At 45.9% G+C, this 144,179-nt stretch overlaps 1 long non-coding RNA gene across 1 annotated transcript; it reads right to left on the bottom strand.

The window, feature by feature from the left end:
* Positions 1 to 38,032: 38,032 nt before the first annotated feature.
* On the bottom strand, positions 38,033 to 141,393 carry LOC121282632. The gene is made up of 3 exons (XR_005944085.1): positions 141,374 to 141,393; positions 141,205 to 141,254; positions 38,033 to 38,063 (listed from the first exon to the last, which is right to left on the bottom strand). It is a non-coding gene; the product is annotated as an uncharacterized LOC121282632 (long non-coding RNA).
* Between the last annotated feature and the right edge of the window lie 2,786 nt (positions 141,394 to 144,179).

The raw sequence follows: 144,179 nt of genomic DNA, 5'->3' as shown, positions 1-144,179 counted from the left end.
TGAGACACTTATGAAGGTGCAACATCACACTATTTCTCTAAATCTGCTGTGCGCAGATTTCCAGTTGTTGGCTGCTGTGAGGGATTATAACGGACACAACTGTTCTTTCCATAATTAGCCCGTATCTTTGGCAGCATGTTGATTTTTTCTGCCTTTACATGGAGTTTATGAAATAAATAGTATCAGGGTGGTGGGCGCAGGGGGTTGAGTGTGTGATCCAACTCTGAATTTAATATGTCATTCCTACGAGGGAGGATTTTCAAATTGAAGGGCAATTCTTTCTGGAGAAGACTTGGTCCCAGACCTTCCATTCCCCGGATGGTCATTCCCCGGAGGTACCCTGGAAGATGTACTGGGAGACTCCCCCATAAGTCCATACACAAGGACTGCATGGGAATTACCCAGGAAGTTTCAACTTCTGTTGGGCAATTATTCTGCGCCTGGAACCCTTGGAAACTCTAACTTAACTCGGAGATTTCGGATGGTTCCGACTCACCCTTGCAGGATAGTTAAACAGGAAAAGCTAGAAGGATTAAAACCACCTCTAACTCCTGAGAAACTATAGTACTGGCCATCCACCCCACCTGACACTCCACTGGACCCCTGAACCACACGTCCCACCGACTACACCCCCACCACCCCCTGATTACTATCCTGATGCCCCAACTACATCACCACTCCCTAACTACCCTCCTCACTCCCCCGACTACCCCTTTTGACTCCCATCTGATCATCCAACTACCCCCCGCCAACACCCCTACTATGCCCCAAACCCTCTGACTGCCTAACTATCCCTGACCACCTGACTAACCTGCACCCCCGACATGCTCAAAATCTCCCAGCCCCTGATACCCTCCATCCACCGAATACTCTCCTGACCTACCCTGAACACCCGATGCCCCCCCAACCCTGACATTCCCTACCTTCCCCCGACTGCCCTCCCAACACATTGACTAACCTCCCTTTCCCTCCAGCCCCCTGACCACTGGGATACAGGAGCTAATGCCATAAAAAGGAGGCATGACTTCATTTCTCCTGATGGTCTTACACTGCACTGAAGGGCTCCATGAACAGGCACTGTCCGCATTTCTCAGCAGACCTGGGTTGGAAGTCTGGGTGAGGAATGTGGAGCTCCAGTCTCAGGTGAGAAAATAGGAGTGGCAATCCAACAGTGATCCATGGAAGGTTTAGTACTTGAGCTTGAAATTCACCTTGGGCATTAGCACCAGATGGTGAAATCAGATTGGCTACTGGCTGCACGTAGTGCCTGATATTCAATTCTATTGCACATAACAGACGGTTGATCTGCCATTGCCTGTTTTCAGCCAGCACCTAAAGACAATCTGGTGTTAATATGTTGCACAGAGTTGTGACAAATATTTGATAACAATCAGGATTCCTTGCTGTTTGACTCCTTGTAGATTTTAATAGACTTTCTAATTTTCAAATTATGCCTGACTTAATTACAAAGCTTCTGTGGCCAAATTCTTGCTATTTAAAAAAATAATAATAATGTGCTTTTGCATTACTGCAGTCATTTTCTCACCCATCATTTTATTTTCTAATGTCACCTTACACTCTACCTTACTTTTTTCTCATGATCCTTATGTTTGCTTGTATTTTGATTGTACATTTGATACCCAACCTTGTGGCTAGAACTTTGATCAAATCTAACCACAAATAATTTCTGGAACTCAATTCTTTAACTCACTTTCATTCATTTATGGTGGGTTGTAACGTCCACTATAATGCATTGTTTTACACATTGGCTTAAGAAGCAGTTGCCTTGAAGGTTATTTGTCCAGCTTGGGGTAAGTTATGTACATTGATTTTTTTCTCTTTCCCTTCATCCAACTAGACTGATGAGGTGGTTTGTATGAAATCAGAGCTGGAGATGCAAAGGATGCTGGTGTTTTTTAATCAGGTCCCTTTGGGTTCATTTTGGAGCAGAGTGATATAAATTGGTTAAAAAATAGTGCAGTTTTATCAATGCAGCATTGGAATAATGTAAGCAATTTAAGAAGTGATCAATAATGGCACTTTATACTAACCTTAAAATTGTATTGTTTAAGTAAGGGGCCTCTGGTACTCACTTCTGGCATTGCTTTCAAATATTTATATATGGCAACAAAATCTTTTGCCTTTAGGAAAATGAATAATTCTGGTGCATCAGACACAGTCCCATACTAGGGATCCCTTTAAACATGGTTGTGACTTTCTTCAGTCAGAATAGTGTCCAGATGTCTCTCAATGGCCCATTGCACAAGAATCCCACCTTGCACTAATTCTGTTTGTGGGCAATTGGTTGATTACCATATTATCAGATGTCTCTCAGGTCGGGGTGGAAGTCAGAGAGCCACACACTTCCAGAGCAGATCCCGCCCATTGCCACTGACCGTAAAATTCATGAAATGGTACCATGAAGTGTATTACTCATCATACTTAATCAGTACAATGTTTTTGGATTAATATTTTGCAACAATGCTTTCTGAAAATTTTACTAAATGCAAGAGACTATACTTTAACAAGGGAGCCAAGGGTTTGAGGAAGCAGACAGAAAAGTGGATTTGAGATCACAAGCAGATCAGTCATGATCTTATCGAATGATGGAGCAAGCTCGATGGGCCAAATGACCTATTCCTCCTCCTAAGTCCTGTGTCCCTATTTAAATTCTTATTATTTCCTGAAAGCACTTTTCCGACGGCTAAGGAAGCTCAAAGATGTTGTTCATTTATTTTGTGTGGAGCATGAAACTCATTTGTTATAACTTGATGTAAAAGATGACTTCATAAACAATAGAAGGAAGATCAACTTATGTTGCTTTAGCACCATTCACAACCTCAGGATGTCCCAAAACGTTTTACAGCCAATGAAGTAGTTTTAAAGGTTAATCACAGCTTCATAAAACGTTGGAGGGTGGGAGACCATTTTGGCCCAATGTGCCTGTGTTTACTCTTTGATAGAGATATTGCACTCCTCTGTTCTTTCCTTATATCCCTGTAATTGCTTTCCTTCAAATATTTATCCAATTCCCTTTGAAAGTTGCTATTACATCTGCTACTATTTCAGGCATTCCAGATCATAACAGTTCACTCCTCATGCTGCCTCTGGTTTGTTTGCCAATCACCTTAAAATTGTGTCCCTTGGTCAACCTTTCTGACACTGGAAACAGTGTCACCCTGCTCTGTTAAGTTTTCTTGTATTTTAATATCTCCTGGTTTCAAATCTCCTCTTAACCTTCTCTGCCCTAAGGAGAACTACCCAACATCTCCTATCTCTCTACATAATTGAAGTCCCTCATCTTTGGTGCCATTGTAGAAAATTTCTTCTATACTGTCCCTAAGGCCTTCGTAAATGTGTTGCCCAGAATTAAACACAATATTTTAGCCAGGGCCTAGCTTTGCTGCACATTGTTTATTACATTTTTGAGTTTAAAGTCATCTGCAAACTTAGAAATTGTGCCCTGTTTACCAAGTGTAGGTCATTAATATGTATCAAAAAGAAAGCAGTGGTTCTGATCGCAACCTGTGGTAATTATGGTTTTATCTAATGTGTAATATACCTTTAAGATGAATGTTATAAAGGAATATTACATGATATTGAGTAATCAATAGAAGAGTAGTGTGGACTACCTCTGTAGTTAGCAGTCGATGCTGTGGAGATAGGGTTTCAAGTGAAAGCACACACGTAGTTGCTTGTTTTCCATCTGTCTGCTGATTAACTCTATTTACAGTACCAACTCGGCCACCACTTACAACAAGTGTGCGACAAGGATCCACAAGATCCAACAGACTGGCGAGGAGGATAAAGCGAGGATAAAGACAAGTTAATGGAAGGAATCCAGAGGAACAAAAATCGGACTGTCCCTCATACAATAATTGTAAGTGTAAGTTCCATTCAAATCAATGAAATAACTCCCTCTCAGAATGCTGCAATTCGGAAGAATTGATCCTTTCGATCTATCCAGGAATGATTGGTCTCATTACATTGAACGCCTCACGTTCTTTTTCCAAATGAACGAGATTATGGGGGAAGAGAAGAGGTGGGACTAAAGCCTTGATTCAAAGTTTGATGGCACCCAGTGCCCAGATTCAAAAAATGTTGAATTGGTGGACCTCAATTGGTGAAGGGTCATTACCAGCCAAAGCCTTCGTTAATGATGCAATGTTCAAGTTTAACTCAAGAAATAGAGCCCCGGGGAGACAGTTGCTTGTTATGTGCCAAGTTTGAAGTAGCTAACAGAACATTGTGAGTTTGGTACATCTCTAAACCACATGATCAAAGATCATTTAGTGTGTGGTGTAAATGAGGGCACGGTTCAGGAGAGGTTATTGACCAAACAAATTTGGATTTTCAGAAGGCACTAGAGATAGCACTGGCCATGGAAAACACAGTAAGAGATTCAAAAGCCATACAAGGCATGCAAAATGGTGCCATCCTCCACTTTGGATGGAAAGCCCCAGCTGAAAAGGGCATGAAAATGCAAGATGCTGCCAAGAAGCAGGAAACAGCTGCAGCTAGCTGGAAAATGAGGAAAAATGACTTAGCAGTGAAAGCAAGGAATAATTTCATTAGAGGTAGAATCTAGCAGTCTTTTAACATTTGGCAGTTTAAAAAAATTGAAAGTTTTTATTGTCACAGAAATAGACACATAATGAGACAGTGCAAGGAAAGAGTCAAGCAGACTTTTAAACAAAAGAAAAATCCCAGTGAGATCTACAATGCAGAACAACCTGAAGCACAAATTCAGGTATTTATTCATTGTTTGATTTGAAGGTTGGAAAGATAGAAGCAATATATGTAACTGTGAAAGTAAATGGCAGACCTGTTAGAAAGGAAGTGGACACAGGAGCTTCCACCACAGTAATTGGGGAACATACCTTCAGATATCTGAGTAAAGGTGAACATTAATTAAATTTAGAAGAAACTGATGCCAGACTAAAAACATACATGGGTGAAGAGATTCAAGTCAAAGGCATAATTAGAGTAACTGTCCATTATGGAAGCCAATTGGCAAATCTACCAGGGTTGGTAATGAGAGTCAGAGGACCAAGCCTTCTAGGGTGAAATTGGCTACGGGAAATCAACCTTGATTGGCCACTGAGCTTCCGAAAGAAAGCTGGAAACATTCCTGTTTTGTAAAAGGAGTGTGTAAGGACTCAACAACCAGTAGAAAGGCAGGCTATCTTAAGCCGAAACATGGTAGAACAGCAAAAGGAACTCGAAGAGACCATGTTTAATGACAGAGAGTGAAACGAGGTGAGAAACCTCTGAAAGGAGAAGAAAACCTGCTGAAAGACTGTCACACACTATAAGATTTCCTCAAGTCAAAGTTTGTACCACTGGAAAAGTACAAAGGGAAACAGAAAGAATTCATAAATAAAAAACAGAAAATGCTGGAAAAACTCAGCAGGTCTGACAGCATCTGTGGAGAGAAAAACAGATTTAACATTTCAAGTCTGTATGACTATTCAGCACTTGCCTGAATAAACTGATGGATGAGTTGGCAGAGAAGACACAACAATGTTCAATTTACCAGGAGGCAGCAAACATATACAAAAAAGAGATGGAAGAGCTGAAGAATCAGCTGCAGGAAGCCAAAGAGACTTTGGAGACAAAAGGTGCAGAATTTTCTAAGAAGCAGACAGATGATGATATTTTGGGACATTCAACCACTGAATTAATTCAAGTCGAGCTTACATCTGAGAGCAGTCTGGCCAATATTGAAGTCGAAAATAAGGCCAAGATTAAAGTCAGTGCTAGAAAGAAGAAGGCACGTAGAAAGAAGACACAGAAATACAAATAAGGCTTTAATACAGGCAGTATAGAAGTGCACTTTTGTATATAGGCCTGGAAATCAAATTGCAAACACCAACGCACTTAGTCATTTGCCTTTACAAGAAAATGATGAGGATGTCCCAGTTCCACAAGAACTTGTTTATTGTTAAATTTCTTAGATTCCTTGACAGAGCAGAGACTGGACAAGTAGGGACGCAGTCCTATCTCAAGTATGAGAACAAGTGCTTCATGATTAGTCACAAGAGCCAGTATCTGATTAAATGAAACCATACTTCAACAGAAGACATGCGGCGTTATTTTACACCAAAGGGTTTTTAAGTTCTGCTGAAGTAAATGGAGTTTAGAATGGTTTGTTGCATTTTACGGCCCCCTCCCCACCACGACAGTGCTGTAAATTTTCAGCCATGAAATAACCAGTCAGGATGGCTTCTTATTGTGGGGAGCATGAGTGATAGTTCTTCCAAAGGGAAGAGAGCCACTGTTAATTGAACTACTCAGCGCATATACAGGAATTTCCCGAATGAAGACCATAGCACCCAGCTATCCATGGTGGCCCGGATGGATGGTGAAATAGAGAGTTTAGTAAAGCACTGTGTGCAATGTCAGCAACTGCATAAGTTGCCAGTAACAACTCCTTTACACCCTTGGGAGTGGCCAGGTAGACCCTGAGCGTGGTTACACATTGACTATGTTGGACCTTTCCTGGGAACAACGTTCCTGCCCATTGTTGATGTCCATTCAAAACGGTTGGACGTATAAGAGGTGAAGTCACCAATGATGCCCGCTACAGTTGAGAAACTATGTCAGAGATTTGCCATTCATGGACTACCAGAAGTAGTCATTTCCGATAACGATACAGCATTTACGAGTGCTGAGTTTCAACAGTTTATCAGCCTCAATGGTATCACTCATGTGAAAACTGTACCGTATCATCCTTCCTCAAATGGCCTAGCTGAAAGGGCGATTCAAATGTTCAAGGCAGGCATGAAAATGTTAACTGGAGATTCCTTAGCAACCAAGCTATCGCGCTTTCTTTTTCATTATAGAACCACCCCTCACACAACAACAGGTGTCAAATCCTGCGGAGTTATTGATGAAACACCGTCTCAGGACAAGATTGAGCTTAATAATGGCGAATTTAGGGAGGAAGGTGGAAAGGAGTCAGGGAAATCAGAAAACTAGACATGATTAGAATAGTCGTGAGAGGAAATTTGCTGTGGGAGATATGGTATATGTAAAGAACTTTGGAGAAGGACCAAAGTGATTACCAGGTAAAATAAATGCAGTGACTGGACCTCTATCTTACCACGTGGAGGTGGAAGGCCGAGTCATACAGAGACATGTAGATCATCTAAGGGAGAGAGAAACAAGTCACCAAGAATTGATTCCACCAGTGTTCACGACCGGGTCAACGTTTCCTGTTGAGAGAACTCAACCCAGTACAGACATGACTGATGTGTCTGATGTGCCTGCAAGGTTTGAGGATACAGGTCTGCAGGTGCCCACTGAAGCACTTGATGTTCAGACAACTCCATAGAAGGAGGTTCCTAACAAAGCATCTGAAGTTGTAGAGCTGAGATGTTCTGCATGACTAAGGAAACCCCCAGAAAGACTGAATTTGTAAATTACTTATCAGTGTAAATAATTTGCTATCTTGAGAAGATTGTAATTGTAAATATAACATGTATTTCTGAGTAAAGGGGGAGGGGTGTGGTAATTATGGTTTATCTAATGTGTAATATACCTTTAAGAAAAATTTTATAAAGGAAGATCACATGATCTTGAGTAACTAATAGAAGAGTAGCACAGGCTAACTCTGTAGTTAGTAGTCAGTAGGATGGAGATAGAATTTAAAGTGAAAGCACATGTGTAGTTGCTGCTGAGTATATTGTAAATAAACATGGGATAGGATCTTCCGGTCACCCTGCGTCATTTCCATTTTCAGGTCAGCGGGGGCACAGCCAAGTCAGCTGCGCGCCCGCCGACCTGTCAACAGCCTATTGAGGCCATTGAAAAACTAATTAAAGTCATTAATGGACCAGCCCGTCCAACCTTAAGGTTGGCGGGGAGACCGGGAGCCCTGGCGGGCTTTGGAAAAAGCATGAAACTTCATCCATGGGTGGCATGAGGTTTCGTGAGGGTATTTAAATTTTTATTAACGGTTTCGATAAAAGTTATGGACATGTCCCAACTCATGTGACAGTGTCACATGAGGGGAGATGTCAGGGAAAAATTCTAAACATGCTTATTAAAAGTTTTAAATTGGATCTGATCTTCCTGAGGCAGCATTTTGCCTCAAGGAGATCAGTGCACTCTTTCACGTACATGCACGAAAGAGCGTGCTCCCAGCTGAGAGAATCCCACCCCCCCCCCACCCCCGTGCCAGCACAGGGAGCACATAGCACTTCTGAGCGGATGTCACGCTGGGTGGGCCTTAACTGGGCCACATATGTAAGATGGCAGCACGCCCCTAATTGGGGGCGCCAATCGTAGGCGCGCCCATCCTCACCCACTTTTGCACTTCCCCTCCAATGGGGGGAAAATTTTTCCCATTATATTTTCCATCTAAGAAGTGTATGCTGATCAACTCTATCTATAGTGCCAACTTGGCCACCACCTACAATAATAGTGCGACAAGGGCCCACAAGATCCAACACAGCCCCTGTATAATTCCATCCAGTGTGAACAACAAATGGTCTTGCCTACTCTCAGCTTTCTGTCCCTTAGCCAGTTTTGTGTCCATGCTGCCACTGTTCTTTTAATCCTCCTAATTTAGCTAACAGGCCTATTATGTGGCACATTATCAAATGTTCTCTTATAATGTAGAAATAGCCATCCCATGGATGGTTCAGTGGGGAAATGTATCACCTAAAATGATACATAGTTTAGGATGTGATTCATGGCCTATGCAGGATTAACATCCTGATCTCAGATGAGTTGCTGATAGGATCAGGACAACTAGCCTCAGTTCCCTTAACCTATGGGCTGAGGATTAAAAAAATGCAACAAAAATTCACAGGCCCATTCACTATCAAGTAGGTATTACAACTGCTAAATTGACATTGCATGTGAAGAATGGCCACTTGGGTACCTGATCAGAGGATCATTAGTGTCTGCAGAAAGGAGCCACAGTGTGAATTAGTGCCTTTAGAAGATGATGAGATAAAAGTTGAAACCTCGAGAGCAGGTGACCAAGCTCAATGTGTATTAAATACAAAATTTAAAAAAACTGCCCCGCAAAGTTAATATCTTTTTTTCTTAAAAAAAAATTCTTTACTCACCACTGTCATTTATTTGTAATCCATTCCTCCTTTTTTGCAGTTTTATGTCCCTGGAGTTTTGCCAGACACCTGTGCTATCATTCATCAGGAACCTTGCATCGAAAGCTTTGTGCCGTTTATAATGGTTTACTCATGGAGGATGTGGGATGGAGAAATTAGAGATAAAGATTGAAATTTTTGCCCAGTATTAGATCCCTGCCCTCAAGAGACATAACCTTGCATAAAACTGAATAGTTTATTCACATCCAATATATTCTGCCAAATGTTTTGAATCATTGACATCCGTTTGGTGAAATAATCCAACAAGTAACATTATACATCGCACTGCCAGAGGCGTGCTTTTTTATCCCTAGGTTGCAGACACAATCAACAATCCCCATGCCCGCCAGCACGCCCACCCCTCAACCACCACCATTCAATGGGGCTACTGAAGGGTCTTGATGAGTACCATTCTCTTGAAACTACTAACAAGTGCTGTTATAAACCCCATGGATTTTCAGCTTGGCTTGCGGGCGTGCATCCAACAAGCACGAGTGTGAAATAGGGCGCAATGATGTTGAGCGAGTGTCCCGATGCCATTGCGCACTCACAGGATATTTCGTTCGTCAGGCACACACGGGAGTTGGCAGCACGCCCATCGACAATTAAGAGGGCTGTTAAGCCCATTAATCAATTAATTAAATAGAATTTTTCCCTGCCTGTCCAACCTTATAGTTGGCGGGTGGGTGAATAGGCATACGGCCTTTGGATTTTTGAGGAAACCTCATCCATGGGCAGGGTGAGGTTTCCAATGTTAAATTAAAAATAAATAATAGTTTTTAGAACTCATATTCAACATGCGCCTGCTCATGTGACAGAGTCACATGAGGGGACATGTTTTCCTTTTTTTTGAAAACTTTATTTTTAATGTGAAAAACCTTCAGCTCTCTGAGGCATCTCCTTGCCTTCAGGGAGCTTTCTGTGAGTGCACCCGCACGCATGCACTTACTTCCGCACTCGCCCTCCTCCCCCACCCACCCAGGTAGTGCTGAGCGTTTCAGCTCGCGATTCATACCGGATGGCTGTTAACGGGGCCAGATTGCGGAAGGCAGTCCGTTGTGCAGCTGCCCCCGGGCCCACCTGCCACGCCCACTTGACGAGGGTAAAATCCTCCCCCAGCTTGTGTTGTTCAGGGCTTCTGGCTCATAACACTTAAAAACAACTGCAATTACTTGAGGCAGTTACATCATCTTCATCAACAATGGCCTCTGTAAGAGATAGAACTTGCATATATATTGCCTTTAACCTCAGGATATTCCAAAATGATTTACAGTGAGTTAGGTATTGTTAAAGTGATGTCACCATTGTAATGTAGGAAATGTAGCAACAAACTTGTGCACAGCAAGGTCCAGCAAATAGCAATGTTACAATGTGACAGGTAAAAACAAAAAACTGTGGATGCTGGAAATCTGAAATAAAAACAGATAATCTGTTTTAGTGATGTTGGCTGAGGGATAAAGATTGGGCTGGGCATATGGGAGAACTCTCCTGCTTTTGATTAAAATAGCACAGTGGGATTTTATACCTGAGGAAAGAGACAAGATCTTGGTTTAATATTTAATGTCTCATTCGAAAGATGGCACTTCCAGCAGTGCAGCACTCCCTCAGTACTGCATTGAAGTGTCAGCCTAGATTTTGTGCTCAAGTATCTGGAGTGGATTTGAGCATGCAACTAGTTGGGTGCATGTAAAAGGGTTTTGCCTGTGTCTGTTACATTAAACATGTAATGTTTAATATGTAAGTTTAGTGTACGTGGAGTACTGTGCACTGTTCTGGCCTCCATATTATAAAATGGTTACAGGTGTATGTACAATTTGAAGAAGAAGCTGAGGCAAATAAAGTAGATGTACATGATAAGCACATGAAAGCGAAAGGAATAGAAGCATATGCTAAGAGGGTTAGATGAAATAAGGTGGAAGGATTTGAGTGCAGCATAAATGTTAGCATAGACCAGCTAGGCTGAAAAACCTGTTTCTGTGCTGTTCATTTGATGTGTTACACTTCCAACCTTTTGATTCAGAGGCAAGAGAACTATCACTTAGCCATGGCTAACACCTGTTGGCCTGTAATAAAATGCATTGAATACTTTACTTAGCAAACTACGTCATAAGGGTAAACTTTCATTGGACTCATATTTTATGTGAAGGGTCTCAAAATTCATCAACAAGGATATGACTTTTGGACTTTCACCTGAAACCAGACAATGAGAGGAGACAGAATACGCATTCTTCCCTTTAAAACAATTAACCCAGAGAAAGACATGAAACTAAAGACATGAAAATCTTGCATAAATAATTGCTACTAAATACTAAGGCAGGAAGACAACAATCAATGCAACTATGTGAACCCATCAATACTCCACATATACATTGGCTTTCAGTTCAAGACTAGTTACAGGGGCAGGAAGACAACGATAAACATCATGCGAGCCCATTAAAAACAACAAGACAACAATCACCTGGGGAAGCCCACCAAAATCAAACAAAGAACTAACCTTGATTTGGGTTGAGATAAGAAATTTGAAAAAAAAAAACAGTATAACTGGGCCAGGAGATCTGAAGTGAGTAGTGTTGGGCACTGAGCAGTTGGGAGCGGTTGGAGCAGAGTTTAAGCAGGGAGCTGAGCCAAGCGGAGGAAGCAGATCTGGAGGTTTGCAGGCCCGCAGGCACCATCACAGCGAGGAGCACGGGGTGGCAGGCTCAACTGAAGACAACAAGGCCGCAACCGCAGCCCTTCATGAAGATCGACCACCCACAACCACGCCCTCCACCCAACTGAAGAACCTTCGCAGATTCCACAGACACGGACCACATAGGGATGGCAGGCCCCAGAGGACACAAAGAGCGTACCCCAAAACTGCAACCAGCTTACCTGGCTGGATTTTGAACTGTCAAGGAACTCTGGTTGGTGAGCATGATCCCTGACCTCTCCTAGTTCAATGTAGTTAGGTTTTGGGGATGGGACAAGGGTAAGGGGATTAGTAGCGTGATTTTTCCTTGTTATGCCATGTGTTCCCTATTCTTAACTAAGTGTACTTTGTAGGTCTGTATAATCCTAATGTTGTATTTGTTTTCTTCAAAACTATGTAAGATAATAAGCTCTCTAGTGGAATGCAACTGATTTGAGAGATAGGAATGCAAAGAAATGCTTTTTTTTACCCATGTACACATTATTTGTCAGTCTGCTGTCTTACAAGGTCCCTCCTCTGCATCATTTCTTCACCTTATTTGCTGAACTGCATTACAGATTTCTGTGCCAACTATGCAACAGCCTCTCCCCCCTCACGTTCTCGAGGAAAAGTTAATACTTGAAATCATCTTCTGGATTTTATCCTCATTTTTCAGTATGTTTGCCTTGACAGCACAATTCTTATCCTGCTGATCCTTGATCAGTTGCTCCAGTTCAGCGAGTTCAGTCTTTAATGGCTCTACAGCTGTGTCTGTGATGCTCTGTTCTCTTAGAAGAGATTCCGCATGCTTCTTGTTTTCCCTATGCCACACTGACAATTCATTCTGCATGGAATCCATGTCTTCCTGTATGTAATCCATTATTTTTCCGAGAGGCAAGGCACTGCGGCACAGAGTCTGGATGGACGTGCGTGGTTTTTCTATTTCCTTGGCCACAAGTTCCCTCTCTTCCTTTTTTGCCATTTCGGAAATGATGGTTTTCTCCTGCAAACTTAGCCAGGATGCCCTCAGTTCCTTCATCTAGAGCATCAATGCATAAAGTGAAAAGTTGTGGTCCCAACACTGACCCCTGCGGAACTCCACTAGTCAGCGGCCGCCATCCTGAGAAGGACCCCCTTATCCCCACTCTCTGCCTCCTGCCAGACAGCCAATCTTCTATCCATGCTAGTACCTTGCCTCTAACAGACCAAGATAGATAGGTTCTTGATTTGTAAGGCGATCAAAGGTTACAGGGAGAAGGCGGGAGAATGGGGTTGAGAAACTTATCAGCCATGATTGAATGGCGGAGCAGACTCAATGGGCTGAATGGCCTAATTTCTGCTCCTATGTCTTATGGTCTTATGATCTAATGTTATAAGTTCATTTGTGACTTCAATAAACCCACTTTTTTTCTTGCACCAAAACCAGTTGTCTGCTGCACTTTGTCACAACCCCCAAATAAGTCCAAGGTCTAGAACCCAGGGAGTCTGAACGATTCGGACCGCTCAGACGTCAGAGGTGAAGCTGACACACACATATGTAAAAGCTATATGGATATTCCACCATATTAAATTCTGTCTTGTTGTAGCGACACCACCTATTGAGCCACAAAAGCTTCCATCAAAGTGATTTATGTAGGTAAAATTCACAGGCAGCAGAAACTACAATTAGGTTCGTTCCCTCAAACATCAATTCAAAAAAAAGGTTACAATGAATGAAAGTGGATTCAATGCCAAAAAAGAAAGATTTGTTCACAAGACTATAACCACAGAATTTAATGCAAGAATCCAAAATATGCTATTAATTTACTCATGTTCTCTTTTCAGAGACTTTTCCTTCTTAACACATTGTTCCTTGATGGGAAAGGTGTGCAGGAAGCTCCTTTGCTGGCCTCATAAATTACTTTGGAATAAGGCACTATGGCCACTTTTCTGGATTGTTAAGACTGTTAAGGCGGTCAATGTTATTTTAATATTGATGACGATCCAACCATTAGTATTAAGTGTTTTTTTTCCAGGAGGCCAGCTGGGGAAGGATAGAACTGGAGCTAATCTTTAAATAAATATAAAAAGTGAGTAGAGTTACACATTACAAATATGCACCTCTCAACCCAACAACCACAGTTTTATTCTATTTCTATTTACAATGGCACAAGTGAATGCCCAGTTAATGCCCACCACCTGTATATAATATAACACAATGAATATACGATTAACATTAAAGTGTATTTTTCTTTGGCTGTATTAGCATCTTCGCCCAACAATCCTGTGGAGGTCAAGCGTCAGAAACTGTAGACACATACTGATACTCTGACACTCCATGACTTTACTGGGCCCTGAACTTTATCAACTCTTTGTGACCAGTGAAGGGGATTAATAAGTCCAATCATAATTCCCAAATAGTGTAAGGTGTTACTTTGTTTTCATGGAGACTTAATAGATACATCTGGTCGTTAGGCAACATGGATGAGTGTGATTTATTGATATTGTCACATTTACAAAGAGCTTAAATGTCAAGGGAAAAACAGAATGAGCATTCTGAGCCTAGGTAAGATTTTTTTATGCGTGCACCTTAGGCTCATTGCTTTTGCCCGTAATAGAAAACATACATTATTGTTTTTTCTTTTTGTGACCGTTCTGCGATACATCAATCTTTAATTTTTTTTACCTAAATAGCACATTTTAAACGGGAATGCACACAAGATTTTGCTAAATTCGGCATGTGAATGTTGTTCTCCCTTTTTGAACAGATGCTTCCCAAAATGAGATTTTCAGACACAATGGATAAGTTTCAGTGAGGCTATAATAACCAAGGCGCCAATGTTACAAACCAGAAGTTGTATTCAATCCCATCCTGATCTGTTTCCTCTTGGAATTCATTATGCAAAGTTACTAATGTTAAGTCAAGATTCAGGCAATCAAATAAAAAGTGAATTAATCAAAAGAGGGAAGAATGTTCTCTCAATAATAAAGATCAAGATTGCTACAAAGTTAAAGCATCCAAGTTGATTCCAGAAACTAGAGAAGTACAGTCAGTTCTAGATATGAGAAAGGAAGTGCCAACCAGATTCCGAGGTGTTTTGGGAGACCTTACCCTTAAGCTCCCTTTTTCAGGCAGCACAAATTTTGCTCATGTGTGCTGGAAATTAATTTTAGAATTTAGAACATCGCCTTTACTTGTTCCCATTTTTGTAATGTACCAATTGGTGCAGTTTCATGTTGTGGACACGTGAATGCTTGAAATGATTGTGACTGAATTATTTTAACTTTTCAACCTATCAGCCATGGTTAGAATCCTGATTAGACCACAAAGGTTCTGTGAGCATGCTGAGCACCACACCTTAAGAAGTATAAAACAAAAACAGAATTATCTGGAAAAACTCAGCAGGTCTGGCAGCATTGGCGGAGAAGAAAAGAGTTGACGTTTCAAGTCCTCATGACCCTTCGACAGAACTTGAGTTCGAGTCCAAGAAAGAGTTGAAACATAAGCTGGTTTAAGGTGTGCTGGTTTAAACCAGCTTATATTTCAACTCTTTCTTGGACTCAAACTCAAGTTCTGTCAAAGGGTCATGAGGACTCGAAACGTCAACTCTTTTCTTCTCCGCCGATGCTGCCAGACCTGCTGAGTTTTTCCAGGTAATTCTGTTTTTGTTTTGGATTTCCAGCATCCGCAGTTTTTTTGTTTTTATCCTTAAGAAGTATATATTGGTCTTGGAGGGTGTGCAGTGCAGATTTGTTAGAATGGTACCTGGCCTCCAAAGGTTAAGCTATAAGGAGAGATTAAACAAAGAAAGTTTGTATTCTTTGTAATTTAGCAGGTTAAGGGCTGATTTGATTGAAATCTTCAGGATATTAAGAGGAAAAGGTTAGGTAGATAGAGAGAAATTATTTCCGCTGGTTGGGGAGTCTAGGATTGGGGGCATAGTCCAAGTTTTAGAGTCAGTCCTTTCAGGAGTGAAATTAGGGCCAGAATATTGCCATCAGTGTGTGGGAGGTGGGCCCAACATGCGATGACATCAGGCGTGTGTCTAGACATCATCATGCGTCATTCCGATATTGCATTTGGCAGGTACGTGCCGGAGACGGCTGCGGCCTGCCAAACTGTCAAAGGCCTATTAAGGTCATTAAAAATGTCATTAGCCTTATTAACAACGCTGCCTGCCCAACCTTAAGGTTGGCGGGCAGGCAAAGAGCCCAAGCAGCCTTTGTGTTTTTCAGGAAACCTCATTCATGAGTGGGATGAGATTTCCTGAAGGTTTTATAAAATAATTTTGCTGCACTCACAAATATGTCCCAGCTCATGTGACACTGTCAGATGAGGGGACATGCTTAAATAATTTTTAACTTTGTTTATAACAATTTTTTTTTATCAACTTAATCTCCTTGAGGCAGCATGCGCGAAAGAGTGCACGCCCCAACTCTCCCTCCTCCCCCTGCCCTCACAGGTAGCACTGAGTGCTACCAGCCATACGTTATGCTGGGCAGGCCTTAATTGGCCTGGTCACATAAAATGGCAGGGCGCAGCAATCAGCTCTGCGCCCGCCCCTGCCCGCTCCCACCTAGCCTGCCCGACATAGATAAGATTTAGCCCTAGGAAATAGTTCTTCACAGACAGGATGGTAGAAATTTGGGACTAGCTTCCACAATTGGCAATTGATCAATTGTTGATTTTAAAACTTGTTTTATTCTTTCATGTGATTTGAGCATTGTTGGTATGGCCAGCATTTGTTGCCCATCCCCAATTGCCTGTGAGAAGGTGGTGGTGAGCCCCCTGCTTGAACTGCTGCTGTCCATGTAGATACATCCATAGTGCTGTTAGGGAGGGAATTCCAGGATTTTGACCCACTGGCACTGAGGGGAATGGTGATATAGTTCCAAGACAGCATGGTGTGTTGCTCAAAGGTGGTTTGTTCCCAACTCCTGTCCTTATTTTTCCAGGTTGCTGAGTTTACAGGTTTGGAAGGTGGTGTTGAAGAGAGTTAGGTGAGTTGCTGCAGTGCATCTTATATTTGGGATACACTACAACCACTGTGCACCAGTGGTAGAAGAGTGTAACAGGCTTAAGGGGTTAAATTTTTATTGTATCAATTAACTCAAATTGGTCTAAATCAAATCACCCTTTAACCTGCTAAATTACAAGGAATATGGCCTTTCTTTGTTTAATCTATTCTCACTGTTTAACCTCTGGCAGCCAGGTATGATTCTATTAAACTGCACTGTACTCCTCCCAAGGCTAGTACATACTTCCTAAGGTGTGGTGCTCAGAGCTGCTTGCAGAACTCTTGTGGTCTAACCAGGATTTTAATCATGGCTGGTAGGTTCAAAAGTTAAAATAATTTAGTCACAATCATTTCAAGCATTCATGTGTCCACAACAAAAAACTGCTCTAATCCTGCACTAGTACATACAGGTGGAGGGCATTGATCAGATGGTTACTTGAGCACATAAAAAGAGACATCTACTGACACAGCAGTTGAATGGAATCAGGAGATATATACTTGTAATGTTTCATTCCGCGAATACATTTATCCCAAGTAAAGGCTGGCTTTGGATTCTTCTTTCACCAATATTATCAGGATTATAATACTAACTGGTCTACTCCTGTTCCTAAGTTCCTATGTTCCCGGGGTGTGGAACTCACTACTCCTTAAGCCTATTCTGTCTCCATTCAATGTGTTCTCGGATGATCTGAGACCTAACTCCTGTCCCCTATCCCTTCGTACTGTTGGCTAACAAAAATCTATCAATATCAGTTGCTCAGTTTGGGTTCTGTCAGGGTGACTCGGCTCCAGGCCTCATTACAGCCTTGGTCCAAACATGGACCAAAAAGCAGGATAAAAAGTAGTTGAGGTGACTGGCATAGATGCATTTAAGTGTTATAAATGCAGGTTTTTATATTATGCTTTAAATCCTTTCTTCAACGTAAGGTAAAATGGAGTAATGAAGAGATCATGCGACCTGTTATGAATTCTGCCTGGCAATAGACCAGGTGGCTTACAACAGGGATAAGTTCATCCAGGTTAAGACTTGCTGAGCATGGTGCAAAGTTTGCACACCTGAATGCAAAGGCAAGAGCAGCTGGGGCTGACTGTGCATATACTTTCTGTCTCCAAGATTTCAGACAGAACTAGAGAGAGAGAAAGAGAGAGACAGACAGAGAGATGTAAAAGAGAAATAAAAGGCTGCAGCTACTGAGGGTCTGCAGAAAGGAGCGTGTAGCCTTTCTTCGGACTACCAGGCAGAATGTGGGAGGGGAGATGGTGTCTTGTGGAAGAGACAAATCCACTGGAAATCTAAGGCCTCTGGAAAATTCATCATGGCGTGGCCGTGCGGGGGATGGGGTTTCAGGAAGAATTGCTGGAGTGGGCCTTACTGCTGGTGCTGGTTTTCAGCTAGAAACTTCTTCGGAAACTGAGGGAAGTTTTGATAGCCATTTGACATTACTACTTGGTGAAATGGTGAGCAATGAAACAGCTGGAAGCCGGAATTGATGTTGTACAGGTTCTTGGAAAAGCTGCAGTGAAGTATAACTGTGGCATAGGGTTTTTGGTTGTGTAAGAAGGTGAAGGAGGGTTATCTTTTCTGTAGTTGTATTAAAGGTTAAAAGGGGAGGGGTTGTCTTTTCTGCAGCTTAGAGCATTAGTTACCTACTTAAATAGTGTCTAGTTAATGTTGATTTTAATTTGTTTGTTACAGTAAAAGTCCTAAAACTTAAAATCTTGTTATGTGATCTTTTGAGTTAGTCACTGGGAATCAAATCTCTTAGGGGGATCATAACATATTGGAAAGCTAGATAAACACTTGGTGAGAAAGGAATAGGAGGATATGTTTGTGGAATTAGATGAAGAACGAAGAAGGTTGGGAAGAGTCCCTTGTGAAGCATAAAAATCTACAAGGATTTGTTTGGTTGAATAGCCTATTTCTATGCTGTAAATACAATGTAATAGCTGCTAGTCGCACTTGAATTAATTGAGGAAGCATTCACATTTTAATTGAAAATAAAAAAAGCTAACGTGGAAATTCCAATCCATATTACAATACAAACTTCCCACAATGATGAATGCAATAATTAATTGATTATCTAATTATTTCCTGTCTTGCTTCACCAACTCAAACTTGTTAATTAGAAAGGCAACAAGGAATCTAAATATCTGCTCCCAACACATATCTTTCCATAGCCATAAATCAGTATGTTTTTCATTTTCATTTCTGTTTTCTATCATGTTTTCCATGGCCAGAATCTTCTGGTCGATATATGGGGTCAGGCCCCGCTCGCCAATGTGTAAAATGATGCTCAGTGACGTCAGGCTTGCGTCCAGTTGTCACCGTGCGTCATTCAGATTTTCAGTTCGGTGGGCACACATGGGAGTTGGCTGTGTGTCCACTGAACTGTCAAAAGCCTATGAAGGCCATTTAAAAACTAATTAAAATACTTAACGGTGAAGAGCCCAGGCGGCCTATGCATTTATCATGGAAACTCATCCACGGGTGGGATGAGATTTCATGAAGTGTTTATAAATTGAATAAATTTTTTTATTAAAGTTCATTGACATGTCCCAGCTCATGTGACACTGTCACATGAGGGGACATGTCTTACAACTTTTTTTCCTTTTTAAAAATTATTGGTAATCAAACTACTCTCCCTGAGGTAGCTCCGTGCCTCAGGGAGATTTCTGTGTTCTTTCCTGTGCATGTGTGAAAGAGCACAGTCCCTGACTCAGCCTACTTCCCCGCCCACACAGGGAGCGGTCAGCACTTCCGGGTGCGCGTCATGCTGGGCGGGCCTTAATTGGCCCACCCACGCAAAATGGCAGCGTGCAGCCAATCATGAATAGTGAGCGCACCAGCTCTCATCTGCTCCCACTCAGCAGCCCCCCCAACAGGGAGAAAATTCTCCTTCATGCTATATTTCCGGAGAGATGGGTTGCCCATTTTTCATTCAATTGGAGTGATATTTCAAGACACTTTAAAGTTTACTGCCACATCCACAGGTTTCCTGGGCTTCCTGAAACTTGCTATTGGAAGCAATGTGAGAAAATGTGTCCAATTAGAACTCATGAAATTACTGCAATAAATAATCACTATTCTCAGCTGCTTTCTGACCTATGTAGGTTATTATAGCACTTCCTTAAGTTCTGAGACTGAGGATTATGATTGGCACAATCTCGCACTAAATCCAACACCTTCATTGAGAATTTTAAACAAAACCTTTTTAATTAAATTGTATAGGCACACCTCAGGTGGTCAATCTGAGATAGCTGAAGGTTGTTTAGGAGTGCTCTTTGACTGAGATCTTTCTGCTTGGTTTACCAGGAGGGACTCTTCCTGTTGATACATACCTTCTGCTTGTGTGGGACTTCTCCGTGGCTTACATATAAAATCCAGTTGTTGAAAATGCTCATGATTTACCTTCTTCTGCATATGTCCCGGCTCTGAATCACTGAGTTTTGAAGTTTATGAAAAGTAGAATGTAAGCGAATATCCTGGAGAGCATTGGAATAGTTAAGTCTAGAGAAAACAAGTAACAAATGAGAGTTTCAGCAACAAATGAGTTAAAGGCCCAATCTCTCCTCATGCGACAATCCTGCCATCCCAGGAATCGGTCTGGTGAACCTTTGCTGCACTCCCTCTATGGCAAGTATATCCCTCCTTTGGTAAGGGGACCAAAACTGCACACAATGCTCCAAGTGTACTCTCACCAAGGACCTGTACAGCTTCAGTAAGACACCCTTGCTTCTGTACTCAAATCCTCTCGCAATGAAGGCCAACATACCACTTGCCTTCTTAATTGCTTGTTGCACCTGCATGCTTGCTTTCAGTGATTAGTGCACAAGGACACCCAAGTCCCTTTGTACATCAACATTTCCTTATCTATTACGATTGAAATAATACTCTGCCATTCTGTTATTCCTACAAAAGTGGATAACTTCACACTTATCCACATTATACAACTTCTGCCATCCCAGAACTACAAAACAGTAAAATCTAGGAAATAAGAATACTGCCCCGAACTGGCCTGATATACCTTAAAATGGAACACCAGTAAAAATTGGGGAATAAGAGTACTGGTCCGAATTGTTTTTTCCTTCTGGGATGTATTTGCCTGCTCACTCAACTATCTAAATCACCTTGAAGCCTCTTAACACCCTCCTGATCGCCTACATTCCCACCAAGTTCCGTGTCATCAGCAAACTTGGAAATATAACATTTGGTTCCCTCATCCAAATCATTGAAATATATTGTGAATATCTGGGGCCCAAGCGCTGATTCTGGCAGTGCCCCACTAGTCACCAACTGCCACTCTAAATATGCCCATTTATTCCTGCACTCTGTTGCCTGTCTGCTAAGCAATTCTCAATCCATGCTAATATATTACCCCCAATCCTATGTACTTTAATTTAACAGCCTAACCTCTTACATGGGACTTTATCAAAAGCTTTCTGAAAATCCAAATACATCACATCCACTAGTTCTTCCTTCTCTATTCTGCTAGTTACACCCTCAATAAACTCCAGTCACTTTGTCAAGCATGATTTCCCTTTCAGAAACCCATGTTGACTTTGTCTAATCCTGTTGATATTTTCTAAGTGTCCTGTTATCGCATCCTTTATAATAGGCAGCATGTTCCCTACTACTGATGTTAGGCTAACTGGTCTGTAATTTGCTGCTTTCTCCCTCCCTCCTTTTTTCAATAGTGGGGTTACATTTACCAGTTAATCTGCTTGGACTGATCCAGAATTTATAGAATTTTGGAAGATGACAACCATTGCATCCACTATTTCCATGGCCACCTCCTTCAGTACGCTGGCATGTAGATTATCAGGCCTTGGGGATTTATCGGCTTTTAGTCCCATTAATTTCTCCAGCACTATAATTTCCTTCAATTCCCCCTTCTCACTAGACCCTTGGTTCCCTAGTATATTTGTGTCTTCCTCTATGAAGACAGAACTAAAGTAATTGTTTAATTGCTCTGCCATTTCCTTGTTCTCTATTATAAATTTTCCCATTTTGGACTGTAAGGGATGTACATTTGTCTTCGCTAATCTTTTTTGTTTTACATACTTACAGTCCACTTTTATGTTCCTTACAAGTTTACTCTCATGTCCTATTTTTCCCTTCATAATCAACCTTTTGGTCCTTCTTTGCTGAATCCTAAACTGCTTCCAATCCTCAGGCTTGCAATTTTGGTCGTGGAGAAACTGGTTCAGTCCCAGACTGTTGCCAGGGAGAAGGGTGAACTCAGTGGCTAGGGTGCAGTGTTTGAAAATGGAGTATGGAAGGTGGATTCTGCTGTCAAATCCAAACTCATAGCAAGTCCCATGTACCCATCACCCCTGTGCTCACAGACTTACTTTGGCTCTCGGTCCCACAATGCCTCAAATTTAAAACTATTTGTTTTAAAGAGCCTCTTGAGCTTCCCCCATCCCTAACTCTGTAACCTCGTTCAGACCAACAACCCTCTGAGATTTCTGCACTCCTCCAATTCTGGCTTCTTGCACATCACCGATTTTAATCACTCCACCATTTGCAGCTATGCTTTCAGCTGCTTTGGCCCTAATCAAGAATTTGTTTGAGAAATCTCTCCACCTCTCTCTTCTCCTTTAAATGCTCCTTGAATTGTTCTTCTTTGACTGAGTTTTGGCTTATCTGTTATCTCTGTAATTTCCTGCAGCCCCACAGGCCTCTGAGATATCTGTACCTCATCTAATTCTGGCCTCTTGAGCACCCCCTATTTTAATCACTCCACCATTGGTGGCCACGTCTTCAGCTGCTTAGGCCCTAAACTCTGGAATTCCCTCCTTAAACCTCTCCAACTCTTTACCTCTCTTTCCTCCTTCAAGATGCTCCTTAGATTTTGAGAATCTGCCTTAATATTGCCTCTGTTATCCAGTGTCAAATTTTACTTTATTACATTCCAGTGAAGTGCTTTGGGATATTTTACAACATTAATGATGCTGTATAAATACAAGTTGTTGTAAATGCCTGGTTGAACTCCACATGCTCCAATTATTGATTATGGTGCATCAGTTTTTAAATTGAAAATTGTATTAAAACTTGCAACCTTTTATAGTTTTCCCTTCACTGTTTTAGGAGCAGTGAGATATTGAATGGTGGAGGAGGCTCGAGGGGCTGAGTGGCCTCCTCCTCCTAGTTCGTATGCATGTTTGTATGTTCTTTAAAAAATGCAGTGTACTGTTCACCATATTTTACAATGAAGTTTGAACTGTTCAATTTATTTAACTTTATCTAGGTCACGTCTTTGGTCAAAATAATCATTTTTTCCCCATAATTTAATGATTAGTATTCTGTTTTTGTAGGTGAAACTCTGGGATACCAGTATACAAAGTGATTAACTTCTTCCAGCCTTTATATCATTGTTCTTTATCAGGTATTTATTTATGTAAATTATTTATGTAAATAACATATTAATAACGTAAGTTTAAAAAAAACCCCTACCAGTTGAAACAGATACAAATCCCGAAATGTTGTGACTATATCCAGCCTGGAGTGATATTTCTGTACAGCTGTGAATTTAGAAGCAGAAGTCGCAATTAAGTGAACTAATACATTACAACCCATTTCATAAGAAAATTACTTAGTGCTTTCTAAATGGGGCTTTCATGTTCTGGGGTCATTGAACCTTGTTTTCATGGAAAGGATTTGAAAATAATAAATTACTTTCAAAATTGGGGCTTTTAAAGACATTGTTTATTCACACAATTTTTAAAAAGAGGGTGCCACGATAATAGGTGATTAAAATACTAATGAGTTAAATTGGCATACAATAAAGTCCCTCCTAAGAGACTGTGAGCTAAACTTGAAGCTTATAGAATTGAAGGAAAATTATTGCCTGATTAGGAAATTGGTTGAGTGGCAGGAGACAGAGACGAGACAATGGGCAGGAATTATAATTGGCAGGATGTGACTAGTGGTGTCCCACAATGAATTATGTTGGAGCCTCAATTATTCATTGTATTCATTAATGATTTAGATGATGAATAGAAAACCACATATCAAAATTTGCAGTATTGTAAACAGAATAGCTGAAAGTGTAAAATTACAATGAGTTAGATTAAGTGAATGTGTAAAACTGTAGCAGATGGACTTCAATGTAGACAAATGCGAGGTCATCAACTTTGTACCTAATCGAAGAGGGATGGTACAGGTTACTTTCTAAATGGTCGAAAAGCTAGAAATAATGGAGGTCCAAAGAGACTTGGGGTCACATTCAGTCACAAAAAATAATCAGAAAGGTTAATGGAATGCTTAGCTAGGGTAGGGGAATATAAAATTGTAGATGTCATGTTTCAGCTATACAAAGCCCTTGCTAGATCGCACTGGGACATTGTGACCACTCCTGAGCATCTCACATTTGGAAGGATATATTAGCTTTAGAAGAAGTGCAGCATATATTTACCAGAAAGATACCTGGGCTCCAAGGACAGCACAGAGCTGGGAAAATTCCCGATTCCACAAACTTAACTCAGGAGAATGTGCCCCTGACAGTTAGATTTTCATTCTCGGAGCTGGGTGGAGGTGCTAACTGGAATTGGGCCTGCTGTCCCTTGGAAAGACTTTGCAGGCATGGGGGCTGCTGTGTGTGGAGATGGGCTGATAAAAGGCTGGCCTCGCTGCATTTGCTCTTTGTCCCGTCTCCAAAAAAGCAGTGAAATCAAAAACAGGCCTGAAGCCATCACCCATCACAATCCCTCACCACCCACACACTCCTCATAATCTATTCATGCCAACTCATGCTACCTCATGACTCCACCAAACCCCATTACCCCTCATAACCTCCATGCCAGCCTATGCCCCTTTACCAAGCCCCAAGGCCTTTCATACCCTTCTTGCCAACTCACTTATCCCCATAGCCCTTTATAGCTCCATTTGCCAGCTTAGTGACAACTCATGCCAGCCCTTGTCCCCCACCACATTTTGCCCTTACACCTTCCATGCCAACTCACCCAGTATCCACCATGGGCAGAGCTCAGGAGCCATGCTGAGATGAAATAAATAAAGTTCTAATTATAATTACAGACTTCATTATATGAAAAAAATACTCTCATTGATAAAAGCTTATTCAATACAGTTAAATCCCTTTAAGCACTTAATCCCTTATAAAAACACATCCATAGTTTTACATCAAACTGTAAACCTACAGCTCCCCCCACCCCCTCCCCACTGTGATAATGATAGGTTGTGGAAGTGTCAAGCAGCACTAATCCTATAATGATCAACTTCAGGCTTATGTCAACAAACATCTATTGAAATTGCAAGCATTTTTTTTCAACTGCAGCTGGCTATATTTTTTTCAAAATTTACAGGCCAGGGAATTTAAATGGCTTGACAGTTCCACAGACCTTATCCACATTTTATGCACATTCAAATATTTGTTTAACAATTCCAGAGGGTACCCAATCTCTTCCAAAGGGTAACTTACCTCTCCAAAAGGGTTCCTTAGCTCTCAAAAGAACTCTGGTAGGTTGAGACATTACTCCAAATGTCTAAACCCCATGAGTCATGTTTCATAAATCTGGGTGATCAAAATTGCTTCCGTTTGAAGCCAGCTGCACTTCTAAATAAGAAGCTGCCTCCATGAACCATGGATGTGCGAAATGCCTTCTTCCTGTTCCCTCCTCCATCCCAACCTGCTGCCCCCCCCACACACACCCCCCTCCCCCATCAGCACCACCCCAACCAGTGAAAATGGTGGATGCTAGGTTTGGGGGTGAAACTTCAGAATTCCAGTCTCCAGCACCATTTTGGCTAAGGAACAGAACAGTTCTTCCGACTTCATGAAAATTTGGCTCCAAGGTTTAAACTCGAGGAGCGATTACACATACTAGGGATGTATTCTGTGGAATTTAGGGGTGATTTGATTGAAGTTTTCAAGATATTAAGGTGAACAGGAGAAACAATTTCCCCTAGTTGGGGAGTTTAGGTTTAGGAAGTATAGTCAAAATATTACAGCCAAACCTTTCAGGAGTGAAATTAGGAATCATTTCTTTCCTCAAAGTGTGCTAGAAATTTGGAGCTCTCTTCCGCAAAAGCAATTGATGTTAGATCTATTGTTAATTTTAAACTTGAGACTTACAGATTTCTGTTAGCCGGAAGTATTAAGGGATAGGGGTCAAAGGCCTAGTTGCAGATCAGCAATGACCTAATTGTCGTGAAGGAATGGGCTGGAGTGCCTAATTGACTTAATCCTGTTCCTGTGTTCATGTGTTCCGAAGCTTAGATATTCTTCCTTTATGGATGGAAGCAATTTGTTAGACCATGTCCCAAATAATAGCACCTCACATTAATTCTAGCTGGAAATAATGAGTGATTAAAAATTGAGAAAGACATACAGATACAGAAGTCAATTCTTCATAGAGAGTGCTGCAAAGGCAACTTTGCCAGGCTCAAAAGCTTTGCAAGAAGCAGAGTAGTTAGTAGTTATTTTATGTCAAGTAAGATGGCTCAGTAAAGTGTGAACACTTAGTGCATTCATTATTTTGCAATAGTGCATAAAGAAGAGCCATACTGATCATTCAAATCCAATGATAACCGTTGCACGGTATGTCCACTGAATGAAATAAAGCAGCTCCATTGATTCATCCCTCGCCTCATCTTGCAAGTGTCTTCCTGGTCTCCTCAGCTCGTTGAATATGTAATTTGTTCTTCTTAGATAAATCTAGCACTTTAGTCAGAAGCAATATTATCGGGTGAATATTTACTCTACCATGTGGGTGGTAGGAGTTGGCCAATTTATTTTCCAATGGAAATGAAAATTGGGCAAAGTCTAAAATAGACAAACAATCAACCACCATCCATTTCCTGCCTAGTGATAGAAGTGAAAATTCAGCTCATTGAATTTCAACTCTTTCTTGGACTCGAACTCAAGTTCTGTCGAAGGGTCATGAGGACTCGAAACATCAACTCTTTTCTTCTCCGCCGATGCTGTCAGACCTGCTGAGTTTTTCCAGGTAATTCTGTTTTCATTGAATGGAAGCTTATTCTAAAAGGAAGCAGTCTTTGTCACTTTGCTTAGGTTAATTATCTTCTTTTAACTGCATGCTGACATGTAAATGATTACTCCTACACAATCAGTGCAGATTAGGTATATTTGTGTAATCCAGCTGTGCATCCCAGTGTCAAGCCCCATGTGCACTGATGCTATACAGTGGAGACACTTTGTGCCTCCCACTGAAGGACAGATCATATTGGAAAGCAGGGGTAACTGTAGCTGAATTGATGTTCATCCATCTTGTGTTCTCTAAGCAATGTACAGTTGTCAAACAATCTATAAATAACACACCTGTTCAAACACTATGCACTGCCCACACACTGGACAGCACATGTCAGGCGTAGGAGTAATCATGAAAAGTGGGTGGTTTAACAACAGTATGCACCACTAAAAATACCCTTGACACATGCAAAACAAATTTGAGATGATTTGCAATAGTGCAAAGGTAGCTTTTCCAGTGTTGGGGCCTTAACATTAAATCTACTCCAGTGTGCATTCTAGGCTTTACATCAGAGACAAATGCATAGAGTGACTATGAGCAGTGAGAGGGAGAGAGAGAAAGAAGATTTAGACTTTGTGCAATAGTGTAAATTGGCTGATGGTGAACCAGCAGCATATTTTACATCTCTTCCAATTTTTAATTCCATTGACTTTAGTCAGGAGAGAAGTAAAATGTGCTGTTGACTCTGATCACCTGTTCTACACTATCGCATAAAGTCAAGATTTACCCCAGAGAGAGCAAAAGAAAGAGAATGGTGCTGATTTTCCTCATCCTGCAATGCGAGTGGAGTTGGGGGGATGTGGCAGGCATTAAGGTCAGCCGGGTACAATGAACGTAGGGAAATCAAGCGGATTCCCTTTAAATTGCCCATTTTTCCCAAATTCTATGTATTCCAATGTCCCAAGTGCATAAAAAAGCAAAATCCAAACTAATGAGGGCCCATTAACAGGTAATGTTTTAAAACGGCGATATATCAAATACACAGTTGAGTCTGCAAGAACACTGCAAGAGTTCAGGTTGGAGCAAGGCTCTCCTCTTTCTCCCCACAGCTGTAAGGTATAGGCTGGAATCTGGTCCCCATGGTCTCAGTGATGTCCAGTGAAGAGGAGAAGTATCATGCTCTCCTCAGTACCTCTCGGATCAAAGCATGCAAATTTTTTTTTTAAAACCTCGCAGTTCAGGAAAATCAAATAATTGTTGTTTCATTGTGTGTTTAGGCTCTAGATGGGGTTCTTTGGTTCTTGTCTATTCTCCCAAAGCAAGCTGCCTGAGATTGTAGTTTGTTAAAACCATTACCCTTTATTTACAGCTTCAATATACATATTAAGAACTGTGCACAAGGTTGGCAATTTCTTCTCCCTCCAGATCTCTGTTACTCAGTCATGTGTTAGTACTTCATCATTTCATCAGCATCAGGTGCTTCTGATGTTAACCCTTTACTCTACATTACTCCCCAAGTCGTTATCCTAATTCTATACATTCTTCTACATCTCCACCTGAAGTCTCAGACTTCACAGGATTAGTTTCTGAGGCACCTTGACCAATCTTCCTGATTTTGTTCTGACCTCTTTTTGAAATCGAGGACATTCCACACTCTCCCTTCTGTCAGTATGAGTTTCCTTCTCCTGCGTGGCTGTAAAGCTTTGTTTGTTTCTTTTTTTTCATCTCCATCAGGGTCTGAGTGGTAAGCCGAAGTTCCTATTGGCTTTCTTCCCAAGGATATTAAGGTGCTGCCATTTCTCCTTATAGTTCCCTGGTCCGTCTCAATCATGTATGATCTCGGTTGTGGAGCTCTTTCAATTATTGTGCATTCTCTCCATTGGTCTCAAAGCCATGATCTATCCTTGGGATTCAGCACTGGTAACTCTTGTGCCCTGTGCCTACAGTTAAAGTTACAAAAATTGTTTGTTTCTCTGTTCTTCCTCAGGCAATTTTAACCTCTCATTGTTGTTCAAGGTAATATTGGGTTTTAGTTTCTGTTGCAGAGCTGGAAGTTGTATTCTCAATCTCATTCCCATTAACAACTCTGATGGTGAGAAGCCATTTTGTAGTGGTGAGGTTTGATAACTCAGAAGAGCTAGATTAATTTCTTCATTTTTCTTCAGCAAATCTTTGATGGTTTGTACACCTCTCTCAGCTTCTCCATTTGCTTGAGGATAATGAGGTGAGTTAGTGACATGAACAAACCCATATTCCTTTGCAAAATTTTGGAATAATTCATTGAAAATTGTGGACCACTGTCCGACACCACAATGTCCGGAATGCCAGGTATTACATAACTTTTCTTCAGTGATTGAATGACTGCTTCTGCTGCGATGCTGTGCAATCCGTTTACTTCAATCCATGTATCAATGATGATAAGGAATATCTTTCCTCTAAAATCAAATAAATCCATTCCCAGGTGCTTTCACAGTCTTCATGGAAAATAGAAGGTGATTGTGGTTCTTTTTGCTCTTGGCTGTTCACTGCACTTCTATAGAACAATTAATGCCTGGCCACCCAACTGATTGCTGGGCTCTTGCATGACATTTTGCTATCCCTAAGTGACTTTGGTGAATTATTTGAAGAACATCAAGCCGAAGTACTCTTGGAATGTTGATTCTCATATTGAATACTAGTGGATCATCAGTGCCTGTGAGTTGCTTACGCTGTTCGAAGTACTGACGTAGTACTGGATTGCTAGGAATATAGTCTGGCCATTCTTCCAGACAGTATTCTCTTACCTGGAGATATTTGTCATCTTGCTGTTGCGCTTGTTTATTTCCTGCAACCTCTTTGCAGTATCCAGTAAATCTTGGGTAATGAAGGATGTATACACTTCCACCTCCTCAATGAAGTGCAAATCCTCTAGATTGGTTCCTTTAAATGGTATCCTTGATAGTGTGACTGCTGTCTTCTGGTACTTTCCTTGAAAGTATTCTGTTAAGGAGCCATATCTCATTAAGACCATTGGATTCTAGATGGCATCTTCGCAATCTCTTTCAGGTTCAGAAGAGTGACTAGTGGCTTATGGTCTGTTTCAATTTTGAATTCCAATCCCATCACGTAGTCTGAGAATTTTTCACACATCCATGCTGCTGCCAATGCTTCAATCTCAAATGTGGCATTTTTTTTTTTGTTTCTATGAGTGACCTTCAGTTGAAGTAAACTGGTCTACATTTACCATCTCCCTGCACGTGAATTAATATTGCCACCAGACCTGTAGATGATGCATCTGTTGCTATTATAGTCGGTAGACCTAGGTCATAATATGCCAAAATTTCAGAGGATATTAAAAGATGTTTAATTTTCTCAGACTTATTTTGCTGGTCCACATTCCAGCATCATTGTTGACCCATTCTCAACAGCTGTCTCAAAGGCTCACTGATGTCTGCTAAATTAGATAGGAACTTGCCTACTTGGTTCACAACCCCGAGGAATCTTTGAAGCTCAGTAATGTTCCTGGGTTGTGGAAACTTTCTGATTACCCTTTGTTCTTTCTGGATTGACTATTATTCCCATAGCTTGTACAATGTTACCTAGAAATTTGGTCATAGGTTTGGCGAACTCACATTTTTCATTCAATCCTGTAAGACTCTCAGGACTGATCTGACTCTGTGGCTGTGCTCTTCTTTCGTGGAGCCATGTATGAGCATGTCATCCATAAGGCATATTATTCCTTCCATGCCTTCTAGGATTTGAGATTTCTGTGGAAAGTTTCTGGAGCAGACACAATTCTAAATGGAAACGATCTATTTAATTGAGTTAAATTCACACAGATTCTTAAAGAGCTATTTGTCTTTGGGACCATGACCAATCCTGAACACCATTTTGTTGGCATGGTTATTGGTGAGATAACCCCCAGCTGTAGCATGTTCTCAATTTCACCCTTGACTTTGTCCAATATTGGATGAGGGACTTTCCTCAGTGTGATGAGGTAAATTGGTTTAGCATCAGTTCTTAGAGCAATATGGTACTCAGTCTTCAGTTTTCCCAGGCCTGTCAATAATCTTGAAGATTCATTCCTGAATGTACTGCTGTAATGCTCATCAGCAACTTCATCCACTTCATAGATTAATCTTATATTTTGGGTAAATGAGTTAATTGGCCAACCAAACTCTAATTGCACACTGCTTGCAATCAATAACAGGAAGAGACTGATGTACGAATAAACAGTGATGGTTTACTGGCTCATAGGGCGGAGCACTAGATCATACGTGCTCACTCAGAAACCTCCAGGCCTAGACATACAGCCCCCAGTTGCCCACGCTGTACAGTGATGCGTCAGTGCTGTCACATGATCAATATACTTGCATTCTCTTAAAGGGACAGGGTATCTCACTTTACCACAATTACCTTCAATTTTAAACACGCGTTTCAGCTTAGTAAAGATCATTCTTGGTGTTGGATGATATAGAGCGGCTCAATGATTTCGCTATCTTTATACTTCAACTTTGCCATGAGTTAACCTATGACTTTCAATGTAGGTCCACCTGAACCTGTAGCTTGTTAGATGAGGTTTGTAATGTAACCTGCTTGAGCCTTTTACTTTGTCAGATAAAACAGAAACTTCTGCCTCTGTGCCTGATTTTAAATTCTCTGGTGTGTCCATCCAATTCAAGTTTAGTACTCCAGTATTTATGTTCCATTTCATTAGCCGGCCCCCCAGAAAGTTATTTCCTTTCTCTGTGGTTCTTTTACTTCTTGTCTATGGTTTGGTTTTAATATTTTTTCCACCTTTTTACAGGTTGTCAGCATTCTTGAGCGATAGACAGTTTTAAAATGGCCTATTTTTCAACAGTTGTGGCACTCTGCTCCACCTGCTGGACATTCTTCCCACTTGTGCAGTTTGTTCCCGTCATACGTAAGACATTTCAAGATGGCGTTTGGTGTGCTTTCCCTCGTTTTCGAGGACTTCGGCTTTGGTGTGCTTTCTGTCTTATGGTCTACAAACTGAATGGTTTCACCCCATCTCCTCCATGGGACATTGCCTTCCCTGTGAGCAAACACTCTTTTGTTTTCTGAGCTCTGTTTGTCTAACAATTTATATTGCCATGACTAGAGTTAGACCCTCCCTTGTCTGTTATATATCTGATAGTGCTCCAACTAGGACCCCAATTATTATTTGATTACGAATCAATTCATCCCATAACATTCTACAATCACAATTCCCTGCCAACCTGTACAGATCATTGATGAGCAAATCCATGCTTTCACCTTCTCTTTGCTTTCTCTTGTTAAATTTTGCCCTTTCTATAATTAAATTTCTGCAAACACTGAAATATGAATCAAATGCAGGACTTCTTCATAAGAAGTTGAGGCGCCATTGACTCCCTGCCTTGCTGTTATGTCATCGGCAATAGATCAAGCTGCATTGAGTAATGTGCTGATCATTTTAATCTTTTTGAGCAAACCAGAAGCAATTCTATAGCTGGAAAACCTCTTTCTCCACTTGTCCCAGTTGCACAGGTTGCGAACCTTCAGCACTCTGGAATGGTTCTGGAGGTGCTAGTATGGATTCCATGCTTCTACCAAGCCTGGGAACTGATGCTGTTTCACTAGTGTTGCTTGTTGATTCTGATCTGTTCACATGGCCGTCTGGACTCTGGACCTGTGTCTCAGCCTGAATCTGCTGCAACCATGCTGCTCTGACAGTTCGGTGAGCCTTGAATTAAATCCTTTTGTCCTTTTTTTTAAAGGATCTGTTGGCTTGCCAGGTCTGTAGCTGCTTATTGAAGTTTTTTCCTGGGTATTTTACTTGCTATTTGCTGCCACTATATTCATCATGTGTTTGGAGTCTTGATGGGGTTCTTTGGGGCTTTTCTACTTGGCTGATATCCTGCCCTCAGCCATCCATTATTATAATCAAAATTCTTGGAAGTTTCATGTGATTGGGTCAGGATTATAATGAACACTGTCTGTGGAAAGCCACAGAGCAAGCTCAATAACTAAAGTTGAATAAAATGCATAAAAACACCACATTTAATCAGACCCTTGTGTTTTTTTCAAAGGTCCAAATCAGTTTGGTTGCATCACTTGATACTTGGCAATCCAGTCAATTGATTGTATTGTTTTTATCATTGCCTCGAGTGGAGCATGAATGCCAAGATGGACTGTTCGGCTGAATGGCCGGCTTCTGTGCTGTATATTCTATGAAATTCTATGAACCTTTATTACGCACCATTTTTAAATTGCTTTAGAAAATTGAATTCACTTTGAATCTTTTGTATTTACAGGTGCCAAACTAACAGTTGCCAATTTGCCTTGAACCCCCACAATCATGCAGATCTATTGCTCCCCATGATTTCCTCATTCTGCCTTTTTTTGAGAGTGGAAACCCCACCTGCGATAACCCAATGCGTTATTAAGTACAATTGATTTAATCAGCTTTGCATTGTGCTGTATTTGTTGCCTGCTTTCAGTCTTAGTCCTGAACTCTCTGCTTCAGGCCTTCAAGTGGGAGATTACTGAGGCCTGCACACACCAGAGAGCCACTTTCACAGTGTGGGGATATTTAATATGCCTGAAGGCTTCTCTGTGACAATCAGCCACACATATGCCCATTTATAATCTAGATTGCAAGGGTGCAGCAGTCTAAATGGAAGATTAAGTAACTAAAGAACAAAATTACTGAAGGCCTCAATTCCACAGTTTCACATTAATGTACCAGTACCAAAGTCACAAATGACATCCTAGTTGATCATAAAAAGGGTAAACTGTCCCTTCTCATTCTTCTTGACCTGCCTGCAGCCTTTGACACATTTGACCAGGAAATTTGACTTTACTGTTTCTCTATTGTTGTTCAACTGGATAGGACTACACTCGCCTGATTCCATTCTTATCTATCCAATCACAGCCAGTTATTCACATTTCTATTCCTGCACCATGACCTCTGGTTTCCCCCAAAGGATCTATACTTGGCCCTATACTATTTCTCATCTACCTACTGCACCTTGACAACTTCCTCCACAGGACCATGATGTCAGCACTACTCAACGAAGTGAGGACCCAGCAGTGCAACATCCATCAGTCAGCCATGCCCTGAGTGATGTGTCCTTTTTCACAGGCCGCTGCCATGCACTAATTATCTCCCCTTGCTTTTGCAGGCATATCTGCCAAACAGCCAACAGAGTCCATGACTCAGGGCCTCCAATCAAGCCCCGAAGAAACCTCTGAAGAGGAATCCAGAGGCACACTCCCTGAAGTCCCGTCACAGCGCTCACCCACACCCTCCACCAGTGCAGAGAGACACACGTCGGTGTGATCTAGCTTTAGAATAGCCTCGGGATCACAATCTGGTGAGCACATCACAGTTTCTGATCACTGCAGGAGGAAACAGGAACTTCCCTGGTGTCCGGAACTCAGAGGATTGCAGGAGGTCAGAATGTTGCTGACGATGAGTCAGGTGACGAGCCTCTCGGCCATGTCACAGTTGCTGGAGCTGCAAAGGCAAGCTCTGGAACATCAGGAAGGGATGTCCACTGCACTCCTCAGATTGTAAAGTACGATGGAGGCCTCCATCCGCCTTCAGTCTGAGGTCATAGCGCCAGCATGCAAACGCACTGAGGTCAACGCTGGTAAGATGGTGGTGGCCATGGAGACCTTGGTCCAGGACTTCACTCCTGCACTGTTCTCTGGCTCAAATCCATCGCTGATGCCATATTTGGCCTCCAACAGTGTGTACGCGAGAGGGCTGCTGGGCAGCTTGATCTCACTCCAGCTTCCCCTTCTCCTCAAGGAGTCAGCCTGGGGCACCCGGGCACCCATAAGGAGGGTGCACAGTCTGGGCCCGTCCATCCAGTTGACTAGAGGAGTGTCTGGCCAATCCGACTCCCCTCCTCCTGTGCCTCAGTAGCTCCAGCTCCACAGGCCAAGAGGGTGCCACTGCCACACAGCAGCACCCTGAAAGCAGGCCGGAGCCCTCCAAGCCTCAGGCCTCCAGAGGACGCCTGCCAAAGTCATCACAGACAGGGCGTCCCAGTCAGCAGGCTGCCTCCACCTCCGCTGTGGGTGTTCGGGGAGCACCAAGACATAACAGCAGGGTCAAGAAGGTTAAGAAGAATTAATTGCACAGCCCAGGCACGGGAGTTAATCACTTGTACATACTGTTCACTATGGTCAATGAACTCCCAAGAATGTCTCTCTGCCAATGGCTCCTTGTTCTGATGAGCAATGTTCATGTTACTCAGATGTGAAACCTTTCTGCACAAGATAAAGGCAGGTGTCTCAGTCCAAGGCCTCTTCCCTGTGTTTTGTGCAGCTTTCAGACCAAAGTAATGGTCCAGTCTCACACTCCCTGGAGACATTACTGATGCCTGCATCTTGGCGTTGCTTGTTATTGATGCTGGAATATAGTGCGCAGGTGCCACAGAGTACTCCCATTCTCAGTGTGCTCTTAGCACCTCTAAGGAGGGGCTGGCCCCCATCTCTACAGTATCTGTGACCACTGATGCTGTGCTCCAGCTCCTGAAGGGCTCAGGTGCTGAAGATGGACAAAGCATCAGGTGATTCTAAAGTTTCATGGCTGCATCTCTGTGATATGTCCCAGATCACGTAGTGCAAGCGAGCTGCCCTCAGCCAGACAGAAGCCAGACATTCTCAGAGGCTATGTAAAGATTTATGGAGTGTCCTCACAGCATCTCGTCATCATCCTCCTGCAATCGAGCGACTATTAGGGCCTCCAGTGCGTCTCCATGACAGCAGCATTCTCACAGAGGGTATTCGCGCTACCTTAAGCCAGACTGGAGTCAAACATTCACAAATGCGATGTGAGGAACCATGGAGTCACTTCACTGCATGCTGTCATCATCCTCTACAAATCTAGCAACTATGATGGCCTCTCGAACACGCCTGCCTTGTCTCACCAGTGCAAAAGCCTCATCACCGTCATTGTCATCTCTGAGGACTCCTCAGCCTCATTCCCGTTGGTGTCCTCCTCATCAGAGGAGACATGCAGCTCCTCCATCTCCTCCTCAGCCAGCTCATCTAACCATTGGAGTGCCAGGTTGTAAAGGGTTCAGCAGATGACGACAATACATGACACCGTCTGCGGACTGTATTACAGGGCTCCACCAGATCAGCCCAGGCACCCGATCCTCCTCTTCAGTATCCCGATTGTCTGCTCCACCAAGTTGCGAGCTGCATCATGAGCCTCATTATACCATCGCTCTGCTGCAGTCTGAGGCTGCTGCATGGGTGTCATCAGCCACATCCTCTGTGGATAGCCCTTGTCCCTGAGCAGCCAACCCTGCAGCTCCTGTTAACCCTGGAAGACTCCAGGGATCTGTGACCGACTGAGGATGTAGGAGTTGTACACACTCCCTGAAAACCTTGTGCACAGCTGCAGGATGCGTTTCTGGTGGTTGCACACCAGCTGCATATTCAGCAAATGGAATCCCTTGCAGTTGATGTAGTCCACCATGTGTTGCGATGGAGATCTGAGCACCATGTGAATGAAGTCAGTCACACTCTGCACCTGTGGGAAACCTGAGATCTGGGCAAATACAATCACTCCTGCATCCTGGCTGTCCTGGTCCTGGGCAAAATGCACAACGTTGTGTGCCCTTCCTAAGATGGCATCCATGACCCCATGGATACATTTGTGGGTAGAGTCTTCAGAGATCTCACATAGGTCACCTGTGGAACCCTGAAACGAACCACTAACATATAAATTGAGCGCCATGGTCACTTTCACAATTACTGGCAGTGGATGCCCCCCATGTCCCCGTGGTGCCAAATCTTGCAATAACTGGCAGATGTGAGGGACCAGTTCCCTAGAAATTTGCAGTCTTCGGTGACACTGGTTCTCGGTTATCTGCAGCAATGAAAGGCGGCTTCTGTAGACCTGGGGTGTCGCTAGGCGCCAGCCTGCAATGGCTCACTGCTCTTGGGTGGCATGTGCGGGAGCCCCAGCCATCCTTTCTTTTTAAGGTTGCTGCTCCTGCCTCTGTGCAGCCAGGAGCCTCAGACACTCTCTCCTCCGTCTTCTTCACACTCTGTAGGCCATCAGGCATACAGCTAGTTCACCAGGCTCCATGATCCTGATGTACATCTCCTGCAGGATGAAAGAGAGATATGTGGTGAGCATGGGTGCACTAAGAACCTGTCCTGGTTAAGTGTGACAGTGCCTTAACGCTTCCTGGAGAGTGCTGGCCACCGTTTGGATGACCAGAAATTAATGCACTGCATGGCTGCCCTGTTAGCCTGAACCATGAGGGAGACTGGTCCAAACCGGCATTCTGACATTGCAAGGGGCTGTGAGCACCTCCAGCAGTGGCTGCTCCATGGCCAGCTTTAGCGAGGAGATTGTACAACATGTGCAGTCCAACTGTTCTGCAGTCCACTAAAATGTTCATGAATTTGCAGTCTGTGCTGGGGGTGGGTAGGGGGAGCTCAGGAGAACTTGGTGGCACTTTGATGCCTCTACGTTGTTTGAGCAGGCAGATAGGCTAGAAGCCCGACCCCAATCATATCAATGTGGCTGCGCCTGAACTGTCTGAGTTGCAGGGGAATGCTCACTTTCTACAGGTTTCCCAAATGCACTCCCCTCACCCACCCAAACCCCCTCCAAGCACGAATGCTTGTGCGCTATATTCAACGTCACAGCTGCCTTGTACCCCCGCCACTCCCCCCGCCTGTCACCAGCCACCTCAGAGGCAGGGCTGTCCTTAACCACCACCACCACTAGCGCACCACCGCCCCCTTCCCTCACCCTCCCTGACCCCGCCAACAGTCACCTCAATGGCAAGACTGCACTTGTAAAGCAATGTCTAGACTTTAAACTTCATTCTTGTTTTCGAATCCTTCCATGGCCTCTGCCTTCTCCATCCCTGTGATCTCCTCCAACCTTACAGCCCCCTTAAACCTTTGCACTCTGCCAATTCTGGCTGCTTGAATTTCCCCAATTTTTATTGCTCCTACCACACCCATTAATTGCCAAGGCCCTAAGCTCTTGAATTCCCTTCTTAAATTTCTCTACCCCTCTTTCTTTCTTTGAGACCCTTCTTAAAATCTATCTCTGACCAAGCTTTGGCCATCTGCCCTAATATCACCTTAAGTGACTCTGTCAAATTTTGCTTGATAATGCATGTTTTGTCATGTAAAGGCATTATATAAATGCAAATTAATATTGCTGTCCTGAGAAAGTGAAATGCACTATATTAATAGAATTCCTTTCTTTATTTCATTCTTTCTTCTATAAGTGATGAAGACCAACATCCAACCATATCAATGACACTGTTGTGATTCTAATCCTGGTGCTTTTGTCTCCACTTGGGACTGGGATTCAATCTGGTGGGGAACAAGAGCATCATTAGTTTATTATATAAAGCAAAGTGCTAATAGTACAGATTCATATTGTTTAGCAATGCCATTGATTCGTGCTGGAAAATGCCCAAACGCAGAATAAAGTCAGAATTGGACTCCATTCTGCTCTCCTCCCATGGTCAAATAGCATGCTAACGCTCCATACCTTGACTCATGCATGAACAATGGCTACTTGGGTGAAGTACTGAGGGGTTGCCAGTTCTTTAGAAGAACTCAAATGCCATCAGGGGAAGAATGATAAAAAAAAAATAGACAAAGTAAAAAAAAACACTCATGATTGAGACATTTTTAAAGTGATGTGATTGGAAATTAGCACAACAATCACCATTGGTTTGTGCTGTTTAAAACACATGCATAGGTTGTGCCGATAGCCATGTGGCCTGACTCTAAGAGACTTCCGGCAAAGAAGGAAATGATTTGGCTCATCGTGTCTGTTCCATCTCTTTGCTCAAGCAATCCAAAACTAATGTCCTTGTCCTGACCCTCTCCTGACTGTCCTATATCCTCCTTTGTTGGAAACATTAAATGTGCTTTCTGATTCTCCCAGTAGGAAACCATGACCATCATGCTACTAATTGTAGTTAATACCTTTCACTGTTTGGCACAAAAGCCTGCCTGGGTAAGTACAGAAAAATTTGAAAGAAGATTGCTGTTCTGCTCAGATTCAGTTAATTTGCTGAGGAGTAATGTTTAAAAATGGCTAGACACTGAAATTACAATGAATTATGGAGATGGATTCAAGTAAATAAAAAGCTGACCTCCCATTTTTAATAGATGGTGGTAAATGGCAGTTGATAATGGATTGCATCATTTGGTCTGAATTTTTAGCCCTTGCTCAACCAGCAGCTCATAAACTCCAGTTGGCTTAATCAGCTTTGGACATGCTACATAGTTTCCCATGACATTCTGACATTCTGTTCCGTTTAATTAACTTTCATTCTTCCTGTTGTTAAAAAAATCAGCAAAATAAAACACAATAGGTTACTTAAAAAAACACTAAAGTGTTTCTACGACAAACACTACTGTCAGGAAAAGGAGTGAAGTATTGCAGGGGAAGGGGAAGGGTTGCACAGCTCTTGGCCCTGGGTTTTGCAAACAAAATAGACTTTTCTTTCTATCAAGTAGAAGGATCCACAAAAAGACAAATGGTCTGCTCTCAGAAGGAATAGTATTCCTTGAAAGTAGCCAACAGAGAGGGTAAATATACCAGCAGTATACTAATTAGGAAAAACAAGAATGAATGCAAAATTCACACATTTTTTTCAAACCATGCTCGTTGATTGGCATAAAATTTTGAAATATTTTGAATTAATAGAATTAAATGATTCTAATTTTATGGAAAAGTATAAATACTTGAAGGGGAGACAAGAGCAAGGAAGTGGGACTGACTGGGTAGCTCTTTCAAAGAACCTGCACAGGGAAGTTGGACTGAATGGCCTCATTTATGTTTTTAATTCATTCGTAGGACGTGGGTTTCGCTGGCTGGGCCAACATTCATTTCCCATCCCTAATTGCCCTTGAGAAGGTGGTGGCGAGCTGCCTTCTTGAACTACTGCAGTCCATGTGGTGTAGGTACACACAGAGTGCTGTTGGTGTGGTAAGATTAGCGTCCTTTTCAAAAGAGTTTAAAATACCAAGCTTCACACTTTAGGTTGGATTTCCCTCCAATGTGCTTGGCTAGACAACATAGAGAAATCATAGGTGGATGACATCAAACATCCATCAAGGTACCTTTGTGAGTTCCCAATGAGAATCAAGGTGAGCTCCATTACAGGCCTGCGATCCTTCTTCCCAAATATTCCTCTATGTGGTGCAGGTGATTTATCACTAAACATAAATGATAAAACTGCCCCTTTGTTTCTCTGATTAATAACATCCAAATGTACTGCATTTTAACACAATTTTAAGCACTCAAATTATTATTGTTCTAAACCTCATTCTTTTGAAGGCCCGTAATGATTTAGTTGGCAAAGTGTGGAATTGAGTCATGGAGACCAGGAATGTCCAATTAGGTTTAATCTCAGAGTCATCCTGAGTTTCTGGAGTTTAGCTGGACAGCAACATGGGTGCTACAATTGGACTCTGCATCCCCCCTTAAAGGAAGACAAAGAAAAACCATTCTGGGTTCTAGGTCCCAAGTGTTATTTGGTGGCCTGCTGGAAAAATGCTCTTATGAGGATAGGATTGGACTCTGTTGCAATGCTCTCTAAAGTCAAATAGTGTGTCTAGGTTCACACATAAAGAATGGTCACTGGATGATGTGCTGTTGAACAGTATGCCAGCAGGAGTCGGTGCCTTTGAAAGAAAAATGCTCATGGCCAAATAACTTAAACTTTGTCCAAAGTAAGAGCCCTTATTTTCAAATCATCAGGAAGACACTACCATATTGTCACTGAAAGTTTTTAATCAGCTCATATCTTGCTTAATTTCATCAACAATTACTTACTAATAGAAGAGAATAATGAATCATTCCAGCATTCAAAATGTTCAAAATGACAGGAAATAACAAATATCAATTCCTATCTTTTTTCAAACAATATTTGTCTTTCACAAGAAAGAAGGTTTAATAAATCCACCCACACAAGAATGCTGCATCAATCAACAGCTGCCTAAGGATTTGATTATCGTTTTAAAACATATTTTTGCTCTGAATTTACTAGTAAACATTGAAACTCAGTAATTCTAGTCCAAATTACAATTTTGCAATAATAGATTGTGCTGATGTCCCTTAGGTATTTATGGCCTCTTCACCTCTGAAACCTAGGTTCAGACCAAACTCAGACCAAAGATACATTTGCACTGAGCTTTGCACAAATGCTAAACTTGCAGTTTAAATACAAGTCAGGCCTCAGCCTGATTCTGGAGTAAATAAAATCTGGACAGAGACTCCCTGGAGGCTGGGTGTAATCGTATACGAACATAAGAGCAAAAGTGGGTCATCTAGCCCCTTGAACTTGTTCCATCATTCAATTAAATCATGGCTGATCTGGAACCTAACTTTATGTGATCAGTTTTGCCCATTTAAGTTAATGCCTATCATTAACAAAAATCTATCAACCTCAGATCAAAAATTAACAATAGATCAAGCATCAATTGCCAAATGTGGAAGAGAGCACCAAAGTTTTACTGCCCTTTGTGTATAGAAGTGTTTCTTAATTTCACTTCTGAAAGGTCTGGCTCTAATTTTTAGACTATACACCCCCAGTCCTAAACTCATCAAAGAGCAAAAATAATGTTTCTGTATCTACCATATCTGTTCCTCTTAATATTTTGAAAACTTTGATCAAACCAATACTTAACCTTCTAAATTCTTGGCAATGCCAACATAGTATGTGTAATTCCCCTCGTAATTTAACCCTTGGAGTCTAGGTATAATTCTAATGCACCTAAGTTGTACTTTCTCCAAGACTAATAGGTTCTTCCTAAGGCGTGATGCCCAGAACTGCTCACAGTACTCCAGGTGTGATCTAACCATTGCTTTGTATAGTTGGGCATGACTACGACTCCCTAGTATTCTATTCCTCTCAATACTAAATTCAGCATTCCATTAGCCTTTTAGGATCATCTTCTGTCCCTGTTCCTGAAATTTTAACAATCTAAGTACCTGGATCCCCAAGTCCCTGTTGGATCACCTCTGGTTTTCAGTTTTTCACCATTTAGAAAGTAACCTGGCCTATTCTTTTTAGGCTCAAAATGGATGATCTCACATTGCCTATATTGAAATCCATTTGCCACAGTTTTGCCCATTCACTTAATTTATCAATATCTTTTTTGTAATCTTATGCTTCCACCTACATTACTTACAATGCTGCCTATATCTTTGCACCAATGGCAAATTTGAGTATGTGGTTTTCTAACCCAAGATCTAAGTTGCTAATAGTTGTGAGTAGTTGAGGCCCCAACAGGTTCTTGCAAGACACGACTAACACATCCTGCCCATTATTCTTACTTCCACTCAGCATATTTCATAACAACATCAATAATTTACTTTCAATTTCATAAACCTCAACTTTCGTTAACATCTTTTTTATGAAGAACTTTATCAAAAGCCTCTGGAAGTCGGTATAAATAACATACATAGGCATTCCCCTGTTCACTACTTCAGTACCTCTTTGTATCAATTTTGTCAGGCATGACCTGTTCTTTGCAAATCCATGCTGGGTCTTTCTGATCAGCTGAAAATTTTCAAGGTTTTCACCTTGTCCTTAATTATAGCCTCGAGCAATTTTCTGACATCCAATGTTAGGCTAATGGGTCCATAATTCCTTGATTTCCTTCTGATACCTTTCTTATAGTGAATTGTAAATGTTGACTGTGAGGATATATATGAAGTGAGTTTGTGCAAGCAGGCATGAATCCAGGGCATTAATCCTCATAATTAAATTAAAGACATAATCCAGCCACACTCATTGAGGGAGTTGATGTGGAAAATGGAAGAATTCATCCAGGTGTAAATCTTTATGATGATTTTTTTGCACTTTTCTGTTTATATAAATAAAGCAATATGAAAGGATTTATGTTTAAACCACTGATCTGTGTCGCATTTTAATAAACCATTGGTATCTTAGTATTAGCACCTTGATTTTAACCACGGCCACCCTGCACCTCTGTACTTTACGACAATGGGATGAGTTGGGCAAAGTGTATAAGATGCTGGCATCAGCCTACTCGTCTGATCCTCATTGGTCTTGTTCTGCCCACTAATTTTAATAGGTGTCCAGCTAAATCATCATGTCAGGCAGGCAAGGCTCTCATTGAAATTCAAAAATTGACATAAAATTACATCTTTCAGACCCCGACTTGATTTTAACCCTCACCAGGTGAGCTCACTGCCAGGAGAACCAGGCGTGAAGGAGGAGCAGCCCCAAGATGGCTGAAAAGGAATTGTACATTTTTATAGTCCCCTTCCGGGCCAGTAGCAGCAGGAGATGGCTTCCCTTTCCCACCTTGACCAAAATTGGCAATCAAACACCCCTCCGCCCCTGCCGGATGGGCAATTAGTAGATGGAAATGGACAACCTGGTTCTCCAAAGAGTTTGTTCACAGGCCTAATGTGCTGGAGTCAAACTGAGAAGTGGTGGGTTGGAGGTGGCTTCCTGATGTTCTGTCAGTTTTGCCAGTTTTAATCTCCCACCTGCACCCAAACCCTACATGCGCCTCTACATTAAAATGCAGCCCATTGAATAATAGTCCTCAAATGGTTAAATCAGTTCATAGTCCAGCATTTAAGTTTTAAAATGTTTGAAAACTAAGATTAAGTAAATGACCTTGGAAGCGAACTTCAAGCATTGCAGCTTATTTTAAACATAAACAACATTCCTGTTACGGTCCTTGTGCTACAAGAAGGGTAAAATTGAAATATTTATGATAAACATTTGAGCCCCAGTTTTAACTGGGATCAAGGAGGCTAAGGCTGGTGAGGTGAGTGCTGGACTGAATCAGGCTTGCCAAAGTGATGCGCAGGCCATTCCTAGGCCTCTTTTAGGTATACTAGCCCCAACTCCCACCTGAAAACCAGTGTCAATAACGTCAGAGCAGCAAGGAGGAGTCGGACAAGAAAGTTGGGAGGCCACCATTTGAATTCTAACAATCTTTTGAAAGAAGAAATTCCTCCGCAAATCTGACTTATTTTTAAATTCTGCCCCCCAGTTCTATATTCCCCAGTGAGAGGAAACAACCTGTCAGCATCTTCACTGTCAAGCCCCCTCAGAACCTTAAATGTTTTAATAAGACCACCTCTCACTCTTCTAAGCTCCAATGAGTTTAGGCACAACCCGCTCAATCTTTCCTCATAAGACAAACCTCTCATCCCAGGAATCTGTCTGGTGAAACTTCTCTGAACTGCTTAACTCCTTAAGTAAGATGACATCAACCCCCTCAGGCCCAAGGTGAACTCTTCCAACCCCCCCGCAATTTAGTGATTCTGTCAGTCATAGAATCATAGAAAGTTTATGGCGCAGAAAGAGGCCACTTGGCTCATTGTGTCTGTGGAGGTCGTAAAACAAGCACCTATCCTAACCCCACTTTCCAGCATTTGGTCCTTAGCCCTGCAGGTTATGGCACTTAAAGTGCACATCCAGACAACTTTTAAATGAGTTGAGGTCCATCACACATTAGCCGGGATTTTCCGTGCCCATTGCGCCAGGTGTGTTCAATGGCATGAGGGGACTATATGGCACGATTGGTTTCACAATAGCATGAAACCAGTTGGCAATCGTCCACTCAGACTGGCCGCATTTCCCGCTATCGGAATGCAGAAACACATTGTAAACATCTACATATCGTTATGAGGTCTGCCCGTTGGAATTGTCCCCGGACCCTGCTGGATCATCCGCCTTCCCGCTGATGTGTTTCACAATAGCATTTAAAAGGCGTGCACTTGATGGGCTGCACTTTGAGGGGAACTCGGAGGTGAGTGCACAGTAACAATGCGCAGCCCTCACCAGGATGGACTCTTGGGCTTCAATCTTGAGGCACGTTGGGTGGGGGGTGGGGGTGGCGGGGGGTGCGGTGAAAGAGCAGCCCTGCGGTTAAAAGTAGCACACAAGTATTTTGGCAGGGGGAAGGTGGGCGAGGGAAGTGGCCATATATTAGGGACATCTGATATAAAGTGACCATTTCTCTGCAACTGAGACAGTTCAGACACAGCCATTGATATGATTGGAGGTGGGCTTCGAGCTTATCTGCCCACTCAAGCAATGCAGAGGCATGAAAGTGCCACCAAGTTCTCCAGATCTTTTCACCTGTTGAACACAGACTGCAAAGTAATGAGTGTTTTAGTGGGCTGCAGAACAGTTGGGTGACTCGGCACGTTGTATAATCTTGCTAAAGCTGGCCGTGGAGCAGTCACTGATGGAAGTGCTCACAGCCCCTTGCAACGTCAGCATCCCATTTTGGAACAGCCTCCCCCATGGTTCAACGAACAGCGCAGCCTTGCAGTGCGGGTTAGGAGAATGCCTGCGCCTGACCTGAGAGCACAGCATGCAGTCCAATTGGTCAGGTGGAGTGGGGGGAACGTAGGTGGGGTTTTGGGCAGCCATGCAGTGCACTAATCTCTGGCCAACACTCTCTGTGATGCATTAAGGGGCCTTCACACTCAAGCAGGTCAGGTTCTTAGTACATCCATGCTAAACAATGCACCTCTCACTTTCATCCCACAGGAAGAGTAAATCAGGATCATGGAGTCTGGTGAACTAGCTTAGCGACACCCAGGGCCTATAGACACTGCCATTCATTCCTGCAGATGACCGAGAACCAGGGTCGATGAAAAATGGGCATGCCTAGGGAACTGGTGGTCACATCTGCCACCTGCTGCAGAATTTGGCTCCATGGGGGCATGGCGGGCATCCATCGTCAGTGGCCATGAAAGTGACAGTGGTGCTCATTTTCAACGCCAGTGGCTCCTTTCAGGGCTCCACGGGTGATCTCTGTAGGATATCACAAGCCTCCACCTACAAATGCAACCATGGGGTCACGGATGCCATCTTTACAAGGGCACACAACTTTGTGCAGTTTTCCCAGGACCAGGACAGCCAGGATGCAAGAGTGATTGGATTTGCCCAGATCCCAGGTATTCCACAGGTGCAGGGTGCCACTGGCTGCACTCAAGTAATGTTCAGATCACCTCCACAACACGCGATCAGCTACATCGACCATAAGGGCTTCCATTCACTGAATGTGCAGCCAATATGCGACCACCAAAAATGCATCCTGCAGGTCTGCGCACAGTTTCCAAGGAGTGTGCATAACTCCTACATTCTCAGTTGGTCACAGATCCCTGACAGGTCAGGTGCTTCTAAAGTTTCATGGCTCAGTTTCATGGCAAGTGAGCTGCCCTTGGCCATACAGGAGTCCACAGACTGATGACACCTGTGTGTTGGTCTTAGACTGCAGCAGAGCAAAGGTATAACAAGGCTCATGCTGCATCAGTCCAGGTAGTGTGAGGCCGGACCATCACTGTGATCTGAAGGCTGCATAAAGCACAGAGAAGAGGCCCTGGACTGAGACACCTGCCTTTATCTTGTGCAGAAAGGTCTCACATCTGAGTGACATGAACGCTGCTCATTGGGACAAGGAGCCATGGCAGGGACACATTCTTAGGAGTTTATTGACAACAGTGAACAGTATGTACAAGTGATCTACACCTGTGCCTAGGCTGTGCAACAAATTTGCCTTAACTTTCCTAATCCTGCTGCTACGTCTTGGACATCCACAGACATACACAGTGGAGGTGGAGGCAGACTTCTGACTGCTACACCCTTGTTTGTGATGACCTTGGTGGGTCTGGATTGCTGAGACCTGGAGGGCCCTGGCCTGCTTTCGGGGCCCTGCTGTGTGGCAGTGGCATCTTCCTTGACCTGTGAAGCTGGAGCTGCTGAGGTCACAGGAAGAGGGGGCTCGGATGGGCCGGGCAAACCTGGAGTCACCTGGATTGATGGCCCCAGGGGGAGGGGCGGGGGTGGGGGGGCACCTGCTGATCCTCCTCCCTTTGGGTGCCCAAGGGCCCCAGGCTGGCTCTTGAGGAGAAGGGGTAGTTGAAGTGAGATTGAGCTGCCCCGCACCCCTCTCGTGCACACTGTTAGAGGCCAACTATGGCATCAACAATGGATTTGAGCCCACGCAGCAGTGCAGGAACGACGTCTTGGAGTAAGGTCTCCATGGTGGCCGCCATCCTACCAGTGTTGACCTTGGTGCGATGGCATGCTGGCGCTGTCACTTCAGAATGTAGGTGGACGGACTTCTCCATCATGCCTTTCAATCTGAGGACTGCAGCAGACATCCCTTCCTGTTGTTCCAGAGCTTGCCTTTGCAGCTCCAAAAACTGTGACACGACCGAGTCCAGAGGATCTTCTTCTAACTCGGAGTCAGTAAATTTCTAGCCTCCAGCAGTCCTCTGAGTGCCGGACACCTGGAAAATCCCTGCTGCTGCCTGCTGTGGATCGGACTATGCGATGTGCTCACCAGATTGCGATCCCGAGCCTATTCTAAAGCTAGATCTCACAGAGGTGTGTGTCGCTGCGCTGATGGAGGGTGTGGGTGAGTGCCATGACGGGACTTCAAGGAGGGTACCTCCAGATTCCTCTTCAGAGGTTTCTTTGGGGCTTGATTGGAGGTCCTGGGTCATGGACTCTGTCGGCTATTTCCCAGGTGTGCCTGTGGAAGCAAGGAGAGGTAATTAGTGCATGGCCGTGGCCTGTGACACAGGACACATTACTCACAGCATGGTTGTCTGATGGGTGTTGTTCTGCTGGACCTCACTTGGTAGAGCACCACTGACCTTACTGTCAGCACAGGACCGGTCAAGATCATCGCTGGCCAGCTGGATAGCTCTGTTTTCAAAGTCTGTGAGGACCTTGATTTCAGGCATCCCTTCACAAGTCTGCAACTTCTCCTTGAAACACCTATGCCCCAGGGAAGACCTCACTTGATTGATAGCTCTGGCTCTCTGGCCTCTTTTGTTAATTTCACAATGTTTATTTGCACAACACAAAGGGGGTTCAAGTGCTTCCAGTTTCAGCTATTGATACTTTAAAGAGTCTGGATGATTGACATTTTTATTGGCCTGTTGTAAAAAGGAACATCCTTTTAAGAAGATGGAAAGTTATCAATGAATAAGTGCTTATTTTACACATCCTATTGTCACTGTAGGAATAATTGGTTCTATACAGTGTATATTGGGTGAATGGGCATGGATGTGCCATAGCATGGCTTGGGGATCATGAGGGGCCATACAGGATGAGTGGGGGCATAACTTGGCATGAGGCAGCATGAAGAGGAGCTTTTGAACTTTCCTTTCAAAAGGGTTCCTAATTCAGACTCTGGCTCTTGACATCGCTGAGATATTGTGAAGCATGAGTATTTGAAAAGCTGGCCTGACTCCATGAAAATTGTGGAGACCGCCAGAGCGGGTATTCAGGGTGTGGGCTCATGGCATAAACTAGCCCGCACCCTTAAAAGGCAGCCCTGAAAACTAGAACCCCGGAAATGTGGTCAGGAATGTTAAAATCAGATCCCGGCCACCATTTTCATCCCTCCACAGAGTCTCCCCAACTGCATGAAAATCCAGCCCAACATTTCTGGTCAAGGACCTTACTTCAAAACTGAAGGAAATGTAGTAGGTTTTGTGCAAGTGAAAAGGAGGAGTGGACACAGAGGACAAAGGTGAAGGTCTGTGACAGGGTGGATGGCAGGAGAGATTAAATGACAAAAAGATTTACGTACTTATGTACGAATATACAAACTAGGAGCAGGAGTAGGCCATTTGGCCCTTCAAGCTTCTCCGCTTTTCAATAAGATCATGACTGACCTGATTGTAACCTCCCGCCTACCCCCAATAACATTTCACCCTTATCAAGAATCTATCTAGCTTTGCCTTAAAAATATTCAAAGACTCTGCTTCCACCGCCTTTTGAGGAAGAGAGTTCCAAAGACTCACACCCCTCTGAGAGAAAAAAAATTCTCCTCATCTCTGTCTTAAATGAGCGAACCCTTATTTTAAAACTGTGTCCCCTAGTTTTAGATTCTCCCACAAGATGATTCTCTCCACACCCACCTTGTCAAGATCCCTTAGGATCTTAAAGGTTTCGATCAAGTCACCTCTTACTCTTCCAAACTCCAGTGAATACAAGCTTAACCTGTCCAACCTTTCCTTATAGGGTAACCCGCCCATTCCTGGTATTAACCTAGTAAACCTTCTCTGAACTGCTTCTAATGCATTTACATTTTTCCTTAAATAAGGAGACCAATACTGTACACAGTACTCCAGATGTGGTCTCACCAGTGTCCTGTACAACTGAAGTATAACCTCCGTTCTTTTGCAATCAATTCCCCTCACAATAAAGGATACATTCTATTAGTTTTCCTTCACAGTGCAAGACACAAAAGGAGTAGTCATGGTTGCAGTAAAGATTGTAGTAAGCAGACTTGACAAAGCAGAGTAAGAGGTGGAGACATGTACACAGCAGGATGTAGTGAATGCTCTACTGGTTTGCATAGGTCACTAAAGTGCTTCTTGCACTGAATCAGAGTGTGTTGACACTAGGATCCTGCTGCTGACTCCTCCACTACCTCCAACTGCCTTCTTGGTCACATTCACAGGCTTCTGCCTTCCCTTTGTCAGGAAGAGTGTCTCTCTCTGACTCATTGCAACACACAGCAGCACATCCAGGGAAACATCACTGAAATGAAGTGCAGTCTTTGCCCATCTAAAATTCATACTGCCACTTGCTTCTCTATTGTTCCCAACTCCAAACTCCTTCACATTGCACACTTGGGATGTCGCTTTAAATACTGGAACTGAGATTGTGTCTTGCAAGTACACATCAAGTTCCTGGCTAATGAAAGAACAGGAAATCCAGAAGTAAAATGTTAATGAGGTAGCTCAGGTAAAAGTCACTACACGCACTGCACTTACTCTTGGGGTTCCCCTGTTCTTTTGGAATACCTTGCTCTTAACACATCGCAAGATGAAAGGCGAGGCCACTATTTCTGTACTAGAAATATGTGCTGAAATTCCCTACATAAAATTCCTCTGCCTCTTCATCTCCCTCATATACTTTAGTTATCCTTCTTAAAACCCACCTCTGTGACTGGGTGTTTTGGTTACGCCAGCCACTTGCATTCATGCCACACGAGTGCCATGCAATGACCACCTCCAACAAGTTAGAATCTAACCATCTCCCACTGATGCCATCTCCTCACTTAATCTTTCAGCATCAACATCCTGGAGACTACCATTTACCAGAAATGTAACTGGATCAGCCATATAAATAGTGTGGCTGCATTAGCAGGTCAGAGGCTGTGAATTCTGTGGCGCGTAACTCATCACCGGACTTTCAAATACCTGTGAACCACCTACAAGGCACAAGTCAAGAGCTTGATGGATTATTCGCCACTGGACTGGTCAAGTTCAGCTCCAGCAACACTCAAGAAACTTGATATCATCCAAGACAAAGCAGCCCACTTGATTGGCACCCCATCAGCCACCTTAAACATTCACTCCTTCCACCATTGGCACACAGTGTACCATCTATAAAATGCATTGCAGCCATTTACCAAGACTCCTTTGTCAGCACCTTCCAAATCCACAGTCTCCACCACTTAGAAGAACAAGGGCAGCTGGCTCATGGGAACACCACCACTCTTTATGTTACAAACCATTCTCACTTGGAACGACCCTTCCTCCAATGCCATTGGATCAAAACACTGGAACTACTTACCTAACAGAACTGTGGGTGTACCTAAACCATATGAACTGCACGGTTCAAGAAGGTGGCTCATCATCACTTTCCCAAGAGCAGTTAAAAATGGGCAACAAATGCTGGCCTAGCCAGCAATGCCCACATCCCAAGAACAAATAAAAAAAATGTTGAAGTGGGAGAGAGCTTTTTCCAGGGGACGACAAAGAAGGAAGTGGGGTTAGGAGGGTGAAGGGGATACAGATGGAAAATCATTCATAGTAACTCTTAGTTGCTGATTTTTTCCAGCTAACTGGAAATTATAGGCTGTGGAATAAAGTAAGTAGTATAAACATCCCACATTAATTTGAACACCTTTAAAATCAGCTGCAAGAACATAAAATGTAGCTCCAGTGGGTGAAAGGAAAGTGTCAATTTTGCTCAATTTTTAATTTTTCAAAGATCCTAAGTATTCAAAAGATTGGCCTGGATATTCTGTGAAGCAGCAATCATTATCAGATTGCCATTCCACTCAAACTTTTCCACGCCTCACCAATGCTCCACATTTCTTGCCAGGTCTTCCAAGCCTAGGTTCTCCAGAAATGAAGAGCACAGCATCCCTTGGAGGACTGCATCACAATGCTGTAGTGTCAGGGAGAAGACAAGACGCCTTCCAAACCTACGATCACTACCACCTAGAAGGACAAGGGCAGCAGATACATGGGAACACCACCACCTGGAAGTTCCCCTCCAAGCTACTCAGCACCCTGACTTGGAAATTTTTTGCTGTCCCTTCACTGTTGCTGGCTCAAAATCAGGAACTCCCTCCCTGTGTGTGTACCTACACAACGGGGACTGCAGCAGGTCAAGAAGGCAGCTCACCACCACCTCCTCAAGGGCAATTAGGGATGGGCAATAAATGCTGGTCTAGCCAGCGACGCCCACATCCCATTAAATTAATTTTTAAAAAAATGACCACCTTCTATGGCACTAACTGCCGTATAGTTAGCTTAAAGGTTCAGTGTGAACAGTAGTGAATGGATGAATGGATGAATGAATGAATGGGTAGGGTGGTAAGATAGGTAGATGGGTGAAGTAAAAGGTGGGTAGGGTGGCACATGGGTGAGGTAGTAGGTGGGTAGGGTGGTAGGTGGGTAGGGTGGCAGGTAGGTGGGCTGGCAGGTGAATAGGGTGGTAGTTGGGTGGGGTTTTTGGTGAGTCAGAAGGTAGTTGGGTCAGGGGCTAGTCAGGTTGCATCAGGGGTTGGGTTTGTTTGGGGTCAGTGGGGTAGTTGGGTGGTCAGGTGGGATAGTTGGGTTCGGCTGTATCAGGAGATAGTTGGGGCAGAGCAGTTTCACAGGGGGTAGTCAAAGTGTAAGGAGGGTACTCTGTGGGTCAGATGGTGCTGGTAGGGGGTTCATTGTGAGCAATTGAGGGGTTAGTTCTGCCATTAGCCAGGAGTTGGACTAGGATTTTTCTGTTCAGCATTCTCTGGGTAACTATCCAGGTAAGTACCAAGGACATTTCTGAAGTCTCTGACCCTAGCTCAGAGTTGAAGACTTTTGCAGAGGGTACAAGGGAGCAGGGGCAATGCCATTGGAAGTTGAAATGTCCCAGGCAATTACCACAGAGGTCCGTATGTCAAGGCTACCATGGGGCCCTGTCCAGCATCTTGGGTGGTACATCTGGTCGGAAATGATCTGGAGACCAGGAGATCTGGGTCATTAGGAATTAATTAATGTTAGTTTGAAGTATCTGATCACTTATAAAATTAATTGGATATAATAACAATCAATGGGGATTGAACCTTAATTTTAAAATACAAAATAGGCCCTTTCATTCTATAACAGATTTTCATGAATATGAGGTGATGAGGTGATGTAGATACATAATCAGATTCAGCGTTGTCAGTTGCCCCTTTATGTGGCTTGGTCACCTGCCTTTTATTTGCAGGAGCCTCTGATGCAGTGGCAGGTCCAGAGATTTCAACAATGAAATTCCCTATTGATCTCCCTGTCTTAAGCATGTACACTCCTATAAACTCTGCAAAGTTGGACTAGAGGAAACACAAGGCGAGGTGTTATTGGTTTGGATTGTAAACTTGTTTTCCACGATAGACATAACATGCAAAACAAAGAGGATCATGAAAGCCATTTGATGCAATCAATTCAACTTCTGTTCCTGTACCATGGGGAATTAAAAAATGCATGTACACTAACCCACTTGCAAGAGGGAGGAAGGGCATTTTTTTCTTTACATAGAAAGATGGAGTTGATTTACTATCTATTTGTAGAGCAGAGAGATTATTTCTCCCCCACAGCCTCTCTTGTCTTATCTGACTAACCTGGTCTGTCTGAGAGTTACTTTTAAACAAACATCTCTATTAATAGACTGGAAGAAGTCAAAGGTCAAGTTGCCAGATGTCTACCTGAATGACCAGATGTTGCTAACAAATGGGCTATTGTTTTGAGATGTAGGCAAAGAAATTGCCGATCTTGCATTTCTGTTGATAGATGACTGTGCAGCATGGGGCTGTCAGGAGAAATTCTCCACTCAGGTGGTCTTCTGCCCAAAATACACTGAAAATGTTCACATTTAAATCATTTGAATGGCCACAGAATCTCCAACAGATGTACGAATTTTAACTTTGAAAAATTAATTTCTTTGGAAGATTAGGAATATTATCTGGCAAAATAAGTTTTCTGGCATCAGAAGAAAACATTACTGTATATTCGTTCATTTTCAAACTTTATGAGAAGTTGGTTTACCCAAGCATGTTGTGCATATAATCCCCTTTAACAGAAATATCCATGGCTGTTACATATCAGTAATTGATAGATACATTCAAATTCAGATATAGTTGTACCGGCCATTAGCAGGTTTGTGTTATGATTGCATTTCTGTAGGGAATACAATTGTTCAAGCCAAAATGATGTTAGAGTTGCAGAAAATTACATGTAACTACTTTAAACCTTCAATTCTATTGGGGTACCTTAAAATTCCCAAAAGGATTTGCTGGCGGAGCCAAAGAGAGCCTGGCAGAGCCAAAAGACAACAAGCAGAGCCATACAGAGCCTTGCAGATACAAACAGAGCTGCACCAAGCCAGGCAAAGCCAAAGAGAGCCGAACAGAGCCACAAAGAGCCATACAGAGCCAAACAGAACCTGGCAGATACAAACAGAGCCAAACAGAGCCTGGCAGAGCTGGGCAGAGTCAAACAGAGCCTGGCAGATCCAAACAGAGCATGGCAGATCCAAACAGAGCCAAACCAGTGACAAGCAGAGCCAAACAGATCCAAACAGTGCCCAGCAGAGCCAAACAGAGCCTGGTGGAGACAAGAAGAGGCAAACAGAGACTGACAGAACCAAACAGAGCCTGGCAGACCCAAGCAGAGTCAAGCGGAGCCAAGCAGAGCCAAACAGAGAGTGGCAGGGCCAAACCGAGCCAAATAGAGCCTGGTAGAGCCAAACACAGCCAACCAGAAGCAGGCAGAGGTAAATAGACACTGGCAGAGTCTTGCAGAGCCTAACAGAGCAAACAGAGCCAAACTGAGCCAAACAGAGCCTGACAGAGCCAAGCAGAGCCAAACAGTGCCAAACAGAGCTAAACAGAGCATTGCAGAGCCAAACAGAGCCTGGCAGAGACAAACATAGCCTGGCCGAGCCAAAGAGAACCTGGCAGAGCCAAACTGATCCAAACAGAGACTAACAGATGCAAACAGTGAAACAGAGCCAAACAGAGCCTGGCAGAGCCAAACAGAGCCAAACAGAGGCTGGTAGAGCCAAATAGAGCCTGGCAGTGCCTGGCAAACCTGGCAGATCATGACAGAGCCTAACAGAGCGTAACAGAGCCAAACAGAGCCAGAGACCGGCAGTGCCAAACAGAGCCTGGCAGAGCCAAACAGATCCTGGCAGAACAAAGCAGAGCCAAACAGAGCCAAAGAGAGCCTGGCAGAGCCAAAGAGAGACAAGCAGGGCTAAACAGAGCCAAGCAAAGCTTGGCAGAGCCTGGCAGAGCCAAAGGGAGCCATACAGAGCCAAACAGAGCCAAACAGAGCCAAAGAGAGCCAAAGAGAGCCTGGCAGTGACAAAGAGAGCCTGGCAGACCCAAACTTGAATGGTAGAGACAAACAGAGCCAAACAGGGCCTAACAGACCCAAGCAGAGCTAAACAGAGCCAAACAGCACCTGGCAGAACCAATCAGAGCCAAACAGAGTCTGGCAGAGCTAAGCATGGCCAAACAGAGCCAAACGGAGACAGGCAATGCGAAACACAGCCAGGCAGAACCATTGAGAGCGAAGCAGAGCCAAGCAGAGCCATTCAGAGCCTGCCGGATCCAAACAGAGCCAAACAGTGCCAAATGGAGCCAAACAGCCAGGCAGTGCAAAACAAAATGCAGGCAGAGCCAATAAGAGCAAAGGAGAGCCAAACAGAGCCACACAGAACCTGGCAGATGCAAAAAAAGCCAAATAGAGCCAAACAGAGCCTGGCAGAACCAAACAGAGCCAAAGAGAGCCAGGCAGAACCAAACAGAGCTGGGCAGAGCCACACAGAGACTGGCAGAGCCTAACGGAGCCAAACAGAGCCTATTAAAACCTAACAGAGCAAAACAGAGCCAAGCAGAGCCTGGCAGAGCCAAATAGAGCCAAAAAGATCCAGATAGGTCCAAATAGAGCCTAGCAGAGCCAAGAAGAGCCAAGCAGTAACTGGCAGATACAAACAGTGCCAAACAGAACCAAATAGAGCCAAACAGAGACAAACAGAGCCAAACAGAGCCAAGCATAGACAAACATAGGCAAACAGAGCCAAAATTAGCCTGGCAGAGCCAAACAGATCCTGCCTGAAGCAAGCAGAGCCAAACAGAGCCTAACTTACCCTGGCAGAGCCAACAGAGCCAAAGAGAGCCTGGCAGAGCCATGCAGTATCTGGCAGAGACAAAAAGTGCCAAACAGAGCCAAATAGAGCCAAACTGAGACAATCAGCGGCAAACAGATTCAAGCAGAGCTATACAGAGCCAAATGGAGTCAAATAGTTGCTGGCAGAGCCAAACAGGGGCAAACATAGGCAAACAGTGCCTGTCAGAGCCAGGCAGAGCCAAACAGAGACAAACCGAGCCTGGCAGAGCCAAAAGGAGCCAAACAGAGACTGGCAGATCCAAAAAGAGTCAAACAGAGCCTGGCTGAGATTGGCAGAGCCTGGCAGTGATAAACAGAGCCTGGCAGAGCCAAACAGATGCTGGCAGAGCCAAACATAGCCAAATAGGGCCTGGCAGAGTCAAACAGAGCCTGGCAGAGCTGAACAGAGCCAACCAGAGCCAAACATTGACAAACAGGGACTGGCAGAGGCCAGCAGAGATAAGGGAGCCAAACAGAGTCTGGTAGATCCAAACAGATCCTGGCAGACACAACCTGAGCCAAACCAGAGACAAAGAGCGCCAAGCAGAGCCAAACAGAGCCTGTCAGAGCCAAACAGAGCCAGGTAGAGCCAAACAGAGGCTAGCAAAGCCAAACAGAGCCTGGTCTAGCAAAACAGAGCTAACCACAGACAAACAGTGACTGGCAGAGGCCTGCAGAGCCAAAGAGAGCCAAACAGAGTCTGGCAGAGTCAAACAGATCCTGACAGACACAACCAGAGCCAAACCAGAGACACACAGCACCAAGCAGAGCCAGACGGATGCTGTCAGAGCCAAACAGAGCCAAGCAGAGCCAAACAGAAGCCATCAGATCCAAACAGAGCCTGGTTTAGCCAAACAGATCCAAACAGAGACAAACAGTAATGGGCAGAGCCCTGCAGAGCCAAAGAGAGCCAGCAGAGTCTGGCAGAGGCAAACAGATCCTGGCAGATACAAACAGCCAAACAGCACCAAACAGAGCCAAACAGTGCCAAACAGAACCTGGCAGAGAAAAACAGACCCAAGCAGAGCCACACTGAGCTAAACAGAGCCTGACAAAAACAAACAGAGAAGAAAAGCATTAGTAGGGCCAAACAGAGGAAAAAAGAACCTGGCTGAGTTAATAAGAGTCTGGCAGGGTCAAACATAGCCAAACAGAGCCAAACAGAGCCTGGCAGAGCCAAGCAGAGCCATGCAGTACCTGGCAGTGCCAAACTGTACCAAACAAAATGAAGTAGAGCCAAACAGAGAACAACAGAGCCAAACAGAGCCAAGCAGAGCTACACAGATCCAAACAGAGTCAAATAGATGCTGGCAGAGCCAAACAGAGGCAAACAGTGCCTGACAAGGTCAGGCAGAGCCAAACAGAGACATGCAGAGCCTGGCAGTGCCAAACCGAGGCAAACGGAGTCTGGCAGAGACAAAAAGAGCTAAACAGAGCCTGGCAGAGACAAACAGAGGCAAACAGAGCCTGGCAGAGACAAACAGTGCCTGGCCGAGATTGGCAGAGCCTGGCAGAGACAAACGGAGCCTGGCAGAGTGCAACAGAGGCTGGCAGAGACAAACAGACCCCGGCAGAGCCAAACATAGCCGAATAGGGCCTGGCAGAGTCAAACAGAGCCTGGCAGAGCCAGCAGAGCCAACCAGAGCCACTAAGAGCTTGGCAGAGTTATACATAACCAAACAGAGTGCAATAGAGCCTGGCAGTGCCAAGCAGAGCCAAGCAGTACGTGGCAGAGCCAAACAGTACCAATCAAAATGAAGTAGAGCCAAACAGAGACAAACAGAGCCAAGCAGAACCAAACGGAGCCACGCTGAGCCTGGTTTAGCCACACAGAGCCAAACAGAGCTAACCAGAGACAAACAGGGACTGGCAGAGCCCTGCAGAGCCAAAGAGAGCCAAGGTGAATCTGGCAGAGGCAAACAGAGCCTGGTAGAGCCAAACGGATCCTGGCAGAACCAGGCAGAGCCAAACAGAGCCAGAGAGAGCCTGGCAGAGTGAAGCAGACCCAAGCTGTATCTGGCAGAGCCAAAAAGAGCCAAACAGAGCCAAATAGAGCCGGACAGAGTCAATCAGAGGCAAACAGATTCAAGCAGAACTAACCAGAGCCAAACAAAGTCAAATAGCTGCTGGCAGAGCCAAACAGGGGTACACATAGGCAAACAGTGCCTGTCGGAGACAAGCAGACCCAAACAGAGTCAAATAGAGCCTGGCGGATCCAAAAAGCGTCAAACAGAGCCTGGCCGAGATTGGCAGAGGCTAGCAGTAATAAACAGAACCTGGCAGAGCCAAACAGATGCTGGCATAGACAAACATAGCCAAATAGAGCCAAGCAGCATCAAACAGAGCCTGGCAGAGCCAAACAGAGCCAACCAGAGCCAAACATTGACAAACCGGGAATAGCAGAGGACAGCAGAGCCAAGGGAGCCAAACAGAGCCTGGTAGAGCCAAACAGATTCTGGCAGACACAACCAGAGCCAAACCAGATTCTAACAGCACCAAGCAGAGCCAAACAGAGCATTTCAGATCCAAACATTGACAAACAGGGGCTTGCAGAGCACAACAGAGCTGAAGAGAACAAAACAGAGGCTAGCAGAGCCAAAAAGAGCCTAGTTTAGCCAAACAGAGCCAAACAGAGCCAACCAGAGCCAATCAGAGACAAAGAGGGACTGGAAGAGCCCTGCTGAGCCAAACAGAGCCAAACAGAATCTGGCAGAGACATTCAGATCCTGGCAGATACAAACAGAGCAAAACAGCACCAAACAGACCAAAACAGTTCCAAAGCCTGGCAGAGACAAACCAGAGCCAAGCAGAGCCAAGCTTTACCTGGCAGAGCCAAACAGTACCAAACAAAATGAAGTAAGGCCAAACAGAGACAAACAGAGGCAAGAAGAACCAAGCAGAGCTAAACAGAGCCAAACAGAGTCAAATAGATGCTGACAGAGTCAAACAGAGCCTGGCAAAGCCAAACATAGCCAACCAGAGACAAATATTGACAAACAGGGACTGGCAGGGGCCAGCAGAGCCAATGGAGGCAAATAGAGTCTGGTAGAGCCAAACAGATCCTGCTGGACACAACCAAAGACAAACCAGAGACAAACAGCACCAAGCAGAGCCAAACAGAGCCTGTCAGAGCCAAAGAGAGCCAAGCAGATTCAAACAGAGGATAGCAGAGCCAAGAAGAGGCTGGTTTAGCCAAACAGATCCAAACAGAGCCAACCAGAGACAAACAGGGACTGGCAGAGCCAAAGTGAGCTACAGTGAGCCTGGCAGAGACAAATAGAGCCAAGCAGAGCCACACCAAGCCAAACAGAGCCTGACAGAGCCTGACAGAAACAAACAGAACAGAACAGTGGCAAATAGGGCCAAACAGAGGAAAAAAGAGCCTGGCTGAGCCAATAACTGTCTGACAGAGTCAACCAGAGCCAAACAGAGCCAAACAGAGCCTGGCAGAGCCAAGCAGTATCAAACAAAATGAAGTAGAGCCAAACAGAGAACAACAGAGGCAAACAGAGCCAAGCAGAGCTAAACAGAGCCAAACAGAGTCAAATATATGCTGGCAGATCCAAACAGAGGCAAACAAAGACAAACAGTGGCTGTCAAAGTCAAGCAGAGCCACACAGAGCCATGCAAAGCCTGGCAGTGCCAAATGAAGGCAAACAGAGCCTGGCAGAGACAAACAGAGGCAAACAGAGCTTGACAGAGACAAACGGAGCCTGGCAGAGATTGGCAGAGCCTGGCAGAGACAAACAGAGCCTGGCAGAGCGAGACAGAGGCTGATAGAGCTAAACAGATCCTGGTGGAGCCAAATAGCCAAATAGAGCTTGGAAGAGTCAAACAGAGACTGGCAGAGCAAAACAGAGCCAACCAGAGCCAAACATTGACAAACAGGGACTGGCAGAGGCCAGCAGAGCCAGGGGAACCAAACAGAGTCTGATATGTCTGGCAGACATATCCTGAGCCAAACCAGAGACAAACAGCGCCAAGCAGAGCCAAACAGAGCCAGTCAGACCCAAACAGAGCCAAGCAGAGGCAAACAGAGGCCAGCAGAGCCAAGCAGAGCATGGTTTAGCCAAACAGAGCCAAACAGGGACTGGCAGAGGCAAACAGAACTAAACAGCACCAAACAGAGCCAAACAGTGCCAAACAGAGCCTGACAGAGACACACAGAGCCAAGCAGAGCTACACCAAGCTAAACAAAGCCTGACAGAATAAAACAGAGTGGAACAGCACCAAATAGGGCCAAACAGAGGAAAAAAGAGTCTGGCTGAGCCAATAAGAGTCTGGCAGAGCCAAACATAGCCAGAGCGAAACAGAGCCTGGCAGAGCCAAGCAGTACCTGGCAGAGCCAAACAGTACCAAACAAAATGAAGTAGAGCCAAACAGTGTCAAATAGATGCTGGCAGAGTCAAACAGTACCTGGCAGAGCCAAACAGAGCCAACCAGAAAAAAGTGGGCCTGGAAGAGCCCTGCAGAGCCAAAGAGAGTCAAACAGAGTCTGGCAGAGGCATTCAGATCCTGGCAGATACAAACAGAGCAAAACAGCACCAAACAGAGCCAAACAGTGCCAGAGTCCGGCAGAGACAAACAGAGCCAAGCAGAACCAAGCTTTACCTGGCAAAGCGAAACAGTACCAAACAAAATGAAGTAAGGCCAAACAGAGACAAACAGAGGCAACAAGAACCAAGCAGAGCTAAACAGAGCCAAACAGAATCACATATGTGCTGACAGAGTCAAACAGAGCCTGGCAGAGCCAAACATAGCCAACCAGAAACAAACATTGACAAACAGGGACTGGCAGAGGCCAGCAGAGCCAAAGTAGCCAAACAGAGTCTGTTAGAGCCAAACAGATCCTGCCACAACCAGAGCCAAAGCAGAGACAAATAGCACCAAGCAGAGCCAAACAGAGCCTGTCAGAGCCAAACAGAGCCAAGCAGATTCAAACAGAGGCTAGTAGAGCCAAGCAGAGCTTGGTTTAGCCAAACAGAGCCAACCAGAGAGAAAGAGGGACTGGCAGAGCCCTGCAGAGCCAAAGAGAGCCAAAGTGAGCCTGGCAGAGCTAAACAGAGCCTGGTAGAGCCAAACAGATCCTGGCAGAACCAAGCAGAGCAAAAGAGAGCCTAACTTACCCTGGCAGAGCCAAACAGAGCCAAAGAGAGCCTGGCAGAGCCAAGCAGAGCCAAGCAGTATCTGTCAGAGCTAAAAAGTGCCAAACAGAGCCCAATAGAGCCAAACAGTGTCAATCAGAGGCAAACAGATTCAAGGAGAGCTAAATAGAGCCAGAGTCAAAGAGCTGCTGGCAGAGCCGAACAGGGGCAAACAAAGGTAAAAATGGCCTATTAGAGCCACACAAAGTGAAATAGAGCCAAACCGAGCCTGGCAGAGCCAAAAAGAGTCAAACAGAGCCTGGCAGATCCAAAAAGAGTCAAACAGAGCCTTACCAAGTTTGGCAGAGCCTAGCAGTGATAAAAGGAGACTGGCAGAGCCAAACAGATGCTGGCATAGCCAAAGAGAGCCAAATAGAGCCTGGCAGAGCCAAACAGAGCCAACCAGAGCCAAACATTGACAAACAGGGACTGGCAGATGCCAGCAGAGCCAAGGGAGCCAAACAGAGTCTGGTAGAGACAAACAGATCCTGGCAGACACAACCAAAGCCAAATCAGAGACAAACAGTGCCAGGCAGAGCCAAACAGAGCCTGTCAGAGCCAAAAAGAGCCAAATAGAGACAAACAGAGACTGCCAGAGCCCTGCAGAGCCAAAGAGAGCCAAACAGAGCCTGGCAGAGTCAAACAGATCCTGACAGATACAAACAGAGCAAGACAGCACCAAACAGAACCAAACAGTGCCAAACAGAGCCTGGCAGAGACAAACAAAGTCAAGCAGAGCCACACCGAGCTAAACAGAGCCTGACAGAAACAAACAGAGCAGGACAGCGCCAAATAGGGCCAAACAGAGGAAAAAAGAGCCTGGCTGAGCCAATAAGAGTCTGGCAGGGTTACACATAGCCAAAGAAAGTGAAACAGTGCCTGGCAGAGTCAAGCAGAGCCAACCAGAGCCAAACATTGACAAACAGGGACTGGCAAAGGCCAGCAGAGCCAAGGGAGACAAGCAGAGTCAGGTAGAGCCAAACCGATCCTGGCACACACAAAAAGAGCCAAAGCAGAGACAAACAGCACCAAGCAGAGCCAAACAGAGCCTGTCAGAGCTAACCAGAGCTAAGCAGAGCCAAACAGAGGCTAGCGGAGCCAAGCAGAGCTTGGTTTAGCCAAACAGAGACAAACAGAGCCAACCAGAGAAAAAGAGGGACTGGCAGAGCCTTGCAGAGCCAAAGAGAGCCAGTGTGAGCCTGGCAGAGCTAAACAGAGCTTGTAGAGCCAAACAGATCCTGGCAGAACCAAGCAGAGCAAAAGAGAGCCTAACTTACCCTGGCAGAGCCAAACAGAGCCAAAGAGAGCCAGGCAGAGACAAGCAAAGCCAAGCAGTATCTGTCAGAGCTAAAAAGTGCCAAACAGAGCAATATAGAGCCAAACAGAGTCAATCAGAGGCAAACAGATTCAAGGAGAGCTAAACAGAGCCAGAGTTAAAGAGCTGCTAGCAGAGCCAAACAGGGGTAAACAAAGGCAAAAATGGCCTATCAGAACCAAGCAGAGCGAAATAGAGCCAAACTGAGCCTGGCAGAGCCACAAAGAGCCAAACAGAGCCTGGCCGAGTTTGGCAGTGCCTAGCAGTGATAAACTGAGCCTGGCAGAGCCAAACAGATGCTGGCATAGGCAAAGAGAGCCAAATAGTGCCTGGCAGAGCCAAACAGAGCCAAACATTGATACACAGGGACTGGCAGAGGCCAGCACCGCCAAGGGAGCCAAACAGAGTCTGGTGGAGACAAACAGAACCTGGCAGGCACAACCAATTGCAAACCAGAGACAAACAGTGCCAGGCAGAGTCAAACAGAGCCTGTCAGAGTCAAACAGAGCCACGTGAAGCCAAACAGAGGCTAGCAGAGCCAAACAGAGCCTGGTTTAGCCAAAAAGAGCCAAACAGAGACAGACAGAGACTGGCAGAGCCTTCAGAGCCAAAGAGAGCCAAACAGAGTCTGGCAGAGTCAAACAAAGTCAAGCAGAGCCACACCGAGCTAAACAGAGCCTGATAGAAACAAACAGAGCAGAACAGCGCCAAATAGGGCCAAACAGAGGGAAGAAAGAGCCTGGCTGAGCCAATAAGAGCCTGGCAGAATTACACATAGCCAAACAGAGAGAAACAGAGTCTGGCAGAGCCAAGCAGAGCCAAGCAGTACCTGGCAGAGCCAAACAGTACCAAACAAAAGGAAGTAGAGCCAAACAGAGACAAACAGAGGCACACAGAGCAAGCAGAGCTAAACAGAGCCTAAGAGTCAAATAGATGCTGGCAGAGTCAAACAGAGCCTGGCAGAGCCAAACAGAGCCGCATGAAGCTAAACAGAGGCTAGCAGAGCCAAACAGAGCCTGGTTTAGCCAAAAGGAGCCAAACAGAGACAAACAGAGGTCTGGCAAAGTCAAACAGATCCTGGCAGATACAAACAGAGCAAAACAGCAGCAAACAGAACCAAACAGTGCCGAACAGAGCATGGCAGAGACAAACAAATTCAAGCAGAGTGAGAAACGGACTGGCAGACCCCAACAGGTCCAATGAGAGCCAATCCATGTCTGACACAGGCAAAGAGATCCTGGCAGATAGTAAACAGAGCCAAACAGCACCAAACAGAGCCAAACAGAGCCTGGCAGAGGCACACAGAGCCTGACAGAGACACATCAAGCTAAACAGAGCCTGCCAGAAACAAACAGAGCAGAACATCACCAAATAGGGCCAAACAAAGGAAATAAGAGCCTGGCTGAGCCAATAAGAGTCTGGCAGAGTCAAACAAAACCAAACAGAGTGAAATAGAGCCTGGCAGAGCCAAGCAGAGCCAAGCAGTACCTGGCAGGTACAAACGGTACCAAACAAAATGAAGTAGAGCCAAACAGAGACAACCAGAGACAAACAGAGCCTTGCAGAACTAAACAGAACCAAATAGAGTCAAATCAATGCTGGCAGAGCAGAAAAGAGGCAAACAAAGACAAACAGTGCCGGTTAAAGTTAAGCAGAGCCAAACAGAGCCATGCAGAGCCTGGCAGAGCCAAACTGAGGCAAACAAAGCCTGGCAGATACAAACAGAGCCTGGCCGAGATTGGCAGAGCCTGGCAGAGGCAAACAGAGCCTGGCAGAGCAAAGCAGAGGCTGGCAGAGCCAAACAGAGCAGAGTAAAGCCTGACAGAGTCAAACAGAGTCTGGCATGGCCAAACAGAGCCAACCAGAGCCAAACATTGACAAACAGGGGCTGGCAGAGCACAGCAGAGCCAAAGAGAGCCAAACAGAGCCTGGTAGAGCCAAATAGCTCCTGGCAGACAGAACCAGAACCAAGCAAAGCCAAACAGAGCCAAACAGCAGCACACAGAGCCAAGCAGAGCTAAACAGAACCAAACAGAGTCAAATCGATGCTGGCAGAGCCAAGCAGAGGCAAACAGAGCCTGACAGAGACAAAAAGAGCCAAACAGAGCCTGGCAGAGACAAACAGAGGCAAACAGAGCTTGGCAGAGAAAAACAGAAGCAAACAGGGCCTGGCATAGCCAGACAGAGCCAACCAGAGCCAAACATTGACAAACAGGGGCTGGCAGAGCACAGCAGAGCCAAAGAGAGCTAAACAGGGCCTGGCAGAGCCAAACAGCTCCTGACAGACAGAACCAGAACCAAGCAAAGCCAAACAGAGCCAAACCTACCATGGCAGAGGCAAAAAGAGCCCCAGAAAGCCTGGCAGGACCAAACGGAGAGTAGAACATCCAAAGAGAGCCTAGTTTAGCCAAACAGAGCCAAACAGGTACTGGCAGAGTCCAGCAGAGCCAAAGAGAGCCAAACAGAGTATGCCAGAGCCAAATAATGCCAGGTAGATCATGGCAGAGCCGAACAGAAGCAAACAGAGCCAAAAAGAGCAAGGCAGTGCCAAACGAAACCAGGCAGAGACAATCAGAGTGACACAGAGCCAAATGGAGCCAAACAGAGCCCGACAGATCCAAGCAGAGCTAAAAAGATCCAAACTGAGCCTGGCAGAGCCAAACAGGGCCTGACATAGTGAAACAGAGCCAAGCAGGGACAAACATTGACAAACAGAGCCTGGCAGATTGAAACCGGGCCAAATTGAGCCTTGTAGAGCCAAACAGAGCCTGGAAGAGCCAAAAAGAACCAAACAGAGCCCTTTAGGTCTAACTTGAGCCTGGTAGAGCCAGGAAGAGCCAAACAGTATCTGGCAGAGCCTAACAGTGCCAAATAGAGATAAACAGAGACAAACAGAGTCTGGCAGGTACAAACCAAGGCAAACAGAGCCAAGCATAGAACAACAGAGGCAAACAGAGACAAGCAGCGCTAATGTGAGCCTGGGAGAGCAAGCAGAGCTGACAGAGCCAAAGAGATCCTGGCAGAACCAAGCAGAGCCAAACAGAGCCAAACTTAACATGGCTCATGCAAACAGAGCCAAAGAGAGCCTGGCAGAGCCAAACAGAGCCTGGTTTAGCCAAACAGAGTCAAACATTGACAAAAAGGGGCTGGCAGAGCACAGCAGAGCCGAAGAGAGCCAAACAGAGCATGGCAACGCAAAACCGAGACAAGCAGAGCCACCGAGAGCCAAACATGGTGAAACTTAGCCTGATAGAGCCAAAGTGAGCAGAACAGAGCCAAACAGAGCCAAACAGAGAGAAACAGGGACTGGCAGAGCCCAGCAGGTCTAATGAGAGCCAATCCACATCTGGCACCTGCAAAGAGATCCTGGCAGATAGAAAACAGAGCCAAACAGCACCAAACAGAGCCTGGCAGAGACACACAGATCCTGGCAGAGACACACCAAGCCAAACAGAGCCTGACAGAGCCTGTCAGAAACAGACAAAGCGGAACATCACCAAATAGGGCCAAACAGAGGGAAAAAGAGCCTGGCTGAGCCAATAAGAGTCTGGCAGAGTCAAACAAAACCAAACAGAGCCTGGCAGAGCCAAGCAGAGCCAAGCAGTATCTGGCAGGAACAAACAGTACCAAACAAAATGAAGTAGAGCCAAACAGAGACAACCAGAGGCAAACAGAGCCATGCAGAACTAAACAGAGCCAAACAGAGTCAAATCGATGCTGGCAGAGCAAAAAAGGGGCAAACAAAGACAAACAGTGCCAGTTAAAGTTAAGCAGAGCCAAACAGAGCCATGCAGAGCCTGGCAGAGACAAACAGAGGCAAACAGAGCCTGGCAGAGACAAACAGAGCCTGGCTGAGATTGGCAGAGCCTGGCAGAGACAAACAGAGCCTGGCAGAGCAAAACAGAGGCTGGCAGAGCCAGACAGAGCTGAATAAAGCCTGACAGAGTCAAACAGAGCCTGGCGTAGCCAAACAGAGCCAAACATTGACAAACAGGGGCTGGCAGAGCATAGCAGAGCCAGAGAGAGCCAAACAGAGCCTGGCAGAGCCAAGCAGTACCTGGCAGGGACAAATAATACCAAACAAAATGAATAGAGCCAAACAGAGACAACCAGAGGCAAACAGAGCCATGCAGAGCTAAACAATGCCAAACAGAGTCAAATCGATGCTGGCAGAGCAAAAAAGAGGCAAACAAAGACAAACAGTGCCGGTTAAAGTCAGGCAGAGCCAAACAGAGCCATGCAGAGCCTGGCAGAGCCAAACCGTGGCAAACAAAGCCTGGCAGAGACAGAAAGAGCCAAACAGAGCCTGGCAGAGACAAACAGAGGCAAACAGAGCCTGGCAGAGACAAACAGAGACTGGCCGAGATTGGCAGAGCCGGGCAGAGACAAATGGAGCCTGGCAGAACAAAACAGAGGCTGGCAGAGCTAAATAAAGCCTGACAGGGTCAAACAGAGCCTGGCGTAGCCAAACAGAGGCAACCAGAGCCAATCATTGACAAACAGGGGCTGGCAGAGCACAGCAGAGCCAAAGAGAGCCAAACAGAGCCTGGCAGAGCCAAGCAGTACCTGGCAGGGGCAAACAGTACCAAACAAAATGAAGTAGAGCCAAACAGAGACAACCAGAGACAAACAGAGCCATGCAGAGCTAAACAGAGCCAAACAGAGTCAAATCGATGCTGGCAGAGCAAAAAGGAGGCAAACAAAGACAAACAGTGCTGGTTAAAGTCAGGCAGAGCCAAACAGAGCCATGCAGAGCCTTGCAGAGCCAAACCGAGGCAAACAGAGCCTGGCAGAGACAAACAGAGCCAAAAAGATCCAAACTGAGCCTCAGAAAGCCTGGCAGAGCCAAACGGAGAGTAGAACATCCAAAGAGAGCCTAGTTTAGCCAAACAGAGCCAAACAGAGTCAACCAAAGCCAAACAGACACAAACAGGGACAGGCAGAGCCCAGCAGAGCCAAAGAGAGCCACAACCATGGCAGAGGCAAACAGAGCCAAAGAGAGCCTTGCATAACCAAACAGAGACTAGCAGAGCCAAACAGAGCCTGGTTTAGCCAAACAGAGCCAACCAAAGCCAACCAGAGCCAAACAGACACAAACAGAGCCTGGCAGAGACAAACAGAGCCAAGCAGATCCAAACTGAGCCTGGCAGAGCCAAACAGGGCCTGGAAGAGACAAAGTGAGTCTGGTAGAGCGAAACAGAGGCTGGCAGAGCAAAACAGAGCCAAATAGAGCCTGGCAGAGTCAAACAATGCCTGATGTAGTGAAATAGAGCCAACCAAAAACAATCATTGACAGACAGAGCCTGGCAGATTGAAACAGAGCCAAACTGAGCCTTGTCAAGCCAAAAAGAGCCAAAGTGAGACTGGCAGAGGCAAAAAGAACCAAACAGTATCTGGCAGAGCCAAATAGTGCCACATAGAGACACACAGAGGCAAACAGAGACAGACACAGCCACAGTGATCCTGGCAGAACCAAGCAGAGCCAAACAGAGCCAAGGTTACCTTGGCAGAGGCAAACAGAGCCAAAGTGAGCCTGGCAGAACCAGAGACTAGCAAAGCCAAACAGAGCCTGGTTAAGCCAAACAGAGCCAAACAGAGAGAAACAGGGCCTGGCAGAACAGAGCAGAGCCAAAGAGTGCCAATCCGAGTCTGGCACAGGCAAAGAGATCCTGGCAGATAGAAAACAAGCCAAACAGCACCAAACATAGCCAATCAGAATCTGGCAGAGACAAGCAGAGCCACACCAAGCCAAACAGAGCCTGACAGGGCCAGTCAGAAACAAACAGAGCAGAATAGCGCCAAATAGGGCCAAACAAAGGGAAAAATAGCCTGGCTGAGCCAATAAGAGTCTGGCAGAGTCGAAAATAACAAAACAGAGCCAAACAGAGCCTGGCAGAGTCAAGTAGGGCCAAGAGTACCTGGCAGAGTCAAGCAGTACCAAACAAAATGAAGTAGAACCAAACAGAGACAAACAGCAGCAAACAGAGCCAAGCAGAGCTCAACAGAAGCAAACAAAGTCAAATCGATGCTGGCAGAGCCAAGCAGAGGCAAATAAAGACAACCAGTGCCTGTCAAAGTCAAGCAGAGCCAAACAGAGCCATGCAGAGCCTGGCAGAGACAAACAGAGCTAAATAAAGCCTGACAGCGTCAAACAGTGCCTGGCATAGCCAAACAGAGCCAACCAGAGCCAAACATTGACAAACAGGGGCTGGCAGAGCACAGCAGAGCCAAAGAGAGCTAAACAGAGCCTGGCAGAGCCAAACAGATCCTGGCAGCCAGAACCAGAACCAGAGCCAAACCTACCATAGCAAAGGCAAACAGAGCCCCAGAAAGCCTGGCAGGGCCAAACAGAGACTAGCAGATCCAAAGGGAGCCTGGTTTAGCCAGACAGAGCCAAACAGAGCCAACCAAAGCCAAACAGACACAGACAGGGACTGACAGAGCCCAGAAAAGCCAAAGAGAGCCAAACAGAGTTTGCCAGAGCCAAATAATGCCAGGCAGATCATGGCAGAGCTCAACAGAAGCAAACAGAGCCAAAAGGAGAAAGGCAGTGCCAAATGAAGCCAGGCAGAGACAATTAGAGTGAAACAGAGCCAAATAGAGCCAAACAGAGCCCGGCAGATCCAAAGTGAGCCTAGCAGAGTGAAACAGAGCCCGGCAGAATCAAACAGTGCCTGACATAGTGAAACAGAGCCAACCAGGGACAAACATTGACAAACAGAGCCTGGCAGATCGAAACTGAGCCTTGTAGAGCCAAAAAGAACCAAACAGAGCCCTTTAGGTCTAAATAGAGCCTGGTAGAGCCAGGAAGAGCCAAAAGTATCTGGCAGAGCCAAACAGTGCCAAATAGAGATAAACAGAGACAAACAGAGACTGGCAGGTACAAATAGAGCCAAGAATAGAACAGCAGAGGCAAACAAAGACAAACGGAGCCAATGTGAGCCTGGCAGAGCAAAACAGAAACTGGTAGAGCCAAAGAGATCCTGGCAGAACCAAGCAGAGCCAAACAGCCAAACATACCATGGCAGAGTCAAACAGAGCCAAGGTGAGCCTGGCAGAGCCAAACAGAAACTAGCAGAGCCATACAGAGCCTGGTTTAGCCAAACAGAGTCAAACAGAGCCAACCAGGGCCAAACATTGACAAACAGAGGCTGGCAGAGCACATAAGAGCTGAAGAGAGCCAAACAGAGACTGGAAGATCCAAACAGATCCTGGCAGACACAACCAGAGCCAAACAGTGCCAAACAGAGCCAAACAGAGAATGGCAAAGCAGAACAGAGCCAAGCAGAGACACAGATAGCCAGACATGGTAAAACTTAGCCTGATAGAGCCAAAGTGACCAGAACAGAGCAAATCAGAGCCAAACAGAGAGAAACAGGGCCTGGCAGTGCTCAGCAGAGCCAAAGAGAGCCAATCAACAGTACCAAACAAAATGAAGTACAGCCAAACAGAGACAAACAGCAGCAAACAGAGCCAAGCAGAGCTAAACAGAACCAAAGAAATTCAAATCGATGCTGGCAGAGCCAAGCAGAGGCACACAAAGACAAACAGTGCCTGTAAAAGTCAAGCAGAGCCAGACAGAGCCATGCAGAGCCTGGAAGAGCCAAAGCGAGGCAGACAGAGCCTGGCAGAGACAAAAAGAGCCAAACAGAGCCTGCCAGAGGCAAACACAGCCTGGTAGAGACAAACAGAGCAAAATAAAGCCCGGCAGAGCCAACCAGGGCCTGGAAGAGACAAAGTGAGTCTGGTAGAGCAAAACAGAGGCTGGCAGAGCAAAACAGAGCCAAATAGAACCTGGCAGAGTCAAACAGTGCCTGACATCGTGAAATAGAGCCAACCAAAGACAATCATTGACCGACAGAGCCTGGCAGATCGGAACAGAGCCAAACTGAGCCTTTTCAAGCCAAAAAGAGCCAAAGCGAGCCTGGCAGAGGCAAAAAGAACCAAACAGAGCCCTTTAGGTTTAAATAGAGCCTGGCAGAGCCACGAAGGGCCAAACAGTATCTGGCAGAGCCAAACAGTGCCAAATAGAGACAAACAGAGACAAACAGAACCTGGCACGTACAAACAGAGCCAACCAGAGCTAATCATAGACAAACAGAGACAAACAGAGCCAAAGTGATCCTGACAGAATCAAGCAGAGCCAAAGTTACCATGGCAGAGGTAAACAGAGCCAAACAGAGCCTGGCAGAACCAAACAGAGACTAGCAAAGCCAAACAGAGCCTGGTTTAGCCAAACAGAGCCAAACAGAGAGAAACGGGGCCTGGCAGAGCCCAGCAGAGCCAAAGAGAGCCGATCCGAGTCTGGCACAGGCAAAGAGATCCTGACAGATAGAAAACAAGCCAAACAGCACCAAACAGCAGCAAACAGAGCCGAACAGAGCCTGGCAGAGACAAGCAGAGCCAAGCAGAGACACGGCAAGCCAAACAGAGCCTGACAGAGCCTGTCAGAAACAAACAGAGCAGAATAGTGCCAAATAGGGCCAAACAAAGGAAAAAATAGTCTGGCTGAGCCAATTAAGGTCTGGCAGAGTCAAACATAGCAAAACAGAGCCAACAGAGCCATGCAGAGCCTGGCAGAGCCAAAGTGAGGCAAACAGAGCCTGGCAGAGACAAAAAGAGCGAAACAGATCCTGGAAGAGACAAATAGCGGCAAACAGAGCCTGGCAGAGCCAAACAGAGCCTGGTATAGCCAAACAGAGCCAACCAGAGCCAAACATTGACAAACAGGGGCTGGCAGAGCACAGCAGAGCCAAAGAGAGCTAAACAGAGCCTGGCAGACAGAACCAGAACCAAGCAGAGGCAAACAGAGCCAAACCTACCATGGCAGAGGCAAACAGAGCCCCAGAAAGCCTGGCAGGGCCAAACAGAGACTAGCAGATCCAAAGAGAGCCTGGTTTAGCCAAACAGAGCCAAACAGAGCCAACCAAAGCCAAACAGATACAAACGGACTGGCAGAGCCCAGAAGAGCCAGAGAGAGCCAAACAGAGTTTGCCAGAGCCAAATAATGCCAGGCAGATCATGGCAGAGCCCAACAGAAGCAAACAAAGCCAAAAAGAGAAAGGCAGTGCCAAATGAAGCCAGGCAGAGACAATTAGAGTGAAACAGCGCCAAACGGAGCCAAACAGAGCCCGGCAGATCCAAAGTGAGCCTAGCAGAGTGAAACAGAGCCCGGCAGAGTCAAACAGTGCCTGACATAGTGAAACAGAGCCAACCAGGGACAAACATTGACAAACAGAGCCTGGCAGATCGAAACTGAGCCTTGTAGAGCCAAACAGAGCCTTGTAGAGCCAAAAAGAACCAAACAGAGCCCTTTAGGTCTAAATAGAGCCTGGCAGAGCCAGGAAGAGCCAAAAGTATCTGGCAGAGCCAAACAGTGCCAAATAGAGATAAACAGAGACAAACAGAGCCTGGCAGGTACAAGCAGAGCCAAACAGAGCCAAGAATAGCACAACAGAGGCAAACAGAGACAAACAGAGCCAATGTGAGCCTGGCAGAGCAAAACAGAGCTGGTAGAGCCAAAGAGATTCTGGCAGAACCAAGCAGAGCCAAACAGACCCAAACTTAACATGACAGAGTCAAACAGAGCCAAAGTGAGCCTGGCAGAGCCAAACAGAAACTAGCAGAGCCATACAGAGATAAAAACGGATGCTGGAAGTCCAAAACAAAAACAGAATTACCTGGGAAAACTCAGCAGGTCTGGCAGCATCGGTGGAGAAGAAAAGAGTTGACGTTTCGGTTCTGTTGAAGGGTCATGAGGACTCGAAACGTCAACTCTTTACTTCTCCGCCGATGCTGCCAGACCTGCTGAGTTTTCCCAGGTAATTCTGTTTTTGTTTTAGAGCCATACAGAGCCTGGTTTAGCCAAACAGAGCCAAAAAGAGCCAACCAGAGCCAAACCTTGACAAACAGAGGCTGGCAGATCCAAACATATCCTGGCAGACACAACCAGAGCCAAACAGTGCCAAACAGTGCCAAACAGAGCATGGCAAAGCAAAACAGAGCCACAGATAGCCAAACATGGTGAACCTTAGCCTGATAGAGCCAAAGTGAGCAGAACAGAGCCAAATATAGCCAGACAGAGAGAAACAGGGACTGGCAGAGCCCAGCAGAGCCAAAGGGAGTCAATCCAAGTCTTGCACAGGCAGAGATCCTAGCAGATAGAAAACAGAGCCAAACAGCACCAAACAGAGCCAAACAGAGCCTGGCAGAGACAGGTAGAGCCAAGCAGAGCCACAACAAGCCAAACAGAGCCTGTCAGAATCAAACAGAGCAGAACAGCACCAAATAAATCCAAACAAAGGGAAAATAGCCTCGCTGTGCCAATAAGAGTCTGGCAGAGTCAAACATAGCCAAACAGAGCCTGGCAGAGCCAAGCAGAGCCAAGCAGTACCTGACAGAGCCACACAGTACCAAAGAAAATGAAGTAGAGCCAAACAGAAGCAAACAGAGCCAAGCAGAATTAAACAGTTCCAAATAAAGTCGAATCGATGCTGGCAGAGCCGAGCAGAGGCAAACAAAGACAAACAGTGCCTGTAAAAGTCAAGCAGAGCCAAACAGAGCCATGCAGAGCCTGGCAGAGCCAAAGCGAGGCAAACAGAGCCTGGCAGAGACAAAAAGAGCCAAACAGAGCCTGGCAGATACAAAGAGAGGCAAACAGAGCCTGGCAGAGACAGACCGAGCAAAATAAAGCCTGGCAGAGCCAAACAGGGCCTGAAAGAGACAAAGTGAGTCTGGTAGAGCGAAACAGAGGCTGGCAGAGCAAAACAGAGCCAAATAGAGGCTGGCAGAGTCAAAAAGGGCCTGGTAGAGCCAAAGTGAGCCTAGCAGAGTAAAACAGAGCCTGGCAGATTCAAACAGTGCCTGACATAGTGAAACAGAGCCAAGCAGGGACAAACATTGACAAACAGAGCACGGCAAATCAAAACCGGGCCAAATTGAGCCTTGTAGTGCCAAACAGAGCCTGGAAGAGCCAAAAAGAACCAAACAGAGCCCTTTAGGTCTAAATAGAGCCTGGTAGAGCCAGGAAGAGCCAAAAGTATCTGGCAGAGCCTAACAGTGCCAAATAGAGATAAACAGAGACAAACAGCGCCTGGCAGGTACAAACAGAACCAAACAGAGCCAAGCATAGAACAACAGAGGCAAAAAGAGACAAACAGAGCCAATGTGAGCCTGGCAGAGCAAAACAGAGCTGGTAGAGCCAAAGAGATCGTGGCAGAACCAAGCAGAGCCAAACAGAGCCAAACTTACCATGGCTCATGCAAACAGAGCCAAAGAGAGCCTGGCAGAGCCAAACAGAGCCTGGTTTAGCCAAACAGAGCCAAACAGAGCCAAACAGGGACTGGCAGAGCCCAGAAGAGCCAAAGAGAGCCAAACAGAGTTTGCCAGAGCCAAATAATGCCAGGCAGATCATGGCAGAGCCCAACAGAAGCAAGCAGAGCCAAAAGGAGAAAGGCAGTGCCAAATGAAGCCAGGCAGAGACAATTAGAGTGAAACAGAGCCAAACAGAGCCAAACAGAGCCCAGCAGATCCAAAGTGAGCCTAGCAGAGTGAAACAGAGCCCGGCAGAGTCAAACAGTGCCTGACATAGTGAAACAGAGCCACCCAGGGACAAACATTGACAAACAGAGCCTGGAAGAGCCAAAAAGAACCAAACAGAGCCCTTTAGGTCTAATTAGAGCCTGGCAAAGCCAGGAAGAGCCAAAAGTATCTGGCAGAGCCAAACAGTGCCAAATAGAGATAAACAGAGACAAACAGAGCCTGGTGGGTACAAGCAGAGCCAAATGGAGCCAAGAATAGAACAACAGAGCCAAACAGAGACAAACAGAGCCAATGTGAGCCTGGCAGAGCAAAACAGAGTTGGTAGAGCCAAAGAGATCCTGGCAGAACCAAGCAGAGCCAAACAGCCAAACATACCATGGCAGAGTCAAACAGAGCCAGAGTGAGCCTGGCAGAGCCAAACAGAAACTAGCAGAGCCATACAGAGCCTGGTTTAGCCAAACAGAGCCAAACAGAGCCAACCAGAGCCAGACATCGACAAACAGAGGCTGGCAGAGCACATGAGAGCGGAAGAGAGCCAAACAGAGACTGGCAGATCCAAACATATCCTGGCAGACACAACCAGAGCCAAACAGTGCCAAACAGAGCCAAACAGAGCATGGCAAAGCAAAACCAAGCCAAGCAGAGCCACAGATAGACAAACATGGTGAAACTTAGCCTGATAGAGCCAAAGTGAGCAGAACAGAGCCAAACATAGCCAAACAGAGAGAAACAGGGACTGGCAGAGCCCAGCAGAGCCAAAGGGAGCCAATCTGAGTCTGGCACAGGCAAAGAGATCCTGACAGATAGAAAAAAGAGCCAAACAGCACCAAACAGAGCCAACCAGAGCCTGGCAGAGACAAGCAGAGCCAAGCAGAGCCACACCAAGCCAAACAGAGCCTACCAGAATCAAACAGAGCAGAACAGCAACAAATAAGGCCAAAAAAAGGAAAAAATAGCCTTGCTGTGCCAATAAGAGTCTGGCAGAGTCAAACATAGCCAAACAGAGCCAAATAGAGCCTGGCAGAGCCAAGCAGAGCCAAGCAGTACCTGGCAGAGCTACACAGTACCAAAGAAAATGAAGTAGAGACAAACAGAGACAAACAGCAGCAAACAGAGCAAAGCAGAACTAAACAGAACCAAATAAAGTCAAATTGATGCTGGCAGAGCCAAGCAGAGGCAAACAAAGACAAATAGTGCCTGTAAAAATCAAGCAGAGACAAGCAGAGGCAAACAGAGCCATGCAGAGCTAAACAGAGTCAAATCGATACTGTCAGAGCAAAAAAGAGGCAAACAAAGACAAACAGTGCCGGTTAAAGTCAAGCAGAGCCAAACAGAGCCACGCAGAGCCTGGAAGAGCTAAAGCGAGGCAAACAGAGCCTGGCAGAGACAAACAGAGGCAAACAGAGCCTGGCAGAGACAAACCAAGCAAAATAAAGCCTGGCAGAGACAAATACGGCCTGGAAGAGACAAATGAGTCTGGTAGAGCAAAACAGAGGCTGGCAGAGCAAAACAGAGCCAAATAGAACCTGGCAGAGTCAAACAGTGCCTGACATCGTGAAATAGAGCCAACCAAAGACAATCATTGACCGACAGAGCATGGCAGATCGAAACAGAGCCAAACTGAGCCTTGTCAAGCCAAAAAGAGCCAAAGCGAGCCTGGCAGAGGCAAAAAGAACCAAACACAGCCCTTTAGGTCTAAATAGAGCCTGGCAGAGCCACAAAGGACCAAACAGTATCTGCCAGAGCCAAACAAAGGCAAACAGAGACAAACTGAGCCAAGGCGATCCTGGCAGAACCAAGCAGAGCCAAACAGAGCCAAGGTTACCATGGCAGAACCAAACAGAGACTAGCAAAGCCAAACAGAGCCTGGTTTAGCCAAACGGAGACAAACAGGGCCGGGCAGAGCCCAGCAGAGCCAAAGAGAGTCAATCCGAGTCTGGCACAGGCAAAGAGATCCTGGCAGATAGAAAACAGAGCCAAACAGCACCAAACAGAGCCTAACAGAGCCAGGCAGAGACAAGCAGAGCCAAGCAGAGCCACAACAAGCCAAACAGAACCTGACAGAGACTATCAGAAACAAACAAAGCAGAACAGCACCAGATAGGGCTAAACAGAGGAAACAATAGCCTGGCTGTGCCAATCAGAGCCAAACAGAGCCTGGCAGAGGCGAACAGAGGCAAACAGAGCCTGGTCAAGATTGGCAGAGCCTGGCAGAGACAAACAGAGCCTGGCAGAGCAAAACACAAGCTGGCAGAGTGAAACAGAGCCAAATAAAGCCTGGCAGAGTCAAACAGAGCCTGGCATAGCCAAACAGAGCCAACCAGAGCCAAACATTGACAAACAGGGGCTGGCAGAGCACAGCAGAGCCGACAAGAGTCAAACAGAGCCTGGCAGAACCAAACAGATCCGGGCAGACAGAACCTGAACCAAGCAGAGCCAAACAGAGCCAAACCTGCCATGGCAGGGCCAAACAGAGACTAGCAGAGCCAAAGAGAGCCTGGTTTAGCCAAATAGAGCCAACCAAAGCCAAACTGACACAAACAGGGACTGGCAGAGCCCAGCAGAGCCAAAGAGAGTCAAACAGAGTCTTGCAGAGCCAAAGAATGCCAAGCAGATCATGGCAGAGCCTAACAGAAGCAAACAGAGACAAGAAGAGCCAGGCAATGCCAAACGAAGCCAGGCAGAGACAATCAGAGCAAATCAGAGCCAAGCGGATCCAAACAGAACCTTGCAGATCCAAACAGAGCCAAGCAGATCCAGACTGAGCCTGGCAGAGCCAACCAGGGCCTGGAAGAGACAAAGTGAGTCTGGTAGAGCGGGACAGAGGCTGGCAGAGCAAAACAGAGCCAAATAGAGCCTAGCAGAGTCAAACATTGCCTGACAGAGTGAAATAGAGCCAACCAAAGACAATCATTGACAGACAGAGCCTGGCAGATCGAAACAGAGCCAAACTGAGCCTTGTCGAGCCAAAAAGAGCCAAAGTGAGCCTGGCAGAGGCAAAAAGAACCAAACAGAGCCCTTTAGGTCTAAATAGAGCCTGGCAGATCGTCGAAGAGCCAAACAGTGTCTGGCAGAGCCAAACAGTGCCAAATAGAGACCACCAGAGACAAACGGAACCTGGTACGTACAAACAGAGCCAAACAGAGCCAATCATAGACAAACAGAGGCAATCAGAGACAAACAGAGCCAAAGTGATCCTGGTAGAGCAAAACAGAGCTGGTAGAGCTAAACAGATCCTGGCAGAACCAAGCAGAGCCAAACAGAGCCGCACTTACCATGGCAGAGACAAACAGATCCAAAGAGAGCCTGGCAGAGTCAAACAGAGTCTGGAAGAGCCAAAGTGAGTCTGGTAGTGCGAAACAGAGGCTGGCAGCGCAAAACAGTGCCAAATAGAGACAGAGACAAACAGAACCTGGCACATACAAACAGAACCTGGCACGTACAAACAGAGCCAAACAGAGCCAATCATAGAGAAACAGAGGCAAACAGAGACAAACAGAGCCAAAGTGATCCTGGCAGAACCAAGCAGAGCCAAACAGAGCCAAAGTTACCATGGCAGAGGCAAACAGAGACAAACAGAGCCTGGCAGAACCAAACAGAGACTAGCAAAGCCAAACAGAGCCAAACATAGCCAAACAGATCCAAACAGATAGAAACAGGGACTGGCAGAGCCCAGCAGAGCCAAAGAGAGCCAATCTGAGTCTGGCACAGGCAAAGAGATCCTGGCAGATAGAAAACAGAGCCAAACAGCATCAAACAGAGCCAATCAGAGCCTGGCAGAGACAAGCAGAGTCAAGCAGAGCCACACCAAGCCAAACAGAGCCTGACAGAACCTGTCAGAAACAAACAGAGGAGAACAGCACCAAATAGGGCCAAACAGAGGAAGATATAGCCTGGCTGAGCCAATAAGGGTCTGGCAGAGTCAAACATAGTGAAACAGAGCCAAACAGAGCCTGGCAGAGCCAAGCAGAGCCAAGCCGAACCAGGCAGAGCCAAAGAGTACCAAACAAAATGAAGTAGAGCCAAACAGAGACAAACAGCAGCAAACAGAGCCAAGCAGAGCTAAACAGACACAGACAGTGTCAAATCGATGCTGGCAGAGCCAAGCAGAGGCAAACAAAGACAAACAGTGCCTGTCAAAGTCAAGCAGAGACAAATAGAGTCATGCAGAGCCTGGCAGAGCCAAAATGAGGCAAACAGTGCCTGGCAGAGACAATTAGAGCCAAACACAGCCAGGCAGAGACAAACAGAGCCTGGCCAAGATTGGCAGAGCCTGGCAGAGCAAAACAGAGGCTGGCAGAGCCAAACAGAGCCAAATAAAGCCTGACAGAGTCAAACAGAGCCTGGCATAGCCAAACAGAGCCAACCAGAGCCAAACATTGACAAACAGGGGCTGGCAGAGCACAGCAGAGCCAGAGAGAGTCAAACAGAGCCTGGCAGAGCCAAACAGATTCTGGCAGACAGAACCAGAACCAAGCAAAGCCAAACAGAGCCAGACCTACCATGGCAAAGGCAAACAGAGCCAACCAGAGCCAATCATAGACAAACAGAGGCAAACACAGACAAACAGAGCCAAACAGAGCCTGGCAGAACCAAACAGAGCCAAACAGAGCCAAACAGAGAGAAACAGGGACTGGCAGAGCCCAGCAGAGCCAAAGAGAGCCAATCCGAGTCTGGCACAGGCAAAGAGATCCTGACAGATAGAAAACAGAGCCAAACAGCACCAAACAGAGCCAATCAGAGCCTGGCAGAGACAAGCAGAGTCAAGCAGAGCCACACCAAGCCAAACAGAGCCTGTCAGAAACAAACAGAGGAGAACAGCACCAACTAGGGCCAAACAGAGGAACATATAGCCTGGCTGAGCCAATAAGAGTCTGGCAGAGTCAAACATAGTGAAACAGAGCCAAACAGAGCCTGGCAGAGCCAAGCAGAGCCAAGCCGAACCAGGCAGAGCCAAAGAGTACCAAACAAAATGAAGTAGAGCTAAACAGAGACAAACAGCAGCAAACAGAGCCAAGCAGAACTAAACAGACACAGACAGAGTCAAATCGATGCTGGCAGAGCCAAGCAGAGGCAAACAAAGACAAACAGTGCCTGTCAAAGTCAAGCAGAGACAAATAGAGTCATGCAGAGCCTGGCAGAGCCAAAGTGAGGCAAACAGTGCCTGGCAGAGACAATTAGAGCCAAACATAGCCAGGCAGAGACAAACAGAGCCTGGCCAAGATTGGCAGAGCCTGGCAGAGACAAACGGAGCCTGGCAGAGCAAAACAGAGGCTGGCAGAGCCAAACAGAGCCAGATAAAGCCTGACAGAGTCAAACAGAGCCTGGCATAGCCAAACAGAGCCAACCAGAGCCAAACATTGACAGACAGGGGCTGGCAGAGCACTGCAGAGCCAAACCTACCATGGCAGAGGCAAACAGAGCCAACCAGAGCCAAAGTGATCCTGGCAGAACCAAACAAAGACTAGCAAAGCCAAACAGAGCCTGGCTTAGCCAAACAGAGAGAAACAGGGCCTGGCAGAGCCCAGCAGAGCCAAACAGAGCCAATCTGAGTCTGGCACATGCAAAGAGATCCTGGCAGATAGAAAACAGAGCCAAATTGAGCCACGCAGAGCCTGGCAGAGCCAAAGTGAGGCAAACAGTGCCTGGCAGAGACAATCAGAGCCAAACAGAGCCTGGTAGAGACAAACAGAGCAAAACAGAGCCAAACAGAGCCTGGAAGAGCCAAACAGATCCAAGGAGAGACAAACAGAGCCAAATATAGGCGAACAGCACCAAGCAGTGCCCCGCAGAGCCAAACAGAGACATTCTGAGCCAAATATAGCCAACCAGAGCCTGGCAAAGTGAAACAAAGCCAAATATAGCCAAACAGACCTAAAGAGATCAAAACAGAGTTAAACAGACCCTGGCAGTGTCAAGCAGAACCAAACAGAACCTGGCAGATCCAAAAAGAGCCAAACGGAGCCAACCAGAGCCGTATAGATCCAAAAAGAGTGAAATTGGGCCTGGCAGAGACCAACAGAACCAATCAGATCCCAGCAGAGCCAAACAGTGCCAAACATAGGCAAACAGAGCCAAACAGCGCTGAGCAGAGCCCAGCTGGGCCAAACAGCCAAACGGAGCCAAACAGAGCGAAACAGAGCAAAACAGAGCCAAACAGAGTCCGGCAGCACCAAGCAAAGCCAAAGAGAATGAAACAGAGCCAAACAGAGTCCGTCAGAGGCAAACAGAGCCAAGCAGTGGGAAATAGCACCTGCCAGAGCCAACCTGAACCAAACATAGCCAAACAGAACCAAAGAGAGCCAGAAAGAGCCAAACAGACCCTGGCAGTGCCAACCTGAGCCAAATGTAGCCAAACAGACTCAAAGAGAGCCAAACAGAGCCAAACAGAACCTAGCAGTGCCAAACAGAGCCAAAAAGAGCCCCACAGAGCCACACAGAGCAAGACAGAGCCAAACAGGGCCTGGCAAAGCCAAACAGAGCCTAGCACAGCCAAATGGAGCCTAGCAGAGCCAAAAAGAGCCTGGCGGGGCTGAATAGAGTCTGGCAGTGCCAAGCAAAGCCAATTGGAGTCAAACAGATGCAAACAGAGCCAAAGGGAGCCAGTGGGAGCCAAACGGAGTCAACCAGAGCCTGGCAGAGCCAAACAGATCCAAGGAGAGACAAACAGAGCCAAATATAGACAAACAGCACCAAGCAGTGCCCGGCAGAGCCAAACAGAGCTATTCTGAGCCAAATATAGCCAACCAGAGCCTGGCAGATTCAAAGAAAGCCAAATATAGCCAAACAGACCTAAAGAGAGCCAAACAGAGCTAAACAGACCCTGGCAGATCCAAAAAGAGCCAAACGGAGCCAAACAGAGCTTGGCAGAGCCAAACAGAGGCAAACAGCGCCTGGCCAAGATTGGCAGAGCCTGGCAGAGACAAACGGATCCTGACATAGTCAAACAGAACCAACCGAAGCCAAACATTGACAAACAGGGGCTGGCAGAGCACAGCAGAGCCGAAGAGAGCCAAACAGAGCCTGGCAGAGCCAACATATCCTGGCAGACAGATCCAGAACCAAGCAAAGCCAAACAGAGCCAAACATACCATGGCAGAGGCAAGCAGAGCCCCAGAAAGCCTGCCAGGGCCAAACAGAGACTAGCAGAGCCAAAGAGAGCCTGGCTTAGCCAAACAGAGCCAACGAAAGCCAAACAGATACAAGCAGGGACTGGCAGAGCCGAGCAGAGCCAAAGAAAGCCAAACAGAGTCTGGCAGAGCCAAATAATGCCAGGCAGATCATGGCAGAGCCTAACAGAAGCAAACAGAGCCAAAAAGAGCCTGGCAGATCCAAACAGAGCTAAGCAGATCCAAACTGAGCCTGGCAGAGCCAAACAGGGCCTGGAAGAGCCAAGGTGAGTCTGGTAGAGTGAAACAGAGGTTGGCAGAGCAAAACAGAGCCAAATAGAGCCTGGCAGAGTCAAACTGTGCCTGACATAGCAAAACAGAACCAACCAAAGACAAACATTGACAGACAGAGCCTGGCAGATCGGAACAGAGCCAAACGGAGCCTTGTCAAGCCAAAAAGAGCCAAAGCGAACCTGGCAGAGCCAAAAAGAACGAAACAGAGCTCTTTAGGTCTAAATAGAGCCTGGCAGATCGACGAAGAGTCAAACAGTATCTGGCAGAGCCAAACAGTGCCAAATAAAGACAAAGACAAACAGAACCTGACATGTACAAACAGAGGCAAACAGAGACAAACAGAGCCAAAGTGATCCTGGCAGAGAAAAACAGAGCTCGTAGAGCCAAACAGATCCTAGCAGAACCAAACAGAGCCAAACAGAGCCAAACTTACCATGGCAGAGGCAAACAGAGCCAAAGAGAGCCTGGCAGAGCCAAACAGAGACTAGCAGAGCCAAACAGAGCCTGGTTTTGCCAAACAGCCAAACAGAGTCAACCAGAGACAAACGGACACAAACAGGACGGGTAGAGCCCAGCAGAGCCAAAGAGAGCCAAACAGAGTCTGGCAAAGCCAAATAGAGCCAAACAGATCATGGCAGAGCCTTACAGATGCAAACAGAGTCAAACAAGGCAAACAGAGAGTGGCAGAGTCAGACAGAGCCTGGAAGAAAAAACAGCCTGGCCAAGATTGGCAGAGCCTGACGGAGACAAACAGAGCCTGGCAGAGCCAAGCAGAGCAAAACAAAGGCTAGCAGATCCAAACGGAGCCTAGTTTAGCCAAACAGAGCCAAAGCAAACCAAAGAGAGCCAAACAGACCCTGGCAGAGGCAAACAGAGCCAAAGAGAGCCTGGCAGAGCCAAACAGAGTCAAGGAGTGCCTGGCAAATCCAAACCAAGCCAAGCATAGCCGAACAGAGCCATACAGAACCTGGCAGATCCAAACAGAGCCAAACCAAGCCAAATAGACTGAAACAGAACCTGGCAGAGGCCAAAAAACCCAAACAAGACTAGCAGATCCAATAAGAGCAAAGCACAGCCAACCAGAACCTGGCAGAGCCAAACAGAACCAAACAGAACCCAGCAGAGCCACACAGAGCCAAACAGAGCTACATAGAGCCTGGTGTTGCCAAAAAGAGCCAAATCGAACCAAACAGAGCCAAACAGACCTTGGCAGAGGCAAAAAGAGCCAAACAGAGCCTAGCAGAGCCAAACAGAGCCAAGTGAAACCTGCCAGAGCTGTGCAGATCCAAACAGATCCAAACAAACCTGGCAGAGGCAAACAGAGCCAAACAAAGTCAAACTGCATTAAACAGACCCTGGCAGAAGCCAACAGAGCCAATCAAGCCTGGCAGAGCTAATAAGCACCAAACATAGCCAACCGGAGCCTGGCAGAGCAAAACAGATCCAATCTGGGCCTGGCACAGACAAACAGGGCGAAATAGAGCCTGTCAAGCACAGACAGAAACAAACAGCCAAACAGAGCCTAGCAGTGCCACTCAGAGCCATACACAGCCAAACTGAGCCTGGCAAAGCCAAGCAGAGCGCAACAGAGTCAGGCCATACCAATTAAAGCCAAAGAAACCAAACAATAAAAGTCAATAAAAGCCAAAGGGAGCTAATGGGACAAACAGAGACAAAAAGAGTCTGGCAGAGCCCAACAGAGCAAAACAGATGCTGGCAGAGCCAAACAGAGCCTGGCAGAACCATACAGAGACAAACAGAGCCAACCAGATACTGGCAGAGCCATAAAGAACCAAAAAGAATCCAGCGGAGCCACAGAGAGCCAAACAGAGTACATAGAGCCTGGTGTTCCCAAACAGAGCAACTCCGAACCAAACAGAGCCAAACAGTCCCTGGCAGGGGCAAACAGAGCCAAACAGAGCCTGGCAGAGCCAAACAGAGCAAAACAGAGAGTAGCAGAGCCATACAGAGCCAAACAGAGTCAAACCGACCCTAGCAGAGCCAAACAGATCCAAACAGTCAACCAGGCCCTGGCAGAGCCAAGCAGACAGAACCTGGCTGTGCCACACAGAGCCAAACAGAGCTACATAGAACCTGCTGGTGCCAAACAGAGCCAAACAGACACTGGCAGAGGCAAATAGAACCAAACAGAGCCTGGCAGAGCCAAACGAACCCTGGCAGATCCAAACAGAAACAAGCAAGCCTGGCAGAGCCATACAGAGCAAAACTGAGCCAGCCAGACCTTGGCAGTGACAAACAAAACCAAAAAAAAAACCCAGCAGAGCCACACATAGCCAAACAGAGCTACACAGAGCCTGATGTTGCCAAACAGAGCCAAACCAAAGCAAACAGAGTCAAACAGAACCTGGCAGAGGCCAACAAATCCAAGCAAACCTGGCAGAGCAAATAAGAGCCAAACAGAGCAAACCAGTCCCTGGCAGAGCCAAATAGAGTGAAACAGAACCTAGAAGAGCCACACAGAGCCAAATAGAGCTACATAGAGACTGCTGGTGCCAAATAGAGCCAAACCAAACCAAACAGAGCCAAACTGACACTGGCAGAGGCAACCAGAGCCAAACAGAGACAAATGGACCCTGGCAGAGCCATACAAAGCCAAACAGAGCCAACCAGATCCTGGCAGAGCCAAACAGAACCTGGCAGAGCCACAGGGAGCCACAGAGCTACATAGACACTGGTGGCACCAAACAGAGCCAAACCGAACTAAACAGTGCCTAACAGATCCTGGCAGAAGCAAACAGATCCAAACAGAACCTGGCAGAGCCAAAGGGAGCCAAATGAACCATGGCAGAGACAAACAGAGCCAACTAAAGACAAGCAGAAACTGGCAGATGCCAAGAGAACCAAACAGAGCCTGGCAGACCCAAAAAGAGCCAAATGGAGCCAACCAGAGCGTGACAGAGCCAAACAGAGTGAAACTGGGCCTGGCAGGGCCAAACAGAGCCACAGAGAGCCTGGCAAACAGAAACAGAGCCAAATATAGGCAAACAGTGCCAAACAGAGCCCAGCAGAGCCAAACACAGACCAGCAGAGCAAAACAGAATCAAATAGACCCTGGCAGAGGCCAACAGAGCCAATCAAGCCTATCAGAGCCACTATAAGCCAAATAGAGCCATACAGAACCTGGCAGACCCAAATAGAACAACACAGAACCCATCAGAACTACACAGAGCAACATAGAGCCTGGTGGTGCCAAACAGAGCCAAAGCAAACCAAAGAAAGCCAAACAGACCCTGGCAGAGGAAAACAGAGCCAAACAAAGCCTGGCAGAACCAAACAGTGCCAAACGAACACTGGCAGAGCCAAACAGAGCCAAACAAGCCTGGCAGAGCCAAATAGAGCCAAAGAGTGCCTGGCAGAGCCAAACCAAGCTACTCATAGACAAACAGAGCCATAACAAACTTGGCACAGCCAAACTGAGCCACACTGAGCCAAATAGACTGAAACAGAACCTGGCAGAGGCCAACAGACCCAAACAAGACTGGCAGATCTAATAAGAGCCAAACACAGCTAACCAGAACCTGGCAGAGCCAAACAGAACAAAACAGAACCCGGCAGAGCCATACAGAGCCAAACAAAGCTACATAGAGCCTGGTGTTGCCAAAAAGAGACAAACAGAATCAAGCAGAGCCAAACAGACCCTGGCAGAGGCAAAAAGAGCCAAACAGAGCCAAACAAAACCTGCCAGAGCCGTGCAGAGCCAAACAGAGTCAAACAGACCTGGCAGAGCCAAGCAGAGCAAAACAGAGCCTGGCAGAGCCATACAGAGTCAAATGGAGCCTGGCAGTGCCTGGCAGAGCTAAGGAGAGCCTGGCAGAGCCTGGCTGAGCATGGCTGAGCCTGGCATAGCATGGCAGAGCCTGGCAGAGCCTTACAGGTCATGACAGGGCCCAACAGAGCCAAGATGAGCCAAACAGAGCCAGGCAGTGCCAACAGAGCCAAACATAGCCAAAGAGACCCAAACAGAGCCAACCAGAACCGACAGATCCAAACAGAGTGAAACTGGGCTTGGGAGAGGCCAACAGAGCCAATAAGAGCCTGGCAGAGCCAAACAGCACCAAACATAGGCAAACGGAGCCAAACAAAGGTTGGCAGACCAAAACAGAGCCATATATAGGCAAACAGCACCAAGCAAAGCCCAGCAGGGCCGAACAGAGCCAAATGGAGCCAAACAGAGCCCTGCAGCGCCAGACAGAGCAAAACAGAGCCAAACGGAGTCTGGCAATGCCAAACAGTGCCTAGCACAGCCAAACTGAACCTAGCAGAGCCAAAAGGAGCCTGACAGAGGCAAACAGAGTCTGGCCGTGCCAAGCAAAGCCAATCAAAGTCAAACAGAGCCAAACAGAGCCAAAGGGAGCCAATGGGAGCTAAACGGAGCCAAACAGAGCCTGGCAGAGTGAAGCAGATCCAAGGGGAGACAATCAGAGCCAAATATAGGCAAACAGCACCAAGCAGTGCGCGGCAGAGCAAAACAAAGCCAAACAGAACCAACCAGAGCCAAACAGAGCCAAACTGAGCCAAATATAGCCAACCAGAGCCTGGCTGCGTTAAACAGAGCCAACTAGAGCCAAACAGATCCAAAGAGGGCCTGGCAGAACCAAACAGTGCCAAACGAACACTGGCAGAGCCAAACAGAGCCAAACAAGCCTGGCAGAGCCAAGCAGAGCCAAACAGAGCCAAAGAGTGCCTGGCAGAGCCAAACCAAGCCAATCATAGCCAAACAGAGCCATACTGAACCTGGCACAGCCAAACAGAGCCAAACTGAGCCAAATAGACCCTGGCAGAGGCAAAAAGAGCCAAACAGAGCCTGACAGAGCCAAACAGAGCCAAACGAAACCTGCCAGAGCCGTGCAGAGCCATACAGAGCCTGGCAGAGCCATACAAAGCCAAACGGATCCTGGCAATGCCTGGCAGAGAAAAGAAGAGCCTGGCAGAGCCTTACAGGTCATGACAGGGCCCAACAGAGACAAACAGAGCCAAACAGAGCCAGGCAAAGCCAATCAAAGTCAAACAGAGCAAAACAGAGATAGACAGAGCCAAAGAGAGCCAATGGGAGCCAAACGGAGCCAAGCAGAGCCTGGCAGAGCCAGACTGATCCAAGAAGAGACAACCAGAGCCAAATATAGGCAAGCAGCACCAAGCAGTGCCCGGCAGAGCCAAACAGAGACAAACAGAGCCAACCAGAGCCAAACTGAGCCAAATATAGCAACTAGAGCCTGGCAGCATTACACAGAGCCAACTATAGCCAAACAGAGCCAAAAAGAGCCTTGCAGATCCAAACAGTGACACGCAGAGCTTGGCAACACCAAGCAGAGACAAGCAGAGCGAAACAGAGCCAAAGAGCACCTGGCAGAGCTAAACGGAGCCAAACATAGCCAAAAAGAGCCATACAGAGCCTGGCAGAGCCAAACAGAGCCATACTGAGCCAAACAGACCCAAATAGACCCAGGCAGAGCCAAAATGAGCCATACAGATTCTGGCAGAGCTAAACAGATCCAAACAGGCCAAACAGAACCAAACAGAGCCTGCCAGACCCAGACAGAGCCAGATAGCACCTGGCAGAGCAAAACAGAGCCTCACTGATTCAAAAAGCGGCAAGCAGAGCCTGGGAAAACCAAGCCGAGCCAAACAGATCCAAACAGATCCCGGAAGAGACAAAGGGAGCCAAACAGATCCAAATAGCACCTGGCATAGCCAAACGGATCCAAACATAGCCAACAGAGTCAAAAGGAGCCTGGCAGAGCCAAACAGAGTCAAATATAGCCTCCCAGAGCCATGAAGAGCCAAACAGTGCCACACAGAGTCAAAAGGAGCCTGGCAGAGCCTAACAGAGTCAAACATAACATTCCAGAGCCTTAAAGAGCCGAACAGTGCCAAACAGAGCCAAACAGAGCCTGGCTGAGCCTGGCAGAGCAAGGCAGAGCCAAGCAGAGACAGACATAAACTGGCAGAGCCAAACATATCCAAACAGAGCCTAGCAGTGCCAAACAGAGCCTAGCACTGCCAAGCAGAGCCAAACAGAGGTAAACATAACCTGGCAGATCGAAACAGAGTCAAATGGAACCTGGCAGTGCCTGGCAGAGCCAAGGGGAGCCTGGCAGAGGTTGGCTGAGCATGGCTGAGCCTGGCAGAGTATAGCAGAGCCTGGCAGAGCCTTACAGGTCATGACAGGGCCCAACAGAGCAATACAGAGCCAAACAGAGCCAGGCAGTGCCAACAGAGCTAAACAGAGCTTGGCAGAGCCAAAGAGAGCCAAACAATACCTGGCAGATCATGGCAGAGGCTCACAGAACATGAGAGGGCCTAACATAGACAAATAGAGCCAAACAGAACCAGGCAGTGCCAAACAGAGCCAAACATACCCTGCCAGAGCCAAACAGCCAAACAGAGCCCGACCGAGCAAAAGAGAGCCTGGCAGAGCCAAACAGAGCCAAACAGGACCTAACAGACCCAAAGAGAGTTAAACTGAGCCAAACAGAGCCAATCAGAGCCCGGCAGAGCCAAACAGCACCAAACATATGCAAACAGATCCAGCAGAGTCCGGCAGGGCCACACAGAGCCAAATGGAGCCATACAGAGCCCAGCAGTGCCAAGCAGAGCCAAACAGAGATAAACATAACATGGCAGATCCAAACAGAGCCAAATGGAGCCTGGCAGTGCCTGGCAGAGCAAAGGAGAGCCTGGCAGAGCATTGCTGAGCCTGGCAGAGCCTGGCTGAGCCTTACAGGTCATGACAGGGCCCAACAGATTCAAACAGAGCCAGGCAGTGCCAACAGAGCCAAACAGAGCCTGGCAGAGCTAAACAGAGCCAAAGAGAGCTTAGCAGAGCCAAAGAGAGCCAAACGGTGCCTGGCAGATCATGGCAGAGGCTCGCAGAGCATGGGAGGGCTAATAGAGAGAAACAGAGCCAAACAGAACCAGGCAGTGCCAAACAGAATCAAACATATCCTGGCAGAGCCAAACAGCCAAACAGAGCCTGGCCGAGCAAAAGAGAGCCTGACAGAGGCAAACAGAGCCTGGCAGAGCCAAACAGAGCCTGGCTATAAGGACTCCATCCCATTCTCTCAGTTCCTTCACCTCCGTCGCATCTGTTCCGATGATGCTACCTTGAAAAACAGTTCCTCTGACATGTCCTCCTTCTTCCTTAACCGAGGTTTTCCACCCATGGTCGTTGACAGGGCCCTCAACCGTGTCCGGCCCATCTCCCGCGCATCTGCCCTCACGCCTTCTCCTCCCTACCAGAAACATGATAGGGTCCCCCTTGTCCTCACTTATCACCCCACCAGCCTTCGCATTCAAAGGATCATCCTCTGCCATTTCCACCAACTCCAGCATGATGCCATCATCAAACACATCTTCCCTTCACCCCCACTGTCGGCATTCCGTAGGGATCGTTCCCTCTGGGACACCCTGGTCCACTCCTCCATCATTCCCTACTCCTCAACCCCCTCCTATGGCACCACCCCATGCCCACGCAAAAGATGCAACATCTGCCCCTTCACTTCCTCTCTCCTCACCGTCCAAGGGCCCAAACACTGCTTTCAAGTGAAGCAGCATTTCACTTGCATTTCCCCCAACTAAGTCTACTGTATTCGTTGCTCCCAATGTGGTCTCCTCTACATTGGAGAGACCAAACGTAAACTGGGCGACCGCTTTGCAGAACACTTGTGATCTGTCCACAAGAATTACCCAAACCTCCCAGTCGCTTGCCATTTTAACACTCCACCCTGCTCTCTTGCCCACATGTCTGTCCTTGGCTTGCTGCATTGTTCCAGTGAAGCCCAACGCAAACTGGAGGAACAACACCTCATCTTCCGACTAGGCACTTTACAGCCTTCTGGACTGAATATTGAATTTAACAACTTTAGGTCCTGAACTCCCTCCTCCATCCCCACCCCCTTTCTGTTTCCCCCTTCCTTTTGTTTCTTCCAATAAATTATATAGATTTTTCTTTTCCCACCTATTTCCATTATTTTTAAATATTTTTAAATCTTTTATGCTCCCCCCACCCCCACTAGAGCTATACCTTGAGTGCCCTACCATCCATTCTTAATTAGCACATTCGTTCAGATAATATCACCAACTTTAACACCTATGTGTTCTTCTGTTCTGTTGTTTGTGACATCTTTTGATGATCTGCTTCTATCACTGCTTGTTTGACTCTACAACCACACCAACCCTCTCCACTTCTCTCTCTCTCCCCCCACCCAAACCCCCCCACCCCACACACCTTAAACCAGCTTATATTTCACCCCTTTCTTGGACTCACTCAAGTTCTGTCGAAGGGTCATGAGGACTCGAAACGTCAACTCTTTTCTTCTCTGGCGATGCTGCCAGACCTGCTGAGTTCTTCCAGGTAATTCTGTTTTTGTTTTGGATTTCCAGCATCCGCAGTTTTTTTGTTTTTTTGAGCCTGGCAGAGCAAGGTAGAGCCAAACAGAGCCAAACAGAGAACAGCAGAGCCAAACAGAGCCAATCAGAGCCTGGCAGAGCCAAACAGTGCCACACATATGCAAACGGAGCCAAACAGAGGCTGGCTGACCAAAACAGAGCCAAATATAGGCAAACATCACCAGCAGAGCACGGCAGGGCCAAACAGAGCCAAATGGAGCTGAACAGAGCCTGGCAGAGCCAAACAGAACAAAACAGAGCCAAACAGAACCTGGCAGAGCCAAACAGAGCCATTCTGAGCCAAATATAGCCAACCAGAGCCTGGCAGAGTGAAACAAAGCCAAATATAGCCAAACAGACCTAAAGAGAGCCAGACAGAGCTAAACTGACCCTGGCAGTGCCAAGCAGAACCAAACAGAACCTGGCAGATCCAAAAAGAGCCAAACGGAGCCAACCAGAGCCATACAGATCCAAACAGAGTGAAATTGGGCCTGGCAGAGACCAACAGAACCAATCAGATCCTGGCAGAGCCAAACAGTGCCAAACATAGGCAAACAGAGCCAAACAGCGCTGAGCAGAGCCTGGCTGGGCCAAACAGAGCCAAACGGAGCCAAACAGAGCCAAACACAGTCTGACAAAGCCAAACAGAGTCCGGCAGCACCAAGCAAAGCCAAAGAGAATGAAACAGAGCCAAACAGAGTCCGTCAGAGGCTAACAGAGCCAAGCAGTGGGAAATAGCACCTGCCAGAGCCAACGTGAACCAAAGATAGCCAAACAGAGCCAAAGAGAGCCAAAAAGAGCCAAACAGACCCTGGCAGTGCCAACCTGAGCCAAACATAGCCAAACAGACTCAAAGACAGCCAAACAGAACCTAGCAGTGCCAAACAGAGCCAAAAAGAGCCCTGCAGAGCCACACAGGGCAAGACGGATGCCAAACAGGGCCTGGTAAAGGCAAACAGAGCCTAGCACAGCCAAACGGAGCCTAGCAGAGCCAAAAAGAGCCTGGCAGGGCCGAATAGAGTCTGGCAGTGCCAAGCAAAGCCAATCGGAGTCAAACAGAGCCAAAGGTTGCCAGTGGGAGCCAAACAAAGTCAACCAGAGCCTGGCAGAGCCAAACAGATCCAAGGAGAGACAAACAGAGCCAAATATAGGCAAACAGCACCAAGCAGTGCCCGGCAGAGCCAAACAGAGCTATTCTGAGCCAAATATAGCCAACCAGAGCCTGGCAGATTCAAAGAAAGCCAAATATAGCCAAACAGACCTAAAGAGAGCCAAACAGAGCCAAACAGAACCAGGCAGATCCAAAAAGAGCCAAACGGAGCCAAACAGAGCTTGGCAGAGCCAAACAGAGCCAAAGAGAGCCAAACAGTGCCTGGCAGATTATGGCAGAGGCTTGCAGGGCATGGGAGGGCCTAACAGAGATAAACAGAGCCAAATAGAACCAGACAGTGCCAAACAGAGCCAAACATATCCTGGTAGAGCCAAACAGCCAAACAGAGCCTGACCGAGCAAAAGAGAGCCTGGCAGAGGCAAACAGAGCCTGGCAGAGCCAAACAGTGCCAAACACGGCCCATCGGAGCTAAATAAAGCCTGGTAAAGCTTGGCAGAGCAAGGCAGATCCAAACAGAGCCAAACAGAGCCCAGCAGAGCCTTACAGAGCCAATCAGAGACCGGAAGAACCAAACAGTGCCAAACATAGGCAAACGGAGCCAAACCAAGGCTGGCAGACCAAAACAGAGCCAAATATAGGCAAACAGCGCCAGCAGAGCCAAACAGAACCTGGCAGATCCAAAAAGAGCCAAACAGAGCCACCCAGAGCCGGACAGATCCAAACAGAGTGAAACTGGGCCTGGCAGGGGCCAACAGAACCAATCAGATCCCGGCAGAGCCAAACAGTGCCAAACATAGACAAACAGAGCCAAACAGAGATGGCAGACCAAAACAGAGATAAATATAGGCAAACAGAGCTGAACATAGCCCAGCAGGGCCAAGCAGAGCCAAACGGTGCCAAACAGAGCCTGGCAGAGCCAAACAGAGCAAAGCAGAGCCAAACAGAGCCTGCCAAAGCCAAACAGAGCCGAACAGAGTCTGGCAGCACCAAGCAAAGCCAAAGAGAATGAAACAGAGCCAAACAGAGTCCGTCAGAGGCAAACAGAGCCAAGCAGTGGGAAATAGTGCCTCCCAGAGCCAACCTGAACCAAACATAGCCAAACAGAGCCAAAGAGAGCCATAAAGAGCAAAACAGACCCTGGCACTACCAACCTGAGCCAAACATAGCCAAACAGACCCAAAGAGAGCCAAATGTAGCCAAGCAGATCCAAAGAGAGCCAAACAGAGCCAAACAGATGCTGGCTGAGGGCAAAAGAACCAAACAGAGCCTGGCAGATCCAAAAACAGCCAAACAGAGCTAACCAGAACCGGACAGATCCAAACAGAATGAAACTGGTCATGGGAGAGGCCAACAGAGCCAATCAGAGCTCAGCAGAGGCTCCTTTTGGCTCTGTTTGGCTAAAGTTGCCTCTGTTTAACGCTGTCAGACTCTGGTTGGCTATATTTGGCTCAGTTTGGCTCTGTTTGGCTCTGCCGGGCTCTGGTTGGCTCTGTTGGCCAAACATAGGGAAACGGAGCCAAACAGAGGCTGGCAGACCAAAACAGAGCCAAATATAGGCGAACAGCACCAAGCAGAGCCTGGCAGGGTCAAACAGAGCCAAACAGAGCCAACAGAGCCCTGCAGAGCCAAACAGAGCAAATCAGAGCTAAACAGAGACTGGCAATGCCAAACAGATCCTAGCACAGCCAAAATGAGCCTAGCAGAGCCAAAAGAGAGCCTGGCAGAGCTGAACAGAGTCAGGCAGCGCCAAGCAAAGCCAATCAGGGTCAAACAGAGCAAAACCGAGACAAACAGAGTGAAAGGGAGCCAATGGGAGCCAAACGGAGCCAACCAGAGCCTGGAAGAGCCAAACAGATCCAAGGAGAGACAAACAGACCCAAATATAGGCAAACAGGACCAAGCAGTGCCCGGCATAGCCAAACAGAGACAAACAGAGCCAGCTGGAGCCCGACAGAGCCAAACAGAGCCAAACAGAGCCAATTAGAGCCAACCAGAGCCTGGCAGCATTAAACAGAGCCAACTATAGCCAAACAGAGCCAAAAAGAGCCATGCAGATCCAAACAGTGGCACGCAGAGCTTGGCAATGCCAAGCAGAGACAAACAGAGCATGGCAGAGCCAAACGGAGCCAAACATAGCCAAAAGGAGTCATACAGAGCCTTGCAGAGCCAAACAGAGCCATACTGAGCCAAACAGACCCAAACAGACCCTGGCAGAGCCAAAGTGAGCCATACAGAGCCTGGCAGAGCCAAACAGATCCAAACAGGCCAGACAGAGCGAAACAGAGCCTGGCAGACCCAAACAGAGCCTGGCTGATCCAAACAGAGCCAAATAGCATCTGGCAGAGCAAAACAGAGCCTCACTGATTCAAAAAGCGGCAAGCAGTGCCTGGCAAAACCAAGCAGAGCCAAACAGATCCAAACAGATCCCAGCAGAGACAAAGGGAGCCAAACAGATCCAAATAGCTAAAAACAAAAAAACTGCAGATTCTGGAAATCCAAAACACAAACAGAATTACCTGGAAAAACTCAGCAGGTCTGGCAGCATCAGCGGAGAAGAAAAGAGTTGACGTTTCGAGTCCTCATGACCCTTCGACAGAACTGATTGAATATTAGGAAAGGGGTGAAATATAAGCTGGTTTAAGGTGGGGGTGGGGGTGGGGAGAGAAGTTGGGAGTGGGGTGTGGTTGTAGGGACAAACAAGCAGTGATAGGAGCAGATAATCAAAAAATGTCACAGACAAAGGAACAAAGAAGTGTTGAAGGTGGTGATATTATCTAAACGAATGTGTTAATTAAGAATGGATGGCAGGGCATTCAAGGTACAGCTCTAGTCGGAGTGGGGTGGAAAGAGTAGCAGGGCATACAAGATTTAAAAATAATGGAAATAGGTGGGAAAAGAAAAATCTATATAAGTTATTGGAAAAAACAAAAGGAAGGGGGAAGAAATGGAAAGGAGGTGGGGATGGAGGAGGGAGTTCAAGATCTAAAGTTGTTGAATTCAATATTCAGTCCAGAAGGCTGTAAAGTGCCTAGTCGGAAAATGAGGTGCTGTTACTCCAGTTTGCGTTGGGCTTCACTGGAACAATGCAGCAAGCCAAGGACAGACATGTGGGCAAGAGAGCAGGGTGGAGTGTTAAAATGGCAAGCGACATGGAGGTTTGAGTCTTTCTTGCGGACAGACCGCATGTGTTCTGCAAAGCGCTTGCCCAGTTTACGTTTGGTCTCTCCAATGTAGAGGAGACCGCATTGGGAGCAATGAATGCAGTAGACTAAGTTGGGGTAAATGCTGCTTCACTTGAAAGGAGTGTTTGGACAGTGAGGCGAAAGGAAGTGAAGCGGCAGGTGTTGCATCTTTTGCGTGGGCATGGGGGGGGGGCCATAGGTAGGGGTTGAGGAGTAGGGGGTGATGGAGGAGTGGACCAGGGTGTCCCGGAGGGAACGATTCCTACGGAATGCCGCCAGGGAGGTGAAGGAAAGATGTGTTTGGTGGTGGCATCATGCTGGAGTTGGCGGAAATGGCGCAGTATGATCCTTTGAATGCGAAGGCTGGTGGGGTGATAAGTGAGGACAAGGGGGACCCTATCATGTTTCTGGGAGGGAGGAGAAGGCGTGAGGGCGGATGCGCGGGAGATGGGCCGGACACGGTTGAGGGCCCTGTCAACGACTGTGTTTGGAAAACTTCAGTTAAGGAAGAGGGAGGACATGTCAGAGGAACTGTTTTTGAAGGTAGCATCATCAGAACAGATGCGACGGAGGCGAAGGAACTGAGAGAATGGGATGGAGTCCTTACAGGAAGTGGGTTGTGAGGAGCTGTAGTCGAGGTAGCTGTGGGAATCGGTCAGCTTGTAATGGATATTGGTGGACAGTCTATCACCAGAAATTGAAACAGAAAGGTCAAGGAAGGGAAGGGACGTGTCAGAGATGGACCATGTGAAAATGATGGAGGAGTGAAGATTGGAAGCAAAATTAATAAATTTTTCCAAGTCCTGACGAGAGCATGAAGCAGCACCGAAGTAATCATCGATGTACCAGAGAAAGAGTTGTGGGAGGGGGCTGGAGTAGGACTGGAAGGGGGGGGGCGGGGGGGAATGCTTGGCATAGCCAAACAGATTCAAACGTAGCATAACAGAGCCAAACAGAGTCAAAAGGAGCCTGGCAGAGCCTAATAGAGTCAAACATAGCCTCCCAGAGCCATAAAGAGCCGAACAGTGCCAAACAGAGCCAAACAGAGCCTGGCTGAGCCGAGCAGAGCAAGGCAGAGCCAAACAGAGACAAACATAACCTGGCAGAGCCAAACATAGCCAAACAGAGCCTGGCAGAGGCAAGCAGAGTGAAACAGATCCTGGCCGGGATTAGTAGAGCCTTACAGACTCAAACGGAGCCAGGCGGAGCCAAAAAGAACTGAATAGAGCCTGGCAGAGCCAGAAAGAGCTTAGCCATGTCAAACAGAGCCAAACAGAGATAAACATAACCTGGCAGATCCAACCAGAGCCAAGGAGTGCCTGGCAGAGCCTGGCTGAGCATGGCAGAGCCCGGCAGCGCCTTACAGGTCATGACAGGGCCCAACAGAAACAAACAGAGCCAAACAGAGCCAGATAGTGCCAACAGAGCCAAACAGAGCTGAACAGAGCTTGGCAGAGCCAAACAGAGCCAAACAGAACCGGGCAGAGCCAAAGAGAGCCAAACAGTGCCTGGCAGATAATGGCAGAGGCTCGCAGAGCATGGGAGGACCTAACAGAGATAAACAGAGCCAAACAGAACCAGGGAGTGCCAAACAGAGCCAAACATATCCTGGCAGAGGCAAATAGCCAAACAGAGCCTGGCAGAGCCAAACAGTGCCAAACAGGTCCTGGCAGAGCCAAACAGATCCAAGGAGAGCCTGGCAGAGCCAGAGAGAGCCAAACAGTGCCTGGCAGATAATAGCAGAGGCTCACAGAGCATGGAACGGCCTAACAGAGACAAACAGAGCCAAATAGAACCAGGCAGTGGCAAACAAACCCAAACATATCCTAGCAGAGCCAAATAGCCAAACAGAGCCTGGCAGAGCCAAACAGTGCCAAACAGGTCCTGGCAGAGCCAAACAGATCCAAGGAGACACAAACAGAGCCAAATATAGGCAAACAGCACCAAGCAGTGCCCGGCAGAGCCAAACAGAGCCAAACACAGCCAAAAGGAGCCTTACAGAGCCTGGCAGAGCCAAACAGAGCCAAACCAAGCCAAACAAACCCAAACAGAGCCTGGCAGACCCAAACAGAGCTTGGCTGAGCCACACATAGCCAAATAGCGCATGGCAGAGCCAAAGAGGGCCTCACTGATTCAAAAAGCGGCAAGCAGAGCCTGACAAAACCAAGCAGAGCCAAAAAGAGCCTAGCAGAGACAAACAGAGTCAAACAGATCCTGGCCGAGATTAGCAGAGCCTTGCAGACTCAAACAGAGTCTGGCAGAGGCAAACAGAGCCAAAAAGAACGGAATAGAGCCTGGCAGAGTCAAACAGAGCCTAGCAGCGCCAAACAGAGCCAACAGAGCCTAGCAGTGCCAAGCAGAGCCAAACAGAGATTAAAAATAACCTGGCAGATCGGAACAGAGCCAAATGGAGCCTGGCAATGCCTAGCAGAGCCAGGGAGAGCCTGTCAGAGCCTGGCTGAGCATGGCAGAGCCTGGCAGAGCCTTACAGGTCATGACAGGGCCCAACAGAGACAAACAGAGCCAAACAGAGCTGGGCACTGCCAACAGAGCAAACAGAGCATGGCAGAGCAAACAGAGCTTGGCAGAGCCAAAAAAGAGCCAAACAGAGCCTGGCAGAGCCAAAGAGAGCGAACCAGTGCCTGGCAGATCATGGCAGAGGCCAAACATAGCCAAACACAGGCTGGCAGACACAAACAGAGCCTGGCCGAGATTAGCAGAGCCTTGTAGAGCCAAACGGAGCCTGGCAGAGCCAAACAGAGCCAAAAATAGCTTGGCAGAGCTAAAACAGAGCCGAACAGAGCGTGGCAGAGCCAAAGAGAGCCAAACAGTGCCTGGCAGATTATGGCAGAGGCTCGCAGAGCATGGGAGGGCCTAACAGACATTTTAGAGCCAAACCGAACCAGGCAGTGCCAAATAGAGCCAAACATATTCTGGCAGAGCCCAATAGCCAAACAGAACCTGACCAAGCAAAAGAGAGCCTGGCAGAGGCAAACAGAGCCTGGCAGAGCCAAACAGAGACAAGCATAACCTGGCAGAGCCAAACATTGCCAAACAGAGCCTGGCAGTGCCTGACAGAGCGAAACAGAGCCAAACATAGCCAAACACAGGCTGGCAGACACAAACAGAGCCTGGCCGAGATTAGCAGAGCCTTGCAGAGCCAAACGGAGCCTGGCAGAGCCAAAAGGAGCCAAATAGAGCCTAGCAGTGCCAAACAGAGACTGGCAGCACCAAACAGAGCCTAGCAGTGCCAAACAGTGATAGACATAACCTGGGAGAGCCAAACAGAGCCAAATAGAGCCAAACAGAGCCTGGCAGAGCCAAATAGAGCCAAATAGATCCTGGCAGAGCCTGGCAGAGCCAAACAGAGCAAAACTGAGCCAAACAGAGCCTGGCAGAACCAAATAGAGCCTGGCGGAGCCTGGCTGAGGTTGGCAGAGCATGGCAGATCATGGCAGGGCTAAACAGAGACAAACAGAGCCAGGCAGTGCCAACAGAGCCAAACAGAGCCTGGCAGAGCCAGAGAGAGACAAACAGAGCTTGGCAGAGCCAGCAAAGCCAACCAGCTCTAAACAGAGCCTGGCAGAGCCAAAGAGAGCCTGGCAGAGCCAGCAGAGCCAAACAGAGCCTAACAGACCCAAACAGGGCTAAACAGAGTCAAACAGAGACAAACAGAGCCAAATAGCCCCTGGCTGATCTAAACAGAGCCAAACAGAGCCTCGCTGATTCAAAAAGTGCCAAGCAAAGTCTGGCAAAACCAAACAGAGCCAAACAGATCCAAACAGATCCCGGCAGAGCCAAAGGGAACCAAACAGATCCAAATAGCAACTGGCATATCCAAACGGATCCAAACATAGTCAAACACAGCCAAACAGAGTCAAAAGGAGCCTGGCAGAGCCAAACAGAGTCAAACATAACCTCCCAGAGCCATAAAGAGCCAAGCAGTGCCAATCAGAGCCAAACAGATCCAAACAGAGCCTGGCAGAGTAAGGCAGAGCCTAACAGAGACAAACATAACCTGGCAGAGCCAAACATAGCCAAACAGAGCCTGACAGAGACAAACAGAGCCAAACAGGCCCTGGCCGAGATTAGCAGAGCCTTGCAGAGCCAAACGGAGCCTGGCAGGGGCAAACAGAGCCAAACAGAGCTGAATAGAGCCTGGCAGAGCCAGACAGAGCCAAACAGAGCCTAGCAGTGCCAAGCAGAGTCAAGCAGCGATAAACATAACCTGGCAGAGCCAAACAGAGCCTGGCAGTGCCTGGAAGAGCCAAGGAGAGCCTGGCAGAGCCTGGCAGAGACTGGCTGAGCCTGGCACAGCATGCCAGAGCCTGGCAGAACATGGCAGAGCCTTACAGAGCATGACAGGGCCCAACAGAGAAAAACAGAGCCAAACAGAGCCAGGCAGTGCCATCAGAGCCAAACAGACACTGGCAGAGACAATCAGAGACAAACATACACTGGCAGAGCCACAAGAGCCAAATAGAGCAAATCAGAGCCAAACGGATTCAAATAGACACTGGCAGAGGCTAACAGATCTCAACAAACCTGGTAGAGCCAAAAAGAGCCAATGAGACCAGTCAGTGCCTGGCAGAGCCAACTTACCAAACTGGGACTGGCAGGGTGAAACATAGCCAAACAGAGCCTGGCAAACCCAAACAGAGGCTGGCAGAGACAATTAGAGCCAAATACAGCCAAACAGAGCCTGGCAGAGACAATTAGAGCCAAATACAGCCAAACATAGCAAACAGACCCAAACAAAACTAGACAGAGCCAAACAGAGAAAAACAGAGCCAAACAGTGCCTGGCAGATCATGGCAGAGGCTCACAGAGCATGGGAGGGCCTAACAGAGACAAACAGAGCCAAACATATCCTGGCAGAGCCAAACACAGCCTGGCCGAGCAAAAAAGAGAGCCTGGCAGAGCCAAACAGAGCCTGGCAGATCCAAACATAGCCAAACAGAACAAAAACAGAATTACCTGGAAAAATTCAGCAGGTCTAGCAGCATCGGCGGAGAAGAAAAGAGTTGACGTTTCGAGTCGTCATGACCCTTCAACAGAACTAGGTGAATCCAAGGAAGGGGTGAAATATAAGCTGGTTTAAGGTGTGTGTGTGGCGGGGGGTTGGGTGGGGGGAGAGAAGTGGAGGGGGGGTGTGGTTGTAGGGTCAAGCAAGCAGTGATAGAAGCAGATCATCAAAAGATGTCACAGACAACAGAACAAAAGAACACATAGGTGTTGAAGTTGGTGATATATATCTAAACGAATGTGCTAATTAAGAATGGATGGTAGGGCACTCAAAGTATAGCTCTAGTGGGGGTGGGGGGAACATAAAAGATTTAAAAATATTTAAAAATAATGGAAATAGATGGGAAAAGAAAAATCTATATAAATTATTGGAAAAAACAAAAGGAAGGGGGAAGAAACAGAAAGGGGGTGGGGATGGAGGAGGGAGTTCAGGACCTAAAGTTGTTGAATTCAATATTCAGTCCGGAAGGCTGTAAAGTGCCTAGTCAGAAGATGAGGTGTTGTTCCTCCAGTTTGCGTTGGGCTTCACTGGAACAATGCAGCAAGCTAAGGACAGACATGTGGGCAAGAGAGCAGGGTGGAGTGTTAAAATGGCAAGCGACCGGGAGGTTTGGGTCATTCTTGCGGACAGACCGCAGGTGTTCTGCAAAGCGGTTGCCCAGTTTACGTTTGGTCTCTCCAATGTAGAGGAGACCACATTGGGAGCAACGAATACAATAGACTAAGTTGGGGTAAATGCAAGTGAAATGCTGCTTCACTTGAAAGCAGTGTTTGGGACCTTGGACGGTGAGGAGAGAGGAAGTGAAGGGGCAGGTGTTGCATCTTTTGCGTGGGCATGGGGTGGTGCCATAGTTGGGGGTTGAGGAGAGGGGGTGATGGAGGAGTGGACCAGGGTGTCCCAGAGGGAACGATCCCTACGGAAAGCTGGCAGGGAGGAGGGGTGAAGGGAAGATGTGTTTGGTGGTGGCATCATGCTGGAGTTGGCAGAAATGGCGCAGTATGATCCTTTGAATGCGCAGGCTGGTGGGGTGATAAGTGAGGATAAGGGGGGCCCTATCATGTTTCTGGGAGGGAGGAGAAGGCATGAGGGCGGATGTGTGGGAGATGGGCCGGACACGGTTGAGGGCCCTGTCAACGACCATGGGTGGAAAACCTCGGTTAAGGAAGAAGGAAGACATGTCAGAGGAACTGTTTTTGAAGGTAGCATCATCGGAACAGATGCGACGGAGGCGAAGGAACTGAGAGAATGGGATGGAGTCCTTACAGGAAGCGGGGTGTGAGGAGCTGTAGCCAAGGTAGCTGTGGGAGTCGGTAGGCTTGTAATGGATATTGTGGACAGTCTATCACCAGAGATTGAGACAGAGAGGTCAAGGAAGGGAAGGGAAATGTCAGAGATGGACCACGTGAAAATGATGGAGGGGTGGAGATTGGAAGCAAAATTAATACATTTTTCCAGGTCCCGACGAGAGCATGAAGCAGCACCGAAGTAATCATCGATGTACCGGAGAAAGAGTTGTGGAAGGGGGCCGGAGTAGGGCTGGAACAAGGAATGTTCCACATACCCCATAAAGAGACAGGCATAGCTGGGGCCCATGCGGGTACCCATAGCCACACCTTTTATTTGGAGGAAGTGGGAGGAGTTGAAGGAGAAATTGTTCAGTGTGAGAACAAGTTCAGCCAGACGGAGGAGAGTAGTGGTGGATGGGGATTGTTCAGGCCTCTGTTCGAGGAAGAAACTAAGGGCCCTCAGACCATCCTGGTGGGGGATGGAGGTGTAGAGGGATTGGACGTCCATGGTGAAGAGGAAGCGGTTGGGGCCAGGGAACTGGAAATTGTTGATGTGACGTAAGGTGTCAGAGGAATCACGGATGTAGGTGGGAAGGGACTGGACAAGGGGAGAGAGAAGGGAGTCAAGATAACGAGAAATGAGTTCTGTGGGGCAGGAGCAAGCTGACACGATCGGTCTACTGGGACAGTTCTGTTTGTGGATTTTGGGTAGGAGGTAGAAGCGGGCCATCCGAGGTTGGGCAACTATCAGGTTGGAAGCTGTGGGAGGAAGATCCCCAGAGGAGATGAGGTCAGTGACAGTCCTGGAAACAATGGCTTGATGTTCAGTGGTGGGGTCATGGTCCAGGAAGAGGTAGGAGAAAGTGTCTGCGAGTTGATGCTCAGCCTCCGCGAGGTAGAGGTCAGTGCGCCAGACAACAACAGCACCACCCTTGTCAGCGGGTTTGATGACAATGTCAAGGTTGGACCTGAACGAATGGAGTGCAGTAAGTTCAGAGAGAGAGAGATTAGAATGGGTGAGAGGAGCAGAGAAATTGAGAACACTAATGTCGCGCGGACAGTTCTCAATGAAAAGATCAGGAGAAGGTAAGAATCCAGAGGGAGGGGTCCAGGTGGAGGGAGAATATTGGAGGTGGGTGAAAGGATCCGTTGAATGGGGAGAGGACTCCTGCCCAAAGAAGTGAGCCCAGAGACGAAGACGACAGAAGAAGAGTTCAGCATCGTGCCGAGCCCGAAATTCATTAAGGTGAGGGCGTAGGGGTATAAAACTAAGTCCTTTGCTGAGCACTGAATGTTCAGCATCGTAGAGGGGAAGGTCAGGGGGTATAGTGAATACACGGCTGGGGCTGGGATTGGAAGATGGGGTGGGGACGGAGGGACAGGCAGGGGTGGAGGGTCCTACATGGGTGGTGGTGTCGATGAGTTGTTGGAGCTTGTGTTCCTTAGCACTTGAGAGAAAGAGGAAAAGTTTCTTGTTGAGGCGTCGGATGCGACGAAGAATGAAATAAAACTGGGGGCACGCGCAGATTTGAAAAAGGGTACGGCGGTAGCCAAACAGAGCCTGGCAGAGACAAACAGAGCCAAACAGATCATGGCTGAGATTAGCAGAGTCTGGTAGAGCCTGGCCGGGGGTGGCAGAGCAAGGCAGGGCCAAATAGAGACAAACATAACCTGGCAGAGCCAAGTAGTGCCAAGCAGAGCCTGGCAGAGCCAAACCAATCCAAACAGAGCCAAACAGAGCCTGGCTGAGCCTGGCAGAGCCTGGCTGAGCCTGGCAGAGCAAGGCAGGGCCAAACAGAGACAAACATAACCTGGCAGAGCCAACTAGTGCCAAACAGAGCCTGGCAGAGCCAAATAGAGCCTAACAGTCTGACAGAGCCAAACCAATCCAAGCAGAGCTAAATAGAGCCTGGCAGAGCCAAATAGAACCTGGTAGAGCCAAACAAAATCAAACAGATCCAAACATAGACTGGTAGAACTAAACAGAGCCAAAGAGCGTCAAATTCACTCCTTTTTAATAACAAAAGTTAACATATTAAACAGATAGGCGCTAAAATATTGCAGGGTTGGTTCTAGATTTATCAGGGTTATTTCAATCCTAATAATTCATCTGGGATTTTTATTTTAAAACCAAGGTTGCCTCATAATTCCAATTAAGGTGAATATTTCCACTGTACTCTCTGGGGAAAAACAAGGACAGATTTAAAACAGACCACATAAATGGCACAGCCAAAGCTTTGTGATGTAGATCATCACCCTGTCGCCTGTGTGGGCAGTTGACTCAAACATTTCCCGAGTCTGGAATGAATTAGCCTTTTGTCATAACCACGTAAACATTTATTATGGAGTGTTTAAAGAAACACAGCATAATAAAAAAACTGGCCATGTTATTTTTAAACTCATTTCTTATGTAGATGAGAACTCTGGACTTTGTGCTACTGGTGAAAGGCTTAGTGGAGGTGGAACATAAGCGTTCTTTCTGTAACACCTGAGATACATTGTAAATATTGGCATCATAGAGCAGATTCAGCAACGTTGCAGTCACTCTTGCTGATTTGGATCAGTGAGCCCAAAAAAAAGGTTGTGGCCCACAATGTTCAGTGAGCAACAGATTTAGTGGCATCACAGTCAGCATCATTCTTTATGCTTAAGTATTCCTCCCACGCCAAAGTCAAAGGTTTTCATTTGATCATTCCGCTAACACTTCTCACCGTCAAAATAGGTACTGCTAAGATTTCCGTTCTGGCTTTTAAGAGTTTCATTCTTTAGTGTGTTATTTGCTGATGGCGTTGAGTATTGTAAAGCTCTTCTCACAGGTAGCTTTTGCCACAACATCAGTCCTGTTTCTTTATCAGCAGCAACCAGGGTTGAAATTACCATGGGGAAGTGGCAATGTTGCATTTCAAAGGGAGAGGAAGTCATTCAGGGGAGGAAAGGCAGGTGTGACTGCACACCAGGCATCTGGTGCCCACTCAGCCTCGCCTCAGGAGCAAAATATTCAGGCTCAGGCACACCTGGTTGGGGATGTCTGAAGAGATTTGCCGTGTAAGCTTCAGGAGGAGCTTTGCTATCTCAAAGCCCAATCTCCAGATAAGCACAGCTCACCCTGTGGTTGTGGAGGTTAGTACAGCATCACATTTTTGTGTAATCAGATCCTTCAAAGTCACCGCTGATAACATTTAGCACCGTCAATCATTAAGTTGCCATTGCATAAAACATGTGGTAGGAGCATATTTGCCATGGAAAGGAGGGAAGAGCACCAGAGAGTGTAGCATTCTTAATAGGCAATAGGCCTTCCAGTAAGAAAAGGGCATCATTGGTGGCACACAAAATGCACCTGGCAACTACGTCATGTCAGACATGAATAGGAAAGACATTCATTCAACTGGTGTGTACTTCATTCCGGGAAAAGATAAACAGGTCGGGTGTCTTTTTTCCTGAACTGGGAAAGCTGACATAAAAGAAGTGTTTAAGGTGGTGAAAGGTTCTGATAGACCGAGAGAGAGAGAAACTGTTTCCATTTGTGGGGAAGAGCAACACTAGAGGCCATCAATGTAAGATTGTCATCAAGAAATCAAATCAGGGATTCGAAAAACCTTCTTTCCAGAGAGTGGTGAGAATGTGGAACTGCTACCACAAGAGACAATTTGTGTAGATGCATTTAAGGGAAAGTTAGATAACTCTATTAAGGAGAAAGGAATACAGGGTTATACTAATATGGTTAGATGAGGAAAGATAGGGAGAGGTTTGAATGAAGCATAAATGCCAGCATAATGGTTTGGGCCAAGTGGCCTGTTTCCGTATTGTATATTCTATGTAATTCTACATAATATCCTTTTCATGGTCAGAAAAAATACAGCAGAGTTTATGCTAACACAATTAAAGTAATTCTGTTTCCCTAGGGTTCAACCATATAAGTACACAGTCCATGTACCAATAGGAACCCTGTGGTCAGAAACACCACACTCTAAAACCAAGTGACAGATGCTACCTTAACCAGATGCTATGGATCTTTCCTGAACTACCCCCCACCCCCCACCCCTCCCCGCTACCACAGACACTTGTCACACTATGAGCCAACCAGTCTCATTGAACTCTGCCTTTCACACAAGGGTTTCCAATCTCCACTCCCCAAGAACTGGCTTTGGAATCTACTCCCAAACCGATACTTTCTCAAAGGTGCCATCCCCAAGGGTTCATCTCTGGGGCCTTGAACTCACCTTCCGATGTTCCTCTCCTCTGGGTCTCCACATGCATTCAAGCTGTCTTCCACGCGTTCTCCTTCAGTGACTCAGCCGTTAACAGTACCACTGCTTCGCATGCACATAGGAAAGTGTTAAAGACCATCAGTTGCCTCTTTGGAGCTTCTTGCCTCTTGCAACTTGTTCTCGCTTTAAATCTGCTTTCTGCAGCTTTCCTCTTTAAATCTGAAGCTTGGAGCCTTTCTCTCTGCATCTCACTCTTAATTTCACTTAACAGGATATTCCCCAGGTTCCTGTCCTTCCTTTGACTAGAAGGTCTGCTTGGGATTTTCCCTTGTTCCACTCCCCTGAATTTTTGGGGGTTTTTATAGCTTGGAATTTGCTATCTGACCCCTTTTCCAGTGTCTCCTGGCAGCTACTTTCAAAACCAACTGAACTTAAACAGTTTCCAAAATCAAACTGCTGTTTCTAGCTTTTCTGTGTATGTCTGTGGGAGGGACCTGCATCTCTGGACCCCTGTTGCTAGGCAACAGCCCAATTCTTCTACTCTTGTTTGTTTACCTCAGCTGCAACCATCTAAAAACCTCATTAGAAGTGCAGGCACCTTTTTGAAGTGAAACTAAAACTCAATTTGACCTTTCTTAATATACAGATACAGAAATGCAAATCAAACTTAAACTTTAAAACTAAAACTCATTCCTAACACCTACAAAAACCAATATAACTTACTTAAATGAGCTCTATTTCCTAACACTTTAATATATTTGTACATGGGATTCAGGCATCAGCCAGCATTTATTGCCCATCCCTAACTGTCCTTGTTCAGAGGGCAGTTAAGAGTCAACCACATTGCTGTGGTCTGGAGTTACATGAAGGCCAGACCAGGTAAGGACAGCAGATTTCCTTCCCTAAAGGGCATTAGTGAACTTTGCAGCATGCTGTGCCTTCAGCCATTTCTTGATATCACATGGAACAAATAAAATTGGCTGAAGACTGACACCTGTAATGCTGGAGACCTGTGGAGGAAGGAAAATAGGAAAATAAGAGCAGGAGTAGGCCATTTGCCCCATGAGCCTGCTCTACCATTTAGTTAGATCATCTACCTCAATGCCAATTCCCCACACCATCCCTATATCCCTTTATGTCATTCATATCCATAAATCTATTCGCTTCTCTATTGAACATGCTCAATGATTGAGCCACTGTCCTCTGGGTTAGAGAATTCCAAAGATTTACCACCCTCTGAATGAAGAAATTCCTCCTCATCTCAGTTTTAAATGGCTTTCCTCTTATTCTGAGACTGTATCCCCTGATTCTAGACTCACCAGCCAAGGGAAACATCCTATCTACATCTACCCTGTCATGGCCTGTAAGGATTTTGTAAGATTCAATGAGATCACCTCTCATTCTTCAAAACTTTAGAGAATACAGACCCAGTTTCCTCAATCTCTCCTCATAAGATTATGCTGCCATCCCAGGGTTTAACCTGGTGAACATTTGTTGCGCTCCTTCTGTAGCAAGTATATCCTACCTTAGGTAAGGAGGCAAAACTGTGCACAATGCTCCAGGTGCAGTCTCACCAAAGCACTATACAATTTCAGCAAGACATCTTGTGCTGAGGGAGTGCTGCACATCCAGTAATGCTTTTGGATGAGACATTAAACTGAGGCTTGGACTCTCTCAGTTGGACACAAAAGATCGCATGGCACTAACTGAACATGAATAGGAAGTTTTCCTAGTGTTCAGCTCAACATATATTGTTCAACCAATCTCACTGTAACAGATAAATTGGACATTTATTCCATTACAATTATGGGATCTGGCTGTGCATAAATTGGCTGACTGCATAACAACCATGGCTATGCTTCATAAATAATTAATTGACAGAAATACTTTGGAAATTGCCATCAGGGACTGACTACAATTTTAATCTAAGATCTAGAAGGGAAACTGTTGGGGGCTTCCCAAGCCAAGCTATCAGCAAGAGGAACTGGGCCCAGAAGAGGTCCAGAAAAGCAATATAATTTCTTTGATTGTTCCCTTTGGAATGCTCCTTTGAGAGCCAGAACAAAACTTTTGACCACTTCTGCCAAATGCTGGAGATTAAGCTGAAAGGCACTTTGAGGTACCATCAGATCTCATGTGCATTGACTCATTCAGTCTCCCACTCAAACCCATGGTATTGTGGGTGACTTCCAGGAAACAAAATTTGTACCTAAAATAATTCATTCATTTGAAGGAACTACTTTATTTCAGCCTTAAAACCAAACACAAACGGTCTCTTTAAAAAAATCTTAAAGCACATAAAAACACCGGAGACATCAATTCATATCATTTGATAGGAGCAAGCTGCTAAACTGAGGTTCAATACTAGAGAATGTGACTCTGTTATATCATGTGATGTTTTTGTTCAGTCTGCCATTGAGAATAGCCTTCATCAGTTTTCAGCATAAGATGGATGTTTATTTTCCCATGGTACTCCACTGCATAGTTTTGCAAGCTTCATTAATTTCCACTTCTCGGTGCAAGATAAAATGAAATGTAGGGGCAAAAAACCAAGCTGGCTTCCATTCTGAAGAAAAAACACTTTCATCGCACAGCTAACAGAACCTTCTTATTCAAGAAAAATCAACATCAGATTAAACTGGAGTTGGAGCTTGTGTTCAAATCAAATAGATTTATCTAATTTTGCACTAAATATTCAACCGAGCTACCCAGATTTCATTTCAATCATTTTAGTTTCCTTGTTGCACTATCTCATTTCCTAACTAACAACGTTCAGGTCTATTCCATGCTGCTTGGACTGTTGATTGACACTGAGTTAGGACATAGAACAATGGTGGTTTTCAGCACAGAAAGAGGCCATCCAGTCCATTATCATTATTCCAGCTTATTGCTACAGCAATTCACAACTAATCCCAGTGGGCTGCTGTCTCCTCTTGGTCCTATATCTTTCTCTGCTTCAAATATTTAGTTCAACTTCCATTAAAAGTTGCAGTTGCCTCTGCCTCAATCACTTACTGTGGCAAATCATCCCATTCTCCAGCAACACTCTGCATGAAAAGAACCTTCTAAGCTCACAGTGATAATCTTGTCATTTTCTAAAGTGTTTTACAGGTCTCATCATTGCCAATCCAACAACTTCTATCTCATCAGGAAATTGAGGTTGCGTTCTCTATATCCAAGTCTAAAGCATCTATGTATAGGGAGAACAAAAATGGTTCCAACACTGACCTCCGGATAAACCATTTTCAACCTGTTTCCAGTCTCAGTAATACCCATTTAATTCTTGTCTGCTGTCAACCAATTTTCAATCCATGCTGTTACAGGTATTTTCTCAAAAGTTTCTTGTAAGACATTTTATTGTGCAGTTTCTGAAAACCCATATGGTATTCTCTTCAATTGTCAAACTTGGATATTTCTTCTTAAAAGAACACACTTTTCAAATAACTTTGATAAATCCATTCTGACTTCCATGATTTTTTTAACAGAAAACCCATGCATTTCTAAATATTCAAATTTGATCTCGAATTATGAATTCTTAGAGTTTGCCCACCTGACATTGGAGACTAACTGACCTGGAGTAATACACAAGTATTAAGTCAGCTAGTTTCTAGTCTCATGGCACAATTTACATACTAAAGGAGGTTTGAAAAATTGTGACCAAAGACTGTCTTATTTAATCTCTAGCCTGTTTCAACAGCTAGATATACATGCCAATAGTGCTTAATGACCTACACTCCTTGAATTCTGCTGATGTTTACAAAACTAATTCATTTTCAATAGTTATTTCTATCAGTTGTTTTACATTCTTTGGTAGTCCACTGCTACTATAACGTATGGAAATCAATGCAAAATAAATGGCCGGGATTTTTGGGCCCCAGCAGACTTCTGGCCACTCTACAAATTTTCTTGTCTCACCCACGATGATGCCCACCACTGGCAGGACCAGATTGTGGCTGAAATACCTTCACCCTCCGCAATTTAAAATTGTCCCATCATCCTGGAGTGTGCTAACCTAACTATTTTCTTATTTATTATGTTTATAAAAGCCCTCACTGTTTCCTTTTATCTGCTTGGCTTTCTCTATCCCCTTTTAGCCATTCTAATCTCATTTCTGTATTCCTAATGGCATTGGTTTCCCTGGTTTTATTAGGTCTAGCCTTATTGTTTGCCTCTCTACTAAGTTTTAAATCACTCTCTCCATGGTTCTTCATGCTTTGATGCACCCCTCTTTTCACCTTAAAACAGTGTATTTGTTTTGTACTCTCTGCATCTCATATTTTATACCTCTTCCCACTGGTTGACCTTTTTGCTATCATTTCTGCATAGTGAGTCTGTCAAATCCCCTTTGACCTGACACAACTTTCACATATCAGGGTGAAACCATCTTTATACTACTTTCTCTGATTCCTCGAGATTGTGAGTTCACCATACAGGGAATCACACGGCACAGTACTCCTAAATTAATTTATACAAACAATTTTTAATATATTTACATCGCTGGCAAGTCTGGCATTTATTGCCCATCCCTAATCGCCCAAGAGAAGGTGGTGATGGGTGCTGTTCATGAACTCTTGTCAAGTGAAGCTCCTCTCATAATGTTGTCATTTATTGATTTCTAGGCTTTTAATCCAGCAACAATGAAGGACTTAGATCCAGTGTGTATGGACACACTTGTTCCTGATGTCTCTTGACATTGTAGCCAAGTAGGTCAGGATAATGTGAAATATGTCACTCCAAGATCAGCCAATAGGTGGCAAACTTGTGCAGGGCAGGACTGCTTCAGAAAAGGGTTAGACTTTACTCTGCTGGCATGTATTGCTTCATTGAAGCTCAGCTGAAAACTAGTGAAACACACCCACTGTGAGGAATTCACTTTCAAAATGTTTGAAATTTGACCTTGAGGTCCTCTGAGGGAGAATTCAGTTCTCAGAATCATTTTTCCACGATATTGTTCAGTGCTGCTGTCTAAAGAACGAGAGAAAAAAACACATGCAGCTTTAGAAATTCCTAGTGCCACCATCTGGTGGCTCATTTAATGTAAACAAAAACAATTGCATAGGGCAAAGAAACATGAAGAGAAAGAACTTGCATTAAACAGTGAAAGGCACCATAGTCCCAGATGACCATAGGCTGCTCTCTCATTAGAGAGACAACTTAACCTGAGGGTCACCACCCCTCAAGCATGGGGCAAGGTCAAGAAGGCAGGGCCTTCATAAATGACCTTAGCCGGTACAGGAATTGAGCCCGTGCTGTTGGCATCACTCACCAGCCATCCAATCTAACCGACCCCCACATTTAATTCATGATGCCCAAAGCACTTCACAGTCAATGAATACACTTGAAGTGTAGTCTCTGTGCAGGGAAACCCAGCAGTCAATTTACAAAAAGCAAGGTTGCATAGCCATCAGAGATACATGATCAAAAGCTGCATTTTAGTGCTATTGCTTTAGCAGTAAAAGTTGTCTAGATCATTGGAAGATTATCTTCTAATAGTGCCACTGTATTTTTATATCCACTTAAGGGAGTCAATGTGGTTTCAGTTTAATGTTTCATCTGAATGACAGCACGTATGATGGATATGTTATCTTTAACCATAGGCAAGGTAAGCCAACTCCCTTGAACTTATTGCTAGCTTAAAGTCTCAACTAAAATTGATTCTAAAATTTAAAGGAACATAGTCTTAGACTGGGTCCTCAAATATAAGTCCTGTCCTACAGGGGTCTCAAAGCCCACAAAATTATCTTAGGATGGGACATACATTGAGGCATGTCTTTGTAGACCAATTTCTTCAAAAGCTGACCAATATCAGCTCTTGGAAATCTTACCAAGACTTCTAGAGTATTGTTTTTATGTAGATCCGAGATAATAAATATTTCAGACTACATGTTCCATATGTTTCAAAAACATATACATTTTATTGAAGCCCAATATAGTTTATAACTTTTACATGAAGTTATAAATGATAACTTAGGCTAAGCATAATATGTCAATAATGCAGCCTTAAATACATGAAACCACCTTATCAGCAAAGATAACTCAAAGAGTAACAATTAAGAAAGATGTTTGCTCACAAATTTAATATGGTTATATTGAATTTTGATGTATCTCTGTCTCATTCCAGGGGAATTCTCAAAAGAGAACTCTGACCCTTTATGTTCCAAAGATGGCTGACTGACCTAAAGCTAATTGTGTGTACTTTTAAAGACAGTGTCTGCAGAGACAAAACAAGCTCTCTTTGTATATTTTATTAATAAATATTATCAATTTAAGAATTAGTGAAGGCTAAATGTTTCCTTTCTGACTTGTGTAATGGATGTTTTGAAATGGCTGGCATTTTAAGGCTTAACTGTCTTGTACCAGACTTATGGTCAGAATATTTCATCCCTGCAGGCGGGCACTCGACCTGAACGGGAGTGAAATAGTGCCTGATGATGTTGGGCGAGCATCCCGATGTCATCGAGCACTCTTGAGATCTTTCCATCGGCGGCCGTGCGCGAGAGGTGGCAGCACACCCGCCAACAATTAAGAGGCCTATAAGGCCCTTGAACAAGTAATTAATTTGTATTTTTCGCTGCCCACTCAACCATTCAGTTGGTGGACAGGTGAATAGGCCAGGCGGCCTTTGCGTTTTTTACAAAACCTCATCCACGGGCGGGATGAGGTTTCCAATGGTAACTAAAAAAATTTTTTTTTAAATTTTACATAATTTTCAACATGGTCCTCTTCATGTGACTGAGTCACTTATGGAGCCATGTTTATATCATTTGTGAAATGTTTATTTTTCATTTTAAAATTCTTCAGCTCCCTGAGACAACTCTGTGCCTTCAGGGAGCTTTTAGTACGTGCTCCCCCACGTATGTGCAGACTTCAGCACTCGTACTCCTCCTGTCCCCCACCCTAGCAGTGCTGAGGCTCTCAACAAGTGTTTCACACTGGCTGGCCGTTAATTGGGTCTGTTAATCACAGTCGGAGCCGATTGCAGGCCACGGCCATTCCCAGGCCCACTAGCTGCAACCGCCCGACAAGGGGAAAATCCTGCCCTACGTTTTAAAAGATGTCTTGCTTATCTGAAGTGATTTCGCATTGAGGCGGACTCTAAGCACAGATGTCTATTTTGGCTGCATTCCAATTTCTCACCGTCTGAAGGCTTCTTTTGTTTTATAAATACATTGGCAATAATTCAAGTTATCAGCCATCTTAAGTAGCTAAAGTCAATTCTGCCATTTTATGTTACCAACCTGATGCTGCTAATCCTAGGATTAACACACTAAAACCTTAGATTCGCCATCTGATATGTAACTTTATTTATGGTAGCATTCCCTCTGTACTGCACTACATTTGATGCTGTGCTGATATCATCCTGGATGGCAGAGAAAAATGAAAGCCAGAAAGCTTGATGTGAGCAAGTCAGATCTGAAAAAGGTAGATAAACCAAGTACATACCAGCTCAAGCCCCTTGGGGTTGAGGGAGTGAAGATAAGATCATATCAAGGGAATAACAGAGATGAAAGGTGACAAAGGTTTTTTCAGCAGATCAAGGCATTGAAAGTGGAGGTGAGAGAAAGGTTGAGCAAATTAACAGCTGTATCATGGCACATGGAAAGGCAAAGGCTGGGCAGTTGAAAGTTTGAGAATGCAGTAATCTGGGGGAAGCTTCTTTCAAGGAATAAGCGCAGAAGAAATTGGTGTTGGAAGGATGTAAGGGACGTGGTGATGAGTGATGCAATGGAATGGGCAGAAATCACCCTGTCAGTGATCAAGACTAAGGGAGTGGAGGAACCATAAACTACCTTCAGGTGTCAGAGAGGCAATGATCTGAAGATGCCCTGGGAAACGGTCACTGAAATATGTCAGATTGTGCATTGAGATATGCAGCCATGTGGATTTGGTGGGAACCCCATGCCAGTGGCTGTCAAGGTTATAGCAGCGCTCAATTTCTACACCAACGATGGCTTCCAAGGCATGATGCATGACAAAGGTAGCATTTCATAGGCTGCCACACATAGGTGCATAAAGGAGGTGACCGATGCCCTATTTAGACAAGACTTCACCACTGATAAAGACAGCCAGGTGGCAAGGTCAGCTGCATTCCGTGCTATTGCTCGATTTCCTTGAGAGCATGCTGTCTTTTACTGCACTCATGTGGCCATAAAAGACCCCTGGAGACTGCCAGCTGCATTTGTAAATCATAAAGGGTTTCATTCCTTGAAATTGCAACTGGTGTGTGACCACAAAAGAAGAATAATGCAAGTCAGTGTTTGTTTCCCAGGGAGCTGTCACAACACAAACATCTTGCTCAACTCACAGCTCCCAGAGCTTTTTTTTAATTATTTGTTCAAGGTATGTGGGTGTTGCTGGCAGAACCAGCATTTATTGCTGGTTCCTAATTGCCTTTGAGAAGGTGATGTTGAGCTGCCTTCTTGAATTACTTCAGTCCATATCGTGTCGGTACACACATAGTACTGTTAGGGGAGGGAGTTTCAGGATTTTGACACAGCAACAGTGAAGGGACAGCGATATATTTCCAAGTCAGGATGGTGAGTGGCTTGGAGGGGAACTTCCAGGTGGTGGTGTGTGTCTGCTGCCCTTGTCATTCTAGATGGTAGCAGTTGTGGGTTTGGAAACTGCTACCTAAGGAGCCTTGGTGAATTCCTGCAGTGCATTTTACATATGGTACACACTGCTGTTGCTGTTTGTCAGTGGTGGGGGAGTGAATGTTTGTGGATGGGGTGCCAATCAAATGGGCAGCTTTGTCCTGGATGGTATCAAGCATCTTGAGTGTTGTTGGAGTTGCACTCATCCAGGCAAGTGGAGAGTATTCCATCACACTCCTGACTTGTGCCTTGTAGATGGTGGACAGGTTCTGGGGAGTCAGGAGGTGAGTTACTCACCACAGAGTTCCTAGCCTCTCACTACCACTGTAGCCACAGTAGTTATATGGCTAATTCAGTTTCTGGTCAATAGTGACACCTAGGATATTGATAGTGGGGGGACTCAGCAATGATAATGCCATTGAATGTCAAGAGATGATGGTTGGATTCTCTCTTGTTGGGGATGGTCATTCCCTGGCACTTGGGTGCCATGAATGTTACTTGCCACTTGTCAGCCCAAGCCTGGATATTGTCCAGTACTTGCTGCATTTGGACAAGGACTACTTCAGGATCTGAGAAGTCACAAATGGTGCTGAACATTGTGCTATCTTTAGCGAACATCCCCACTTCTGACCTTATGATGGAGAGAAGTTCATTGATGAAGCAGCTGAAGGTGGCTGAGCTGAAGTCCCAGTACAGGTTGATGGATGGATCCTTGGTGACAAGGGCTATTCCCTGTATATATGGCTGCTGACACCAATGATGCATCTCAAGGCATGGGAGAAGAGAGCTAAAACCAAGCTCATGTTTCCACCAGAGCCATCATTAAGCACACCACTGGGATTCTTAAAATGCGCTTCTGCTGCCTTGACCGGTCTGGAGTGGCTCTGCTATACGGCCCTGGAGGATGCCATGAGTAGTAGTGGTCCACTCTGCACTGCACAACTTGGCACTACAACACGGTCAAATGTTGTGAGGGGAAGAACGCCAGAAACCTCCTTGAATGAGGGTTGTCAGAACATGAGGAGGCCATAAATCCAAATGAGCCTTTCATGGGTGCCAGGGTCATGGAGAGACATGCAAGGAATGTGAGGGACAACCTGGTCTGCATAAGGTTCACACAACAATAAAACCTCTGCATGACCATCACTCTTTCACCTGATGTCCATCACCTCCCTGGGGTGTAGACCTAGCCCTGGCATCCTCTTTTGTTGAATTAACTATAAACCTGTGTCCTCTACCACCAAGAACAGAACACAGAGCAGAGCTTTAATACACAGACTCACTAGTGAGTGCTGGTACTAAGGATATCTTAGTGGTGCCTGGACATCCATGGAACAGCTGTCATGCCCAATTATTCTAATCCACTCTTGGATGGAGATGACCGGTAGTGGGGAACAAAAAGATCACATTAAGAATTATCACAATTTGAACACTTTGCGTTTCATTGCATCCATTCTATGCCCATTTTCCACCACCAGGATGGTTGCTTTGTCCTCCTTATGCCTGACTGGTCCAGGCTTGCCATCTATGACTGATCCCTCTTCCCCAGTGATCTCCATTGCCCCCTCCTTGGTGCCTGAGGTCAGGAACTCCACTTGCTGTGCATCTCTTCTCTCAGGCATTATGTTGCTGTTTGTCCTGCATGACAAAGTGCAGAGTTAGTGACATGCCAAGTGACACCTAACCCTCTTGTCTCCATGCATCCCCATCACACTTTGGGGCCAGTCATTCACACATTGCATCCAAGAGCACGTAAAAGGTAAACTTCCACACACTTTAGCCTCAGTTGCCATATAGTGCTAAGGCAGGTCATGCATTCATTCTTCTGGCATAGCTGCCCACTCATAAATATACATTATTGATGACCACATGTTAGACTCCTGTTGAAGATGTGACTCTGGCATTTACCCTGGCAGATTGAGGCAAGTTGTTTACCAGTTTCCTACAGTGGATCCAGGTTTGGCACATGACCCCATGGTCATCTTCTCTGCCAGCTCTGTTCAGGCCACCTGGATCTGGCAGAAAGGTCTTCTGATGCTGTCTTCAGCCAAGAGCACCTCCTGCCTTTCCCTGACTGCCTGGAGGGAAATGTACAGGGAAACATTGGTGAACCATGGGCTGGCCTGCTGAAATGTGCAGATATCAGATACCCTGACGGGGTGTTTGAATGAACCTCAGATGAATATGGCACCCTCCAAAGCTTCAGGGTCTGGCAGTGATGCACAGCCTCCCCGTTTGAACAGGAGCCTCTTTAATGGGCCTCCTGCTTGTGCAGCGTTATCAGCTACCAGCAGGTTTCACCAATGAAAAGCTTCCCCCACCTGTAAATTGCATCTGCTCTCCATGCACGCCACTGGCATTTGGAATTTTAATTGGGAATTGTGGGAAATGGCAAAAAGAGAGAAAGCAAAAGTGGCGCAAAGCTCCAGTTCCAATATCGGGAATAGCACGCTGTTGACAAAATCCTGAGTGGAAATTCAGGAAAACAAAAGTACCCTGTGCAGCAGCACAAATGCACAACACTCAAGAAAACAAAGTCTGAGAAGATAAATGCAAGTTGTTGTTGTTGTCATCGTCTACAGCCAGCTTCTTCTGCAACACATTCTCAACGAATACATTAGCCTGGTAATGTGGTGCCATAGTCTACAATTAGTGTGCCTTACAAGAAGATTGAACAACACAAAGCACTATGGCAAAACTACTCAGTCTGTGTGACCTTGAATTCTCAAGGCCCTAAATGGATCAAGTGTTGCTTTTGTTTAATGGGCTGTTGATGTAAGACATTTGCTTACATTTGAGAATAGTGAGTGCAAGGATATATCCCTGTGCCTGAATGGCAATGTCTGAGCTGCCCGTGAGCTGAGCCTTGGTATCATCACTCCTGTTCCTCCTCATACCACATTCAAATAAGCATATTTTAAAACCTTATCAGTTTCAGCCTAATGTACAAAGCTGCAAGAAGGAAAACCAATCTTGCCATGGGGTTTTAAACAGCTGCTATGTCTCTTATTTTCATAAACAGAGGGCATACTAGTTGTTTCGGGAATGGATACTCCACGCCAATTTTTTTTATTACCAACATGGCAGACAGTTTATCTCTGGCTTGTAATGACCATAAGGTGCCTGGTGGCCATATTGAAAGATGTTTAGCACTCAAAAAACAAACATTCCATGACATAGTTTCTATGCCACTGTCAGTACTCACATTCTCCCATTTTCCTGCATCACCTGAGTTTTAGTGCTCTTAGCAATGACCATTTTTTCAGTATTGTTTTTGACTTTTAAAATAAATATTCACAGTTGTTCTGCTTGAGGTTTGAAAAAAAATGAAGCTATCCCTTGTTCTCATTTCAGTGGCTAGAACATTCAAGACGTTGAAAATAAAAATAGCACCAGCATGAGTCAGTCAGAAAAGATGCATTAAGCCTTACATAGAGCTGCTGGTGTTTTAGTGAGACACTATCTGCCATATGGCATTTTGACCTTGAAGATTGTTTGCAGAACAATTCTTAATGTATCAGCTATCATGTATTGAAGCCAACTTTGACACAGGGTTTCATTCTTAACATGTTAAAGTAACAGTAAAACATTTTGCAATTAGCTTCTAATGATGTTAGTTTCCTTACAAGATTTTTAAAAACACAGCATTCCTGCAGAAATTGTTGATCTGAGATTTATATTTGTTTTATTTACTGAAAGGTTTACTGACCTGATTATTTTGTGGTATGTGAGCAAACTTGAAGCTCATCATCTTAACTGTTCCCATTCTCATGTTTCATGAAAGTGAGATGATCTGAGGTGATGATGTATCCCTTCTTTTATTTAAATATTTGTTCCATCATGTTCACAAACTTGGTGCTGTATTTCATTGAGAGGAGTTTCCGACCATCTCTTCCCGCCATTATTAGACTGACTATTTCCACCTCGTAACATCGCTGAACTCCGCTCCTACCTCAGATCATTTACTGCTCAAACCTTCATCTATGCCTTTGTTACCTTTGGATTTTACTATTACAACACACATCTGGCCGGCCTTCTACCTCCTACACCCCGTAAACTCCTGCTTCTTCGGCTGCCCCTTGAGACCAAGAATGGCGCGTCCTGAGGTTGCAATCCTGAGGTGACTAAAAACTCCAATGCTGGATCCGCACACTCTGCCACATGTGGGGCAGGTAGTGTTTGATGATATAGGTGGGTGGATGCTCAGATCGTGGTACGCTTCATCCGCTGTTTGCACTTGGCCACCACCTGGACCTGTGGGAGACATTCGAAATGGTTGGCACTTTTGGGGCTGCTTTTTCTCCAGTTTGGGCGGTCTTGAGCAAGGGATTCCCACAAAAATCATTGGGGATGTTGGGTTTTTTCAGGGAAGTTTTGAGGACATCCCTGAAACGTTTCCTCTGCCCTCCTGTCAAGCACCAGCCATGACAAAGCTCGCAGTAGAGATCTAGCTTTGGGAATCTTGTGTCAGGCATGTGGATGATGTGGCCCAACCAATGTAGCTGATTAACTGTACTAATGCCTCAGGACAGGGTATGCTGGCCTGAGAGAGGACACTGATATTGGAATGCTTATCCTGCCATTGAATTTGCAGGGTTTTGCAGAGGCATCACTGGTGATATTTCTCTAGGGGTTTAAGGTGTCTGCTGTACATTGTCCATGTCTCTGACACATACAGGAGGGTAGGTAGCACTGCAGCCTTGTAGACCATGAGCTTGATGCCAGGTTTAAGGTCTTTGTCATCAAGTGCTCTTTTCCTCAGATTACTGAAGGCTGTGCAGGCACACTGGAGACAATGTTGAGTTTCATTGTCGACGTGTGCCTTCACTGAGAGGAGGCTTCCAAGGTATGAGAAATGATCCACCTTTTCTAGAGGTTCGCCGTGGATCTTGATTGGCTGGGAGCAGTGTTGCACAGCGGAAGCAGGCTGGTAGAGGACCTTTGTCTTCCAGATGTTTAGTGTAAGGTACATTCTTTCATACACCTCTGTGAATGCGTCGATGATAGCTTGGAACATGACCTCTGAGTGCACATACTACAGCTTGATGACAGAGGTTGGGGTGATCTTGCTTCTGGAATGGAGGCGTCTTAGGTTGAGCAGTTTCCTGCTCATCCTGTAGAGTAGCTCTACTCTGATGGGGAGCTTCATGGAGATGGGGTGGAGTGTTGCAGCGAGGGAGATGATAAAATAAGTGTTGGCGAGATGTCACAGCCTTGCTTGATACCAGTTTACAGTTGTGTTGGGTCTATGGAGGATCTGTTGGTAATGATCATGACATGCATGTCATTGTGCAGCAGGCAGAGGACAGTGACAAGTTTCTGTGGGCAGCCAAATTTGAGGAGGATGCTCCACAGTACGTCCCAGTTGATAGAGTTGAAGGCTTTCACAAAGTCAAAGAAGGCCATGAATGGAGGTTGCTGTTGTTCTCTGCATTTTTCTTGGACTTGGCTCACTGTGAAGATGTCCATTGTGCCTCTTGATGGGTGGAATTCACATTGTGACTCCAGTAGAATCTCTTCAGCCATGAGGAGAAGGCGATTGACAAGGACTCTTGCAATGACCTTCTATGTGGCAGACAGCAAAGATACCACTCTATAGTTACCGCAGTCAGTCTTGTCTCCTTTCTTGAAGATGGTCACAGTTACGGATCTCGGAGATGCCCTGGCCTGCTCATCCCCTTCCAGAAGAGGGAGGTGAGGTCATGTACTTGTGTCATGAATACTTCTTTGCGGTCTTTTAGTATTTCAGCAGGGTTTACTTTTGCGCTGGTGGCCTTGTTGGTTCTTAGCTGTTGAATGGCCTTTTCAACCTCATGTCAAGCTGGGATTGCGCTGAGGTGATGGCGAGTAGCATGTTGTGGGGGGGAGGGGCACTCATATCAAGGGAACTCATGTTGAGGACTGAATCTCAGGTGACGATACTCCAAAGAACAGATGATGGGTGGAAAGAGTGCAAGAAATACAGCAACTCACCGACAGCCACGGCATGCATGGATTCTTCAGTATAGTCAAAACCATTTACAGCCCAAGTACTCAAGGACCTTCCCACTCAGAGCTAAGAATGAGTGACACTCATCAAGGACAGAGAGGTAGTCAGCGCTCATTGGCAGGAGAACTTTGAGGCTCTGTAAACTTGAAGATACCCTAACTCGCAACAGGTCCTGTTCCTTCATCACCCCTATGCTTGCTGATCCACAGCTCCCAGTTAAATAATGCCTGAACTTTAAAATTATCACTTTTGTTTTCAAATTCCTCTATCGACTTGCCCCTCCCTAACTTTGTATTTTCCTCAGGACTTGCAACCCATTGAGATATCTGTGCTCTTTCAATTCTGGCCCCATGCACATCTCAGATTTTAAATACTCCACCATTCAGCTGCATGGGCTCTAATGCCCTCCTTGAACCTTTCCACCTCTATATCACTCTTTCCTCCTTTAAGACACTCCTTAAAACCTAGTTATTTGACCAAGTTTCTGGTCATCATCCTTTCTCTCTCCTTCTGTGCCTCAAAGTCAAATTTTGTTTGATAATGCTTCTGAGAAACACCTTGGGATGTGTTGCTTCATAAAAGACATTATTATAAATATAAAAGTTATTGTTATAATGGTTGCTTAATTAATAATGATTACGACAGTGGACTAATGGTACCAATAAGCTATGGGTAATTTGAACTTCTTAAGGAAAACCTGTGATTTTTTTTGTTAAAAAAGAAATACAAGTAAAGACACTGAGCAAAAGATGGCTGATAATGTGCAGTGACCACGCCCTGGAAAATTCCATTGTGGATTATAGTTGACCAACTAGTCCTGAAAGAACATGGAATGTTGCACCTGAAAGGTGTCATGGACTTCTTCAGACAGAGATTTGAAAGGGAGATAGGAAAGACGCAAAAGACCTCCTGTGGTTGTGGAGGCAAAAGACTGATTGCACGTCTAAGAAGACATCCAACCCCTATTGACTTATATCTCAGAATTTGTAAATGGTCTGGGATAAAAGGGCATGGACTCTGGGTGTGAGTCATAATATTTTCCCTTGCAGAATACACTGGGAAAAATCAGTTAAATAGCTGAAGTGCTGGTGTGTGAATGTGTGTGACAGCAAGCAGAAGAACAAGAATCACCTCCTTGCAGCTTGCAGGCAAAGGGATCTCTCTCTCTCTCTCTCTCCCTCTCTCTCTCTCTCTGTTGCTGGAGGCAATCCTCAGCAGAAGTGACCCTGCAGAACCAAATGTCTCCAAACTCAATGCAAAACTGCCAAAGTCAGCTCTACCTGAATCATCCAACTTAATGGTCGTGACTTATTGACATCTCCACCTCACGCAAAAGCCAAAGACTGATTCATATTTTTTAAAAACTTTTATTTGGACTCTTAACTTCTCATTTCTGACCTGTGTGTATGTGTGTTGTGTTTTTACTATTTTTCTAAGTTTTAGTAACTAATAAACTCACTCTTTCTTTGACTCAAGAAAGCCTGGTTAAATTGGCTCCTTCTAAAAAATAAATACATTTGGAATGGGAAAGGTTATCTACATGGGAAGGGATCCCTTTTAAATTAACCTTGCTGTGACTGACAAAGGGGGTTGAATGAAGAAGGGGAGCCAGCTCATTCCTTGTCACCTGGGAGCATAACAAAATTGGGTACCCATTTGGGAAGTTAACAAATTTGTGAGATCTCGTGCAGGGACTGATCATAACAATAATATTGACCAGGGTTTTTACCATGCCAGTTCAGGCATAGCATAATTGATCATTATTAAGAATCAGCTAAGTCCATTTCACGAGAAGGATTTTTAAAAAAACTCAATTGTACACACTAGCATTACATGATGGAAATAAACAGTAAACAGAATTTAATTGTATAGTAAATAAATTTTGCCTTGGCAAAGGTAAACTATTACACAACAATATTATGTTGTTGAAGATAAATCCCTGACAAAACAGGTGACTCAGATGATTTAGCATAAATGTTCATCAAGGGTATCAAAAAGATTTTCCCAAGTTCCTGATCACAGCCTGCTTTAAACTTTCTACTTTACAAGAATGAGTACACTTTAAAAACACTTAAGCACAAAAGGTTACGGACCTGAAATGTTAACTTGGTTTACATAGGTTTATTTGTATTACATAAGGTAAACTGCACAGAAACAGGCCATTCAGCCCAATCAGTCCATGCCAGCATTTATACTCTGTTCAAGCCTCCACCCATCTTACCTCATCTAAATCAATCATCATAACCCTCTATTACCTTCTCCCTACTATGCTTGTGTAACTTCCTCTAAAATACATCTATACAATTGGTTTCAACCACTCTCTCTGGTAGCAAGTTCCACATTCTCACCACTCTTTGGGTAAAGAAGTGTCTTCTGAATTCCTTATTGGATTACTTGGTGATTATCTTACATTGTTGGCTTTCAGCTATGCTCTTCTCCACAGGATGAAATATTGTCTCTCTACACAGTCTATCAAAAGCTTTCATAATTTTAAAGACCTCTATTAGACCACTCCTCTGCCTTCTATATTTGAGAGAAAAGAGACCAAGAGTGGAATTGTCCCAAATTTGCACTAAGTGCGGTAGCGAGAAGGAAAAAGAACATTTTAACTGCCGACTGCAGTGGGGGCTTTCCACGCCCTATCATCCCAATCCCACCTCATTACTCATGCGTTCCTAGGAAACACACCATTTCACTGGCAGGCAGCTTTCAATTTGCACACTTTGCCATCACCTCACCGCTTCCTCATGCCAGGCGCCATATTTAAAGTGCAGCAACGTGCACACCTCTCAGTGCTTCCAGCCCAGGACTGCTGCATAGAAGACATGGCTCCGAAAGGTAAGGGGACTGCAGCCCTTCAATTCAGTGACCCATCCCTGGAACGCCTTTTGGATGCCATGGAGGCCCGCCATAATTCCTGTAATCCCACTCTGGCTGCAGGAGGGGCAGCAACACCACCAATCTGGCTTGGGAAGTGATGGTCAGTGCCAACACCCTACAAAAGAGGACAGATACCCAGTGCCTGGACCTGTTAAGGGCCAATTTGGCCAGGCCTAGGAGCAGGTTCACGTGGAGGCCCTCCTCCCTCCTGGCCCCCCTCTACACCGGGGGCCCATAGATCAGGAGCATGGGACTGAAGTGCAAACAAAACAAAAACAAAAGGTTTTTCAAGTAACGGAAAAGGGGGTGCAGCCTATAACAACTTACATACGCATGGTCCAAGCACTCCACAAGGCCGCAAATGGCACAGGCATCTTGGGAGCCTGTGAACCGACACATCCTACAGTTGTACGGGACCGATCGGGGGATGGTAAGGGGGCAGACTCCAGTGTAGAGAGACCTCCACTGCTGGGCAGCAATAAGGCACGCAAGGACATGTCTGGATGGCAGGCAAGTGTATGGAGGTGAAGGGTGTGCAACAACAGCCCATCCAGGACACCCCTCCGCACCATGCTAAAGGGCACGGAAGGCATTTCAACAATACAACTCAGGTTGTGGGGCCCCGGATCTCGAGGGAGGGCTCAGGGCTTGGGGCCAATGTGGAATTCAATCTGAGCAGGGGTTTGATCAGAGGGGAGCCCACTGCACACCTGGGTGTACTCAAGACTAGCATGATATTGGGACCAAGCACGACCGTCCTAATGTCATGGATGGCATTGGCTGTGAGCTGGACGTCCACCAATGCATGATGAGTCAACTCTTGTGGAATCATCCAGCCCAGTCCTCTGCCACCCAGCAGGTCCCTGATCCTGGTCACCCTGGCAGCCACAGCCCTCCTCTCTACCAGCCACCTAAAGTGGTGGGGGTGCAGATTCCTGAGTATTCTCTGACTATAGCCACTAGTCCTGACGGTGGAGAGTGATCATGTCCCAGACTTTTGTCAGGTCCTGGTAAAAGATGGGCAATGCCTGCAAGGAGCCACGAAGGCCCCTCAGATCTATAAACAGGAGCTGTACGTCATAATTCAGACCATGCACATGGTGGAAGAAATATGTCGCCCAGACATACCATCCTCAGAAAAAGGCTCCATGTAAAGCTGCAGGGTCTGAAGGTTGAAAGTTGCCACCTGGGTACTTAGGCACACCAGCAACTGACCGCCTTCCCTAAGCAGAAGATTCAGAACCTCGGCAGTGACCCAGTGCAGCCTTTTGTCCCAGAAGAAATCGACGAACATTCTCTAGATTTTTGTTACAAAGTCCGGGGGAGGGGTCAAAGTGACCAGCCGGTACCACAACATGGCAACAATCAGCTGGTTTATGACCAGAACTCAACCCCGGTAAGACAGCACTCGGAGCAGTCCTGTCCAGCGCTGCAGGCGAGTGGTGACTTTGGCCTCCAGCTCCTGCCAATTTGCCAGCCAGGATTCCTCAGCAGTGCAGAGGTGGACCCCCAGGTAGAGGAGACTATTCCTGCTCTAGGTAAAAGGTCTGAGCTCCTTGGGTAGGGGATCCATCTGCCACTGTGTGTCCAGGAGTCTGGAACACTTGGCATAGTTGATCCTGGCAGAGGACGCAGCGGAGTACACTTCTTGGCACTCGCGCACCCTCTGCAGGTCAACTGGGTCCATGAACATGAGGAGCATGAGATTGACGTAAGCTGAGAGGACCACCCTGATGCCTGGCCCGCACAGGACCAATCTCGACAACCTCCTTTGCAAGAGGCATAGGAAGGGCTCCACACAGATAGAATACAATTGGCCAGACAGGGGGCAGTCCTGATGCACCCCTCTCCCAAAGTGAAGGGCCGCTGTCAGGGACCTGTTAGCCTTAACTAGGCACTCTGCAGCAGACAGGAGTAGTCAGATCTGGGCAATGAAATGAATCCCAAACCCAAATGCTCAGAGTCCTGAATAGATATTCCTGATCTACTCTGTCGAATGCCTTCTCCGGATCAAAGGACTGGAAGGCGCCTGTCAGACCAGTCCTCTGGGACAGGTGGATGATGGCCCTGGAGAGGCTGTCGAGGGCGCCTCCAGACTTATAGGGGAATCAAGCTTTACGGCACCCTCCAGGCTGACCTGCGGCAGGTCCTCCCACAAAACTCTGCGAGCATCCTCGCTGGGCGGATCCAGAGGGAACGGGATGGTGTAGAAGTCTCAGGCATGAGCCCTGACACCCTCTGGATCTGAAGCAAGGGATCCGTCATCAACCAGCAGCATGATGAGCTGCTGGTGGACCCCATGCCTTTTTTCCCAGCGAGTGGTTGAAGGGGGTGCCGCGGTCCAGGTCCTGGAGGAACCGGATCCATGACCTCACGTACGCACCCTGGGACCCGGTGAGTTGCAGGTCCCGCAGCGCGCCCTTCTTCTCATTATACACCAGCCGCACGGCTGGGTCCACATCGGGCTGATGGAGACGTACCTCCAGGTCGAGAACCTCCTTCTCCAACTCCTCAACCATCTTTGTTGACCCCCCATGCCTACTCCCAACAGAAGGCGTGGATGTGAGTGTTGCACATGTCCCACTATAGCCTCAAGGAGGGGAAGCCTCCCCACTTCCTTCTCCAGCCGGCCCAGAAATGACGGAACGAGTTGAGGACCCACTCGTCCTCCAGCAGCAGATTGTTAAAGTGCCAGTAAGCGGACCCCATCTGAGCACAGAAAGGAGTTCTGCTCACACCAGACGGTGGTCCAAGCGAGGTATCTGCTGTACGGAAGCCAACGGAATACAGCCGCGAACGTTTTGGAAACATAAAGGCGGTTGAGTCTGGATGATCCAGTCCAGGTGACACAAAAGTGAAAACACTGGATCTGGATGGAGATGTCGCCAGACGTCCATCAAGTGAAAGGACCCGACCAGGTCCCCCAACTTACTCACATTTAGCGAGCGATGCTGGGTACTGAGAAGGTCCCTAGCACCGAGGGTACAGTTGAAATCTATCCCAAGAACAATGCGCTCGCCAGCGTCAATGGAGCCAAGATGAGTGGACACTTCCTCAAAGAAGCTCACTTGCTGCAGTGTGCACACACAGTGTTGTACACGTTCACAAAGTGAAGTGCCATGCACACCCCCCAGGCGCACAGTAAGGTGAAGCAACTGGTCTGGCACCAGCTCCTTGACCCCCAAGATCTTGGGTTGAAAACATGAGGCCAACAAGATAGCCACCCCACCAGAATTGGAGGCTAGGTGACTCATGTAGACTCCCCCTTGCCACTCCAGGAGCCACGTAGCTTTCACTCCCGGAACGGTATGAGTTTCCTGCAGGAAACACACCGCATACTACCTATCCCTGAGGACTGAAGTTCTGGGACCTGGGCTATGTATCCCTGCTACCGTTGATGTTGAGGCTAGTTATGGTTATCTTCCTTGTAGTATTGGTACCCATCAACAACACCAACGCCTTGGATAGTGCAAGAAGGAGAGGAGTATTAAGCCTTCCTCTCCTTCAGAAGCCCAGTGAGAAACATTTGGACTCTCCACTTGGCATTCCAGTCCAACGTGGGGGCCTTTAAGGGCTCATGGGCACACTAGGACACTAGCCAAAATGAATGCCACTGGTCCAAGGCCGCCTGGACCCTGTCTCGGCGACCGCAAATACTTGCAAGGAAGTCCCTGAGACTCTGATGGGGATAAGGGTGGAGTCAACAGAGGGCACCAGCTCACCTGGCTTCAATGACTCAAGATCATCAACAGTGCTCGCTACTGACACAAAGCCCCCCTCCAGGTGATTGCCTCCGGCTCCCAACCCCTCCCCTGCATTGAGTGATGGGGCTGATTTGGAACCGCCAGCTTGGTCTACCTCTGCTTCGATCCTACTTCCTGGATCAAGGCCAGAGGGGTCCTTTCTAGTCTCCTCTCGCGGTGCTGGGCCGCAGGTCGGTGGCAGCTCAGAACCCCGCTCCGCCCCAGGTTCCGAGTTGCCCGCGAGTCTGGAAAAAGCTCTGGACCCAGGGTGGAGGTGCCTGGCGCCTAAGTTTGGGAGAGTGCGGGGAAGCACTCCCCACCACCACCACCCAATGACTCATCAGTTGGGAAATCAAGGAGATGTCGAGTCCCCTGGAGGGCCAGATGGTGTGTTGGAGATGCACGGTGGGTAGGGTTGCGGCACTGCCACAAGGGTGATACTCTCATTGACTCCCGAGGGGCCCTGCTCAGGAGCTTGAGTCGGCAGATAAGCGTGTCAAGCAATGCAGAGGCCTGAAAGTGCCACCAAATGCCCCTGAGCTTTTCACCCCTTTGGCACAGACTGCAAACTAATGAGTGTTTTAGTGGACTGCAGGACAGCTGAACAACTGGGCACGTTGTGCAATCTCTTTGCTAAAGCTGGCCATGGAGCAGTCACTGGTGGAGGTGCTCACAGCCTCTTGCAATGTCATCATTCAGGTTTGGACCAGTCTCATCCTAGATCTTCAACAGGCCACCCTAGCAAGTGCTGCGCAATGTTACTGTGCACTCACCTCCAAGTTCCCCTTGAAATGTAGTTCACCAGGCGTATGCCTTATAAATGCTGTTGTGGAATGTGTCGGTATGCAATCACACTGACGTGCCTGGATGACCTGGTGTGGGAGGATGTTTCCAGTGAACAGGGCTTATAATGATATGCAGATGTATTAAGATGAAGCTCCCATCATGTGGCGGCAGAAAGCTCAACCCCCTATTGATGGGCAGAGCTGACGATTGCAAACTTGTTTCACAGCCTCGTGAAACTGATTTTTGAGCTTCGCGCCATATTGTCTGCCCATGTCCTCCATGATGCCGAATACCAACGGGCATGGAAAATTTCACCCCCAGCCTGTCCATCCTTTCCTAATATGTATAATCTCACCACAGATGCTGCCAGGCTTGCTGAGTATTTCCAACACTTTATGTTTTTTTTATTAAAAACATACTGAATTGGCTGCAAAGCATTTTGGGATGTCCTGAGTTTGTGAGGTTCTGCTACAAAAGGCAAGTTTTTTTTATATACATAGATTTCTGCTGATCTTGACAATGCCCAATTTCTGAAGAACAAACCCAAATAGTGCTGTAATCATATCTAAGAAATATTGATAACAAAAGGTTTATTTAAATGAATAACATGTAAGGGAATATTTTGCTGTCACCATGAGCATAGGATGCACAACAAGCATGTACTTGTCTGGCATAACAGAAATTTGCACCAACTGAATATTGGGATGACTAAAGGCAGCTAGAGAGAAATACAATAGACCCTAGAAATGAGCATGGGACCATGATGTGGGATTTAGCTTTGCCCATTTCTTCAGATACAGATAGCACACAAACTATATGCTGTCTGCTAAGTTAACTGATAGCCACGTGCAGTTTAGCATTAACTGGATGATTGAGTGGCTACATGTCTAATTAGGGAGCCTAAGTTGCATGAAACTAGTTCTGCTTAAAACTAGCCTGTATCTCTTAAAGAGGAGGTGTGTTCTGGTTGCAACAAGTGCTGGAAGTGGCTGGGGAAGGTTGTCTGATGTGCAAGAAGAGTGAATATGGTGCAACAGGGCAAAGAGCAAGCTCCAAGGGGTTGCATTTTACGGGGGTGGCATTGGGTAGGGGTGGAGTAGGACTGCTCAACAGCCCCGGAAGTAAATTCAGCTGCAAGCTTCTGCATGCCAGCCTGCCCATCAGCCATAATGCACTGTAGGTGAGCTAAATTCATGGAAAGTGGGACTTTTGCCCCTCACTCGGAAGGAAACCCTGCCCTCAGGAGCTACTGGCCAATCTGATTAGCCGGCAGCTAAGTCAGACCCGGCAGTGCCAGAGATGAGTAGCGTGCGCGCCAGGACTGCAGGAAGAAAGCCTAAAGAAGATCAAGGCTGCCCGAGAAGCTAAGTCCTGGGGTTTTAGGGTGGGGAGAGATTGCAGAGCCCAGGGAGGGAGCAGAGGGGGTTGGGTCCTGTCAGGCAAGCGGCGTGGAAGGATGCGGGGCAGTAATATCTTGGGGGCAGTGTCCTTATGCAGCAGGACACCTTTGAAAGTTGTGCTCCCCTCTTTCCCATCATTTCTCATTGAGGCCTTTAAAACAGACGTCCCACTCCTGCTTGACTGCCCATGCCAACAATGTTATGTTAGCCTAAACGACACTTAATTATTTATTTACATATGATGAGAGTGTGCCTAGTGTATTATGGAGGTGAGCTCGGGTTGTGCAGGAAGGCGGTGGGCTAGCCAGCCAACCTATTTTACACACCCCCGTCGAAAACATGCTCGGCGCATCCAGCTCAAAGCTCACTGATGCAGCACTGCGTGCCTTGGTACAGAAGGTAGACTGGACGAGAGAGGTCCTCTGTCAACAAGGAGCAAGGAGGTCCTCCTGACCAACTTTGTGAAGTTAGCAGAAGCAGATAACCATTGCTGTCAATGCAAGTAGTGTAACCTCTAGGACCTGGATGGAGTGCAAGAAGAAGTCTAATAACTTCACATGAAAGGTCAATGTCAGTGAATACACCCTTAAATGTTATACCCTTACGACTGAACTACTTGCCTTACGCGCTTGTCACGATGATATGACTTGTACATGAATGATATCAATCTTTAATATTATCATCTGATCAAACATATATTGAGCAGTTTAAAAAGGATTTTTTAAAAACAAGCAAATACACTGACATAATATGGCTACTACAAGTCACCTGACATCTGGTATTACAAGTTGAACAATTTTCTGGAAGGTTCCAATTTGAATACAATTAAGACATGCCCAGGCACCCTCTAAAAGAAGTTTACAGCTGTTGATGGCAAGAATTGCTTCAAAAGATTTACTGAAACTGTACTGGATCTCACATTTGCATTCCTATAAGGCTGCCTCTCAAGTGGAGACAGAAAGTCTATCAGAACAATAGCTATATGGAAGGGTGTTCTACTTATCTCATCAAGATGGATACTAGATCATTCGAAAGGGCTGGGGCATTTCATAATCTAATCACATTGGTCATAAAGACATTAGCCATGGCCTATCCAGACATGAGTTAAGCAAATACCCGCTGAAATCAATGAGGAGAGCGGTCATGTGTATAACCATTTTTGAAATCTCTTCTATTGCAAAACATAAGCTGTTGATCAATAATCTGGAAGGAACCTGCCAGTAAGGTAGTAATACTCTTCCTCTCCCCTTTGTTCCCAAGTTCAAGACCCTATTTCTATTCCAGTTTGAAATCCAGCACTTAGATAGAGAATTTCCATTGAAAGAAACTCAAGTGCAAAAATCATCTACTTTTGGAAAAGACAGATTATGTTTTTAAAAATAAACTGTCTCCAGAAATTGAAGTTTATCTGGGTTTAAACACCAGTGATTTTTCAAAGCCACAGTGCAAAAAATCTGCCACAGCCACAGATATCAGGAAAGGACTCAAAAAGCGTACTCTCTATTTATTCACATTCAATTTTAATTTGACTAAGAAAATGACTTTCTATTCTTTAACTTGTAATTCTGCATTACTGTGTGTATTTGGGTTTACATTTTAAAATATTTTATATCTTTACATGGATGGGTTTTTAACACAATAAAAACTAATCCCTTTTTCTTATTAAACTCAAGAAAGCCTGCCAGATTAGTTTCTTTGCAATCAGCAAGCAAAGGGTTGAGCACAGAGAATGAGTAAATTCCTACACTTCACTAAATTCATAGAAAAGTCTGTTATGGTCATACTTAGAGTGATATAATAAGGGAGTCATTTTTATCCCTCATGTGAACATAACACACTGAACAATTCACCACAACACCATTGATCACTAACCAACATTCTATCAACTGCAACTCATACATCACATTCATGGCTTCACTTCACCCTTAGCAGTTAGCGCTGCTGCAGCTTCACACCCACATTTTACACCTTGCATGCATTTCCAGCTATTTATCTATGACTGATACATCACCCAAAAACAGTGTACCATACTCACTGACAGGCTTTCCAATTTCGTGCAGGACATGCTGTCATATGACCACAAGCATCAGGGGCTAACCAGTGGGGGACAAGCACGCCTGCATGTTCTAATGCCAATGGGGGCTATCAGCAGGCTAAAATAATACAAGAGGATGGCAGGCTCATAGCTAATCAATCCTCTTTCTCACATCCTACCTGCCCCCGTCCCAGGTTCTCCTCTGATATACAAACTACAGGTGATCCAAGCATGCCTCTCTTGCTTTCGCCCTCTCCAGTCACCGCAACTCTATCCTTGTGCTCTTTCTCTTCAGGACACATAAAGAGCTGAAATTTGATTTGGCAGTGATGCAGGAATGGCAGAGGAAGAAGAGACTTAAGATGAAGGAGAATGGAGGAGTGTAGCACCAACATTGCACAGGGCTTTGCGTAGAGCTTAAAGCTCATATTTTCCAGCATGGAAGTGCTGGCTGGCTCTATGAGAATGCTTGCAGAACCAAATATGATGCAGCATCTAAAAGCCGATGTCTCAGCTTCCATTGCTGCAGAGACCACTGAATATCTGAGTGCTGCAGTGGAAGCTCAGACTCAAGTCATCATAGCTGCAGATACCAGTGTTCAAAGGGGCTTTCAGAGTGTCACGACACTCCAACACATTATTAGTATAACTGATGCACTGTCCCTGGAGAATGGCTGTGGTGAAAGGCTACTGACTTTCTGAGTGGAAGACGGTAGATGGACTTCCAGGATGACCTTGTACAGCCCTGGCCCTGGAAAGCCCAGCTTTAGACTACACCACCTCAACATGGGTGGAAACAGACTGAGCTGGCAGACCGACAGGCAACAGCAAGGGCACTGCTGGAGTGGCACTGGCTCTCCACGGATCCTCCCTCAGGATGATAGCATTCATCTTCCCATCCCTGCCACGCCACTGGAATCAATAGTTTTTTGCCAGTCAAGCTGCAGCCACTGGGGTAGCACTGTGTGGGAGGACTAGAGCAGGCAAAGGCACATGGAAGGCTGGCACTGAAGCATTGCACAAGGATGATTAGTTCACTTTTGTGTGGAATACTGGAGAGTTTTTTAAAATTCATTTACAGGATGTGGGCATCACTGGCTGGGCCAGCATTTAATGCCCATCCCTAATTGCCCTTGAGAAGGTGGTGGTGAGCTGCCTTCTTGAACCGTTGCAGTCCATGTGCTGTAGGTACATCCACAGTGCTGTCAGGGAGGGAGTTCCAGAATTGTGACCCAGTGACAGTGAAGGAACGATGATATATTTCCAAGTCAGGATAGTGTGTGGCTTGGAGACGAACACCCAGGTGCTGGTGTTCCCAAATATCTGCTGCTCTTGCCCTTCTAGGAAGCAGTGGTCATGGGTTTGGAAGGTGCTGTCCAAGGAGACATGGTGAGCTTCTGCAGTGCATCTTCTAGATGGTACTGTTGGTGCCACTGTTGGTGCTAGAGGGAGTAAATATTTGTGGGAGGGGAGCCAATCAAGGGGGCTATTTTGTCCTGGATAGTGTCAATCTTCTTGAGTGTTGTTGGAGCTACACTCATCCAGGCAAGTGGAAATATTCAATCACACTTCTGACTTGTGCTTTATAGATGGTGGACAGGTTTTGGGGAGTCAGGAAGTGAGTTACTCACCACAGGATTCCTGGACTCTGACCCAGTCTTGTAGCCACAATATTTATATGGTTAGTCCCATTCAGCTTCTGGTCAATGGTAACCCCAGGATGTTGATAGTGGATGATTCAGTGATGGTAATGCCATTGAATGACAATGACTGATGGTTAGATTCTCTTATTGGAGATGGTCATTGCCTGGCACTTGTGTGGCACAAACTTTGCTTGCCACTTGTCAGCCCAAGCCTGGATATGTCCTGATCTTGCTGCATTTGGACATGGACTGCTTCAGTACCTAAGGAGTCTCGAATGGTGCTGAACATTGTGCAATCATCAGCGAACATCCCCACTTCTGACCTTATGATGGAAGTAAAGTCATTGATGAAGCAGCTGAAGATGATTGGGCCTAGGACACTACCCTGAAGAACTCCTGCAGTGATGTCCTGGAATTGAGATGATTGACCTCTAATAACCACAAGCATCTTTCTTTGTGCTAGGTATAACTCCAACCAGCGGAGAGTTTTCCCCATGATTCCCACTGACTCCAGTTTTGCTAGAGGTCCTTGATGCCACATTCTGTCAAATGCTGCCTTGATGTCAACGGCAGTCATTCTCACCTCACCTTTGGAGGTCAGCTCCTTTGTCCATGTTTGAACCAAGACTGTAATGAGGTCAGGAGCTGAGTGGCCCTGGCAGAACCCAAACTGAATGTCAGTGAGAAGGTTATTGTTAAGTAAGTGCCGCTTGATAGCACTGTTGATGACACCTTCAAACACTTTACTGATGATCAAAAGTAGACTGATAGGGTGGTAATTGGTCTGATTGGATTTGTCCTGCTTTGTTTGAGAAAGTTGGTTTGGAATGGTCGTTCCAGTTGCTTTTGTCTCAGCATTGTGGCCAAGAGCATACTGTGATAATCTGTAACACAGGGAGGGTAAAGTGTGGGACTGAATGGGAAATTGGGGTTAAATTCACTCACAGCACAGTTGGGTGAGCCAACATGGGCAGCCTGGCCTGAAAAGGGATGCTTCCTCTCCCCCTTCCTCCACCTCTTCCTCTTCTCCTCTCTTCTTCCTCCTCATTCTTTTCCTTCTCCTCAAACCACGACTGAGTACAGCTTCTATAGAATGCTCAAGGCAAATAAAGGGGTTGCTTCACCACTCTATTAGTCTGCTCAATGACATTTCACCTAGGAGCATGGCTCTTATTATATGCACCCTACCCTCGTGCGCTTGGGTTGAGCACTGGTGTCACAAGCCAGGTGGTCAGAAGATAGCTCTTGTCATGAGCAGCCAACCTCAGATCTCTCATATTGGCACAAATTTGGATGGCAAAGCATTTTGTTACAGAACAAAGATATTTGTCTGCTGCCAACATATTGAGCATTGACATGCACGACACACTGAACATGGTCACGCACCAGCTGCACTTTGAGGAAATTAAACCCTTAGTGGGCGCAATACATCTCTGAATGTATGTGGCATCCACAAAGCAATGTGTCTGTGGTCAATGGCACACTGCACCACAGGGAAGCCCATTATCTGAGCAAAACCATGTGCACTCTTTGCTTGCTTCTCTGTGGAAAGAGAGGAGGCAGTGCATTTCCCTCTCAGTGCATCAGTTTCCTCCCCTGTGTGGTATTGGATCACAAACTCCATCCCTCACCACTGACTCCATCCATCTCGCTGGCAACTGTCTGAGGCTGAACAATTTGTAATCTTCCAGCATCAACCCACATTGCGCTTTCAACCACATAGCTGGCCCATTATCAAGACCACATACTTCCAGCTCTGTAACATTGCAGATTTCAACAGTGCTTTAGCTCATTTGCTGCTGAAACCCTCAACCAAGCTGTTATTTCTAGATTTAAATCTTCCACCACTCTCCTGGTCAGTCTCAAAACTCCACCCTTCATAAACTTCAGCTGAGCCAAACTTCCGCGGTCCATGACCCTAACTCTCACCAAGGAGCATGATTCCTGTGTCCACTGATCAAAATTTAACTTCTAGTCCAGCAATGCCTCAATTTTAAAATTCTAATGTTAGTTTTCAAATCCCTCCATGGCCTTTTCCCTCCCTATCTCTGTAACATCCTCAAGCTCTGTTACTCTCCAAGATCTCTGCTCTTCTCCAATGTTGGCTTCTTGTGCATTCCCCATTCACCATTGGCAGCTGTGCCTTCAGCTGCCTCAGCCCCAACTCTGCAATTCCCCCCTGTCAAAGCTCTACATCTCTCTGTCTCTCTTTCCTCCTTAAAACCACTCCTTAAGAGTTGCCTCTTTGAACAAACTGTTGGTCATCTTCCCTATTATTCCCTTATGTGGCTATAGTGAATTTTTGTTCGATAACACCCCTGCGAAGTTTGGGATGTTTTACAACCTTAAAGGCACTATATAAATGCAAGTTCTTCTTGTTGCATTCTTGGGCTGTTATAGATGATATAGTAATATTGTATCATGATGAACTATTGAACAGATAAACTGCAAGTTCAGTGAATTCTATTTCTAAATTGAGGAATTCACTACTTGTAATGATCACAGTACTGCATTATATAATCCATGCTGTATTATTCTGTTGCTAACCACCTGTAACTTAATCTGGTGTATGCTGTAATTGTAGTTCCTTCACTGGTCAATTCAAGTCTAATTGTTATTGTGTCAGTGTTGGTTCAGTGGTAGCACTCTCAACTTTGCACCGGAAAGTCATGGTTTCAAATCCCACTCCAAAGGCACAATCTAGACTGGCACTTCAGTGCAGTACTGAAGATGTGCAGCACTGTCAGGGATGCCAACTTTTTGGATTACAGAAAGCCAGCATGGACTCAGTGGGCAGAATGGCCTCCTTCCATATTATAATGACTCCACAAGATGTTGAATCAAGGTATTTTCTGCCATCGCAGTTGGATATAAAAGATCCCATAGCACTATCTGAAGAAGAGCAGGGGAGTTCTCCCTAGTATCAGGGCCAATGTTTACCCTTTAACCCAAATCACTAAAATAGACTATTTGGTCATTATCTCATTACTATTTATGGGATCTGGTTGGGTGCAAATTGCCTTCCACATTTCCTACATTACAACAATGACTGTACTATATTAGTTGTAAAAGTGCTTTGGGCGGTCCTGAAGTTATTTAAGGTTGTTAAATTGTTAAAAGCAAATTCTTTCTTCAGGGATCAAGTAAGAGTTTGGATTAGGTGTGACAGAATTTATATTAGCAGCAGAATAGAATAGATAGACATCAGCAACAAATTAGTCAGCAACAGTTGTGTTTTTGAAACAAATATGTCCCTCATGAGGTAAGGGGTGAGTGTACATTGGGGTCAATGATATGAGTTCATTTGTGACTATTTAAATACAAATTTTATCTGGTTTAGATTTTCCAGATTTCTAACACACTTGCTTGGCAAGGAAGTCATTGCAATTGCACCAATCACTGCAAGTTAAATATAAATGAATAATAAAAATAGATTGTGGAAGGTTAGCATTAAATAATAGCAGTTGGTCTGTGAGGGTTTTGGTTTATCTTCCTGTTTTCACACTTAATATGTTCTGAAATCAATGATTTATATTGGACATTGACCCCAGGGACAACAGGATAATTGGTGGAAGGATTAGAGGGAGTTGAGGAGAATTTTTTTTTACAACCAGAGGGTGTTGGAGTACTGGATTTCGCTGCCGAAAATTCTCATTGTCTTTTTAAAAAGTACTTGGACATGCACTGGAAGTGCTGTAGCCTAGAGGGCTACGGAACAAAAGCTTGAAAGTGGGATTAGGCTGGGTAGCTTTTTTTTTTTGGCCAACACAGACACAATAGGCTGAATGGCCCCTTTCTGTGTTGTAAATGTTTAGTTTTTCTATGGTCCCCGATATCTTGCCAAAATTGCCTGCTCTTTAGACATGAGCCTGGCAGTGAGTGTTGACAGGATTTGGGGGGAGTATAGGGTCCATTATAAGTGTACTGAATCAGCTTGACATTCAATCCAGTGGCAATAGGTGTGCTTCCAATGGGGTCAGATTATAATGATGAGGATCTGTAGTATATGGATATTGAGGCTAATTGCAATATGCTCATTGGGATTCAACAAGAATGAGCTAACTCATCCTAAACCAAGGATTGATCCCAGAGCCTTTCTGGTTTGTGAGTCTGCACCATGGTGATGGGTCATGGGTGGCAATCTACCGCAAGGAGTTCAGAAACCTAAGGGAAAGAAATCCATGGGTGTGACAGGAAGAAGACAGAATAAACTCAGGGAATTTTTGGAAATAAATGAACTTTTATAATTAGGCACAACAAACCAAATGTTACAGTCAGGGTGCTGTGCATATATATAGAACTGATTTCCCCAATCATTTAATTAACCTTAACGTGAGTCTTAGGTAGAATTCTCTGTTATGCACAGTAAATGCGATGGCTGCCACATTTATAGGCACTTTTAATCACACAAGATTTCTTGCTGATCAAAGCGTAGTTCTTCCATGAAGTGAATTAATCACACACCTGGTGCAGAGGCATAAATGTCAGGAAGGCCCAATATTTCATCTCTGGTGAATGAATTCATCTCAGTCAGAAATAATATACAAACGTTTTCCTACAATATCTCTGGGTTAGAGAAGGGTAAATGGCAGCAAGGATTCCAGCACTTAATTGATTTTCAGCCACTTCTGCTGCAAAGTGCACCAGCATGCAGGTCAATTGAGCACAGTACCAAGCTCAGTTATGGTGGGCACTCGAGATGGACCACCCACTATCATAATCCAGATTCACTCTTGGAGAATAGCCAGTTCAGCACAGTCCCAAAGGATGGCTGGCACCTGTGGAAATGTACCCCAGCAAGAATCATCATATTCAAGAGAAGGCAGAAAATGTGGAAAATTGGAAAGAAACAAAGTAGAGACCATGGGGTTGAGTTTGAAAGATATCTAATAATTCTCAGAAAAAGCTGTGTATGCACATCAAATCAATTGTTCAGTGTAGTTGGAGGTCATGTCAGAAATAAGTTTGCAAAGCATTTTGAGTTCTGATTTTCCACCACCTGCTGTAACGTATATCTGGTAGTTGAAGGCCAGTTTATGTTCCATTAGTTTTTTTTAAAAATAACTGCCAGTGAATGACCTTTTACCAAGTTCTACTGTTTCAATCAACATATTTATATTGACAACTAATTCATTTCTTACAAGAACTGAGAGGCGTGTTTCCTCCTTTATCAAGTGTGAAATTGATATTTATTTTAGCTTCAATATGTGATGGGATCCTGAATCAGCAGAGCAGTGCACTAAAAACCTCAGTGTACACTCTCCTGGTTTTATCCTGCTTGGTATTGCACTTGCTAGTCCCATTGGGAGGACAAATGAAATATCATTTGGTAGTACAAAATTGGAGTACCACTGAAAAAAGACACATATTGAAGCTTTTTCATCTTGCACTTATCAGGACATTCCCAAGAATACCAAATGTAAAGGGAACAATAATTGATACTTCATGAGAAGAGAGTGCTTATTGCTTGGCAAATGGAGTCTGATTGGTAGAGACATTGCCATGGAGAATGCACCAGTTAACTGATGACTGACAGCTAATTGCCAAGCTTTGTTCAAACTCTGGTTCATTCCCCAGGGCAATGCTTTGACTAATCAGAGTCAACCTACCTGGTTTGAATTTAAACAAAGCTTGGCAGTTAACTGTCAGTCATCAGTTAATGAGTGTATTCTCCATGGCAATGCCTCTACCAATCAGAGTCTACTTGCTAACCAATAGCCACTCTTTTCTCATAGAGTATCACTTATTGTTCCCTTTACCTTCTTGCAAATGTCCTGATGAGGGCAAGCTGAAAAACTTTAGCATGTGTCTTTTCTCAATGATACTCAAGTCTTCTTATCGTGTCCACAGACAGTCTATACATGGCCCAGCCAGAACTGGACACATTTTTGCGCCTTGTTGTTAAATTCGGCAACAGTGCAGGGTTTGTCTAGATACTCGAGTGAAATGTCAGTATATGGAATAAGATCGGTATATTTAACAACATTACACAGGAGAAGACAAATCTTTTAGCACCTATGAAACCACAAAATGAATCTTTGACATTGTCAAAACTCTGCATGTGGCAGAGGTTGTACATTTCAAAGTGTTCTGTATTAACTATGGCTTGGTTGGTAGCATTCATGAAGAGCAGAGTTCTAATTGGGTGAATACTGCACTTATTTAAAATGATTATTCATAAGAAAGGTTTCAAAATTTAAAATAAAATTATCAGAGAAGAAATCTTTTAAATTACTTTGTATTCTGTGATTGAGAACTCAAAATGCTTTGCAAACTTATTTCTGACATGACCTCCAACTACACTGAACAATTGATTTGATGTGCATACACAGCTTTTTCTGAGAATTATTAGACATCTTTCAAACTCAACCCCATGGTCTCTGCTTTGTTTCTTTCCAATTTTCCACATTTTCTGCCTTCTCTTGAATATGGTGATTCATGCTGGGGTACATTTCCACAGGTGCCAGCCATCCTCTGGGACTGTGCTGAACTGGCTATTCTTCAAGAGTGAATCTGGATTATGATAGTGGGTGGTCCATCTCGAGTGACCACCATAACTGAGCTTGGTACTGTGTTCAATTGACCTGTATACTGGTGCACTTTGCAGCAGAAGTGGCTGAAAATCAATTAAGTGCTGGAATCCTGGCTGCCATTTACCTTCTCCATCCCAGGGATATTATAGGAAAATGTTTGGATATTATTTCTGATTGAGATGAATTCATTCACCAGAGACAAAACCTTGGGTCTTCCTGATGTTTTTGCCTCTGCACCAGGTTTGTGATTAATCCACTTCATGGGAGATCTACGCTTTGATCAGCAAGAAATCTTGTGTGATGAAAAGTGCCCATAAATATGGCAGCCGTCGCATTTACTGTGCATTACAGAGAATTCTACCTAAGACTCACATTAAGGTTAATTAAATGGCTGTGTGAATGCGAGCATCTCACATTTTATTGCAACCAGTTTGGTTTGGCTCAAGTTCACTCAGGACTTGAGCAGAAAAATCAAGGCTGATACTCCAGTGCAGTATTGAGGATGTGCTGCACATTCAGGGGTCTTTTGGGATATTAAAACAAGATCCTGCTCCAGTGGATTTAAAGGTCCCGTGACACTATTTTGAAGAAGAGCACGATGTTATCCCTGGTGTCTTAGCTAAGGGCAAGAACTAGGGTTGTCAATTCTCCAAGTTTGTCCTGGAATCGTCAGTGAAACCTCCTGGGGTATATCCAACCAGGTGTGGTAATTCTACAAGAAACCAACTTCAAAAGTATAGAGCAACAGAGTCATTGGGTGGAATTTAATACTTCCCATGGTGAATAGTTTGGGGGCAGCTCAGGTGGGAGGATGCATGGTTGAGATTCCACCATCTCACCCCCTCCCATTTAAGCCCTGGCTTCTTGGGGGTAGTCCTTTTTCTAAGTGACTCAGCGCCTGATGGAGGGACATGGTATTGGCAAGGGGTGGGGGGAGACCACTGAACGCCCCTGATTCCCTTTGTTCCGACCCTTCCCAACCCCCAAACCAGCCAGCGACATCTCCCCGTGGCCCTTACCCTATCCTCACTCACCTGTAGCCTGGGTCCCTAATTGAATTTAGGCCTTTGGTGGGTGCATTACTGGCAGCAGCCATTGCTCCTAATGGTGCTAATGAGCAAGGGAGAACTGCAGGCCTCTGATTGGCCGACAGCACTCACGACATGAGATTTCTACCCCCGATTCCTAAATCTGGCCATGGTCCTCACTGGCCAGTTAAATATCTAATGGGCACCTAATTCCAGAGGGCCTTCCCCAATGGAGGTGAAACACCAGTTCTCCAGCTAGAGGCAAACACAGTCACCAACATTAAATCCCACCCATTGTCTCAGATTAAAACCCCCCACCAGTAGCCTCAGCAAATCCATTTAATCATTCCCTTCGCAACATCTATTTCAACTATGCTACCCTTCCAATGGAACAAAAATTATAGAGTGTGGTATTATTTTATTGTTGCCTTTGTGTCATGTTCTGTTAAAAAGTAAAAGTTGAGAAGGAAAATAGCATACTCTTATCAACTTAACAAGGAACAAACAGATGTATCAAATACATGGTACATGGACCAAAATAACTTTTAAGTGGAAGTTTCTCATATCAGACTCTGAAGTGGCACTAATATAATGGCATTAATAGAAGCTGATGTTCAGCTGTCATTTTTCTCATATGTGGCACTGACATGCATTCTCTCCTTTTGTGGAGGAACAATCACAATGGCTATCCAATCCGTCCCAGGCATGTTTCAAGCCAAAAGCAATCTCTATTTTCAATTTTAAAAATGTTTTGCACCCTTCAAGTTCCAATTTGTTTGTCACCAGTTATTTTTCTGCTGTACAATCTGACCCTAGTATAAGATGCTAACATGTGTTTATAGGTTATGGCTGCAAGATTTGGCTTAGTAGCAAAATGGCAGCTACACTGCTCACACCCAGTGTGGCTTGCGGTGAATGTCACCTGGATAAGGATTGTTTCAATGTTATTGCCGAGCTTTAGTGAGGTTTCACTACTACCATGCTTTCTAATCTTTCCAAACATTGATGAGGCTTTGCTTCCTTTGGACAGACTTAAGTTAGTCAGTATAGTTTAACTTCAAACAATTTATTAAGAACTATTTACAAAGACCTCAGGATAAACATATGGTATTCAAGACACAGACTGTTCTGCGCTTAGCGCTCTTGACGCCTCTCGGTCATCTGACTGCTGATGTCACACTTACATCATTAATAGCAGCATGGTATCATTAACATATCTATTAACTCATTACCCTACAACGATGTTAGTGCTGGTTTTTTGAGCATGCATTGGAGATTTGCAGAGTATGTAGGTTGTGACGTCAATCAAAAGTCTAACTAATTTGATGCCACACTGCCATTTGGACCTCGCCATTCTAATTAACACCCTCTCTTAAACCTACATGAATAAACTTCTGTTCAGCAGCAGGAAGATACCCCTACGAGGAGCATCATCAACTTGCATGTTAGTTGCTGCCTATTTTACATTGGTACTGACTGAGTCTGTGGATTTGCTGGGTGTTTTAAGGAGTTGCTTATAGTTGGCGAATTTTGCAGGGAGTGACGCTGCAAATGGGGAAGGTATTGGCTGTGGCTGTAATGGCATTGTCTCTGTCATGGGTGCCATAGTAACAGACCCCTCGGGTTGCAGCATGAGAGGAAGGTGGTGCAGAGACAGCAAATAAGAAGGCTAGCTACTCACAGAGGGAGGAGGATGAAGAGGAGACGGACACCCAGCAGGAGGCTTTGTCCAGCTCAGGTCTTCCAGGAACATTTTTCTTACCTCCAATTTATCCAGGAGCAGTGATTGTGCTGTTCACAATTCACAAAGTATGTGCTCACAAAACTCTACCAGCTCTTGCAACCAGACCTGCAGCTTCAGAACTGTGTGAGGACTGCACTGCCAGTGACTGTGAAGATGACTGTGAATCTGAATTTTTTTATGTCATGAGCCTTTCAGGCTGAAGCAGGCTACATATTTCATGTCTCCCCATTTTTAATCCATTGCCACATCTGAGAAATGACAGAGGATCCTTCTGCGTGGAGAGGGATTTCGTTATGTTCTTTCTGAATAGAGAGAAGAAGCAGGGGAATGCACATGTGGCTTTACCAGGATAGTGAGCTTCCCCATGGTGCACGGTTACATCAGGTGCACACAGGTGACTTTGCACGTGCCACATCTCAATGGTGAGCTGTACCAAAACTGCAAAGGGTACCACTTACTCAATGTGCAGTTGGATTGCGACCATACCCAGCACATCATGCTGGTGAATTGCCGCTATACAGGCAGCAGTCATAAGGCATTCATTCTGCACCAGTCCACTGTTCCATCAATCTTTCAGCCATTATGTCAAACCAAAGGTTGGCTGCTGAATGATAAGGCTATCCACTCTACACCCGGGTCATGACTGCCTTCTGCAACCTCACCATACATGACCATCACTCACATAATAAGAGCCATGGTGCCATGGGAAACATCATCATGCTGAGATTGGGCTGCTGAAGCAACGGTTCAGCTGCCTCAGTTGCTCTGGAGGGGCCTAGCAGTACTCGCCACAGTGTGCATTCTGATTTGTGATGGTTTGTTACTTGCTCCACAACCTGGTCATCATGAGGGTACAGCCATTGCTGCTATGGATTCTGTGATTACCTCTGGAGGAGGAGGAAGAGGACAAACAGGAGGGGAAGGGAGGAGACAGCTGCACATCCACATTCGGGACAGGCTGCCCATGAGTACCTCGCTTGACTTCAGTTCCTGTGAATATAATCCCAAATCACCATTGTTCATCTTTTCCACACCTTGTCATCCATCTGTTGCAGACCATCACCAGGTCCCTTTAACCAGAGTCCTGAAATAAAAGGCATCATAAAATAACCATTCCATATCAACTTTATCCAAAAACGCATCCAATATTCCATATAAAGTTCAACTAATTATCCTTGAGCATCCTCTTAGTGCCTGACTCACCTGGTGTAGTGTCCTATACAGTGCTACCCCATTGGCTGCATCATTGTTAGTGGAAGGCTGCTGACTTGAATGAGGGAGACTAAAGATGGTCTTGCAGGACCCCGTCAAGAAGCTCTGGGCGTAGAAGACCTGGCTTTGGACTGCATCATCGGGGAAACAGTGTGGGCTGGCTGGTTGACAGGCAACAGTAAGGCACTTATAGAATGGTCGTGGTGGGAGCACAAAAGCTGCTACCTAGCGAGAGGAAAGCAGGTTTGTGCTGTTTGAAGCTGTTGCCAATTCCCTGAGGTGGTATCTCAGCAATCCTAGAAATCTGCAGGAGCACTGATTGCTGGACTGCTGTGAGAGCCTGCATTCCTGCTTTGAATACTGATTGCATGACCTCAGACTGAGCTTCCACTGCAGCACTCAGACATTGGGTAGCTTCTGCTTGTGCTCCAATGGAAGCTGAGACAACTCACATGCTGCACCATGGCTGGATCTGGAAGTGTTCTGATGGAGCATCACCATTTGCATGTTGCAAAGGATGGTCCAGGCTCTGCACAAAACCCTGTGCCAATTCAGAGCTAGTTTCCTCCATGCTCCTTGACAGTAACATCAGGGTTTCTGGCAATCCTGCTATCACACTAAGCATTTTTGTGTACATGTCCATTAGCCATTATCTGTAAACTGCCCCATTGAAGTCCTCATCTGAATCCTCTGCTGTAGATCTTATATGTGACCTTGCTGTGCGGGGAGATGGCACCCATGCTATCCATTCACCCTGCCCTGGCTGCCGCTTACTCATTTCTGCTGACTCACCATGTGCAGACCCCGTCCCTATGATTCCCTTTAACTTTGAGCAATGCCAGTGTCTGAGCTAGTTGCTGGGAGTGTGAGATTAAGTGACGGTGTTTATTTTTTATCAATCTCTTCTTTTTCTAACTACGCAAGAGTTCTTGGGTATCTGAAACCATAAGAGCAAAAGGATAAGGTTGGGATGTGGGAAGAGGGCAGAATGAAAGAGGAATATAATTGCAAATCTGTACATCAGATGGCACTGTGAGGGTAAAGTGAGGCATGAGAAGCTAGATTAGGTAGGAACACCCTTGATGGTTTCAGTTCTGTTACTGGACATGAACTAAATTGTGGCTGCACCAATAATTTCCAGCATTATCTCCTCCGTTGTGGGGGAGGAACATGCAGCCATGCCTGCTCACTGACATTTAGGTGCACATCACAATTCCTGCAACTGTTTTCAGGGGCTATTGAATTTTGTCCCCATGCTTTCTGAGGCTCCCACCCAAAACATTAGCAGCCTGAGGATCAGGGACTATCACTGGCAGGCTTCATTTTGATACTGCTGCATGATTGCTGCAATTTCTAACAGGCCATTTAAGTCCCATTTAAAGGGGTAATGCACTTATTCAAGCAAGACTGTATTTCCTATGCTAGATTTGTTTGATATGCAGCTCGAAGGGTTTCATTCAGAGACTGAATCATAGGGCTACACCATGTTTTCCAATGGCTCCCTGGAGATTCTTGTTAAAAAGATCAGGGTAAGGACGGAGGCGTTGTTTATCATCACCCAAAGGAAATTACCCGGGATGACTCTCCAGCAGGCCTGATGGCTGAGAGGGTCAGTGCTAGCAGAATTACCACCAACATCTGGGTTAAATATAGGTTAAACCTGGGTTCAAAGATCTCAGCAGAGCAGCAAGGGTAAACGCAGCTCTTAGTTTCTCCATCTCGCTCAGCAACTTCTGCCAACACTGCTTTCAGTAACAACTCTCAACAATTCACTCCTCTAAGTCATATACCGCAGCAAACAATCAAAAGGGTACCTTGCAACCCCTCTCCTTCTCTTTCGTGGCAAATCACCTCCTCACATGAGTTCTTTATATCACACAGTAAACAGCACTGTCTTCTCATAACCCAATGCTTTTGCAACCAACAACTTCTCTCAGACCTCAGGATGTATTTCATGTTTCACACACTTGTGTTTTACATTTATCGCCTCCCAATCCTCCTTTCACCTTGTTTCTCCAGCTCTTAACACATGCTCTATGTGTACAAATCCTGCGCAACCCCACCTCCCTCTCACTAATTCTCACCCTCTCTGTCTGCAGGACAAGACGGCACATATTGTCAGAGTGGGAAGTTCAAGACCGAGGTATATCAGACATCATCTATTGTGTTGTAAATTAAGTTCATCGCCTCAATTTACATTTGGTTTTGTACCAGTTTCTCTGGCTGCATTGTCAGTGTGCTATTGATAGCAGAGTTAGTTGAATGCATTCAACGTTCTTTAATGCAAGATGATCAGAGTGTTGAAAGATCTTAGAATGACTATTAATACAGGGGGGCTTTGTGTAAGCTTTAATGGCAGGAGAATGAGAAGGTCACTGAGGTGTTGTGCAATTACCTCATACCTCTTGTTGCACGTCTTTGAGGTGGTCATCCTCGTCTTGCTACTTCCTTGCCTTCTACCCTGTTCTTCCTGCTCTAATGATGACTACTGTTTCTACTATAGATACTCCAAATTCAGGTATTTTTGCATGGCAAGGTCTTGCAGGATGCAGCACACCACTGTGATGTGGGACACACTTTGTGGGGTATTAATGTAAGGAGTCCTAACCCGTTCAAACACTGCAACTTCTATTCCAGAAATCTTGTGGTGAGCTTAACAATCATCTAGGTGGTCCCACTACATTGGTTATACCTGTGTTGCTTAGGCATGATGAGGTTGTGGTGGGACATCATGAGCCATAGATGTTGGGTACATCCCTTGTACGCCAACAACCATCCTGTCATTGGTGGAAAGGTC

The sequence above is a fragment of the Carcharodon carcharias genome, chromosome 9 (assembly GCF_017639515.1).
Source record: "Carcharodon carcharias isolate sCarCar2 chromosome 9, sCarCar2.pri, whole genome shotgun sequence".
Taxonomy (NCBI): Eukaryota; Metazoa; Chordata; class Chondrichthyes; order Lamniformes; family Lamnidae; genus Carcharodon; species Carcharodon carcharias.
This window is presented reverse-complemented; position numbering and strand designations above follow the sequence as displayed.